At 43.5% G+C, this 144,179-nt stretch overlaps 1 protein-coding gene across 1 annotated transcript; it reads left to right on the top strand.

The window, feature by feature from the left end:
- Positions 1-4,704: 4,704 nt before the first annotated feature.
- LOC132572912 (organic cation/carnitine transporter 2-like) lies at positions 4,705-80,564 on the top strand. The gene is made up of 10 exons (XM_060240500.1): positions 4,705-5,119; positions 54,862-54,965; positions 55,572-55,726; positions 56,227-56,398; positions 63,031-63,157; positions 65,447-65,547; positions 73,825-74,039; positions 76,746-76,928; positions 77,901-78,036; positions 78,627-80,564. Exons 1-10 carry the CDS (start codon positions 4,727-4,729, stop codon positions 78,712-78,714), a joined length of 1,674 nt encoding a protein of 557 aa, XP_060096483.1. The 5' UTR covers positions 4,705-4,726; the 3' UTR covers positions 78,715-80,564.
- The last annotated feature ends 63,615 nt before the right edge of the window (positions 80,565-144,179 follow it).

A 144,179-nucleotide genomic window follows, 5' to 3' on the forward strand; every position in this document is an offset into this window, starting at 1 on the left:
GAATGAAGGGTATTTTCGTCTATCCTGCTGTACAACAGCATCTGGAGGAAGGGGCCCCTTTTGAATTTTGGCAAGTTGAATCTCATGTGCCAGCTTCATCTTCTCTTTTGCCAGCTCTGTCTTCTCTTTCTCTCTAATTCTATCTTGAATCGGGCCTTTTTGAGATCTGCCTGCTTAAGTTGCAGTTGGAGACACAAGGCCTCCTCATGGACACCATCGCTTTGGACATACTTCAACCAACAGATCATTCTCAGTTGATATTAGCCCAGCAGTCCACTTCTAGGTTCAGCTTTTAGGCATGGAAATGTTCTCAGGCTTCTCTTTCCGAGACTGGAGCAGCGTACATAACTATCTCTAGCCTCAGTATCTTGTTGGCCCAAGAGCTAGAAAATAAGCAAAATGCCACCAGTATGTGTACTGGGATATAGCTCCTTGCTGATATAGAGCCCTGCTGGATTAGACCAGCATCCTGTTTCACACATTAGTCAGCTGGTTGCCCTGGAGAGCCTACAGACAGGGCATGAAGGCCAACATCTTCCTGATGTTATTTCTTCACACTGGTTTTGAGGTTTTCTGTCTTCAAAAATGGAGGTTCCCTTTAGTCACCAGAGCTAAAAGCCACTGAGGGACTTTTCCATAGATCTGTCTAATCCCATTAAAACAATCCAACTGCCCACAAGCAGTATCCTAGGGATGTCAATCCCCAGTTGGGGGAAGGAGATCCCCCCCGTATTGGAGGCCCTCCCCCTGCTTCAGGGTCATCTGGGGGTGGGGAAAGAAATGTCTGGTTGGCACTCCATTATATTCTATGGAAGGGGTGGCCAAACTTGCTTAACATAAGAGCCACATAGGATAAACATCAGAAGTTTGAGAGCTGCAAGACATGAGCATCAGATAGTTGAGAGCAGGAAGGAAGGAAGGAAGCCAAATAGATATGGGAGGGAGAGGTGGAAAGAAAACATCTTTAACTTCAAATGCATTCTCCAAGCCAACTGACAGTGTGGTGGGGGCTTCAGGAGCCACACAACATGTGAGAAAGAGCCACAGTTTGGCCACCCTTGCTCCATGGGGACCAATTCCCATAGAGTATAATGAAGAATTGATCCATGGGTATCTGGGGCTCTGGGGCGGTTGTTTTTTGAAGTAGAGGCACCAATTTTGCAGCATAGGATCCAGTGCCTCTCCTCAAACACCCCCCCCCCAGTTTTAAAATGACTGGACCACAGAGTCCAGTTCCATGAGCCCCAAAAGAAGGTGCCCCTATCCTTTATTACTTTCAAATGAGGGGGAAGGATTTAAAAGGAGTGAGGTCCCTTTAAATGTGATTGCCAGAACTCCCTTCAGAGTTCAATTGTGCTTGTCACACCCTGGCTCCAAACCCAAAGTCCCCAGATATTTCTTCAGTCAGACCTGGCAACCCCAAGTATCACACTAGAACAACCCTATATTATCCCCTTTACAGGGCTTTTTGTAGCAGGAACTCCTTTGCATATTAGGCCACACACCCCTGATGTAGTCCAATCCTCCAAGAGTTTACAGGGCTCTTAGTTATTTATTTGATTTATATCACGCCCTCCCCACCGAAGCAATTCTTAGAACAGGGCCTACTGTAAGCTCCAGGAGGATTGGCTACATTGGGTGTGTGGCCTAATATGTAAAGAAGTTCCTGCCCTTTTACATTTAATTACCACTGACAACAATTTTGCTACTAATAACACAGTCCTATTTTCCATATCTAATATTAACGTCTGAAGTGGACTCTGAAAAAGACAATATTTATAAGATATAAACTGGCCTAAATATTTTTCCCGCAAATCTTCACAAAAACAACAGAACAGCGAAATGTGTTCCAAAGTATGACTGTCCCCACACTCACATCTTCTATCCAAATAAGAAATACCTGTATAATGGCCCTCAGAAACCACTGACAGAAAGGCATTTAGCCTAGCCAGCATAAACACCCTTCTATATTGGGGGTGTTACTATAAGTAAAAAACATTATAGAATCAAATTAAAGGGGATTAGGCTCTCTCCTGCATACTTCTAAAATCCAGGGATATCACCACTAACTTGATTTCTTTCATCTCGCTATGCTTTGGTTGGGCTAGCCCAATAACTGAAGCTTGTTTTCAATGACATTTTTCCATGAGTTCAATAGCAGATATTTTCTAATAAGACTTAGGAGCCCCTCATGAGTATCTTAACAATATAACAAAAACTATCTTTGCCATGCTAAAGCTTCCAGAGATTTCTGATTTTAATTCTTCTCTGAGGACTATCCCAGAGACGCAGTTTGGGATGCCTGATATGCTACAGATAAATTGTATTAAAGGTTGGTCAGTGGCTTCATCTACTGCATCATTCAAAAGCCCAATACCATATAATATTTGGGTAATTGGAAGGAAAGGTCCCCTGTGCAAGCACCTGTCATTTCCAACTCTGGAGTGACGTTGCTTTCACAACGCTTTCATAGCAGACTTTTTACGGGGTGGTTTCCCACTGCCTTCCCCAATCAGTTACACTTTCCCCCCAGCAAGCTGGGTACTCATTTTACTGACCTCGGAAGAATGGAAGGCTGAGTCAACCTCAAGCCGGCTACCTGAAAACCCAGCTTCCACCGGGGATCAAACTCAGGTCTTGAGCAGAGCTTAGGACTGCAGTACTGCAGCTTTAGCACTCTGCACCACGGGGCTCTTAGTTTTGGGTAATTAGTGTTAAATGCTTTGATTGCTGCAGGTATAAAATTCCCACCTTGGGTATGAAAAAAGCAAATTAGAGCATTACTGGATACGTTTGCTTTATGGTTAATATTCTTCACATGTAATTTCCAGCTTAAATTAACTTGAAATATACCAGTAATACCCAGATAATTAAATTGCCTAACTTGGTCAATTTTCTTTCCATTAACTTGCCATTATATTCAGGAATATTTCTTGCTTTCACTACATCCACTGGCAATTCAACAGTCTAGTTACTCACTGAGTAAAGAGCTATTTCTTTTTGTCTGTCTTGAATCAATTTCACTTGGTGCCCCCGAGTTCTGGTACTATTGGAGGGGGGGGGGGAGAATCTCTATTCGTGTCCTCTCTTGTATCCTACATATTATATAAACCTCTATATCATGCCTCCCATTAGTCACCTATTTTTTAATTTGAGAACTCCCAGACTCTTTAGTCTTTCCTCATCTCAGTTGTTCCAGTCCCTTAACCTTCTCAATTGCCCTAGTCTGAGATTAACAGATCTGTCAGGGATTTGAACAGGGGTATCACACCCCTGTGAGAATCAAACCCCAATAAGAATAACAAGTTACATAATACTTTTGTTCCGTGTGTTTCACATATATTGTTAGAAGGCTGTAGGAGTTTTTGCACAATGTGATTATAAATCCCTCTTCTATCTTATCTAGAAATTTCCACATCTCCAAGAGCTCAGGGTGAGGTAGATTAGGCTGAGGGGGAAAAAGGCCAAGACAAAGGTCATCTAGTGAGCTTCATAGCAGAGACATGTGAGTCTGAATCCAACTGATCATGGCACTATAATTTTTTGTTTGCTTAGGGAGTAGAATAAATAGCTTAGGTAGTAGGATAAACACTCTTACCTCTGGGTTTACTTTTTTTTAAAAAATACAGCACTTAAACTATATAGCTGGATGGCCTACAACCCTAGACATGGGACAGTAAATACTACTTTTTAAAGTGTCATGGAGTGAATCACCACTAATTTGATTTATTTTGTCTCGTTATGGTTTGTTTGAGCTAAAGCCCAACATTTACTTTACTGTGAAAATAATCAGTTAGGACCACTGCCCTGAGCCCCACTCACCAGTTTGGTGAGGCTAGCAAGGAGCAACACAATAGCGCCTGATTCTGCCATGCCAGCCCAGATGGTGGTGTGGCCAGCAAGGAACATGGCATCACCCAGCGTCACTCTGTGTCAACCCATGGCCAGCAAGAACAGACCTGGTGGCGCCCAGCTTCACCCTGATGGGGAACAGCATGGACATAGTAGTGTATAGCTTGGCCTGCAAGGGGAAGAACAAGCAACACAGCACTCAGCTTGTTCCTTGCAACCCAGGTATGTTGCCATTGCCATCAGTGAGGAAGAGCATTGCTGCACCTCATTTCAGCTGACCCTGCGGCTATGGGTGGCCTTTTTCCAGAGCTATTTTGGCCTCCCCAGAGTGAAACTATTATTCTGACTTACCAGTGTCTACCAAATTCAAACTGAGCGGACCATTATAACAAAGCGAATGCTAAAATCTTATAGAAAACAATAGGGAGTTCGCCCAAATATTCAAGCATGTCCTTTGGCCACCGCTGACACTCAAGCTCCGGCGGAACCAGCCGCTTCACCTTGCTCCTTTCGAGTTCACCACTGCGAGCAACAAGAAAGCCGGAAAGGAAAAAAACGCCCCCTTTGGCAACGCTCTTTCTGTGGCCACTCCAACGTGCAGGCATGGCCCGACTTTTGGCGCTGGGCCCGTGGCGGCTTTAGGTCTAGGCCTTTGTGCACAAAACCACACCCACTGTCTCCTCAGCCGGCCCATGGGAAGCGCTTGCCGCTGGCCCATCGAGATTGTATTTTCTTTGCTCGTAGCTAAGGCGGCAGTGCGGCCAGAAGAGGCCGCCGCATGCAGGAGGACTAGCAGCCGCGGCTCCTCATTCGCCCGCGCTCCCTTCGCCCGCTACTCCCTCGCTCCCTCCTGCTTGCGCGGTGCCCACCCACCATGTACGATTATGACCAGGTGACCGCCTTCCTGGGCGAGTGGGGCCCCTTCCAGCGGCTCATCTTCTTCCTGCTCAGCGCCAGCATCATCCCCAACGGCTTCAATGGGCTCTCCGCCGTTTTCCTGGCGGACACTCCCGAGCACCAGTGCCGGGTGCCCGCCAGCGCCAACTTGAGCGGCGAGTGGCTGAACGCCAGCATCCCGCTGGAGGAGCACGAGGGGCGGCAGGTGCCCAGCCGGTGCCGCCGCTACCGCCTCGAGGCCCTGGTCAACTTCTCCGCCCTGAACCTGCAGCCTGGCCGCGACGTCAACCTCAGCCAGGTGGAGCAGGAGAAATGCCTGGACGGCTGGGAGTACAGCCGCGACCCCTACCTCTCCACCATCGTCACCGAGGTAGGGAGGGGCGTGCGTGTCCGCGCACTGGCGGGAAAAAGGAGCGCAGCGCGCGGCTGGCCGCGAAGGAGCGCTAGGAGTGGCGCTGACGCTGCTGGGCTACCTCGGGTGGTGTGAAGGGGGTGTTGTGTGTGTGACCTTAAGAAAAGGAGGCGTTTCGGAGGGAGGGAGGGAGGGAGGGAAGGGTGCTAGAGAAAGGCCCCCGAAAGGCTTTTGGAGGTGAGGGGCGCTGATGAAAGGGCGCCAGGAACGTCACAGACGGCATTGTGAGTTCCACGGAGCAGCATTTTCCCGATTTTGAGAGAGAGAGAGGGAGAGAGCAATGTCAGTCCTCTGTTCAGAGAGAAAGAGTTTTGCGGCTGTGTGCGGTTTGATAATCTGAATGAGGGCAATAGGAAAAGGTACCAAAGACAGAGGCAGCCTTGTGGTTTGACAAAGAACTCAGTAGGAGGAGGCTGGATGAAGTGTGATGAATGGATGCTTTATAAAGTGTACAAACTAGGGCAAGTTTAGTTTGTGTCCCAGAAATGGGGGTGCTGGGTTTGTGTGTGTGAGAGAGACTTATTGTCGTTTCTGGACATTATTGTTTTTTGCCAAGTAGATTAAATAGTCAAATATTTTAATCTGGTGCTTGGGATGGAATGAGTGGTTCTCAAAACTCAAAAACCTCCCTTAAAGAAAGAGGTCTAGAGGGTCGATATTCTTTTCATACTTCACTTGCTTTATGCAAATCATTTGCACTGAATAGCATCATATTTATGTAGTGAGACAGGTTTAGCTGGCTTACTTTAAAGCTATAGGGTAATTTTGAACATCTAGTTGAAAATGCAGTCCATTGCTTTCCTTGTTGTCTGACAAAGCAGAGAACATTATATTTTATTTCTAACATAGATGGACCTTATCTTTTTATCAATGAGTCATATTTGAATGAATCTGGTTATATGGGGGGGAGGTACCTGTATACAAACCTGTTGTCTGAGCTCGGCTGTAACTATTGGCAAGTTAGATGTTCATGTTATTGAGTTTAATGTAAAACAACAACAACAATTTGCCATGGAAGCACAGAAGCTTTATGCAACATTTCCTATCCCCCACTTTTCCCACTTAAGGGAAAACGGCCCATTGGACTTACCGTGAGGGGTCCTTCTCCTCAGAGGTTCGGAGGACATCTCTGTGGGTTATTCCTACTATTCCTTCAGGGAGGCAGGAACACTTTTTTCAACTTCCTGTTGGCGCCTTCGGAATAACCCCGCCCTCAGTTGTGGGACTCCGAAAGCAGTGTCGTCTTCCCTCTAACTAGAAGGACTATAAACACAACTAACAACTCGTTTTAACATGTAAACTGTAAACTTGAACTCCGATAATACTGAAAGTAACACAGTACAAGGGAGATAGGCTATAGAAAGAAACCTAAGCGATGAAATGAATCTGGGAGTGGCGAGATGTCCTCCGAACCTCTGAGGAGAAGGACCCCTCACGGTAAGTCCAATGGGCCGTTCTCCCTCAGAGGTTGTCGGACATCTCTGTGGGACCTATCAGAGCAGTCCCCTTTAATCGGGTGGGTCTTCATCGCTGACCTCCCCCAGAACATGCAGTAATACCTTTCTCCCAAATGCTGCATCTGCTGATGCCATGGAATGGATCTTATAATGTCTTATGAATGTAGACGGAGAGGACCAAGTAGCAGCTCTACACACCTCTTCGACTGAAGCCCTATTCAGCAGTGCCGCGTTTGTGGAGGCACTCCTAAGAGAATGTGCCGTGATTCCTCCAGGTACCTGTAACCCTGATGCCCTATATGCTTCGCTGATACAGGCCTTCAGCACTGCACTGATGGATGAATTAGACATCTTGTCTCCCACTCTTGGAGGAGAGATGTTGATGAACATGGATTCAGTTTTTCTAATTGACTCAGATCGTAGAATGAAAATCTTCAAGGCCCTGCGGACATCTAACGTATGCCAGACTACCTCCTTTGGGTGTTTGGGTTCTGGACAAAAGGTGGGTAAGTAGATTTCTTGTGAGCGGTGGAACCTAGAAGCAGCCTTAGGAATGAAGGAGGGATCCGTGCGCAGAACCACCTTTTCTTTGTGGAACACGCAAAGACCCGCCTTCACTGATAAGGCCCCCAGTTCCGAGACTCGACGTGCAGACGTGATGGCTACTAAGAAGAGAGTTTTCATTCGCACCCATTTTAAGTCCACCTCTCGAAGGGGCTCAAATGGCTTCTTGGTAAGCGCTGATAAAACGGTATGGAGCCGCCAAGACGGAAAGCGATGGACTGTCGGAGGAGATTTCGATTTTGCCCCCTGCAAAAATAATTGGATGTGTGGATGTTGAGATAGCCTATACCCTCCAACGACCGGTAAGACAGTGGACAGGGCAGCTATCTGCCTTCTCAGCGTAGCTGGTTTTAACCTGGACTCCAGGCCCTCCTGTAAAAACGCTAGGATCTCCGCAATGGAAGGGGAAAGCGAAGGAACCTTTTTTCTACGACACCATCGGACAAAGGCCTTCCAGGTGGTGTTGTATATGCGAACTGTGGAGGGCCTTCTTGATGCTAGCATAGTGTTCGTCACCTCCGGAGAGTAACCTAGATTTCTGAATGTCTCCCGCTCAATCTCCACGCGGTCAGATGAAACCACCCCGGGTCGGGGTGCCACACCGGACCCTGATGAAGCATGTCGGGAGGAACTGGAAGTGACATTGGAAGGTCTATTGATAGCTCTGTCAACATTGAGAACCACGGACGCCGTGGCCAATAGGGAGCTACCATGATGATTTCCGCCTGTAGAGCTCTCACCCTCCGCAGTACTCGAGAAACTAGAGGGACCGGAGGAAACGCATACAAGAGACCTGGAGGCCATATGGCTGTCAAGGCATCTGTCTGTTCGGCTTCTGGATGGGAGAACCTTGTGAAGTACCTTGGTAGTTGCGAATTTGTGTTTGAAGCGAAAAGATCCACCTCTGGTAGACCCCAACGCTGGCATATGAGGTCGAATATGTCTGAGCTGAGGGCCCACTCGCCCTCGCAGATTTCCTGTCTGCTTAACCAATCTGCCTGTATGTTGTCCTGGCCTCTGATGTGTTCCGCCCTTAGAGAGGCCAGATGTTTTTCTGCCCATGTCAGAATTCTTGATGCTTCCCGGTGCAACTGAGAAGACCTGGAGCCCCCCTGGTTGTTCAGATACGCCTTGGCTGTGATATTGTCCGTTCTGACAAGCACATGCTTCTGGAACAATTGGGTCCTGAATGCAACCAGGGCTAGACGTATGGCTCTGATTTCTAGCAGGTTGATGGGAAGCAGACTCTCGGACTGAGACCACCTGCCTTGGACTGGCTTGTCCTGAAGAGAAGCTCCCCAGCCCCCCAGGCTGGCATCTGTGAATACCTCCAGGTATGAGGGAGGATGGAACAACTTGCCCTGGCGAAGATGAGACAAGTCCGTCCACCATCGCAAACTCCTCTTGACTGACAACGGAATTATCAGATTTATGGCCTTTCTCTCCATTATCTGAAGTTGAAATGGTCGTAGGAACAGTTGAAGAGGCCTGGAATGGAATCTGGCCCATTGAATCATGTCTATGGTCGATATCAAAAGTCCCATTAGTTTGGCAAGCAACATCAGAGGTGATGATTTGCTCTGGATGACCCTGGAAGCCAAATCCTTGATGGCCCTGGCCTTGGACAGAGGTAGAAATAGCGAATTGCAAGTGGAGTCGATCATTGCGCCTAGGTGCTCCAACCTCCGACTCGGCTGAAGTGAACTCTTTTCTTTGTTCACCAGGAATCCGTGAGACTGAAGACACTGAATGGCCAGAGTTGTCCCCCGAAGGGATTTCTCCTTGCTGTTGGATCTGACCAAGAGGTCGTCCAGGTAGGGGTGAATGTGAATACCCTGCTTCCTCAGCTGGGCTATTGGGTGAATTAACATTTTGGAAAAAACTCTGGGCGCTGTTGACAGGCCAAAGGGTAAGGCCCTGTATTGGAAGTGCTGATTCAGTACCACGAACCTTAGAAAACGACGATGAGAAGGGTGGATAGGGATGTGGAGATAAGCTTCGGTCAGGTCTATGGAAGTGAGGTACTCCCCTGACAATAGAGAGTCCATAATGAATCTCAAGGTTTCCATTCTGAAGTGACGTACTTTGACATAGCGATTTAGAAACTTGAGATCCAAGATGGCCCTCCAGTCGCCATTCTTCTTGGGTATGGTGAAAAGGATGGAGTATACGCCTTTCCCCTTCTCCAACCCTGGGACTAGTTCGACTGCTCGAATGTCGATAAGATGCTGAATTGCTTTTGAGGTGATGAGACGTTTGTGCTTCTGCTTGGGGGAAGGTGATCTGACAAATCTGTCTGGTGGAATGCGGTGAAACTCTATTGAATACCCCTCTTTTACAATTTCTAAAGACCATTGGTCTGCCTGAGAGGCCTCCCAGGCTTCTGCAAAGTGGAGTAGTCGAGCTCCCACCGGTACGTGACCGTAGTCATGCCTGCTTGGACTTGCCCTCTCTGTCAGGCTTGTCCATTTTGGAGAAGTTATTACGATTGAATTTGGAGCCGAATGAGCCTCTTTTGAAGGAATTCTTTGGTGTTTCCCAATTAAACTTCTTTGATTCAGAACGATATCTGGCCAAGGAATGTTGGGTCCGAAAGGACTGAGGGCCCCTCTTTTCATTCCTCCGAATGGATTTGGGCATGGCCTTCTTTTTATCCCTAGTCTCTACTAGGATCTTGTCCAAAGCGTCCCCGAAGAGACGATCCCCTTGAAAGGGATAAGCTGCCACTGTGGATTTAGAGAGGAAGTCAGCTTGCCAAGCCCTAAGCCACAGGAGGCGTCTAGCCACAGTAGCGGAAGCCATTGTTTTAGAGGCAAAGGTCAGTATATCTAAGGTTGCGTCAGCTGTGAATGACGCTGCCTTAAGGATGCGTGAGGCGCCCTCTAACATGCGTCTGTTGTCCTCTGGTAACATCTGGAGTAACTTACGTACCCAAACAATGGACGCCCTGGAGACCAGGGAGGCCGCGGAGGACGCCTTAACTATCATGGCCACAGATTCGTACAATCTCTTCAAGGTTGCCTCAGCTTTTTTGTCCAGGGGATCTCTAAGAGAACCCTGGCCGTCCTCTGAAACCAGTCCCGAAGACTGTAGAGCTGCTACTGGGCCGTCCACAGTTGGAGCTTGTAACAACTCATTGGTATAGGCAGGCAGTGCATATAACTTCTTTACTAAGTGAGGAAACTGCTTAAGGGAAGCTGGCTTTTCCCATTCTGCTCTAACCTGCTTTTCAAAGTATTCTGGAAAAGGGAAGACTTGTTCAGAAGCTTCCCCCCTGGGCAAGAACTCAGAATTACCACTGGTTCTTGACTTAAACTTCTTAGATTTAGCTACCTTGACTTCCTCATCAATAGGGCCCTCCTCAATTTCTAAGGCTGAAAGCGTTTTGGCTAGAAGAAACTGGTAATCTTCCTGATGGAAGAAACGACTAGCCTGTTCAGGAATTTTAACCTCCTCCTGTTCCTCCTCAGAGAAACATTCCCCCTCTTCCCTGTCTTCCTGGTCAGAGTCAGATGCCATAGTCTCGAGCTCTAAGGATTGGGAAGACTGCACTGGGGCCTTTCGCGCTGCCTTAGTGGGCCAGGAGAAAGAGCGGGGAGGGTCTGCAGGAAAGGTTGATCCTTGAGGGAGAAGCCCCAGCCGGGCGCAAAAGGAGCCCATTTCCTCCTGCATAGCTCTTCTAATAAAAAGCATAGCCTCTGGATTCAGAGGGTTGCCCATTTGTACGTTACCCCCGTCCTGGAAGCCTTCGATGCGCGGTTGCAGGTAGTTCCGAGTCTCCGGAGTGCCTGCTCCTGGGGGTTGGAAGGTCTGAGAGCTACGCTCCGCACTTCCAAAATGGCCGCCGCTGCTTGCTGCCGCCCCGAGGGACGTAGCCTGGGCCTTCATTACGCGCCGTTTCTTGGCGCTGGCAGCTGGCTCGTCTGCGGCCGCGTCAGGAAGGGCGCGAACAAGCCGCAAAGGCAGGTCGGCTCCTTCGACGTGAGTCGGCGCTGCTAGAAGCGCGGCGCGCAACTCTCCCTCCTCGTCCGATAGGAAACCGTCCCTACTACAGGCCATTCTAAAACGACCCAGAACAAGTTTCCTCGGTAGTCTTTGATCAGCAAAGGCAGAAGGAAAAGGAGGGATAAGTAGATATGGAAAGGAAAGGATATGGAATGGAAATTGAGAAGAAGAAACAGAGAAAAAAGGCTGAGCCTAGCCTTGTGCTGCTGCTCCCTGTAGAGGCAGGAACAAAACTGAGGGCGGGGTTATTCCGAAGGCGCCAACAGGAAGTTGAAAAAAGTGTTCCTGCCTCCCTGAAGGAATAGTAGGAATAACCCACAGAGATGTCCGACAACCTCTGAGGGAGAATGCTTCTTAGACAAATTACAAAGACGATCGGACTCCAATGGTAACAGGAGAAAGAAATTTTACTTACAAAAATAGAAGCATATCTTGCATGACATTTTCAACAGCCAAAGAAACTAACCAATGAGAGGGAGAGGCCAACTGCCAAGTTTACCTGAGTGAGAGAATTCTTAACCCTTTTCCTCCCAGATCCTCTTGCATGCAGAGTATAAGAACTGTACAAGGCTATTTTTTGATAGAAAAAAAGACAGTATGAAGTTATTTCCTGATGCTTTCATGTGACACTGAATAGAGTTCCAAATGCCCCCAGCATATGATGGAAATGAATGACCAAGGACTTACATTTGTTGGATTTTGTTATATGTTTGGCAGATAAAGGCATCCTAAGCAAAGTTAGATCCTTCTAAGTCTACTGAAACTGGTGAGCATGTAGTTCTGCTCAGGGTGGCAGGAAATGTTATCTAATGATTTTACAAGAGATTGGGAAATGGCATTTTAAAGACAGTATATATAAAGTGCTGACATTTAGTATTAAGTGATTCAAAGCACAGTGGTCAATCTCTTTCCTTAATCTGCATGAAGTGTGTTTTTCCCTCTTGCAGTAATTTTTTCCCCCTTTAGGAATAAAGTCACAGAACTTGTTGCCCTTTTATTAACTAGCTGGACAATCCAGTTAGCATTCTCCACCTTCCTTTCTGCGTATATTTTGTTTCTTTAGTAGTATACCCACAAAAGATGTGTTTGTGTATTTATAATATGTATAAAGTAGACTGTTTTTTGATTTGTACAATCATGATAGAATTATTTGCCAAGATGATTTGATTTTTTTGTACCTGCAATTGTTTTGTACCCAGAAAAAAAACTTGAATAAAAGAATGAATGAAATATGTGTGCAGCCTGAGCCTGCGCATGATTGCTGGGAACAAAATCCCATTGTGTTTAGTGTGGAGAAAAGGATTTCAGCCTTAGTCAGAGAGAAATAATAACCAGTCTGACAAGAAAGGGCTGAAAGGATTATGCAAGGATACTCCAAAAATATGGTACTGTTTTCTCTTGGTGTATCACTAGAGGTAATCTGTACACTGCTTTGCCTCTTTATTAAAAAAAAAACTGCATAAGAAGCACACTCACAGTCTGTCTGGGTTTGATATGTGTGATATATAAACTGTGCGTGTGTGCACATGCAGTATCATCATTAGAATGTAGGGTTCCCAGCCTCCCACTGGGGCGGGGCTTCCTCCAGTTGGGGGGCCCCACTCCCCACTGGATCCCCATCCCCAAAGAGCTCCGGCATGCCCGGCACAATGATGTCACCCAGAAGTGATGTCATTGTGTGTGGCACGTACATGGGGGATGCTGTAGCAATTTGGGTAGAAACGCTTTCGCCCACCAGGAGGCAAGTAAGACTTGGCAACCTTATTAGAGTGTTGGACTAAGATCTGGGAGACCCAGGTTTGAATCCCCACTCATGGAAGCTTACTGGGTGATCTTGCTCTCAGCCTAACCTACTCATAAGGTTGTTGTGGAGATAAAATGAAGAAGGGGAAAGTGTTGTAACCCCACTGGGGGGGAAAGCAAGGAATAAGTAAAGTAAATAAATGTATGTTATCCATTATATGCAGTCCTCTTCGGCCTCGTGTCATTCTTCCGTTAAGGAGTTGAAAGAGAATTTTTCAAAACATATCTGAGTAACATCTCCGCTATAGTTGTGTAGGATGCATTTCAGAATGTCATTATAGCCCAGTCTGATCAGATCCTGGAAGCTAAGCAGGGTCAGCCCTGGTTAGCAGTTGGATGAGAGACCCCCAAGGAAGACCAGGGTTGTGACACAGAGGCAGGCAAGGGCAAACCACTGAACGGTCGCTTGCCTTGAACGGGGTTGCCAGAAGTCAGCTGCAACTTGATGGCCAATTTGAAAAAAAAGAATCAGTGACAGGGCACAGTTACCTCAAATGTAAGTTAAATTTTGTCTGGCAACACACTCCTGAGTACATTTATTTGAATGTTAATTTCAGTGGCCCGTACTTCCATAAGTTTACCACAGCAGTATAAATTTATGCAAACAGTTTTGTCATGTATTCTCACATGCATGGAGATGGACTAAAATACTGCAGCTTCCTACTCTGCGCCACAGGGCTCTTGTTGGAGGTGGACTAGTGTTAAGTCAGCAGTTTTACATATGTATTGCGTTAAGTAAATATTGATAGGCACACCAGTTCATAGTCCATAGTGCTGCCTGAGTGGCCAAATGATGTAGCAAGCACAGTGAATCAAAGCTGGGTTAATCAAGAGCATGAGCTGTGTTTATTTAGCAGCAGCATAAAAGAATAAGCCAAAGGTCCATCAAGTTCAGTCTCCGGTTGCAATGCGGGAACCATCTAAATTCTCTCTCATCCTTGTCCCCTTTCTACCATGACCACCAATAGAAAGATGTTTCAGTTCACGCCAGTCCTGCAAATCAGCTGTCAGATGCTTCCGATTTGCTAAATTGCTTTCAATTCTTTAAAGCCACAGTTCTGTGTAGAGTTACTGTAGCCTGAGCCGTTTGCTCTGGAGTAACTTTGCATAGGATTGTACTGTAAATCTCACTGTCCTGCTATGTTGAAAATAAATAGACCAAAGAGAAAACAGGAAACTGGTTAGCAGAGTGTTAAGACACCCTCGTCTAAACAAGTGTGCTTTTAGCACACAAAAGCTTACGTTCTGAATAAAACTTAGTTGATCTTAAAGGTGCAACTTGACTCCTGCTTTGTTCAGCTGCTTCGGGCCAACACGGCTGTCCAGTTGGATCTATCTACCTTTTTGATTAGATTTTGTGGTGGGCTCTCCTTCCTTGGAGGTTTTTAAACAGAGGCTAGATGGCCATCTGACAGCAATGAAGATCCTGTGAATTTAGGGGGAGGTGTTTGTGAGTTTCCTGCATTGTGCAGGGGGTTGGACTAAATGACCCTAGAGGTCCCTTCCAACTCTTTGATTCTACCCAGTGAATTCATGACACAATTGAAATTTGAATGCAGGTCTCTCTGTCTCAATTTGACGCTCTCAAACTCTTGTGTTGATAAAGTGCCAGAAAGGATCTTACAAGGCAAATGATGAAGCAAAAGTGATTTGCCATTACCTTCCTCTGTAGAGTCATCCTTGGTGGTCTTATATCCAAGCACCAACACTGCTTAGCTTTCAAGATCCAATGAGCTCAGGCTATACCATGCTGCCTTCCCTCCTCTTGAACTACTTTCATTTAAAAATACAACACCCTGCTATGAAACCCTTTAAAACTATTTCGTTGTATAAGAATGTACTTTTTGTATCCTGCTCTTGGTCTGCTAAAACCTGTTCTCTTCCATTTCTTTTCATATCTGTCCATTCCCATCTCCACCTGAGGAATATTTATAGCTCTGTTAATTTGTGTTCCAAAAATATATCCCACAGATGTATAGGGAGAATAATATGCTCAAGGGAGGTCTGTACTTCTCAAACAAGATCTGTTGCTATGTGTATTTTTACACTAACATTCTGCATGGAAAGGTTTTAAAATGAGGGTCAGGGTTTCTCCAGTGTTGTGATTGCATGCAGACTTGCACAATGAATAAGCCATGTTGAATATAGTGGGACTTACTTCCAAGTAAACACACATATGATTAGACTGCTTGTGGTATTTACTGTATTCCAAAGTGCAGGGTCAGGCATGATAATAAATGTGATCTTAGAACTCCACATAAAAATCTCCAGAAATTCTCAGGCAAAGCACTTTGAAATGGCTACACAACAGCACCCCTGGGCCTCAGGACAGAGTGTGCAGTACTTTCACAGAGCACAGTAAGATCTCAAATTCCTGACCAGAACATGGCTCAGAAATTATTGTGTGTTTTAGAAATGAATTCTTCCTGCAAAAACCATAGGTGTTCATGTTGGTGTTAAGAGGCAATCTGCTGTGATTTAATTAAAGTAAATGCAAAGCAGGCATGAGTTTTAAAAGTAAAAGCTCCTTCTCAACCAGATCCTATGTTACAACAGAGCTCTAGAGTGTTTATATGATTACATAAGCCAAACTTTTAAAAATTCCCAATTCAAAAAGTTCTGGATAGGGCAATTTGTTCTACATTGAGATATGTCTTTATGCCACAATTCATTTAAGTTGTTGAATAAGCAGCAGAATCATTAGCACATTCTGTTGGAATAGACAATGTCTGGTTTACAAAAAAGATGAGAAGATTACCCTGAAGGAAGCAGCAAGAAGACAATTAGAGGATAGTGAGGTCAGCACCTTCTTTCCTTTTCAGTGTCATTTTTTGTCTGTCTCCAGATTACCACTCTTAGGGTGATTTCCTCCTCCTCAGAAGTTTCACACTAAGTCTACCCTTTCTCTTAGCTAGAGATGTAGCTAGGACCCTATCTGTTTCTCCTCTTTGTTATCAAGTATGTTATCAAGTATGTTCCTAAATAAACCTTTATCTACCCTTTAATCAAGTTGTGCACCATTGCTGCATTAATTACTTTGCCAACATATTCTTGCTTTTTTTGTAATATCTATATTGTCGAATTTAAATAATTTGAGGCCAAATGACAAGCAATCATGGTCTATCCCCCATGGCTGTTGCAGCACTTGAAAAAAGTGTGGGAGAGGCAATCTCCTAGAGTCACTGCACACCTGTTCTGGATTGGGGCCTTGCAGCAATTTTTAAAGAATTGAAAATTCTTTTAACATCATGTCGGTGGTCCTAGATAGCCAAGGACAATGCCATCAGATAGCAAGCACAATCTCATCAGAAGCTAAGCAGGGGCAGGCTTTATTCAGCCACCTCTCTGAATATCCTCCAGGCTCCCAGTAGGGGTCAGTCACCAGAGGTTGCCTGGTGCACGCACACACACACATTTCAAAATTACTCCCCTCCCAAAAAGCCCCACATCATGTCAGGGCCACAGGCTAGACCTCTGTCTACCGTTACCTTGTACTTTAGCCCTTGGTCTTCTTTAATTCTGAAACCAGCCCATAAAGGTGCATTTCAGGAGTAGAAGAAGATAAAGAAGAAGATATTGGATTTATATCCCGCCCTCCACTTCGAAGAGTCTCAGAGCGGCTCACAATCTCCTTTACCTTCCTCCCCCACAACAGACACGCTGTGAGGTGGGTGGGGCTGGAGAGGGCTCTCACAGCAGCTGCCCTTTCAAGGACAACTCCTACCAGAGCTATGGCTGACCCAAGGCCATGCTAGCAGGTGCAAGTGGAGGAGTGGGGAATCAAACCCGGCTCTCCCAGATAAGAGTCCGCACATTTAACCACTACACCAAACTGGCTCTCCAATCATGACTTTGTGGAAATAGGGAATTAAATAATACTGAACTACGTACCATGAAGATAGGATGCAGCCCCCATATCCTGGCAGGGGTTTCCCTGCTTTGGGGGGCTTTGGCCCACTGGCAACCAGCTGGCCAGCAGGGAAAACCCCAACCCCAAATAGTGACACTCTGGTTTTTGGGCAAACTCTATGGTTTTGAAGCCAAAAACCCATAGAGTTTTGCCCAAAAATCAGAGCTTCGCCTCTGACTTTGCCAACACAATGATGTCACTTCCGGGGGATACAATTGTACCCACGTCCCACCCAGCCACAGAACACCTCCCAAATCCTCCTGCCATGATGAAGAGGGGACCTGGCAACCCTACAAGGAGAACTGGCCTAATTTTTAATGACTTACAGCAAATTGTGTTTGAATTTATGAAGTGATTGAAGCCTAGATTAGATTGAGGAAGAAATTCTGCTTCCACATTTTGCCATGCGCCTTCCACAGTATAGGTTACTTTGAATGACTAGTGTAGCTAAGTTTGATTTTAAAAAATGGTTGAGCTGCCATTTCCAGTACAGTTTTTCAATTCACTGAGGCTACTTGAGTTAAAGTGTACTTTTAGAAACTGTACTTCTAAAAGTCTAGCCTTTAATTGCAGATATGAGTAGAGATGTGAGGTCCCACAGAAAAAAATCCAACATAAGGGGAGTGGGAGTAAATAGGGTTCCCCCTCTGTTTCTGAGTACTCCCCCCCCCATTTATTCTGATAAGAACTTTGGGCAGCACTGAAAATGCCTATGCAATGTTTTCTCTTTTAGAAAACAGAAATACCGTACTTCATAAGGTTTTTCACACTTAGAATGTATAGCCATTTTTTCCATTTGGGGGAGCATTAGAAAAAGACTCTGTGAAATATTGTCTCTTTAAGTGAGAAAAACCTTGCCATAAAAAGTATTTTTATTTGTTTAAAACAATTTTATTAATTTGCAATATATTGTTATAGAGATCTATCAGAAATTTTAAAAATAATAAAAAATAAAAACAATACATCACTTTTCCCCCTTCTCCCCCCTCCCTTTTTCTTGACCCCCACCGTTTTTTACTTAAAATTATAAAAAATGAAACAAGGTAACTTAACACATCAAGAATCTCCATTTTAGAACCTTATATCAGTAAGGAAAAAATAAAAACATAAAATAAGAAAAGTTAACTCTATAAGTTCATCTTCATTTTTCAAAGGATTTTTTTTCCCTTTGTGAACTTTAGTCCATTATTCCATTCCATTCATATATTATCAGAAATCACTAAATGTCTCTTTACTTTCCATTGTTTTTCAGCATATTTTTGAAATTTCTCCCATTCCTTCCTAAACTTCTCCAAATCATAGTCTTTTAAGATTCTTGTAAATTTGTCCATTTCACTCCATGACATAACTTTTAAAATCCAGTCCCATTTTTCTGGTATTTTATCTTGCTTCCATAACTGCGCATACAATATCCTTGCAGCTGAAAGCAGATACCACACCATCGTTCTGTCTTGTTTTGGAAAACTTTCCATTTGTAATCCCAACAAAAAAGAGTCTGGAGACCTCTTGATGTCATAACCTAAAATTTTTGACATTTCTTTCTGAATCATTTGCCAAAATTGTTTTGCTTTTTCACAAGTCCACTAGATATGGTAGAAAGATCCTTAATGCTTTTTACATTTCCAACATCTGTCTGACACCAGATTGTTCATTTTTGCTAGTTTCTTAGGTGTCATGTACCATCTATACAGCATTTTAAAACAGTTTTCTTTAATATTATAACATGTCGACAGCTTCATAGAGTTCTTCCATAAATTCTCCCAAGATTCCATTTGTATTTCTTTGTTGAAATTGATTGCCCATTTTATCATTTGAGATTTAACTACTTCATCTTCTGTAGACCACTTCAATAGTAGTTTATAAATCCTTGAAATCAACTTTTCATTATCGCCCAACAGCATTTTTTCCAATTCTGTTTGCTCCTATCTTATACCTTCATTTTTAATGTCCTGCTCCACCAAGCTCTTAATTTGTTGTAATTGAAACCAATTATATTTATATTGTAATTCTTCAGCTGATTTTAGTTCCACCTTTCCTCCATGTATTTTTAATAGTTGATTATATGTTAACCACATCCCTTCACTTGTTTCTGAGGATAATTTTATTATTTCAGTTGGCACAATCCATAGCGGCTTTCTCTCATCACCATATTTTTTATATTTTAACCAAGTACTTAGCAAATTTCTTCTTATATAATGGTGTGAGAAAAAACCATCCATCTTATTTTCCCCATAAAACATATATGCATGCCAACAAAAAATATTTCCATGACCTTTTAACGCCAGCAGCTTCTTATTTAGTAACGTCATCCATTCTTTAATCCATACCAAACATACTGCATCATGATACAATTTTAAGTCCTGCAGTTGGAAGCCTCCTCTTTCTTTTGCATCAGTTAAAATTTTCATTTTGATTCTTGGTTTCTTGCCCACCCATACAAATTCTGAAACTTTTCGTTGCCATTTACTGAATTGTTTAATGTCTTTCACAATTGGAATTGTTTGAAATAAAAACATAACTCTTGGTAAAACCTTTATTTTGATTGCAGCAATTCTGCCCAACATAGACAAGTTCCATTTTATCAGATCTTCATCAATTTTCCATTTTATCAGATCTTCGTCAATTTTCCACCAAAGCTTTTCATAGTTATTTTTATACAAATCTATATTTTTCATTGTAATTTCCACACCTAGATATCTTACTTTTGAAGCAATTTCACACTCTATTACTCTTTGCAGTTCTTCCTGTTGACTCTTTGTCATATTTTTACACAAAATTTTCGATTTCTCTTTGTTTCTATAGAAACCTGCCAATTCTCCATAATCTTGAATTTTATTAAGCAGCAATGGTGTCACAGATAGAGGATTTTCATTAATAAACATTACATCATCAGCAAACGCTCTGTATTTATAAGCAAAACCCTTCAGTTTCAGCCCCTCTATTCCTTTATCTTCTTGTATTTACATAAGCAGTATCTCTGGCGTCATTATGAATATCAATGGTTTATTTCCTCCTTCAAAGGATTTCCTGTTGTCGTCTCTTAAGGTTCCATTCTATCTCTTTGTTTAACAAATGTCTCCGTTGATTCTGCAATATTGTAATTTCCCTTATTATTTTCTTTTTTCCCGGTCTTTTTTTAGTTCTTTTTTTTTCCAATCTCTTTTTGAATATCCAACAATTGTTTCTCTTTATCTCTTTTGTCTTTATTATTCATTGTAATTTCATTGCAGCTTTATACGCATCCCACACAGTTTGGAAATGAATGTCCTCATTTTCATTTATTTGAAAGAAAGCTTTAGTTTCTTTTTCTAGAGACACCACTGTCTCTGTTTTCTATAGCAAATCTTCATTTATTCTCCATCTCCTAGTCTTTTTCACACTTTTTGCCGATCCCGTCTGTGGGTTGTGATCAGCCCCAAGAAGAATCTCTATTTTTTTATCATAAGTCCTAGATCTTTTGTAGTCCATAACATATCAATTCTTGAGAAAGAGTTATGCCTTGCTGAAAAAAAACTATAGTCACGCACCTTGGGATTAAATTTCCTCCATGTATCTTCCAAATTTTCTTTCTTCACTAAATCAAAAAATGACTTAGGTAATTTCCCCTCCTTACTTCTTCTTGATCTGTCCAAATCATTTATAATTGTTCCATTGAAGTCTCCCATTATCATTATTTGATCATAGATCACTTGGCCTAATTTTTGTGTGATATCTTTAAAAAAAAGAATCTTTTGCCCCATTTGGAGCATACAATCCCACAACAATGGGATATAAATCATAAATAAATAAATAACGTCTTTTTATCATTCACTGTCACTTCTACAGCTAGATATCTGCCATCACTGTCCTTAAAAATCAATTTTGGATCTAATTCTTGTTTAACATAAAAAATCACACCCCTTTTTTTCTCCTTCGCCAAGGAAAAAAATGCTTTTCCCAATTGTTTATTCCATAAAAATTTGTAATCCAATTGTTTAATATGTATGTGCTTCTTGTAGACAAATTATATTACAATTTGTTTTTTTATCCATTGAAATGTAGCCCTTCTTTTTTGTGGTGAATTTAGTCCATTTACGTTCCAAGATATTAATTTGTAATCCATAATGGTTCTTCTTTTTATTCTGTATCCCCAAATCCCCTATTTTCTTCAAAAAAACTTCCGCAGTTCCAGTACATTTGTCATTGTAAGCCTTTTTCCCTCCATGTTCAAAACTTAGACCTTCTGACAGTATCCATCTGTATTTCACGTCCATATCCTGCAATTTATCTGTTAGCTTTTTATATTATAATCTGTCATTTATAACTTTTCTTGGCAACTCTTTGGTGATTCTTACTCCGCTTCCCTCAATTTCCAGTGTTTTTTCAAATTGCTTTTTAAAGATCTTTCCCACCATATTTCTTGCAATGAATTTGACTACCACATCTCTTGGTAATTTATTTTTCTAGGCATATAGGGAATTAATCCTATATATATAGTCATACAAATAACTGGATTCATCAGTCTGTTTCTAAAAACTCAGCAATGATTCTTTATATATGTCCTTAAATCAGATCCTTCCTCTTCAGGCACTCCTCTCAAACGAATCTGGTTTTCCATTAACTTGCAATCTTGCAGTGCTGCTTTCTCCTGCAATTTATTAATCATGGAATCTTGATCTTTCACCTTATTTTCAACCACATGTACTTTGTTTAACGTTGTTTGTGAGTCCTTTTTAAGATCTTCAATCTCATTCTTTATTTCTGACTTCACCGCCTCTAGCTCTTTAACTACTTGCTTTTTATTTTCTGTTATTAGCTCCTTCATCACTTTGATCAGTCTTACCTCCATGGCATCTAGTTGTTCTTGTATTTTTGGCATTTTCCCCTCCTCAAGTGAAGCAGTCCTTGCGCGTGTCTGTTTTGGCAGCTTCTGCTCCGACATTCCACTCCCCTCACTGCCAAAATGAACTTTTGGGTTGATCTCTCCAAATTGAAAATAAACCACTGGATCTTAAAGATTTGGAGATTGCCTTTTCAATGCACCCAAAATCGCCATCCTCAGGGCTTCCTAGCCCAAGATATTAATTTTTAAAGTTTTTAAAATAGACAAAATGGCAGCCATTATTTTTCTAGCCCTTTTAAAATTTTCTTTTTCTCCAAAAGGCCACCAAAATTAATACCTCTCATATATTCCAATATATTTCACTCTGTAGTGATGAAATCTGCCGGCTCCAATTGTCCCAGGTTTTTTTCTTTGAATTATTTTGACCTTCTTTTAATGGCCGCTCAATTTTTCTATGATTTTCAACTCCTAGAGAAGGCCAGGATGTCTTTAAATTCCCTTCTTTCAATGGCCTCTTCCTGCTTTTCTTGCCTCGAAGTCCCGTTCTCAATGATTGAAAGATCTCACGATACAATTTATGCGTCACTTCCTGTGCAGTCTTCCAGCTCAGCAACTCAGTGACGATGGGGTTTTTTTTACAGAAACTGCAAGTATCCCAAACATAAGTTGTTCTTTTGCCTTTAACTTTGCTTCTAAGTCTCCAAAAAGTCTAAAAATTGCCCCCTTCTCTTGTTTATAACTTTAGAGTATTGTAGCAAAGTCCAAATTTCAATATTTATCTCAAATAAAGTTGGTTTTAGTCCCGGAATGAAAGATAAAGATCTCCTTACCTTGCAGCCAAATTTAACCTTCTTAACACCGTCCTCTTAAAAGATTAATATTTAGAAATTTAGATAGTCCAAAGAAAGCTTGAATCTTGATGAATTTAAATCAATTTAATGACCACAGAGACCCTCTGTAGATGCTGGAATGCAATTCCTTGATGGGGACTCTTCAAAGCCTAAAAGGAACCCCGCTGGGACTCCTCATCAGCTAAAGTAAATCCCCTCAGAATATTCCATGCATGTCTTGGCCTTTTCCCTCACTGAGAAAAGTAGGCAGCAGGCGTTGGATTCGCCTTCTCTACCCAGAACAAAGGCTCCGGACCGCTCCCCTTTTGAGAAGCGGCTCAATTCTCCATTATCCAACCCCGGAAGTCCCATTAAAAGTATTTTTAAATGTATATTGTGAAAAAGTCTGCAGATTTTCTGAATTTTTCTTTTCAAAACATTGGAGAGCACTGAAAAAAAAATCATGTGAAATGTTTTCTCTTTTAGAATTAATAAAATACTTTTATAAGACAAGGTTTTTTCATTTAAAATGTATTGCTTTTTAAGTCTGCAGACTTGTTTTCCCAATAGAAATATTGGGAAATTTGGGGGCACATAAAAAAACTTGTCTGTGATTATTTTACCTTGTTGAATGAGTGAAATGACAGACAAGATTTTATTCAAAGTGTGCAATATGGAAATGTTTGTGCAAGACAGTCTACAACATTAGATAATCAAATTCCAGGCAGCTCAAATCCGAGAGCCACAGAGGCAAATGGTCTGTTCCCTAAAGTGTTTTGGCATAGGCAGGGACTAGGCAAAAGCCCCAGCAGTGGGGCTGCACAGGCCGCAACCACACCAGTGCCCTAGTAACTGCACCATCAGGCCCACAAGACATTACAGAGGCACAACAGCAAGGGCATGACAGGCAGAGCAGAATCAACCAATCTCAGAGCAGCAGCCATAAGGACCTGGCCCCATGGATGTGTGAGGGAAGGGGCCATACACTCAGGGCCGGCGTGTGGGAGTAGGCCAACTAGGCAGCCGCCTCGGGTGCCACTTGGCCTAGGGGCGCCATGAGGCGCCTGCTCCCCTGGCGCCTTCTGGCGCCCATTGCCGCCTCCCTGCACTCGAAGACGCTTCTTGCGGCCACTGCTGCCACCTTCTGCTGCCTTCTCACGGCCGCTGCCTCCCTGCTGCCCCTTGCCTTCCTCCCAGCACCCAAAGAAGCTTCCTGTGGCTGCCGCCTCCCCGCTGCCCTGCACCTCCCTCCCAGGACCCGAAGACGCTTTCTGCGGCCACTGCCGTTTTCCACTGCCTATCCACGGCCGCTGCCTCCCCGCTGCCCCACACCTCCCTCCCAGCACCTGAAGAAGCTTCCTGCGGTGGCCATCGCCTTCCGCTAACTCCCTGCCACCGCCGCCAGCCATGACTCTCAGCCCGACCCTCCTCTGCTTCAAAGGGAGTCGACGGGCTGAGAGCTCACGTGTAGCATCAAAAAGTTGTCAAGCAGGCACTTTTGATGCAAAACCCAGCTGGGGAGAGGGGAGAGGAAAAAATGCTCCATTGAGCACCAAGGGAGGGCTGGGGTTTAGTTGTGTTAGTTCCAGTTGCCACAGCCACACATCCTCTCCTCCACCGCCCTGCCGAAGACTGTGTACAAGCAGGGGAGGACCCCACCCGACGCAGGAGAGGGGAGGGGAGAAGGTCCCCCTAACCCTGGATGGAATGGAAATGTGCACTTGTCAAAAATCTGTAAAGCCAAGTGGCTCCTGTGCTCAGTTTCCGGGGTTGAAAAAAGAAAGACAGACAAACGTTTGGCCATGTATGGCCAGACAAACGTTTGGCCAAGCTTCACTGCAAAGGCTTCAGTATCTGTGTTTGGGTTGCCAGGCCACCAGCAGGGGATGGGGAGATAAATTTCCTAGATCCAGAAATTCCTGGAGATGACAGGGAGCCTCAGTGTGGTACAATGCCATTGAGTCCACCATCCAAAAGCATCCATTTTCTCTAGGGGAACTGATCTCTGTAGTCTGGGAATGAGGTCTCACCTGGAGGCTGACATCCCTAGCTCTGCTGTATCTGTGCAAGCCAACCAGCTGTTCTGTGCTTTTGCTTCTTTGGCAGTCACTTCTGCAGTGTTCTCTGCTGCCTAAGGTACCAGCCATTTAATTTAATTAACTTAGTAATGCACTTTTTACTGGATGTATTCTACTGTCACAGTTATTGTTCTCTAATTGTGAGATCTAGTGGATGTGACGTATTACAATATTTATATATATAAATATTTGGTCTTTATTTGTATAATCCCAGTTTTTTGCACTGTTCATTGTACATATGCTGTCTTGGCTGGCTGGATTTTATCATCGGTACAAGATTTAAAATGGAATCTTGAACATTTTAATGTGCTTTCTTTCGTGTTAATATCAGAATGCTTAGTCTGTATTTTCAGCCTCATGAGCTTTGGAGGCAAGATTTTTGCTTTCTTTCCAACTGTACTCTTTGCATTCTCCTTATGTGTGATGTGTTTTCATTATGTAGACCAGAGATTCTCAAACTTAGTTGCATTGACCTTAAAAAAAACCAAAAACCTGTGCACCCAGATCTCTGTGCATGTGTGTTTTGTTGGACTCTTCTGTTCCTATGGGAGTATACTGGAAATGAGTTGAAAGGCAGTGCGGTCATACTGGTTACATTGCATTCTTGTTGGCACTGAGAGCAGGGCCCTCTCCCCCTATGTATTCGTACGTACCAGTGTTCCCTCTAAGCTGCAGAGTCTTGTGAGCAAAAACTCTACTTTGTGAACTACTGGCGTTAAAGCTGTGAGCTAATTTAGCTGTGAGCTAAATTAGTGTGCTCTGGGGTCATCCTTCCTGAACTAAGACAAAAATGTGTGAGCTGGAGGCTAAAAATGTGTGAGCTAGCTCACACTAACAGCTTAGAGGGAACACTGATTAGTACCTCCATGTACACTGTTCAATTTAGACATCTGTATTCTTCAAAGATCTTGAAGGCTGAGTGGAGTGAAAGAGTGGGCTGGTGGTGCCAAATGTTTGTAGATCTTGTTCTTGAGATTACTGTTTTGGGGTCTGAAGGCAGCTCTGGTTTTGTGTAAGGATTGAAACTTTGTCATAAAATAGCTTTTTGTGAGCAAATAGAGCTCTGTGTGTGGTTTGTGACTCATTCTGATTTATTTACTGTGGCAGCTGTCTTTTGGGGCTTGGATATGCTGCAATCCATGTTTGTAGATCTGGAAATGTAATATTTGATCTTGAAATATATCGCACTGCACAGGATTATTTGAAGTTATTTGTGATTTGCGTACTAAAACTATTTTCTACTTGAGAGATAAAAGCAAAGATTGATGATGTCATATTATCATCATTTTTTTTTTAAAGTTAAAATTTAAATTAAAAATGGTAAATTACAAATGTGAAATGTTTCATGTTTGGTGTTCTCTATTTTTCTTACATTTTTTTCATTTTTTTTTAAATGGGAGGGCACTAGTATAAGTTTCGCCTAGGGCGCCAAAAAGCCTAGCACCGGCCCTGCATACACTTCAGCACAAGACCCACAAGGTGTTGTCTCAGTTTCATCTGTAAACTGTGACTTCTGATCAGCTGGTAACCTGACTCTTGTTATTGTCCTTCTCTCTCAAGAGTCTGCTGCAGCTGAATGTTCAATTAATGGCTGAGAGCTGGCTGCATACAGCTCTTTGTCTGATGAATCCATGCTATTATTGAGCACAGACTGACTTATGACAGGGGCCCTACCACCCCATGCATCAGGAGCAATCCCAAGCAGGACTGCCAAGCTGTATGTCCTATGTGGAGCAACACATGGGATAATGGCCCAGGAAGTGCTAAAGGAAAAAGGGTCCAGCTGCGGAGTCTCAGGGGTCACTGGCAAGGGCATCTCCCACCACCACAGGCAGACTGCTGAATTTGCTGAAGTAAAACTCACCATTGGCATAGTGGGAGAGAGCCACTGGGGTGTTGGCTGGTATGATAACATGGATTGCTGCAGGCACATCCTCCATCAGCCCATCTATGTGTGTCTGCCTGCTGTTTGCATCCCGTTCTCCAGCAAGAGCCATTAGTCATTCCAGGTGCCCAGTAGCTGCCCCAAGAACTGCAGTGAGCCCCTCCAAGCATTGTTAACCACAGGACACAGCATCCCTTCACTTGTGCTTTGTCTACAGCTGTTCTCTCTGGATTACCATTCAGAAGCAGGAGAGGGTAAGGGATGCATCTCTGCTCAAGGGCTGTGATGGGGTCAGTGGATTACTGGAGGATTCTCACCTGGAGATGAAATACAACCAATGGTAGTGCAGTGATGAAAATGTACAGCCAACTCCTGCCCACCTGCAACGTTGTGGGGAACAAGGTTCTGCCATCCTTGGAGGGGGCGTCCCTTTGACGTTCATCTAGTGATCCAGCCATCCTCTGTATTGTTGATGCTCTGTGGGGGTGAGAGGCTGCGCATACATGTATTCTTTCTTTTGTTTGCAGTAGAATTTGTTTTCTGTCTTCAATTTTTTATATACATGTGTTATGGTAGCAAAAGGTGCACAAGTTTGCAACTTTTTCATTTGCATTTTTCTTATAGAAAAACGTTTATAACCTTAAATTCTATAAATATGCCAAATAGTACAACTTCTTATACTACCATGGAATAGGAAACTATGGGATCACTGCATTTGGGATCACTATGGGATCACTGCACAGCCTGCATTTGTAGAGCATTGGCTTCCTTTTTAAAATTTGTGTTTAATGAAAATACTTTGGATACTTCTGTTTCAGTTAAATATTCTTGCTTCACTTTGCTGTGACAGAAATTATACATTGCCATAAGTGCAGTAACCTAAATGTTATTTACCAACATTGGCTATAGTTTGCTGTGTTACCGATCTATATTGACCTTCTGCTTGTTTTAACATTTTGACTGTTCCTTTAAGTTCCTTGTTAATGTTCTTTTGCAGCTCATTTAATGTCTGTTCTTACATTATATTCAGCCTCATTGGCCTTGCTTACTATGTTGCACAATTTAATACTAATAAATACAATTTAAAAAAAAAAGTGGTGCATTTTGTGTGTTTAATACAGTAAAGAAGTTTACATTTGACAGGGAGATATATATTGTATATTTCAATTTCCTTCACACTTCCATATTTTTTTTGTGGCTTCAAAATTTTCATAATAGTAAGGGTGTAATAGTTAGGGTTGCCTATCCCCAGTTGGGGGCAGAGGATCCCCTGGTTTGGAGACCTTCCCCCACCGCCCCGCTTCAGGGTTATCAGAAAGCGCGGGAGGCCTTGAATGTCCACTGGCCACTACATTATATCCTATAATGGCTGGGCAATATGTGATGATATGGTAAACTTCTCTGAGTGCTGTTGAGTTGTCTGTTTTTAAAATGTTATTATTGTATTTTATTGTTTTATTATATGTTGTACTGCGCCCTAAGCCCTATGGGGAAATGGACGGAATAGAAATCTACTAAAATAAATAAATAAATAAGTCTGGTCCCCATAGGGTACAATGGAGATTCAATCCGGGGGGGGGGGGCACTTTTTTTTTAGGTAGAGGCACCAGATTTTCAGCATAGTATCTGGTGCCTCTCCTTTTAAAAAAACCACATTTCAAAAACCAGGGGGTCCAATTCTATGGGCCCCAGAAGAAGGTGCTCCCATCCTCCATTATTCCAGGGAAGGGAAGGGATTTAAAAGGAGTGTGGTCCCTTTAAATGTGATGGTCAGTACTCTCTTTGGAGTTCAATCATGCTTTCTCCTGGCTCCACCTTCAAAGTCCCTAGATATTTCCTGAGTTGGACCTGGCAACTCTAGTAATAATAATCTACTGACAACTGGAAGGCTTTCTGCACATGCTCAGAGGAACTCTTAGCTTACTGTTTTCGATGTTCCAAGGTTGAACCTGGGCCCTGAAAAATGGTTCTCATGCATGTGTGATACCTGGGTTACATTAAGCTCTGACTACTTGTCATGTCGGGGAGCAAAACTAGACATGCTTGTTTCTAAAGAGTTGGGTCTGGGTTCCTCACATCCAGACAGCAAAATACTCCATGTGGAACATGCAAAAATGGAGAAATAATTGCCCCTAGTGCCATTTTGGTGTGGGAAAATAGCTTGATTGAGAGACAGAAATCCATCCTTCCTCAGCAGTTGGGTTCCAAGCCCAAATGGACTCTCCTTTATTTTTAAAAGCCATTCCCTGCAGCTCCTTGGTTACTGTTTAACTCCTTAGAAACAAGCACATCTCATTTGGCCCTGAGAAATGCTTGCGATCAAGTAAGCTGACCTTGGACCTCACACAATTATTGCTTCAGTTTGTGCCGTGGGAGCCTCCAGGTACAGTGAGTTCCCATTTCAGAATGCTTTCTGTAGTCTTTTGTGACATTGGTTATTCCTTTGGTAGTATTAGATGTGCTCGTCCTTATTTGTTTAGTCTGCCCTATCTCGTGGGTTAATAGTGGGGTCAGAGCAATTTTATCAAGTATGAAGGATCCCTGAAGTTCACACATTCTAAGTAATACAAGAGCTCTGAGAAATCCCATACCCATTCTTAAAATAAACATTGTTTGATGTTTAAAGGTTAACAAAATTTTCCTGAAGCTGAGTTACCTTTAACCTGGTAACATTTATTTGTGCCTGTACATGCTCTTCCCTTCCCAGTCTATATACAGTTTTCTGTCTTTCATAATCTTAACCTTTGCCCCAAATTTGAAAGCTTCCATTTATCTCACCCATACTCAAACAAAATGACAGCTATTAAAGGGAGTGAGAGGATGGACTTTACACTCAGGCTTAAGTTAGCAAATGTGACCCAATACAGATCAAATAACTGAGATAAGTATGGTACTTTTTAAGGAACTGATTCAGCTGATATGCTAGAGAGGGCTAGATTTCATTAGAGTCTGATGCAACAAAAGTTTTGAAGACTTCTACTTGCTATCATGTGCCTATTCTCCTGAACACCCCACCCCACTTTTAAAATGCACTTTGTTTAATTTTCCGAGGCAGTTGCATAAGCTCTGTAGCCTTTCACCTAGTTTCCCACTTTCAGTTTTAAATTTGCTTAACTTGGTTCATCCCTGCCAATTTATGATTCACTAAACTTACACTTCACTGTTTTACCCCCTGTGTGTCAGATAACCATGGGGACCTTTGGCTGAGATTTAGCCTTGCGTTACATCTAGGAATAATGCAGGTTGTGTCTCTTTATTTCATTTCAGTTCTGTCTATGGATGTTTTCTGAGGAACTGGAGCTGTATTTCCATTTCTGCTTCTTGAAAACTAATCCCTTTTATATCTGGTTATATCTATGCGTATATTGTTACATTAACAAATCTGGACAAATAGTGAATACTATTTTAGTGAGGAAAGTTGCATAAGTAAAAGTTAAAAGAAGAGTTGTGGCTGCCTCAGTTGTACGTCACGTAATGAGATCGCAGTTTCAATATCCAGCCTCTTTCTTATATTAGGTAGAAATTGTTGCAGAAGACTTTTTCTCTACCTGAGAAGCTAAAAAGCTGCTGCCAAAGTAAAATATGATTTTTTAAAAAGCATAAAATCTTTAATATTGGCAAACTATAAAAACCTAGCCAGAACATAAAAAGCAGCCTAAAACAACCTTGTAAAACAATCCTTAGGCTAGAAGCAGAATGACATCTGCCTTGTCTCAACCAGGGCCAGGCCTTTTTAGCCCTGGTCCCTGCCTGGTAGAACATGCTCCTGGCTGAGGTCTGAGCCCTGTGTGATGTATTGCAATTCCACAGGGCCTGCAAAATGGTGCTGTTCCACCAGACTTTTGACTGAGGTGGCAGATGTCCAATGCACAGGCCTTCCCTGCTTCACTCAACCAGTTTGTTCAGTTTGCCTCATCTAAGCAGTATATACAGTCCTTGGGTTATGCTCAGGCTAGAACCTTTATAAAACAGTGTAAAGCACGCTCATTTCTTGACCATTTTTTACTGTGCAGAGAGCACGTCACCAGGCCTGCTCTCCTCCATTATTTACAACCCAGAGAGCACGTAGCAAAGCCAACTGGGGAATAATGAAGGATAGGGGTACCTTCTTTTGGGGCTCATAGAATTGGACCCCTGGTCCAATCTTTTTGAAACTGGGGGTATTTTGGGGGGAGCCACTAGATGCTATACTGAAAATTTTCAGTATAGCATCTAGTGCATCTCTCCAAAATACCCCCCAAGTTTCAAAAAGATTGGACCAGGGGGTCCAATTCTATGAGCCCCAAAAGAAGGTGCCCCTATCCTTCATTATTTCCTATGGAAGGAAGGAATTGAAAAGGTGTGCCGTCCCTTTAAATGTGATGGCCAGAACTCCCTTTGGAGTTCAATTATGCTTGTCACAGCCTTGCTATTGGCTCCATCCCTAATGTCTCCTGGCTCCACCCCCAAAGTCCCTAGATATTTCTTGAATTGAACTTGGCAACCCTATATCCTATATAGTAACTTTGTAACCTTTGGTACCCCATTACTCCCAAGGCTTGCATCCTTGGTAGAGCTCCTGAATTTCCTGAAATAAAACGATCTTTTGATTCAAAACAAAGGACTCTGTTATTAGAAATATCGGTGCTTGACATTTTGGGAGTAATCCCACTGGGGACTTAACTGAACTTTGAGACTCTCTAACATGATGGCAAAGAGAGTTCCAGATAACGGAGAGACCCCGACAACCCAGAAACGCCAACTGGTGAGGATCAAGGACCAGGAACAGCCCCAAGACAACCTCCTTGGCACATACTCAACACCAGGAGGCTGGCTGGGAGAGGTTCCCCGCTGCACATACAGCGACAATTCATAACCCAAAGGTTTGGAGCCCCAGAAGGTCTGCCAGCCTAATGGATGAAGTGCCAGCACGACGAGAAGTGATCTTAGTCCTACCCCCCCTGTGTGCCAGGATGGGGGATGATAGTGACCAGGGCACATCAGAGGCTAGTGAAAGTGATGGCCAGGAGGACCAGGGAACCAATCCTAATCCACCCTAATGAATTAAAACCTTTTGTGGTCCAATGTGACACAAGTGATGTCGCTGTGGGGGCAATATTAATGCAACCAGACGAGGGGGGGGGGGTCCCTAAAACCCTGAGCATACATCTCCAAGAAATTCTCCCAAGAGCAAAGAAATTGGTCAGTGTGGGACAAAGAGGCATTTGCTGTAACATTCGCCTTAAAGACTTGGAGATCGTGGCTCGAGGGGGCGAGGGTCCAGTTTGAAATATGGACCAACCATAAAAACTTGGAGGCCCTAAAAGGACACCAGAAACTAACCGAAAAATAAATCCGGTGGGTGGGTTTCTTCGCCAAATTTGATTTCAAATTAAAGCACATACCAGGGTCTAAAAACTTTTTGGCAGACGCTTTACCCCACCCTCCCCAGCATAACAGTCAAAGAGAAGAGATGATCGATTCGTTAATCTCCCCCAGTTAATTGGGGGGAGTAGTGACTACTTGCTCACAAACCATGCACAAAGCAACCGAGGAACAAGGGGGTAAAAAGCTGAGAAAGGAGGTGGAGAAGGAAGGAGATGCTAAACCTGAGGGTGTAATCAGGGGGAGGGAGGCTTTTGGTATAAAGACAGTAAACTATATGTGCTGGAGAGCCTTAGGAAGGAAGTCCTGCAATCATGCCATGACAACAAGATTGCTGGTCATTTCGGATATGTCAAAACTCTGCACCTCGTAAATAGACAATTTTGGTGGCCTTTCATAAAAAAGGTATATATTGGAGTATGTGGCTTTCTGCCCGATTTGTCTAATGGCAAAATGGCGGGGAGGGAAACCGCCGGGACTGTTACAGCCTTTAGAAACAGCAGCCCGACCTTGGTCGGTGGTGTCGCTGGACTTTATCATGGAACTCCCTCCTTCCCAAGGGAAAACCATAATTCTTGTAGTAGTGGATACATTTTCTAAACAAGCGCATTTTATACCATGTTCTCAAATACCGACAGCCAAGAGATTAGCCCAATTATTCTTCCAACACGTGGTGAAATTACACTCCTTCCCAGATAAATTGATTAGTGACAGAGGAGTACAATTTGTTGCCAACTTCTGGCGGGAGTTTTGCAAGTTAACAGGCATTGAGCAAGGGCTGAGTTCCACGTACCACCCTCTGACGGACATAGACTAGCAGTTGATACCTCAAGGTATCCTCCCCCTGTTTTCACACAGACAACTCTTTTCTGTTCACAGAGCAGTGTGAGAATGTTTCTGATGTTCTTCGATAGAGTAGTAAATAGATAGTTGCCTAGTAACCTTTGAACCCGTCACTCAAATATGCATCTGCATTGTAACTTTTGATGATATCCTATATAGTAACTTTGTAATCCTTGGTACCCCATTACTCCCAAGACTTGTGTCCTTGGTAGAGCTCCTGAGTTTCCTGAAATAAAAAAAATCTTTTCATTCAAAACAAAGGACTCTGTTATTGGGAAATATCAGTGCTTGACAAATAGCAGATGTTGAACGACAGATGGACATGAGTAGAAGTAGGAACCCTATATTTGATGTAAGTACACTTAAAAGAAACTCTTAAGACCCTATATTAAATATTTACATAACAGTAACCATAGGAGAATCTTTACTCTTTCAAGGTATAATGTTTTCCCCTCAGCTATACTCAAGGCCAGATTTACTAGATCTTCAAAGAAGAGTTGCTTGTGCAGGATGGGAGAACATGTTATTTTTGATTGCAGTTTATATCATGACATCAGGAAAGTACTGGTCATGCCAATTGTCAATGCCTATCCTGGTTGCAATAGAATGATACTTACGTCAATTACTAGGAGTAAGGCCCATTGTGAAGAAAAATACAATGGACTCTAGAAGGAGGCTCTGGAGAGTGCCCCAGCCACCTTTGCTGTCTTCCCACCCAACCAAGTGAAGGCATTCACGCCCACACACACACCTCAAGAATTGTGGATCTCTGCCATCTGGAGGGCAGCTGTAATTCTGAGTGCTCCCCAGCTGTCACCTGGAGATTGGCAACAGTGGTTCCCCAGGAAGAAATGGCATTGTACCTGTCTGAGGTCCCATCCCTCCTCAAACCTCACCCTCTCCAGGCCCCTCCCCTTAAATCTCCAGGAATTTTCTAACCCAGAGTTGGCAACCCTATCTATTTCCTTTTATCTGCCCCTCTGACTTCAGCTTTCCATCACCTTCCCCCTCCCTGCAGCTTTTATATAGGAAAAGGACACTCTCGGCAGGGGGAACCAATGCAGTTTACATAATTCTCCTCTGAACAACAACCCTGTGAGGCATGTTAGGCTGAAATTCTGTGACTGGTGGAAAATCATCCAGTCAGCTTCCACAGCAAGAACCTGAGTCTGGCAGACCATACCCTGAAGCTCTAACTTGTATGCTTTCCTCAAAGTCCACCACAAAATCTCCAAGAATTTCCCACCGACCTGGAAAAGAATCACTAAAGGCCTCTGGGTGAGTGCCCACCCTCCAGTCTTGCTGTCTTCCCACCCAAGTGAAGGCATTCACTCCCCCACCACCACCACAAGGGGAGCTGATCTCTGCCATTCTGAGTGATCTCTAGCCCTCACCTGGAGATTGGCAATAATTGTTCCTCAGGAGGAAATGGCTGGTTAGGAGGGTGGCCTTGTCTAAGGCCCCACCCTCCCTCACACCCAATCCTCTCCAGGCTTTACCCTTCAAATCTCCAGGAATTTCCCAACCTGGAGTTGGCAACCCTATGTCCTTTTCAGCCAATCATCCTGGGATGAGGCTGAGGGGAGGAGGGAGACAGAGAGTGAGGAAAGAGGCAGGAAAAACAGGAAATAAGCTCCCTGGCTTATTTCGGCGGCCTTCAAAGGATGCCTGTATTGGCAGGTCATCTGTGTGGGCTATTGATAGGATGGAAGAGATTTGTTGCTGGTGGCAGCGACAACACCTTTTGTGAGGCTGCAGTACAGCAGCAGTTCTTTCTGAGGACTGTTGACAGAAAGGACACAGAAGAGAGTGGGAGATGTGTCTCTTTCTGAGGTAAAACTGTTTTGGCAGTTTGTTCAACATTCTTGGGCCTGAGTAGGTGGGGGCAGGGGAGTCAGCCAGTGGGAGGCGAAAGACTCTGACTGAACTGTGATCAAGCAATGTTTCTGGAGTGCCTTGCTGTCTTCCCACCCACCCAAGTGAAGGCATTAATTCCCCCACATACCGCACGGGGAGGTGACCTGGAGTTGGCAACCCAGCAGCCTCTACATAGGAAAGTGTCAAGCCCCTTCCCTCTCATCTTTATTTACTGCCTAATGCCTTCTGCTATTTACGATTTAGCTGGTCTAGTATCTGGCATACTGCTGTTTATTACCCAAGACCTTCCTGTTTTGTCTATTGGAGAATGTGAAGGTGTCACCCTCTCCTTTCTCAGGAATTCTTATCTCTTACCAGAGCCTTAGTAGAATGCTTTGTAGTTTAGAGTCGTTTTGGTATGGTAACCCTATATCCTTTAGATTCGAATATTGCTGCCATTTGGTAATGGTCTATGCCATCCTATATAGTGAATGTGTATCTGGTACCTTTTTAGTCTTTTTAATGACTGTATCTATCATCCCTTGAGTGCTAATAAATAACAAGCATCCCTTGAGTTCTAATGAATGCATCTATTTGAAATAAACAAAGGATCTCATTATTTGGAATATCGGAGCTTGACGTTCTGAAAAGACTCACACTCTCAGACTTAACCGAATTTAGAGACATTTTAACGCCATGGCGGAAAAAGCCCCTGACAACGGACAAGTTCCAAGCATGCCGGAATCACCAGGACCGGAAGACCGAGGCACTGGAGCCATCCCGAGGCAACCTCCCGAACGGTGAGGAAATACGCGAATGCCGCGAAAGTCCATGGGTGGAGCGAGCAGATGAAGATGGAACAATTCCAGAGAGGGCTGAATGCTACCGTCCTAGACTGGACCCTGAACCAAGTCCAACCAACCTCCCTGGTGGGGTGGATTCAGCTGGCTAGGGAAGTGGAAACCCACATGCACCACATTGCCCTCCAACACCAGCAGCAGTAAGGGGGAAAGGCGGGACATGAGTCTCGGTCTGGGGCAAAACAAGAAGGAAAGAAACCAGGTCCAGGGGGCACCCAAGTGAAAGCCCCAGGACCACAAAATTGCTTCTGGTGTGGGGACAAGAATCACCTCGCTACCAACTGCACCGGGAGACTTCGAGGCCTCCCCCTTACCCCAAAGACCAGTGCACCCAAACCAAAAAAAGCAGCAGGATGCCAGAAGGAAACACCTCGAGGTCAAGCAGCAGTGGCAGCTCCCCAAAAGGAAGACATCATAAAGGTGGTGGAATTGGGAGAAGAATCCTGGGAAGAAGAGCCATCAGGAAATAAGAACGACCTGCATTGATCGTCACCAGGCAGCAGGTCGCAGAACTATCAACGCCACTATGGGTGAGAATCATGGGGACTTTATTTTTCATTCCTCTGACTCTAATGAACCCTAACCTCAAATGCTTCATGCATGTGAGGGCCCTGTTGGATTCAGGGTATACTAGAGACATAATCACCCCCCAAATGGTGGCAGTATTAGGCTTAGCCAAGAGCCCTTTGCACCACCCCATCCAATTTGAGCGGATGAAAGGGACAATAATGAAGGGAGAGCCATGTACAGACCCAACTAGTACCAGTAAGAATAGAAGACCACTGGGACATAGAAATTTTTGTAATCGCCCCTTCTTCATCCTTCGACTTGGTACTAGGAGGATGGGGGGATCAGATCATAGACTTGTGCATTAATCATAAATGGAAGAGCGGCTGGGGTCCCAAGCCCCCATCTGTCAATGAAAAGCTATGCCTATCTATAGAAGAAGTAAAATCCATACCAAAAGAGTATCGAGACCTCAAAGTGGTGTTTAGTGAGGAGGAGGCTAATGAATTACCCCCTCATAGAGACACCGACTGTACCATAGAACTAATTCCAGGGCAGTCCATGCCTAAAGCCAAAATTTACACAATGGGATGGGCAGAGAAGGTGGGACTGCGCAAATTCCTGGACAAAAACTTAGAAAGGGGGTTCATACGCCCGACCACGGTCCCCTACGCAGCACCCGTACTGTTCTGGAAAAAGAAGGACGGAGGGCTGCAACTTTGCACAGATTTTAGGGGGATCAATGCCATTTCAGTGTCAAATGTGTACCCCATCCCCCTCATAAAAGACTTACTGAACACTATGTCCCAGGGGAAATTATTTACGAAACTAGATCTAAGAGATGCACATTTCCAAGTGCAGATTAAAGAAGATGAGTGGAAGATGGCATTTAACACCCCACTCGGCCAATTTGAATACCTAGTAATGCAGGGGGAATCCCTTACTCCTCCCAACTTGTCCACTAAGCCCAAGTGTAGATCCCTGCTGCCACCGCACCATTGCTGGGTCCAGTGCAACTCCAAGCCTCTGCAGATATTTCCAAGCCCAGCACAAGTCCTGGACACAGCTGGACCCAGAGTGGCTCTTGGACTCTGCTTGTAGTCACCAAACCCAATGCCTCCATCTCACGACATATGACACAGAAAGTACATGCATTTATCTGTGCATGCACAGACAACACTCTTTATTGGGGATATTATTGGGATTTTTAAAAAGGTTTTCAGAGATTTTTCTTTTGCAAATCTGGGAGGTCCTGCAAGTTTGCAGAACTATCTGATTTGTGTCAGTTTGGCCTTGATCTGTGCAAAAGTATCCACAAGTGAGACCACACAGCTATTAGATATAAGACAAGTGGGGACCCACAAATCTCACAGCAGGATCTCTTCTCTACTTTAGCTTTCTGACCCTCACCAATGGCAGCACTAGTGGAACTGCTGCAGCTTCTCCCCACCACCATCAACTTTGCAAGGCTTAACATCACTCCCCTCCCCCCACACACATACAGTAGCAATGCTTCTGAGAGCAGCGTGGCTGCTGGGCCCACTGTCACTGCTGGCACCCACCATCAGGAACAGTGACACTGCCTGGTCACCCCACCATCACCACCAGTGCAGCTGGGCCAGGCTTGCCTCCTGACCTTGACACAAGGACTGGCACAGCTCCTTTCTCCTCCATCACCACTGCAGCTCCTAGGCACCCCCCCTCCCATCACCACTAATGCAACCAGGTTAAGCTCACCTCCTAGCCTTGCCACTAGGCCCACTGCAGCTTTTCTCCACCCATCTGTGCTACCATTACCAAGACTACCACAGTTCCCATCCTCCCCATCAATGCCAACACATTGCTAATGATGAGAAGTGGGTCAGATGCGCCTCCTGGCTTTTACACATTCTCACTGTGTCTTCTCTCTTCCATCACTGATGCCATCCCACGGGCCACCACAGCTTATCATCGACAGTGTATGGGAAAAGTGGTACATGTGTTGTCTAGGCATGTGCAAATGCTTAAAAAAAATTTCTTGGGGGGGGGAGAGTAAAAATCCCAATGTTTTTTTTTTTACTTCTCAAATTTTTCTGCAATCCTGTGCAGTCCCCCAAATTTTCAGAAAAATCTCTTTAGCATCAGTGTGATCCCAATCCACAGATTTTGGTATCCTCAGGTGGGGACCACATGTCGCTAGATAGTAGACATATAGATGTTGAACTAGAAGTAGGGAAATTTGGATTCAGATCAGTAAAGAAATTCACTCATTACTCATTTCTAGACTAACCTAGTTCATAGGGTTGTTGTGAGAGTAAAATACAGAAGTGAATAAGACTATATTCTGCACAGAGCTCCTTGGAAGAAGGAGTGGGTTTGAAAATGAGTTAGGTTGAGATGTACTGTTGCCATGGAAACATTCTCATCTCCTTTCTCATTGGGCTCAAACAGCCTGAATGGCAACGTTTCGGAAACATTTGTAAGGCCATGCAAGTGTGGGTCACATTTTGTTGTGCAAAGACAATGATGCCTGACTAGTATGAATGTTCAAAAATGCTGAAACTGTCAACAACCATAATGCAGTATTAAGTGCATCTGAGGAACATCCCGCTGACAACAGCTATTGATGATATTATATAATATCAAATTGTATTAACAAGCTGCTGGACTACTTTGGGTATGAGATTGGTTCAGAAATCCCTATGAAAGACTGATAAAATCAGAGTTTTCAAATAATGGATTACATAGCTACCCGTGGATCAAAAAATCTATATCAAAAAGCATAACCGAAGACAAAAGACATATAATTACAGATAGATTGTTTGGGAAATGCTCCAAAAAGAATCAGCCCCACATTCCCACCAATAATGTCACCCATCGATTCTTACTATGATAACCATACAAGAAGAAATAATTATTTTATAACTTATTGCGATACGATAAACTCTCAAGATGTGGCAAGAGATCAAAGAAGAAGGAAAGGAAATAAAATGGTGGACATTTTTTCAGATTTCTTCTTGACTTAAAATGATATTTGCATCAAGAGAGGTGTTACTAAAGAACTAACTGACTTTGAAAAGATTGTTCCACAATCTAAAGACCATTTATTAGGATGAATTTACAAGTTATTGCTTCAATATGACACCAAAGAAGAACAGGTTAAACCCTGCATGATTAAATGGATGCAAAATGTTGGTGAGGAAATATAATTTCAATGCTGGGAAAACCTATGGACTAAGAATATTAAATTTACTGCTAAAAGGTAAAGGTAGTCCCCTGTGCAAGAACCACGTCATTACTGACCTATGGGGTGACCTCACATCAGGACATTTTCATGGCAGACTTTTTACGGGGTGGTTTGCCATTGCCTTCCCCAGTCAGCTGCACTTTACCCCCAGCAAGCTGGGTACTCATTTTACTGACCTTGGAAGGATGGAAGGCTGAGTCAACCTTGAGCTGGATACCTAAACCCAGCTTCTGCCAGGATCGAACTCAGGTCATGCGCAGAGCTTGGACTGCAATACTGCAGCTGACCACTCTACATCACAGGGCTCCTAGATTTACTGCTAGTCAAGCACTAAGAGAAAACTGGTATAAACTTCTACAGATGGTACGTTATCCCAAAAGACATTGAAAAGATGGACACGAATTATAAAGGGTCTTACTGGAAATGCAAAGTATCAGAAGGCACCTTTTACCAGATATTGGAAGATGTTGGAAACATATACATGAAGAGATCCAAAATATTTTAAAAACCAAATTCCTAGTGAAACAAGAGACATTGGCAGTCTTGCCAGACAACATAGAAAGAACTTCACAAGATTTGTTTAGATATACGCTGACAGCTGCCAGAGTAAATATTTGTAATGAAATGCAAGACAGAAGACTGTCCTACAATAGAGATCTGGAAAGGAAAACTAGTAAAATATGCAACAATGGCAAACTAATTATATAAACAGAAGACCACTGGAAGAATTTCAGCAGATATTACTATATATATTATGGGATAGTTAAATATCTTGATTCTTGAAAGCATTTGTACTATATTATATCAAAGGTCTTTTAGGACTTTGTAAGTCCTAAAAGACGATGCTGTTAAAGTGATGCACACATTATGTCAGCAAATTTGGAAAATGCAACAGTGGCCACAGGATTGGAAAAAGTCAGTTTATATTCCAATCCCAATGAAGGGTAATACCAAGGAATGTTCAAACTTTCACACCATTACACTCATTTCACATGCCAGCAAGGTCATGTTAAAGATCCTACAAGCTAGGCTTCAGCAGTATGTAGATCGGGAACTACCAAAAGTTCAAACTGGGTTTCGGAGAGGTAGAGGAACTTGAGATCAAATTGCCAACATTCACTGGATTTTGGAGAAAGCACGGAAGTACCAGAAAAACATCTATTTCTGCTTGACTATGCTAAAGCCTTTGATTGTGTGGATCACAACGAACTGTAGCAAGTTCTTAAAGAGATGGGAGTACCAGACCACCTCACATGTCTTCTGAAAAACCTGTATAAGGGTCAAGAAGCAACTGTCAGAACGGGATATGGAACAACTGATTGGTTTAGAATAGGAAAGGGGGGTTGACAAGGATGTATATTGTCACCCTGCTTATTTAATTTATATGCAGAGTACATCATGTGGAATGCCGGCCTGGATCAACCACAAACCAGAATTAAGATTGCTGGGAAAAACATCAACAACCTCAGATACGCAGATGACACCACTCTAATGGCAGAAAGTGAGGAGGACCTAAAGAACCTCTTGTTGAGGGTGAAAATAGGCTTGAAACTCAACATCAAAAAAACTAAGATCATGGCATCCAGCCCCATCACACCATTGCAAATAGAAGGGGAATACATGGAAATCGTGACAGACTTCACATTTCTGGGATCCAAGATCTCTACATATGGTAACTGTAGCCATGAAATTAAAAGATGTTTGCTCCTTGAGAGGACAACTATGGCGAACCTAGGCCATATAATAAAAAGTACAGACATCACCCTGCCAACAAAAGTCCGTATAGTCAAAGTTAGGGCATTCCCAGTAGTAATGTATGGCTGTGAGAGTTGGACCATAAGGATGGCTGAGCGCAGTAGAACAGCTTTTGAGATGTTGGTGCTTGAGAAGAATCTTGAGAGTCCCTTGGACTGCAAGAAGATCCAATCAGTCAGTCGTAAGGGAAATCAACCCAGACTGTTTCCTGGAAGGTCAGATGCTGAAGCTCAAATACTTTGGCCACCAAATGAGAAAGGAGCACTCACTGGAGAAGACCCTGATGCTGGCAAAGACAGAAGGCAAAAGAAAAAGGGGACAGCAGAAGATGAGATGGCTGGACAACATTACTGATGTAACTAACATGAATTTGAGCAAACTTCGGAGGATGGTGGAAGACAGGAGGGCCTGGCATGACTTTGTCCATGGAGTTGCAAAGACTCAGACTCAACTGTGCAACTGAACAACAACATATCAAAGATGGGGAAGATACTGATTACAATCTTAACTCTTTTTAGTATTCAGTATTCCACTAGCTTTTAAATATTTAGTAAGAATAAGACATAAATATTGTTAAATGATTTAAGACAATATCTAGGTTTTTAGGATGGCTTAAACAGTACAAAAATTTGTCTAACAATAAAATGTGTAACTGTAAAATTTGTCTAACTATAACATTATTCATATCTTTCTATTGTTAATAGAATATCGCAACTAAGAAAGTTCATGTTTGTTCTTGTAAAGAGAGAATTCACAATACTGTGATAATGATGTTTTGCTATCTGCTCTCATATTTGAAATCCTTACCAAAATAGTAGATTTTACTTGTATGTAATTATTGATATTTGAAAATTATTTATGAATTTATATTTCCCCTTTCCCTTTTCTCCCTTTTGTACCTAACCTTTAAATTTTTAAAAAAAACTAATCCAAGATGATTTTCCAATCACTGACCTGGTTAAATTAATGTTTGTAAGTATGTTATAAAATTGGAGGGATCATTTCTATTTAAAAATCAGTATGTCGAATGCCCCTGTTAATAGAACATACTTCCATGTGAACCTAAAAAAGATTATTTTTCTGTCATTTGGGTTAAAATGAGTACTTTCCTAGATGAAGGCCCTTTTTGATCCTTGTAATGACCAGTCTAAGCTGCAAAATAGAAATGTTTGTCCATTATCAAACCCATGCTGTGCAATTTCATATTTTTAAATATGAGAAATAGTAGTACATAATTAAGAATCCTGCATACTGATGTGATAAAGTTGTTTCTGTAATTTTCGATTGGAAGACAGAGGCTGCCTACAGTTTAATCCTTTCAATTTAAACTTGGGAAGTCTGCTGCAGTGCAGCTGGAGACACAAACTGTGTGATGCTAAAACATCAAAATGTTCTGAAGATTTACTGTATATTAGAAAAGCATCATCTGGTTGTTGTAAAGTGGCTCTCTTTTTGTTTCAAAGCAGATTTGTTTTAATGGGCAGTAACTATGAAGGAAATGATCAGTGTTCTGCCTTCAACAATGTCTTCTCCTGGCTCACATTGATGGGAAAATATTGATTTATTGATCCAGGCTTTTACGGCAAGGCTTTCAGCTTACTGGTTCTTGGACAAGAGGACCAATGCCCCTTTGGTTAGGAAGAGGCACAGAAGGGAGACAAGGCGGTACATGTCTGACCTTGGTTTATCTAGTTCCCAGTGCTGTACCTCCCTTTGCCTGAGATCCTGGCAAAATGAGCTCTGTAGCTGTCCCTGTGATCTCTCTCCTCTCCGATACCCTAAAACCCATCTCGTCTTTATTATCTCCATGGACAGAAAACTTTTTATCACATTCTAATCATTTGTATGCAGTCTCATTAAGAACTGGTAATTGGCTACATGGTAGTAGGTTATATGTAAGGTGAATTCTACCACGTCTCTGCGACATGTATTTTCACTTTATCGAAGCTGAATGAATTTCATTTGCAGGCAAACAAACACTCTGAAATAAGTTTTTTTAAGTAACCACTGCGTCGTGATTAGCTTTCTACATTATGCTTTATTTATAAGCCATTGTCAAGCAGTGCAGTCTCCTTGTGACAACTGGTGGCAGTATTTTATGCAACATGTGGCTTAATGGTAGCCAGGATCTGATAGCCTTTGGCAGCTCAGTGTGGATTCCATCATCTATGCTTCTTTTGGCAGGAACAGCATGTGGAATCTCTGAAATTTTCTTCATGTTACAGTTGCAGAGAAGATGAGTAGTAAATGAAGGTCAAAGAATTGCAGTCAAGTTTCTTTTTTTCCTGTTTCCAGTTCTTACACATTTTTTACACTGAGAGATGTTATTTAGCCTTTCACTGTATGAGGCCTTCAGTCTGGCTTCAGTGAACTTCAGTAACCTTGATCAAAGTACTAGAGAGCAAAATACCTCTTGCCTGAGTTGATTTTCTATATTCAGTCCTGAGTCAGTTGCAAGCAACACAATTAGACAAGTCTACAGTCCTAACTGCCTGCTGAATTCTGCTTATGCAGTTACTAGACACCTTATCTGTGCAAACACAGCTTTGTAGTTTAGCAAACCAAAAAGAAAGCCTCACTAATGCCTAGCAATTTCAATGCAGGGGGGCAAATTAGATGCAGATTAAGCAATTTGGCATTGATGCATGGCAAAAATCAATATAAAAGAGCTGTAAGGATGGTTATTTGAATTCATAACAAAATATATTGTTCAGGCTGCAATTCAAGAAGTATTTCTGTATGGCTCTGAAAAAGTTGAAGAACCAGTATTCACTAATAGCAAAGTGACAATTTCTTGCACTCTTAGGGGTCAGCTATATATTACGTTTGTTCACTTGCTCAAACTGGTTTGCCCATATTTTCTACAGCTGCACAGCAGCATCAGGAAAGTGCTTCTTTTAAAAATAAAAAAGTAGAGCCTTGATGGGCTTTTATCTGCACCATTGAGGATGGAAAGAATCCTGCCTTTCCCCAAGCAGTTTACTCATGTGAATTCTGCTGGCTGGGTGGTGGGAGTTGTTTTGCTGCTCCATGTGGAGTATCTGCTCTGGGTGGAGTGGCAAAATTGTAAAATATTTCCCCTCAATGCAGTTTTTGCATGAAGAAACTGTTTGTGGGGGAGGTAGAAGCCCTCCCTCCCTCTGTGGAGCCACAACATGAGAGAAACTCCAGGTTTGCAGAAAAACTGGAAATTTAAAAAGGGGTGGGTTAAAAACCCTCAAAATGATAAGAGTCCCTGTAGCTTTAAGAAATAGATAACCTAAGTTGCCATTGCAACGTTGGTTTCTGACAGTAAAAGATAGGGGAGGGACCTTTTCCAAGGCTATTTTGGCCTATGAGAGAGAACTCCTTGGGACCAGGCCTGGCAGCAACCACCAGGCAATTTGCTACCATATTATTTGCATGGCTCACTAGGGTTGCCAGCCCCAAGTCCCAGTGGGGATTCCCCTGCTTTTAGGGACTGGCCAACTCGCCAGAGGGGGAAATCCTACCTCCAAACAGACTAGGGTTGCCAATCCCCAGATGGGGGCAGGGGATCCCCTGGTTTGGAGACCCTCCCCCCGCTTCAGGGTCATCAGAAAGAGGGGGGAGGGGAGGAAAATGTCTGCTGGGAACTCTATTATTCCCTATGGAGATTTATTCCCATAGAAAATCATGGAGAATTGATCTGTGGGTATCTGGGGCTCTGGGGGGGGCTGTTATTTGGGGTAGAGGCACCAAATTTTCAGTATAGCATCTAGTGGCTCCCCCCAAAATACCCCCAAGTTTCAAAAAGATTGGACCAGGGGGTCCAATTCTATGAGCCCCAAAAGAAGGTGCCCCTATCCTTCATTATTTCCTATGGAGGGAAGGAATTGAAAAGGTGTGCCGTCCCTTTAAATGTGATGGCCAGAACTCCCTTTGGAGTTCAATGATTCTTGTCACAGCCTTGATCTTGGCTCCACCCCTAATGTCTCCTGGCTCCACCCTCAAAGTCTCTTGGCTCCACCCCCAAAGTCCCCAGATATTTCTTGAATTGGACTTAGCAACCCTAAAACAGACATATTGCTGTGCAACATCCCCAACACAATGGCATCACTTCCAGGTGATGTCATCATGCTAGGGACGTCATGTGGCAGTGCTCCATTTTTGGGGGCAAACTCTATGGTTTTGCAGACAATAAAACTATAGAGTTTTGCCCAGAAAACCAGAGTATCAGGTGGAATTCCACTTTTGGATGATGTCATCACATCGGGAAAGTTGCATTCAACATCCCCCCCCCAATACCCCCCAAATCCCCCTTCAGTGACAGCAAGGGGACCTGGCAATCCTACAGCTCACCTGGGCCTGGCTGCTTACTACTGCTCAGCAGCAGCCACCCCATGAAAGCAGGTGCACTGTGGTGTTTAGAGTTTCAAAACAGAATGAGAGATCTCTGTTCGGATCCTCATTCTGCCATGATGTTCACTGGGTGACCTTTGATCAGACGCACACTGTAAGCTTTATTTACCTCTGTTGTGAGGCTAAAATAGAGGAGAGGAGAGTGATGTAAGTTGTTTTGGTTCCCTTTTGAGGAGAAAGGTCAGCTATAAGGTCAGATGGTATCACTTTGCTCTGCTCTGGTAAGACCTCACCTGGAGTATTGTGTTCAGTTTTGGGCACCACATTTTTAGAAGGATATAGACAAGCTGGAGCAGGTTCAGAGGAGGGTGACAAAGATGGTGAGGGATCTGGAGACCAAGGCTTAAGAAAAAAAGTTGAAAGAGCTGTGCATGTTAGCCTGGAGAGGAGGCAGCTGAGAGGTGATATGATCACCATCTTCAAGTACTTGAAGGGCTGTCATATAGAGGATGGCGTGGAATTGTTTTCTGTGGCCGCAGAAGGTAGGACCAGAACCAATTGGGTTGAAATTAAATCAAAAGAGTTTCTGGCTCAACATCAGGAAGAACTTCCTGACGTTTAGAGCGGTTCCTCAGTGGAACAGGCTTCCTTAGAAGGTAGTGGGCTCTCCTTCCTTGGAGGTTCTCCTTCCTAGGTGGCCATCGACAGCAATGAAGATCCTGTGAATTTAGGGGGAGTTATTTATGAGTTTCCTGCATTGTGCAGGGGGTTGGACTAGATGACCCTGAAGGTCCAACTCTATGATTCTATCAATGGAATGAATAATATACATAGGTAAAGATGGGAGGAGAAAAAAGGTAGGTTGGTGGGTAGATGAGAAGGAGAGATGGGGGCAGGGAAAGCTGAGTATATGGGGGCTGTCAAGAAGAAGGAAATAATGTGTGGAGGGGATACAGAGGAAAGTGAGGTACCACTGCAAGTTCTTGCATGTTCCCCATCGTATAACAGGGCCTGACTGACCAGTATTGCTCCATTGGGCCTGGCCTAGCAACTGTCATTGCTGAGTTCCGCCAGAGTTTTTTCTGGGATGAGCTGCTGGAGAGGGAATGAGGGAAAGCTGAAGATGGGAGGAAATTTTTTTTAAAAAAAATTGGCTAATGGATGGGAAGAGAAGGAAGTGGGAATAGAGGATTTCAGGGAAGGGAAAGAGGAACTACTGTGGGAGGGTAAAATGTGATGCCCTTGCAGGACCCCCACTTATGTGTGCATATAAAATCACTCTCATGAGTACAAGTCTGGGACCCACTTACTTCCAGTAGGGAATTTATGTTATTTATAGGCCTCCTTTCTCATTGAGACTCAAGGCAGATTAAACAGTGTAAATCAATGTGATCGATAGAGCGAGGCATCTAATAAGCAGAGCAATAGAACTGGGATTGCGGTGATCTGAAATAAAGCAGCGATCTTAACAAAGCATTAAGTGTTCAGCATGTTAATCAAGTAATAAGTAGTGCTATAACGTAAACGGAAATACAATGCATCGAGAACAAGATAATACATACAGCAATATATGACATAATCTCAGGAACACAATTCAGACTCATTCATTTCCTTGAAATCTTTTGAGCCATTCTGTTATAATTTAGCCTTATCACCTTTATATAAATGCTCTCCAGAACTGTTTTATGTCATTTGTGGAACACCAGAAGACTGAGAGCTTTTTCAATCTCCTTGGACAGTGCATTGCACAAGGTGGGGGCTACTGCAGAGAATGCACATTTATAGGCAGCAGTGTTCCCTCTAAATTGTGGAGTCTTGTGAGCAAAAGTTCTACTTTGTGAGCTACTAGAATTAAGGTCGTGAGCTACTGGCATTAAAGTTGTGAGCTCCTGCATAAATTAGTTTGCTCTAGGGCCATTTTTCCTGAGCTGAGACAAAAATGTGTGAGCCGGAGGCTAAAAAATTGTGAGTTAGCTCACACTAACTCAGCTTAGAGGGAACACTGATAGGCAGTTGTTCATCTTTCCCATTTGCAGGTTGATACCTGCATAAGGTGTTGCTAAGGTGAGCAACATTGTCATAGTAAAGCACAGAAGGAGAAGGAATCCTGTAGATATGCCAATCCAAAGCCATGAAGGTCTTTATATGCGATGACCAGTACCTTGAATCAAATCCATGTAGCTGATGAATAGCCAGTGGAGTGACTGCAAAATTCTGGCTAGCCCCTGGAATTGAGAGCATCTCATATGTTCTTCAGCCCTGACAGGATAATTTTTTCCCTTAATCTGCTTTTCTGCTGTGGATTTATGACATCCATATTTACTGAGCAGAGTTTTAGGCTTGCCAGTCCCCAGGTCCCAGCAGGGGATCCCCCAGTTTTACAGGCTCCTCCCTGCCACCAGTCAGCTTGCTGGTGGGAGGAAGCCTTTTTGGAAACTGTGTGTGCCTTTAAATCTCTGTAGGAGCCAGGCTGAATGCGGGTGGGGCGAGCTGGCAGAACAATATGGCTATTCCCAGTGAGCTGTGAAGCTGTGAGAAAGGAAGGAAAACCAATACAGTCCATCCATTTGTTTTACATTCCTTTCAGAAGTTATTTGCACACTAAAAGAGAGAGTAAAGAGTAAAGTAGAACCTTTGGTTTCCCTGCATTAGTCTGAAGAACTTGGTTGAATACAGCAGATGGTTACATTCAACAACTCCTGTGAATAAATTGCCCCAGTGAGACCACAAAAATGTGGACTTGCAAACTGTTTATTTTGGCTGCTTTGTGTGTGTGTATTCACTTTGTGTGTGTGTATTCACTTCCAGCTGCTGGGGGATGAGGAAATGAAGACTGTATCCTGGGGAACTGCACTGCTGTATTTTTAGTTATTTTAGGGAATGGGAAACTCTCCTGTTAGATGGCCATCTAGCCTTTGTTTAAAAACCTCCAAAGAAGGAGAGCCCACTACATCCTGAGGAAGCCTATTCTACTGAGGAACTGCTCTGTCAGGAAGTTCTTCCTATTGTTTAGCTGGAAATTCTTTTGATTTAATTTCAATCCATTGGTTCTGGTCCAACCTTCTGGGGCAACAGAAAACAATTCTGCACCATCCTCTATATGGCAGCCCTTCAAGTACTTGAAGATGGTGATCATATCGCCTCTCAGTCATCTCCTCTCCAGGCTAAAACATACCCAGCTCCTTCAGCCTTTCCTCATAGGGCTTGGTTTCCAGATCCGTCATCATCTTCATTGCCCTCCTTTGGACATGTTCCAGCTTGTCTATATCCTTCTTAAATTGTGGTGCCCAAAACAGAACACACTAGTCTTGGTGACTCTAACCAGAGTAGAGTAAAGTGTGATCTGGACACTATACTTCTTTTTATACAGCCCAAAACTGAATTTGCCTTTTTAGCTATGGCATCACACTGCTGACTTATTTCAGTGTGTGGTCCATTAAGACTTCTAGATTCTTTTCACACATCGTACTGCCAAGACAAGTCACTCCTATCCTATAATTATGGATTGGATTTTTCCCACCTAAATGCAGAACTTTATATGTATCCCATTAAAATTCATTTTATTTGTTTTAGCCCAGTTTTTCAGCCTGTCAGGATCATCCTGTATCCTCTCTCTTCCTTCTACTGTGTTTGTGACCTCCAGTGTTTGTGACCCCTCTTTCTGCTACTGAGTTCGTGATCCCAATTTAGTATCATCTGCAAATTTAATAAGCATTCCCTCTGTTCCTTCATCCAAATTATTTATAAAGATGTTGAACAAAACAGTTCCCAGGGCAGATTCTTGAGACACTCCACTTGTCACTCCTCCCCAAGAGGATGAGGAACCATTCACAAGCACTCTTTGGGTGTGAACTGTCAACCAGTTACAGATCCATCTAACAGTAATAGGATTCAAACCACATTTTAACAGTTTGTCAACAAGAATAGTATGTAAACCTTATAAAAAGCCTGACGGAAATCAAGTCTGCAGCATTCCCCTGATTCAGAAAGGTAGTAACTTTTTTTTTTTTTAAGATAAGATTTCTGACATGACGTTCTTGAGAAACCCATGCTGGCTCTCTTAGTGATCACAGCTGCCCTTTCTAAATGTTCCAGGACTGACTGACTATACATTCTAAAACTTTTCCAGGTATAGACATCAAGGGGGTGGGTCAGTAGTCACCTGGATCCGCCTTTTCCCCCCTTCCTGTATATGGGGACATTTCCCTGCTTCCAATCTTCTGGCACCTCAGCTGTTCTCCAAGAATTCTCAAAATTAATGGAGAGAGGCTCAGAAATTATGTCCACAAGTTCTTTTAGAAAACTTGGATGCAGTTCATCTGGTTCTGAGGACTTAGTTTCATTTAAAGAAACTAGGTGTTTATGTACTATCCCCCAATTTAGGGTGGCCATAATGTCTGAAGGTCAGCCAGGGACACCTTTTGGGGGGGGAAGGTAGGGGTGCGCGCGCGCCACCGGAAACAGGGAGTGACGTCACTTCCGGTGACGTCGTGCCTCTGCCGGAAACAGGAAGTGACATCACTTCCTGTGACATCATCATCATCCCCCCCCAACGCCACCTGCCGGAAACAGGAAGTGACATCACTTCCTGTGACATCATTTCCCCTGCGCCACCTGCCGGAAGCAGGAAGTGACATCACTTCCTGTAACATCATTTCCCCCAAATGACATCATTTCCCCCAAATACCACTGCCGGAAACAGGAAGTGACTTCACAGCACTTCCTGTGACGTCCCCAAAAATCCCCCAAATATCACCGCCGGAAGCACCAAGATTATTTATAGAGAGGGAAAGGGGGAAGTAAAGTTAAATGAAACTCTTTTTTTACTTTTTTCAAAGTGAGAAGACTAGAGAGAACGGGTTCCATGCTGAGAAGCCAGTCAGATTCCAGTGAGACTGTGCTGCATAATGCAGCCTATTTATTTTGTCCTGTTTGCTCTGTTGGCTCTATCTGCGCCACCTTCATCACTTTCAGGGTGTGGATCCCCCAGTGGGGTGGTCTCCTGACTCCCTCCGCCGGCTGTTTCTGATAGCCCTGCGCCCCCTCTTTCATTTGATATGTGTCCCGTGCGGGTGCCACCCTCCCGCCGGGAGATGCCGCAAAATGAGCCCCCTTGAGGCTTATGGCGGCAGGGCTCGGGGGAAGCGAGCTAGACTGCTGTTCTTTTGAGGGGTTATAGAGTGTTTCGAGCCCGTCCCTGTGGCATCGGTCCCATCGTTGTGGGACCCAGGGGGCCGGCGCAGCGGCACGCCGAAGCAGCCTGTCACTAATGCAGGACAGGAACCCGGAAGTGACCGACAGGCTGCTTCAGTGACATCACTGAAGGAAGGAAGGAAGGCCGGCCGCCCCCTCCCGCCAGCCGCCCCCCCCGCTTTCGGCCCCCTCCCTCCCTGCTTACCTTCATCCAGGGCGGGTGGCGGCCTCTCCTCCGGGCGGCTGGTGCTGCTGGCGGGGCTGGCGGCGGCTGCGGAGGCCGGGGAGGGCCTCCGCTGGTCTCTGGAGGGCCTCCAGGGACCAGCGCCGGCCTCTCCGCGGCCTCCGCTGGTCGGCGCTGGTCGCTGGAGGCCCTCCAGAGTCTCTGGAGGGCCTCCAGCGACCAGCGGAGGCCGCAGAGAGGCCTCCGCCACCGCCGCCGGGCCCCGCGCGCGGGCAGGGAAGGCGGCGAGTGAGGGAGGGAGCGTCCCTGCGCACGCGCAGGGACGCTCCCTCCCTCCCTCGTTGCCTTCCCCGCCGGCGTCCGCGGCCCACCGCCTCCGGGGCTGGCTAAACCGGGACCTCTAATGGTCCCGGTATAGCCAGCCCGGGAGGCGGGAATAGGGGGCCAGAACCGGGACATTCCCGGGTGCCCGCGACGGTCTGGCTAAACCGGGACCTCTAAGCTGTGCTGGATATAATTTGTTCCCACATGGATCAGCAAGAAAGGATAATAATCCATGGGCTTGACATCCATCCATGAGACATCTCATTCATAAGGTCCTGAGAAACTTCCTTCAAGCTTCATGGAAGCTGGAGAAGTAGTCCTTGTTCCAGTGGTTCTGTATCAGTATCTTGGGATGAATAGGGTGCGAGACACGCCTTTTGCTCCAGAGCTCCCCCACTGCCAGCAGCCAGGTGAAGAGGGGGATAAGGGATTGCTTCAAAAAACATGCCAGACACTTTCCTCTCTAAGCCCCCTCTAGATGGTTAGCTGATGAGAGGATGCAATACTATGTTGCTGGATTTTATTTGGCTTTTTTGCTTGAATTACAATGCTATATTTACATCAGTTTTTCAATTTGGGAGGCTTTAAACCCCTTTAAAGGTTTAAAGGTTTTCTACAAATCTGGATGTTCTCCCAGGTTTTAAGGAACATCTCCCCTTTACCTAGCTGGTCCCATTGAGCTGATTTTTTAAATCTGTATTCTCAGGCCAAGTTCAAAATTAGATATAGGGTGGGTGATAATAGGACACATCAGATGGTAGTAATGTACAGCAGGAAATAGTCACATCTCCTGTGTAGACACTTGACTGGAAGGGGTTTTACCATCTGCCTATATCTCTAAACCCTTTTTGTGTGCCTGTTCTCTCTCTTTTATGTGTAACCGCACATCAAAAGCACTTTTAAAATAAAGGTTTCATCACAGTTTTTGTTTCATTGAATAGAGTTATTGACAGCCCAACTTTTAAATAGTTGCATGCATTATCTATTTATATATTGCACAGGGTATACATTTCAAACTCAAAGTTCCTTTATTAGCCAAAAATGCCAAATGTACTTTGATTGTAATCCTTGTGCTTCTTTTTATGTAATTATGAGAAGGGTTGTTTTAACATGAGCAATGTTTGTATTACAGCTTTTCTGTATTGTATTCTGAACAAGTATCTGGAGGCAGCAATGGAGTAAATAAATCTCAAACTGAAACACACCCCCTGATAAGACTGGTGGCTCTGTGATCACTATTGCTAATCAGGAAATGAAGAATCAGCCTATTCAGGATGGGTCTGCACTCCTTGTAAAGACTCAGGTTCATTGCTTAGAAGTTCTCGAGAGCCATGTCTGCCGAGTATCATTAGATATTTATGTTCCATCATATATTTAATTCTGGACTTGGCCTCAGCATGCCTGTAACCACCAGCTGGTGTACCGATGACAGCTCTTTCTTGAACAGTGAGATCTGCCTGCACTTATCCATGTTTTGATCACATGTAGGTTAAATAATTGCAAAATGGAGGTGCAAAATTATTATTTAGTATAGATAGATAGGTATATTGTAGGGAACATATTCCACCAGTGTTAAAAGAATGACGCTGGCTGCCAGTTTGCTTCTAGCCACAATTCAGATTCTCCTGGGATTCTACAGTTCTCTGAGGCACCTGCATTGAGACATCACAGAAAATTGCAGATTTTCCCCCAACACTGTACCTGTGGGCACTGTGGCACCTGCCAACACTTTTTCCTGCCAAGTATTTTTAGAAAGTAGATGGGGCCACTCACGGCTTTTCCCCAGCAAGGCCTCTGATTGCCTGTGAAGATTTTTTTTTAAAAATGTAGTTCCTTTTATATGTTCTAAGCCTACTGCTCATTAATTTCATTGAGTGCTCACAAGTTCTTGTATTGTGAGAAAATACTTCTTCCTCTACCGTCTGTATCCTGTGCATAGTTTTAAAAGTTCTATCATGTTGACCCCTCAGTCATCCTTTCCTCATAGGGAAAGTATTCCATCCCCTTTATCATTTTACTTGCCCTTTTCTGCATATTTTTCAATATCTTTTTTGAGGTGTGGTGACCAGAACTGTACACAGTATTCCCACTGAGACCACACCATAGATTTATACAGAGGCATTATGATACTGGCTGATTTGTTTTCAGTCTCCTTCCTAATAATCCCCAATACAGTATTTGCCTTTTTTTTTTTTACTGCAGTCACATACTGAGTCAACATCTTCAGTGAGTTATCTACCACGACTCCAAGATCTCTCACCTGGTCAGTTACCGCCAACTTGGACCCCATCAACATATATTTATAATCAGGATTTTTGGCTCCAATGTGCATCACTTTGCATTTGCTCACATTGAATCTTATTTGCCGCGTTCATGCCCACTTGTTCAGTCTTGATAGATCTCCCTTTAGCGCCTCAAAGTCCTCCCTGGTTCTCACTGCCCTGAAGAACTTAGCATCATCCACAAACTTAGTCATTTCACTGCTTACTCCTAACTCCAAATCAGTAATGAACAAATAAAAAAGCACTAGACCTAGTACCAAGCCCAGTGGTAAGCCACCGCTTACCACCTTCCACTGTGAAAACTGCCCATTTATCCTCATTCTCTGTTTCATGTTAATTAACCAGTTTTTCATCCTCAAGAGAATTTGTCCTTTTATTTCATGACTGCTGAGTTTACTTAGGAGCCTTTGATGGGGAACTTTATCAAAAGCTTTCTGGAAGTTGAGGTATACAACATCTACTGGGTTACCTTTGTCCACATGTTTGTTCACCCCCTTAAAGAACTGTAAAAGGTTAGTGAGACAAGATCTTCCCTTACAGAATCCATGCGGATTCTTCCTCAGTAACTTTTGTTCATTGATGTGCCTACTAATTCTACCTTTAAGAACGGATTTCACCAATTTACCCAGTATTGCTGTTAGACTGGCCTATAATTTCCTGGATCTCCTCTGAAACCTTTTTAAAAGATGGGGGTTAGATTAAAGATGGGGATTAGTGTCATATTACATACAAAAGCAGTATGTTGGATTAATTCTGATTTTTTTTTCTGTTTATGTTCCAATGCATCTAGCATGCAGAGTCATCTGGCAAGAATTAATCAAAAACAAAACTGCTCTTGCCATCAGCCATCCCTCATTAGCTCCAAGCCTCTCCTCACCTTCAGCTCCTAGTCTACCTGGTGACAAACTTGGACTCCTCTCTCCATTCCTGCCCTCTTAGATACACAGAAATACCACAGTCTCTTTAAATGTATCTAAAACAGGGGAAAGGCAGTACTAATGATCTTGACTGCCTGTGTTCCAACAATAAAGCTTTTTACACAAGCATCCTTGTTTACATTTATTTCACAGCCTTCCTTCCCTTGTGTTGCCAGTGCCCAGTTGTAAGTGAGATGCTGATACACTGAGACTTTTTTATGAGTTGGATGCCGTGGAGGAGGCAGGGGATAGTAGCTAGGTCTCAGGTAAAGTGGCAACACTGAAGGCAGGACTTGCCAAGACAAGCCAAGATTAACAGATGGTCTCTTTAACCATAGTTTTGTGTTACATCTAAACCTATCAAGAGTGTCTTGAAGGAAGATGTGTGCATAATCTTTGAGGCATAAATATCTGAGATTCCAAAGCAATTGGAGACTTCTGCCTTCTTCCCCATCACTATATGCTGAAGAATTTCACCCTCAAATGAAGCGCTCCATATAATCTAGGTTTCCCATTTTGTAAGGGCATACTGTGAATGGTTGGTTTTGTTATTGAAGGGAAAATATCTACAACAGAATTTTGGTTCTTTCATTATTCCTAAAATTTTCCACATTTACATTCCGATACTATTTTTATAGGTTATTGTTTGGTTGTTTTATAAAAATTAATCATATGTGTAAGTTAATAATGCTAATGCTTTTCTTTCTTTTCCAGTGGGATCTTGTGTGCGACAATGACTGGAAAACACCTTTAACTACCTCTTTGTTTTTTGTGGGCGTATTGGTTGGATCTTTTATATCTGGACTACTCTCAGACAAGTAAAGTATATAGTAGATACGTCTACCTTTTTATACATGACATTTAACCCTGAGTCAGAACGGAATTGATAAATTGTATTCAGATAGTTTGTTGTATTTGACTCTCAAAGTGGCACATCATTCCACTTCCCACTAACCTTCAGTTAGGTTAGAGTCACTGGCTTAAGTTAATCCAGTGAGTTTCATTGCTAAGTAGAAGTCTTAAGCCTGTGTCTCTCCAGTTATAATCCACATTTGATGAGAAATGTACAAGGAAAAGGGGAGAAGAAATAGATCTGTCCTGTCTTTACTCCCCCACTGCCCCAGAGGGCACATTTCCTGTAGGCCACAGTAAAGAAGGAACGTGTTAGAAAATAAAGAGACCTGAACGAATTTGCAGACATTAATTCCCTCTCTCATTAGAATGCAATTGAACCTTCAGTGAGAACATTTTACTGCTGTGGAGGTTTAAAATATTTCAGATGGGGATGATTCTCCAAATGTTACTTTGTCTGACATCAGAAGAGCATGTATTAATTGTCCTTTAATCCTTTTAATTTTTTTATAATGCTCTGTTTAACTGATCTTTGATGTTATTCTTTTCCTTCTGTTTTTGTCGCATGGTAGGTTTGGTAGGAAGAATGTGTTGTTTGCAACAATGGGAATCCAAACTGGCTTTGGCTTCCTCCAGGTCTTCTCAACAAGCTGGGAGATGTTTTCAGCACTTTTTCTTATTGTTGGAATGGGACAGATCTCTAATTACGTGGCTGCATTTGTGCTTGGTATGTGATCATCTTAATGTTATTGTTATTGTTAACAGAACACAAAGGAAAAAATGCCAAATGATAGATGATTGATTTATTATTGTGCAAAGTAATACAAATAATAGAAGGACCCAATGTCATCTGGCAGGTCGAGGATGAAATCTAAATGTTTAGCTATGCTAATGTGTGGTGTTCCTTTCCAAATATTGTAGACTTACTACAGTATGGAAATATTGTCACAAAGAGAGCAGATTTTTTTTTTTTTTTTAGCATTCTGAAATCATGCTGGCAAAGAACTTGGGGCCCAGTCATTACATCTTCACCCATTGCTGCAGGTATAAATACTAATTTTGCCAAAAGGGTCAAATATATAACTATAGGCACATCATTTATACAATGCCATAATATTTTTATGTCTCTTCTTATAGAGGTAGTTTCACATTTTTTTTCTAAGGGAAATATCTAACTGGGGAGCATTTTGTCTGAATTCTAATGAACTTATTCCTTGTTTTGAACAGGCGCAGAAATTCTTGGCAAATCAGTCCGCATTATATATTGCACATTAGGCGTTTGCATATTTTATGCATTTGGCTACATGTTGCTGCCACTGTGTGCTTACTTCTTCAGAGACTGGCGGACTCTGCTTCTGACTCTTACTTTACCAGGGCTGCTGTATGTTCCACTGTGGTGGTGAGTGTACTTTACAATAAAGATGTTCACATTGTACCCCCCCCCCCAAAAAAAAAAACAAAACCCTAATACCTGCTAATGCCCTTCAATTGAGCGGGAAACTGCTTGTCTTATGGTACAATCTTATGCAGAATTGCTCCATCCTTGCTCCTGGTATTGATTTAGACCAGATTAACTCTGCATAGAATTGTACTGTTAATGAAGATTAGAATGGTATTTCAAGAACTTGAGAAGTTATTATTACATTACTGATAGGGATAACTTTAGTTGCAAACACACATGGTGCTCCCTCAAAATAGCTAAAAGGCTTGATTTTCAAGAAAATGAAGAAAATGGCAATTCACTTGATGCTCAGACTGAGGACTGGTTTGTCAGTCATTGGAATGCCATTGATGCCATCGCTCTTCAACACCCTCTATGTCCTCACTCTCTCTTAGCGCCATGGTATACTTTGGAGCTGAGAGATATGAAAAGGTTGCTTCGACAGCTTGAGTAAATCTGGCAACAAACCCAGGACAAAATGACAAGAACACACTATAGTGTCCAAGTGAAGGCCTATAAGGTGATGGTGAAAGCGACAAAATGATCTTATTTTTCTGCCTCCATCGCATCTGCTAGTTTGTGTCCTGTGCAGTTTAGAACAACAGTCCTTGATTTCTGGTAATGTGGAATCCCAAAATGATAGGGAATTGCCTTGACACTTTGCAGACAAAATCTTGAAACTCCACCGGGAGATCACCAATTTGTATAGATAATGTGCCAGGGGCTTCTGTAACTTATACAGGTTGTCTCTCAGACTTCTTCTGCCAGCTCTCCCTGATGGCTATGGATAGGATCCTGGTGGCAGTCAAGCTAACAATCTGCACCTTAGATCCCTTGCTGTGATGTGAATCTTGCTGTGATGTGTTAGGAGGCTCCCTGAGAGATTGTGAATTTCTCTCTCTCTCTTTCAGGGCCACTTTCCCAGCTTTTTAAAGGAGGCCCTAGTTTGAGTGATTTTGAAGAAGCCTTCTTTGGACAGGACAGAGCTGGCCAATTGCTGCCAAGTCTCAAATTTGCCATTTCTGGGGAAAGTAATTGAGAGGGCAGTGGCTGAGTTAGCTGATGATCTTCAATGGCAATTGAACCATGGTTGGTCAACAGCTGATACTGATTGACCACCTCACCTCCCTGGGAATACAGGGTACCATGCTTCAGTGGTTTTCCTCATTCTTATGGGGACATCTAACGGAGGTTGTTGTCAGTGGCTGGAGTTCCCCTAGTATGCCACATTTGTGGCATTCCTCAAGGTGTGATATTGTTGCCAATATTGTTTAGCATCTATATGCACCCTTTGTCTGATCTTATCAGGGATTGTGGGGTGGAGTACAATCCGGGGAGGGATGGTGACTCAGTGGTAGAGAATCTGCTTGGTAAGCAGAAGGTCCCAGGTTCAATCCCTGGCCGCTCCAACTAAAAAGGATCCAGGCAAATTGGTGTGAAAAATCTCATCTTGAGACCCTGAAGAGCCACTGCCAGTCTGAGTAGACAATACTGACTTTGACAGACTGAGGGTCTGATTCAGTATAAGGCAGTTTCATATGTTCATACGTTCACGTACACAAAAAGACACCCAGCTCTGTCTCCTGCTTGGTGATAAGCTGGAGTCTGCTCTCTCTGAACTATCCCATTGTCTGGACACTGTGGTGGGCTGGTTGACAGAAAACTGACTGAAGCTAAATTCTTCCAAGACAGGTTATATGGCCGAGTTGGCACAGAGCTGTTGGCAGCATACAACTCCTGATTCTTGATGGGGTTCTGCTTACACTGTTGGGCTCCATCAGGAATCTGAGGGTATGGTTGGATACTTCACTCTCATGTAAGAAACAAGTGTCCAACATTGAACAGACCTTCTTTTACCATCTACAGCAAACCTGCCAATTAGTTCCCTGCCTGTCTTGCTCCAACTTTGCCACAGTGATCCATGCCATGGACACTTTTCACTTAGATTACTGTCATTCACTCTACACAGGGCTGCTCCTTGAAGCTGCTTCAGGTAATTCAGAATGCAGCCACCAGATTGTTGGCTGGTGTAACCTGCAATGGACATATTCATCCTGTGCTGCAGCAGCTACATTGGCTACTTATCTATTTCCAAATCAAGTTCAAAGTGCTGGTGTTTAAAGCCCTAAACAGTCTGGGACCATCATATCTGAGGTAGTGGTTCTCTCACTGTAATCCCCTTCAAATGCTATACTCATCATCACACAACTTGTTGATGGTGCCATGCCCCTGACAGGTCCACTTGGCTACCACCAGGACAAGGGCCTTTTCCATCTTGGCCCCCTCCAGGTGGAATGCCTTGTTAGGTGAGGTTCAAGCCCTGCAGGACCTTCCGAGCTTCTGAGAAGGCTTGTGAGTCAGTCTTGTTCAGGGAAACTTTCTTCTGGTCTTGTTCTGTTGGCCCTCCTGAAACTCATCCACTTCCCTAAATTGTATTGATTATTTATGAATGACGAGTGTCTGATTTTATTATCTTATGTATTTTTAGATGCAGTCATTTTATTGTTGTAATCCACCCTGAGCCTTCAGGAAAGGGCAGAATAGAAATCTAATAAATAAAGTACTTTTTTTTTTGTCTTGTCAATCTTTCTTTTTTTTCTGTTTCCAAATTTGGAAGTAAGTCAACTTGCAGTTACCCAAAACTTAGAACAAAGAAAAATATATGAATCTGGTTTGGGGTTACCTGGCACAGAAATATTGTGCTACTGTAGCACTGGTGACAATTAACACAAGGCATAAAACAGCCATCTTACATGTATGCTTGTAGTAAATTTAATTTTTATTTGTATTCAATCATTAGCAAAGAAGCTATTTAATTATTTCATACAGTAGTACTGGTTTATTGGATTAATAAGCAAATGCATACAACTGGCAAGTAGAAAATAGCATATGCGCAGAAGGGAAGGGGCCTTTCTGTACCATGTTTACAATGCAGTATATGGTGCAAGGGTATCAATACACACCTGTACTTACAATGGTCATGATACCCACTCATGTGCACACACACGTCTGCTTATCTCATGAGATTTCATCCCATTGCCATCACTGAACATATGCACATCATTTAGAAGCTGATATCATGGTGCAGCTGCCGTTGCCTAAATCGTAACTGCCGATTAGGCCCTCAGGCTCCCAACTTAGGCTCCCAAAATAGTTTTTGAGTGTGAAGAGATGTGTAAGATATTGCTGGAGAACAAGATGGCGGAGCACAGGAGCTTGGGTGTTAGAGCTGCCAAAAATGCAAAATTTTCCCCGCTCTATACCCGACGAGAGCCACAGGAAATTGAACCAATGGTACCAAAGATGGCATTATAACAGCCAGGGGCACAACCCCAGCCTCGGCCCCGGAACATCTCGGCGCCGTTGACATCGCGGACGCTGGCGGTGCAGCCGGGGAAACACTGGGAGAGTTTCTGCTCTCCTGGGGGTCCCTGTGTTGCTGCTGGCCTGCAGGTGAAGCACCAACAGGCTGCTGGCAGAGTGCTACGAGTACAAATAAAACGGAAGCAAAAAGAAGACGTGACATCTCATTCCTTGAGCCGCAGCTGGGATAACTGGAGGAGCTGCTTTTCTTCTAGCTGCTTATCGTTTACTGAGCAATTGAGAACTTGCCCTCGACACTTTAATGACACTCCAGGACTTAGACTGCACATGGCACTTTACTCCATCCATTATTTAAAAATCTTGACTTTCATTTTATCTTATTTATCCATCAACTCCATAAATTCGGCTCCAAACGCCGGACTCTGAATTCCACAAACTGCTGCTAATTGCTGCTGAATTTTACCGATAGATAGATAGATAGATAGATATATAGATAGATAGATAGATAGATAGATAGATAGATAGATAGATAGATAGATAGATAGATAGTTAGTTAGTTAGTAAGGGAACTCACTGAGCCTGATTAGAGATAAATTTAACTAATTGGAATGAAATTGATACTAAATTAATTATATGTATTTACTAATTTGAAATTAATTGAATTTTTGTTAATACTGATTGACTTATTTATTAATTGGCTGTTGGGAGGGTTTTAGTAATTGATTTAGTGGGTTAGTATTCGGTCTAATTACATGTTGAGAATTTTTAGACACTAAATTAATTTGATTGAACTGCTGATTAATTAGATTTAATTTATTAATTTTTTACAGTACTAAATTAAGAGGGAGAATTAGCATTGGGTAGGGTGTTATATTAATTTTGTGGGTAGAAATAAATTGGGAATCTAATCAGACTTAGTGGGAAATAGGAAAAACAAAATTAGTGCAATATTATATTACCAAGTTGGAGTATTCCAGGCATTGAACGGTTGATGTAATAGTGTGGTTACTCAGTGCTCCATCTTGATTGGTCTGAGGCTTCTACGAAGGCAACTGATGTGAGATTACTGAGCTGGGGATCCCGGTGCTCCTGGGGAAGGGAAAGTGTAGTGGTGGGAACAGGCGTTTGTATAAGGGAAGGAGGCCGAGATGCATGAATGCTCAACCTTCTTCCAGCCTGCGTCCCATCCCAATGGCTGCAAGCAGTGGGACCAAGTTAAAGCATCTGCCTCCATTATTGGTGCTGTACAACGCCAGGTCTATTAATAATAAGATCTCTGTCCGAGAATACTTGCAGGAGCAAATTATGGACCTGGCTTGAGTGACTGAGACCTGGGTTTGAGAAGGGGAGACAGGCTGAGTGGACTGAAATGAAATCCAACGAAGACGGAGGTCTTGTATCTAAGTTGCTGCAGTCTGGGACTGGAGGTCCATTTACCGACCTTCAATGGGGCGCAGCTTATGCCGGCGCCTAAGGTTAAAAGCTTAGGAGTGCTCTTGGATGCCTCCTTAACAATGGAGGCCCTAGTAGCTGCCACTGCCAGGTCAGCTTTCTACCATCTGCGGATGGTAAGGCAGTTGGTTCCCTTTCTTGATAGTGACGACTTAGCTACTGTGATCCATGCTACGGTCACCTCAAGATTAGATTACTGCAATGCCCTCTACATGGGGCTGCCCTTGTACCAAATCCAGCGACTCCAGCTGGTGCAGAATGCTGCAGCCAAGTTGTTAATGGGAGTTCCTTTACGGGAGCACATTTGGCCTGTGCTGAAAGCACTGCACTGGCTACCGATAGTGTACTGGATTCGCTTCAAGGTGCTGGTTATCATCTTTAAAGCCCTATATGGCCAGGTCTTGCATACCTTAGGGACCGCCTTTCCCCATATGTGCCCCAGCGAGCACTTCGGTCTGGAACCCAAAACCGGTTGATGGTCCCCAGCATCAAAGAAGCTAGGCTTGCGTCAATAAGAGCCAGGACCTTTTCCATCGCTGCTCCTAGCTGGTGGAATGAGTTGCCGGAGGAGCTGAGGGCCCTGCGAGAGCTCACACAGTTCCGCAGGGCCTGCAAAACGGCACTCTTCCATCATACTTTTTATAATGACATCTACAGCAGTGGATTGGGCTCAGAAACACCACCAGTGGCTTGTCTGGGACCTCCAGAAGTTTAAAAATCAAACAGTCTGATTACCACTACTAATATCTTGTTGTTCGGATACGTTGAATTAGCACCAGATGTTTTAAATGTTTTAATGTTTTAGCTTTTTTATATTTACTACTGCTTATATTTACTGTGTAAATGGTTGGGCATGCTTTTGCTGACCCTCATATTGTTAGCCGCCCTGAGCCTGCCTTGGCGGGGAGAGCGGGATATAAATTAAATAAATAAACTTGATTGTGATCCTGTTACAGCTATCATAAAAACCCAGGTCTATATTGTTGCTGTATTAACCTGTTTTAGTCTACACTTCAGTGCACTGTTATTACTGCCTCATGATCCTTTGATGAAATAACAGAAGAATCTTGTGACACCTTTAAGACTAACAAAGCTATTTTTGGCATAAGGTTTCCTAACCTACAGCATACTTTGATTCATGAAGTGTTACATTCCACTGGCACAGAAAAGAGCTGTTGCAAAGAGAAGCCAAAAGACTCAATTTTGTAGGACAACATGTACTACATAACATTCCACAGTACAGGTAAAAATGAGATGCAGTCAAAAGAATAAATAAACCACTCAGAGTTAGTTTGGACCATTCCCAGCTGTTAATGAACTGGCAAAGCAGGATGAATCTGAATAGTGCATTTAATCCTCTTCTGCTGTTTGTGTGTTGGGTACAAATCTCTCTGCCAGCTCAATGTAGCACTTCCCCTCTCTGATGAAGTGGGCTCTTGCTCAGGGAAGCTTATGCTGTGGATACCAGGTGCCGCAACACACGATTCTTATTTTAGCTGCCACATATCAACATGGCTACCTCTCATTCACAATGCATTCTCTTTTATACTTAATAATTAACACAGTAAAATTGTGATTCACACCTTTCCTGTTTTAGTTCCATGCATGCATTGCCAATTAGTGGTTCCCCCCTGCAGCCCTTGTTAGTCACAGCAGAGTTTGCTCCAGCCTCTAGCATGGCAAGAAGGCAAGGGCAGTATTAAGAGTGTTTTGTTATCAAAGTTACAAAGTCTTTGTTGTCGAAGTGGAAGTCTGAAAGCCCCGGCTGTTGTGGTGAAACCATTGTGTGCAAGTTCTGTTGAAACCTGTTGCAGGTTCATTCCAGAATCCCCTCGGTGGCTGCTCTCACAAGGAAGGATTCAGGAGGCAGAAGCCATAATTCTGAAGGCTGCAAAAAAGAATGGTATTCAAGCCCCAGATGTCATATTTGATCCAATAGAGGTAAATGTGCACTCGACTGAATCTGCTGCTTTTTCCCCTACTTAATCTGCTCTTCCTTGGCCTCCTATCTCTGTCCTAAAGTGTGCCAACCCCCTTACATAAATCTGTTGGAACCCAAGTAGTTGAAGGAAGGCTGTCCGTACTGTATCTTGATGTGGCAACTGTCAGGCTTAGGATTTTATAAAGCAGCTGACTGTGCTTGGGAAATTATACTTTATCACTAATTTATTATGTTAAATTTATGTGTCGCCCAACCCCTGCGGGTACAGGGCTCTGGGTGATGTATATCATTTCATAAGAAGAATAAAAACATAAAATCACACACAAACCAGTAGTAATACTAAATTTCTAAAGGGTCAGATGATAAAATTTCTTCCAACTTTCTATTTCAGACTGCAGCCACCTTGCAGATGGGGGAGCAGGGAACAGAGCAACCTGGGGAGGAGGAGAGGGTGCCAGCCAGAGTGGAAACCATTGCTGTCATCAACCAAAAGCCTGGCAGAACATCTCTGCCTTATAGGCCCTGTTGAATTGCATAAGATCCTGCAGGGCCCTGGTGGTATTCAGCAGAGAGATCCGCCAGGACTGAAAAGTCCCTGGCCCTGGTTGAGGACAGCTGGACATCTTTGGGACCAGGGATCACCAGCAGGTTGCTATCTTGGGAGCATATCTTCGGATAAGACAGTCCTGCAGATACGTTAGTTCCTGTGCCCGCTTAAGGCCTTAAAGGTCAGCACCAGAACCTTGAACTTTGACTTGGAGCTCCACTGGAAGTCAATATAGCTGGCACTAGCTGTTGCCAATTTGTGAAAGTGAGAAAAACTGTGGGAGTGTAATTCAGAGACTGACTCTATATCTGAAAGCTCTTGATAAAGCCCTCTAGCTGAATGTAGCTGGCACAGCACAGGTTGTGTATGTGCCATCTGTGACATTCACTTTAGGACTCACACAAGCACATTCTGGATCAGCTGGAGCTTCCGGGTCAGTTTCAAAGGCAGGCCAGCTTACCTTGCCGCTGCCTCTTGTGTATGCACGCTCTGGATTCTTGGTGTAGGCTGCAAAAACATAGTTTGAAGCATAGCTTGCAAAAGCATTCTGATACCAGTCTGCTGTTTCAAAAAAAAAAAAAGCAACAAACCCTTGGATTTGCAGCTTTTTGTAGCAGGGCAATTTACTGAAAATATTTATTCAGACTGCGCCCCCCCCCCCCCAACATTATTTGATAATGGGCAGCGAGTGAGCCTTGGAGGCTTGACTGTGACACAGTGGTACAGCATCTGTTTGGCATGCAGAAGGTCTCAGGCTCAGTCACTGGCAACTCCACCTAAATAATAATACGGTAATAATAGGAGATGTGAGAGACCTCTGCCTGAGACCTTGGAGAGCTACTGACATTCTGAGAAGACATTAGTGACCTTAATAGATCAATGATCTGATTCAACTTGTGAAAGTGAGAAAAACTGTGGCCTTAATGTGACACCAGGGCCGTCATGAGATTGCTGGTATTTATGTTGCATCACCGTGGAGCCAAACTATGTAAAATCTAACATTCCTGAACAACTTTTAGACTGATTTGAAGAGGAAAGCTAATCGGAATCTAGAGATGTCCAGATAACATCCTTTCAGGGTGGCTGGATGATCTGAATGTTTTATGCCTCAGGTTAGAAGATAGGCATGAACAAGAAAAGACAGTCAAATAGTTGGTATAATGACAAAAATATCATGTAAAAATGGACTGTAAAGGGAAGCAAAATATATAGAAGAATAATGTTTATAATATTCTAAAAGCCAAGAGTGCCAAGTATTTTAAGAAAATATTTATCTAGAAAACTTACATGCTGCCTCTCCAGGGAACCTAGATAAAGTAGCAGTGTCAGAAATCTGCTGAAAATCAATGGGATATAGTTACACACATGTGCACCTCAAAAATAGGACCTATGTAATCTGTAACTGGAACCTCATGGAAAATAAGAGGGAATTGGTAGAAGGAACAGAAAAAACCTCTCTCAATGCTGCTGTGGAAACAGTATCTATTCACAGGGATTGGAGAATGTGTGTCCCTCAGTTCACTCTAATTATGTAGCCTCATTTCCTGGAACCATCATTCAGATTTAAAATGGCTGCTTTGTATGTTACATGCTACATTAATTATATAAACATTTTAAATTTTAAAATCCCTGCCCATCAGACCTGTTGTTGAGATTTCCTGTCATTTGCCCTGTGACTTTATTGTCATTTTATTTCAATAGAAATACATTGGTTTTCATACACATATATCTGTCTCTCTAGCTGCAAGATTTGAATTCCCACAACCAACAATCATACAGCGTTTTGGACCTAGTGAGGACCCCAAATATAAGATCTATCACTATCATGTCTGTGATCCTATGGTAAGCAAACATTAAACATGCTCCAAGAATTCACCTGAATAAGCTAAAGCCCAGCAATTGCATCTCTGAAGACTGGAGGTCTCAGATTGATAAAATGGTTTTTAGTAGATCATTATTACTGTGCTACAGCTGTGTATGGTACTTACCGAGCAGCATAAGAAAATATCTCTGTCCCCAGAGACTTCATAATCCAAATTACACAGCATAAGAAAATATCTCTGTCCCCAGAGACTTCATAATCCAAATTACAATCTCTTACTGTTCCTAGAGTTTTTGTTGGCGATCCATATTTAAGTTTTACATTTTCATGGCCTAGAAGTTTAACAAACCAGTACCTGATAAGATTTTATGATAACTGTCTACACCACTTAAGACTCCAAGTGGGAAATGGAATGACTTAGATGTAGTGGAGCACTTTTGTTGGAATAAAAATTTGTGCCAGCAGAATTCTTCTCACTGCAGACTAAAATTTGAGGGCTTTAATTCATGGCTTCTAATCCTGGTTACAAACTGGTTTGACACTAGAGGGATAATATCATACTGTGGGGATAATTTCAGGTGGGCAGCCGTGTTAGAAAAGCAGGATTTGAGTCCTGGTTTTCATGGTGTGATGAAGGGAGCTTTGACTCTCGGAAGCTCATACCCTGGAAATCTTGTTAGTTTTCAAGGGGCTAATGGCCTTGGATCTCAGCATCACACGGTGGTCAGCTTGAATTACAAATGGCAGGGAATTAAGAGAGGAGGAGGGAGGGGCAAAAACAATTACTACCATTGGAAGGGTTTGATCTTCTTTGTGGTCTCTGTGCATCACACCATTGGGATTAGGTGCCAGTGCCGATCTCAATCGGTAAACTTGAAAGCTGCGGATTTCCACGCCCACGCCTCAGTGCGCATGCCCAGAAGCCCCGCTGCACATGCCCACCGAGGCGGGAGTGGGCATCCCGCCAGTTCTCTTCTGACCGCTGCTCAGATCAGTCGATCACTCTTCACTTTGGTCGGTGAACTTTCACTTCTGCTAGCTATTCTCTACAACTCTGTTTATTTCTTCTAGGACGGTAAATTATATATTATTTTTCCTTTTTCCGGGAACGTCTCCACTTCCCGTGGAAGAGCGGAGAGGAAAGAACTCTTTCCCCCCCCCCCTCCCTCCCCATTTGTATGGAAAGACACTGGGGATTTTTTAAAAGGTGTACCAAGTGCGGGAGTAAAATCGCCCCACTTGACAGTCACGCACTGTGCCTACTTTGCCTTGGGGAACTTCACAGGACTGGTTCGTGCACGCACTGTGCCAAATTCTCCAAGCAGACCAAGAAAAACAGATCAGCTCGCCTCGCAGCGGCCCTGGTGGAACAGGCACTGTCCCCGCGAAGAATGTCTTCGTCAGCATTGACAAGTCACGCTCGAGCCGACCAATCCCGACTACCGGATCAGCGGCTTCGATAACGGTCGATACTGATCGTTCCCCTTCCGACACTGATCGCCCTCATAAACAGGCAGGCTCGGCTCCCAGGTTGAATCCTCCACGCCTGCTAAGAAGCACAAAGAGGATAAGGGGTCTCACTCGGAGAAGAAGAAGAAAACTGAAAAGCTGAAACACAGGAGCAAAACTGTTTCTCCATCCTCTCCGAAATCACCATCGGACCCGAAGGCACTGATCATTCCTCCACTGAAACTCTTCGCTTCACCGGGCCATCGGCTAAGCCCTCCGATGCTCGCCTCGATGTCCACACAGCTCATCATTTCTTCGGATTCCGACAGTGACATCGATCTTACGCAGCGCTCCGGTGTCGAAGGTAGTCCCTCTGATCCATCGCAGATAGCTGCTAAGATGCCTCGATCCCGAAGCCCTTCACCTCGAGGCAGATTGAAGGAATCACAGAGGGATCGATCTCCACTGAGCCGATCTCCAAGATATAGAGCCAGGGTCGACTCTCCGTCTCGCCTTCCGCCACCACCGATCCCATGGGATCAACGTCAGTGGCACTACTTATACGGGGCATACCCAATGCACTCGGCCTTTCCTTGGCTCTCTCCACGTCCAATGGACTGGAACCAATATTCGGAAGCCTCCTGTTGATCCTGAACCTCTTACAGACCATCAAGATGGGGTCCATCTGCGTCACTCTCCAGACCACCCGACACTGACTTGAATCGACAATATAGAGATTCTGTGTGTCAAACGCCTATTGAGCCTGTTCCCAAGAATACAACACTGGAACCCATTTCGGTACCGACGCCGCACCTTTCAGATCATTCTGACTCTGCTGATGGCTCCCCGAGATCGGAGGGAGGTCAATACCTGAGGATCCAGAGACATTTTCCTCTCCAGAAGAACCTTCTCCCTCTCAGAAAGTGGCAGAGGAACAACCCATTTCCCCTTCAGAGGATTTAAAATCATATGGAAACCTGGTCAAACGCATGGCACAATCACTATCCCTACCTATGGTTCAACCACAACCCATCATTACCGACATCGTCTCTGACATTGTACAAATGGACACCTCCACAGCAGTAGCTCTGCCTCTGACAACTGTTATGCTCCACACTACAAAAACCTCTTGGGAAAAGCCTGCTTCTACTCCTATCTCCTCCCGCAGATTGGATCACATGTACCATATTCAAGAATCCAGTGCAGACTTTCTCTTCTCCCACCCCAAACTCAACTCTGTGGTGGTCTCTTCATCATCAAAAGCGAGGAAGATGCACTCCCCGCCCCCCCGCCCCCCCCCCCCCCGACAAGGAGGGGAAGAAACTGGATAACTTGGGATGGCGATTTTATTCTGTTGGGACACTGGGTATCAAAATTGCCAATTATTCAGCCTGCATGGGACACTACCAATATGCCGTTTGGAAGCAACTATCCACCATATTACTAGATCTCCCAGAACAGAGTAGGTCTGCAGTCAAGAAGATCCAAAGTGAAGGTATGACCCTAGCCAAACAACAGCTGAACTCATCTAAGCATTCTGGCAACATATGTGCTAAGACTTTAACTACAGCCATTACCCTGAGACGACACTCTTGGCTTCGATCTATGGCTCTCCAGTCTGACACACAGGCTTATGTAGAAGACTTACCTTTTGATGGCAATGGCCACTTTAGTTCTAACACTGACTCCATTCTGCAAGAAATGGATAAAAGTATTAGAACCTCTAGAAACCTGGGAGTCCCTTCTTCGTCACACCCCCAGAGCAAACACCTGTGGACCAAACCATGGAATAAGAAGCCATACTCAAAACCACCTATGGAACAACCATGGCATCCCAAAGGTGCAGCACCTTTCTCCAAATCAACCTTTGGTTCAAAATCCAAATATTCTCCTACATCCTCCCAGTCATCGCACCAGAAGGGCCCTAGACAGCCTAAACAGAGGCTTTGACTGCTCTTCCCTCCCTGCCCCCCCTTTCTACCCGCTTTATTCGGACCACACCTGCCTTTCCCATTCATCCAGGCATGGTCCAAAATAACTTCAGATCAATGGGTCCTGTCTATAATTCATCAGGGTTATGCAATCGAATTTATTCAAAGTCCACCCACTCTGACCTTCATCTCCACCACTCCTTCCCTCGCACTTCAGGAAGAAGTTCAGGCACTCCTCCTCAAACAAGCCATAGAACAGGTGCCCTCGAACCAACTGGGCCTCGGGTTCTACTCCCGCTATTTCACAGTTCCAAAGCAGGACAGAGGTCTTCAGCCAATCATGGACCTTTGGGCCCTGAACCTGTTCATCACTTACCACAAATTCAGAATGACCTCACTACCCAACATTCTTCCTCTCCTCAATCGCGGGGATTGGATGGCCACACTGGATTTACAGGACGCTTACTTTCACATCAGCATCCACCCATCCCACAGGAAACACCATTGGAACAGCCCATTACCAATACCGAGCCCTACCATTCGGAATCTTTATGGCCCTCAGAGTCTTCACAAAGACGATGGTGGTCATCACAGCCCATTTGAGACTGCAGGTTATCACACTATTCCCGTACATAGACGATTGGCTACTAGTTGCGGAGTCCAAATCTCGCCTCTTGCAACACATCTCCATCACGTTCATTCTTTTACAAGAGCTGGGACTGCGAATCAACAAGAAAAAATCCATCTGCAACCCTCCCAGAGGGTACAGTTCATAGAAGCTATACTAGATACTCGTTCCTGCAAGGCCTTCCTACCACCAAAGCAAGCAGATGATATAATATCTCTGGTCCAAGTTTTTCTACACAACCCTACCGTCACATCACGTCAGATCCAATATCTCCTGGGCCTCATGGCGGCCACTACCTCGGTACTTGTTTTTGCCAGATTCCATATGAGGATTTTGCAACTGTGGTTCCTCAGACACTTCAGGTGCAATCTCGATCCCCCAACCCGTCAGATGACCATTCCTCCGGATGTACTCACATCCCTCACTTGGTGGCAACAACGTCATCATCTCCTGGAAGGAGCCCTTTCCACAAGCCGTCCCCATCAATCACCGTAACCACCAACTCATCCCTATGGGGCTGGGGAGCACACATGAATGGCCTCTGTGTGGGGGATAAGTGGCCCGAGCACCATGCGCATCACCACATAAACTTTTTAGAACTGTTGGCGATTCACTATGCCATCCACTCTTTTCAGCCATTGATTATGAACAGGTCGGTGGTCATTCTGATGGACAACATGACTGCTATGTCCTATATCAACAGACAGGGGGGGCACAGTCTCTCGGAAACCGTATCTACTAGCTCTGAACATATGGGAGAATTGCATATGGGAGAATTGCAAAGCAATGGGCTCCACGTTGGTGGTGACACACCTTCCTGGGGACCAAAATGTACATGCAGACCTCCTAAGTCGAGGGGGAGCATCCTTCCACGAATGGGAACTCAACTGGGAATTCCTACAGCCCATCTTCCTGGACTGTTGAACCCCGGAGATAGACATGTTCGCCACTCACAGCAATGTCAACTTTTCTGCTGCAGGGGAGGGGTGGACCCCCTGTACATGGGAGACGGTCTTCTTTTTCCATGGCATCAGTGTCACGTTTACCTGTCCCCCCCCATTCCCTTAATCACTAGAGTGGTGCAGAAAATATCACGGGAGCGACCGAGGGGGATCCTCATCACTCCTTGGTGGCCCAGACAACATTGGTTCTCCCCGATCTTTTGCCTGTTCAGGGGAATCTTCCGTCAGCTTCCACCAGCCACGGATCTCCTCCTTACCCACCAGGGTCGGGTAGTACATCACGATCTGAAATTAACAGCATGGCGTCTGCAGTGAGTCAGGCTCAATATATCCTCCTGAACAGCAGGAAGCCGTCCACTCGCAAGTCGTACGCCTATAAATGGTTGAGATTTGTTCAGTTCGCTACCGCTCTTTCCCTCAATCCACCTTCGGCAGGCTTATCCACCATAGTCGACTTTCTTTTCTCTCTGTTGGACAAGGGTTTATCTGTCTCGTCCCTACGAGTGTATCTGGCGGCCATCTCGGCCAGCCACTCTCAGATTGATGGACACTCTGTCTTTACCCATCCTGATACAAAGAAATTTCTCAAGGGCCTTACTGGGCTGTATCCTCCTACCAGGCAACCTGCCCCGGCATGGGACTTCTCCTTGGTTCTTCACATGCTCTCTGGGAAGCCTTTCGAGCCCATGGCGACTTGCTCCTTCCAACTCTTATCGTGGAAGACTGCCTTCCTGGTGGTGATTACATCTGCATGAAGGATGGGTGAGCTTATAGCTTCACCGATGAAGGTGTCTCGCTTTGTCCAGACATCACCTTCCTTCCCAAGGTGAGTTCCACCTTTCACCTAAATGCTGAAATTTATCTGCCTGTGTATTTTCCAAATCCAGCCAATGAGTCTGAACGGAGATTGCATTTCTTGAATGTTAAACAAGCATTATCCTTTTACCTTCATCGGTCGAGTCCTTCTCGAAAGGATTCCAGGCTTTTTGTTTCCTATGCTCCCACATCTTTGGGGCAACGAATCTCGTCCCAGAGACTTTCTAAATGGCTGAATGAGACCATAAGACTTTGTTATCTGTTGGGCAAGAGGCCTCTCCCAGGTCCTATCTGGGCCCATTCTACTCAGGCCATGGCTACATCCGTGGCCTTCATGAAGGGCATTCCACTCCAGGACATTTGCAAGGCTGCCACCTGGTCCTCCCCGCATACCTTTGTAAAGCACTATGCGCTGGACTTGCGTTTACGTCAGTATATGTCGGTGGGTCATGCTGTTCTACAGTCTCTTACCTGCTGATGGACCGTTGCACCCTTCCCCAGGTAGGCTTTTGCAGCTTGCTAATTTCCCAATGGTGTGCTGCACAGAGACCACGAGGAAGATAAACAGGTTGCTTACCTGTAACTGATGATCTTCGAGTGGTCGTCTGTGCAGTCATACTCCCCGCCCTCCTTCCCCTCTGCTGCTGGTTCATTTGTTTGAGATCATGCAGCGGTCAGAAGGAACTGGCGGGATGTCCGCTCCTGCCTCGGTGGGCATGTGCAGTGGGGCTTCTGGGCATGTGCACTGAGGTCTGGGCATGGAAATCCGCAGCTTTCAAGTTTACCGATCGATATCGGCGCTGGCGCCTAATCCCAATGGTGTGACTGCACAGATGACCACTCGAAGATCATCAGTTACAGGTAAGCAACCTGTTTTTACATCTGCACTGAGTTATAAGAAACTAGTACAACAGCTTTTGTGTTGTCTGAATGCTGGTATTCTAATAAATGAGGCTTTGTTTCGTTACCATAAACTAGGACTTTAAGCTGCCTACGTATTTTGTCTCTCCATATTATCTGGTTTAAAGCCATGTAATAAGAAGAGAAAACCGCAGATTTATACCCCACCCTTCTCTCTGAATCACAGTCTCAGAGCAGTTTACAATCTCCTTTGTCTTCTTTCCCCACAATAGACACCCTGTGAGGTGGGTGGGGCTGACAAAACTCTCACAGAAGCTGCCCTTTCAAGGACAGCTATGGCTGACCCAAGGCCATTCCAACAGCGGCAAGTGGAGGACTGGGGAATTAAACCCGGTTCTCTCAGATAAGAGTTTGCACACTTAATCACTACACCAAACTGGCTCTTTACAGCTTTACATGAGACATCTGATGCTAGAGTATACCAAATGAGAGTTTTTTCTTTTTGTGCTGAATTATCATCCATATAAATAACTTTTTCCAGGGCTTTTTTTAAATAGAAAAAGCTCAGCAGGAACTCATTTGCATATTAGGGAGAAGGTTGAATCCTACTCTTTTCATTGATCTGTGATTTTTATAAATGTTGGGAGATTGATAAACGCAAAAGCATTCAAGTATTCAGTTCCCCCACCTGCAGTTTGAAGTGGTAATCTTGATAGTCTTCTAAGAACTGGTTGAATAGATACTTGAGAAGGATAGCAATCTGTTCCTATTGCTGAGAAACTGGCACATGTCTCTCTTCTCTGCTATGTACTAAGAGAAGCGAGTGAGCTGGAGAATGTATGCAGAGATCCATATATACAATAACGTGCTTCATGAACTTAATCTTCCTCAAAAGAGGTGGAGGGAGCAAATCCTGACAATATATAGAGAGAGTGTTGGTTTGGAAGGGCAAGGTCTTGAAGGATATTGTTGTTCCCACATTTCATGGGGTTCAGCTGGAAATGTAAGTATATTCCCCATGCCAGTTACATTCTATTGATAGCCTCCTCCTTAAGGAATAGCCTGCTTGAGGGGGTCAGGAAGATTTCCACTCTCCTTTCATTCTGCAGGCTGTGTAAAACAGAATTGTTCAGGATGACAATTTTATAAAGGAAATAAGGCTGTAGTGTAATTGAGCAGTTTAGATGTATGCTTTTATAAAGGGGACAGGTTCATGGACTATTACACTGTTTACTGAAACATTATCTTGTTATTCCATTGTCTTCTACTTCTGTAATACAGACAATTATTCTTTGTTTATATATTTTACACTTTTTTGTTGCATTGTTTTCTATTTTGTAATTCACCTGAAGTTCAGCATGAAAGCTGAGTAAAGCTTTATGTGAAGTATCAGGTCCCACCTTCTACAGATCTATGCAAAGAAAATATTACTTTCAGTTCAGGAGAAAAGGGGAGAGATCACTTATCCACTCCTTCGTATGTTAAAGTCTTGGAACTAATTTTGTGATCTGAATGGATATAGTTAGGTTTACGCTTAAATACAAAAAACAAGAGCAGAGGCAAAGCTTCTTCCTGGTTGCTGAATACTTGTTGTCTACATGGTTTTAGTCCAATGAAACACCTTCATTACAAAGCGGCTCTCTCTTACAGGATGGTCATTTCCATAGGCTACTTTGGCCTTTCTTTGGACACTCCTAACTTGCATGGAGACATCTATATCAATTGCTTCCTCTCAGCAGTAATTGAAGTCCCAGCATACACTATATCTTGGCTGCTTCTCCGAAATCTGCCCCGGCGGTATTCAATGGCAGGAGTCCTGTTCCTGGGAGGATGTGTTCTTCTCTTCATTCAGTTGGTGCCTCCACGTAAGTCCATTGTATTTGAAGCTAAGTTTTACATTGTTTCTGTAGATGAAGTTCACAGAAAAAGCCGGCTTGAAAATAGAGACCCTGTAAGCCAGCGGTCCCCAACCTTTTTAGCACCAGGGACTGGTTTTGTGGAAGACAATTTTTCCATGGATCAGGGGAGCGGGGGGGAGAGAGTATACAATTGTGCATTTTATTTCTATTAGTTTGGTGTGGTGGTTAAGTGTGCGGATTCTTATCTGGGAGAACGGGGTTTGATTCCCGACTCCTCCATATGCAGCTGCTGAAATGGCCTTAGGTCAGCCATAGCTCTCACAGAGCTGTCCTTGAAAGTACGACTTCTGTCAGAGCTCTCTCAACCCCACCCATCTCACAGAGTGTCTGTTGTGGGGGGCAGGGAGTAAAGGAGATTGTGAGCCACTGTGAGACTGAAATTCTGAGTGGAGGCCAGGATATAAATCCAATGTCTTATTATTATTTTTATTATTACTGCATTGTAATATATAATGAAATAATTATACAACTCACGGCACGGTTGTTAACAGGCCACAAACCGGGACCGGTCTATGGCCCGGGGGTTGGGGACCCCTGCTTTAAGCGTGCCATCTTGTTAACATCCTTCTCAAGATGTTAACATCCTTCTCTTCCTCCCAGCCTTCAGGAGTAATACAAGGGGTCGTTTTCAAGCAGGATTGTCTATACTTGTCTCCTCACATTTGGCCTTGGAACACATCACTCTACAGGCAAACATCTCTATGGTGCAGGTCATCAAGCTTCTCCTCAAAAAAATTCTCTTTAATTATTGTGAATGTATATGTACCACCCTTTCTAGATAAGCTAACTCTTTTGCAATATTGGGAACACTTGGCCACACTCATGGAGGAATTAGAGAGAAAATTTCCAACTATAGAAATAATTCTAGTGGGCGACTTTAATGCTAGGGTAGGGAAGGACTGTAGCATATTTTTTAAAGCCCTTGATTTTAACCAAGACGACACCCTTCCACCCATTTTCTCCTATCCAAGATACTCCAAGGATAGCCTTCTAAATTCAGCAGGCATCTGTCTTACCAAATTCTGTATGCAGTACAACAGAATTTGGTTAAACGGTTTGATTGGCTACCCAAATTCAGGAGAATTCACTTTTGTCTCCCTGAGGGGCTGTAGCGTAATTGATTACTTTTTAATCTCTCCTTTATTGAAACCTTATGTCAAAGATTTTACATTGGGAGATTTTTACATTGGGAGATTATTAGTGACCATTTTCCCCTCATTTTGACTCTTCGAATTGGTCCTCACATTTATCCCTCCTGCAACTTGTCCTTGCAACCTTACAAGACTGACTTATTGCCCAGAATTCCATGGAACGATCGCACAGTTTGGAAAATCCAACACCTCTTCAGATCTGATCCCGCTGTAGAATACAGATCCTCTTTAATATGCGCATCGGACCCTAATGTATCTGTATCAACTTACAATTCTTTAACATCTTGTATCACTGAGTGTCAGTTCAGGGTGCCCAAGCAGAGGTGCAACTATTCTAGTAAATTCTACACACCGATGGTTCGACAGAGAATGTAAAGAAACAAAAACTCTTCTGCGTAAAGTTTACAACCAATATCGCAATTCAAAGGCCAAAGGCCTGACCTTGCCATCACAATACTTTGTACTTAAGACTCAGTTGCACCACCTTATCACAAAAAAGAGACACAATTATATTAAAACTCAATGGGAAGAGCTATACCATGCTACTACCTTAAAAAATTCTAATCAGTTCTGGGCCATAGTCTCAGGAGCATTCCAGGCCGATGACCCATCTACGTCTGCCATTTCCTCTTATGTTTGGTTTCAGCACTTCTCAGTTCTGTTCCATCAAGATCTAACTTGTGCTGAACCATCTGATTTTCCTCTAGCCGATTTACCTGACTGGCCTCCTGTCCCTCCAGAGGAAATAAAAGAATTAATTACACAACTGAAATTAGGAAAGGCTCCTGGCCCAGATGCCATTTCCTCTGAAATCTTAACATTAGACCCAGACTGATGGGCGCCCCTTGCATCTCTGTTTACAATTGTAGATCGAACTGGCATAATTCCCTTGGCATAGTTGAATGCAATAGTGGTCCTGCTATACAAAAAAGGTGATCACGCTAACCCTGCCAATTACAGGCCGATTAGCCTACTCTCCCTCATTGGCAAGCTTTACTCCAAACATCTATTAGTCAAGCTCAATCTCTGGATGTTGCAGGAAAAAATTCTAGGCCCTGAACAGCTGGGCTTCTGCAAAGGAAAGACCACTTCAGACCACTGCATTACCCTATCCCATCTAATCAACAAGTACACTGTGCATAATAACCAGAAATTATTTGTTGCTTTTTTAGATTTGCGCATTTGACTCAGTTGACAGGGACCTCCTCTGGATTAAGCTAGATAAACTAAACGTGGATAAAAGACTCTTTATGCTTATGAAGAGATTACACACTTCTACCACCTGCCAGATCAAATGCTCATTAGCAGGCAACTTAACATCGAAGATTGCTGCCAATAAGGGTGTCAAACAGGGTTGCATTTTGGCTCCCTTTTTATTCAATCTCTTCCTTAATGACCTGGCTATTCAGTTGTCTGGTCCTGACTGCCATAGTCCAAAACTTGGTGCATTACATGTACCCTTGTTGCTTTATGCTGACAATACAGTGCTTCTCCATTATAGACCTCCATGTGGTATCCATTATCCTGGTGATGATTGGAAAGTTTGGAATCACAGCCTCCTTCTCAATAGTTTACGTCTACACTGCCGAGCTCTACCCAACAGTAGTGAGAAACATGGGAGTGGGTGCCAGTTCAATGGCCTCCAGATTCGGCAGCATCCTCTCGCCTTACTTTGTATATCTTGGTAAGTTACCAACATTCTTATGTTCTACCAACCCAGTACTAATGCCCTGTTATCCAAAAAACACATACCGCATACACTAATACCCACATTTTTGTTATACAGGAGAACTTCTTTATGTTCTACTCATACGCAAAGATTTGTAGAGGGAACATAATAGGAGGGTGCAATTCGATGTTGTTGACCCAACAAAATGGCCGTATTTCCAGTATTCTATTGGCAATATCCTGTACCATGAAAGACACTCCTGAGTCCTGATACTTCCTAGTTCCTGATTGCCTGGCGTGACTTGGTCCATGGGGTCACAAAGAGTCTGACTTGACTGTGCAACTGAACAACAACAACAAAAATATCAGAAATATTCAGAATTGGGTTGGTAGACCATTCTGCTTTTCTGCAGATGTGCTGCTGACCAGCTGGTGCATTTTTCCTCACTCTTCCCACTCCTGCTTTCCACAGACACTTCAAAAGTTATGTTTGAATTTCATTTTTAAATTTGGGAAGGCATCATAAATTATTTTCACCCAATTCTAGAAGTATTAGTAGTTTTTTTAATATTAATAAAAGCAGACATTTTTGCTGGCACAGCTTTCTGATACAATGTTAATACTGATATTTAATGAACATAATAATCATGCCCTTCCCAAATTTCTGATATGGAATTAAAATGATAACTGCTGAAGATTGCACCCCAAGTATGCAAGTTGTTTTATAGGGAAGCTTGTCCATCATTACTACTGTTCTTACTGAAGAGCCCGTGATAAGCTTCTGAGCAACTCTGTGCTACCCAAAACTTCACTTTAAAGTTATTGGCTCACAATTTTGATTTTCTTCTCTGTGTGTATTTTTAAAAAAATCTTGCTTACTGAGAATTCACTTCACTACTTCTGATGAAATGGGCACAAGAATCTTCATTTTAGTATCTTAAAAATAATTTCAATATTACTGTTATTTCTGTCTTGTGCATTCTACTAGGTGCCTATGATCGATTTCTTCCCTACATCTTAATGGGGAGTTTAACAGTCTTAACAGGAATCCTGACCCTTTTTCTCCCGGAAAGCTATGGCACACCTCTTCCAGATACAATTCAGCAGATGCTTAGGGTTAAAGGGTAAGGTTGTGTGATTTGTGGCATAGTGGGAGGAAGATTTCAAGCTTCTAGTCAGTCTTGGTGTGGGCCACAATTGGAGCCAAAAAGATTGGAACCAAATAAGATAATGACAGATATTTGCATGAACTGGCATGAATGTTCCTACCACAAATAGTGCTGCTTAAGGAATTCTTGACTAGTTAAAGAAAGTTTTATGAGGAATAGTTGGGGAGAATCATAAATTAATAGTTTAATTTTTGAGGAATAATGGGAAGGATATAATGTTGTGTAAATGCACATAGTTTATTTGTTTTGATGCTTTTTAAATCTTGCTAAAGCCAGAGTTTTGGTTTTATGTTTGGAACTTGGTTGATGGCTCTGTTCATTGAGTGAACAATGAGCTACTTATTTCTGTGACTGGGGAGGAAAATGCATACAAAGTTAACCTCCATATTTTCAAGGATTTGGGATGTCTTAAACAATTATTTTATTATATAAAATTCGTACGTTGTGAGCCTGCCCTGGCGGGGAGGGCGGGATACAAATAAAAAGTATTATATTATTATTATTATTATATTTTATTTACAGAATTAAATATATTTTATTTGCAGAATTAAATATAGAAATACATCCAAAACCAAAAGGAAGACAAATGATGAAGAAGAAAATTCAGTAATTCTTAAAACAACATCTTTCTGATGAAACTACACTGTATGCAACTGAAAAGTACCAATACATTTCCTTTAATTTTCCTCTGGAAAGGTATAATGGAAATGCTTTGTCCTATAATTATGAACTTATTTATTAAAACACTTCAGTACATTCGTTTTTCTGAATGTAGATACTGTATACCCCATTATGGGATCTCCGCCAGCTAGACGGAACTATATAGAAGGACAGAATGTATGTTTGCCCATGAGAGGTTTGACACCCACATTTTTTATAAGCTATAGATTGATGCAGTGACTTTGTTCTTCTGTACACATATGCAAAAGGTGAAATCTGTTCAGAGTTTAAATATTGTCAGAGATCTCCTGAGCGAAAGCACTCAACTGGGGATTTTGGTACGGGTTGCTACAAAAACATGCCATGATGTGAAAACATCAAGATTCTTTTAAGAAGATATGAAACAGAATGCTACATAAATGATTTTTCCTGAATGGAAGTTTTAGAAGAAATGGAATGATTTTTCTTCCAATCAACATTTGACATAGATGGTGGCAGTCTAGTTTTGTTTGAAAAATTATTTTCTTTCATATGTAGTTCTAAGTATATCCACTGGATGCAGCTGTTTGCATCTGAAAATGATGTTTTGCCTCTTCGAGGCTCATATTTATTTTTAAAACAATAAAATTAGGTTGTATCTATAACTTTTTTCTTTCCTTTCAGTGTTCCATAAACTAATTTTCCCTGGGTTGCCTGTAATTGTATAAAGCCATAAAAGTTAACACATGCCTGTATATCCAGACCCTTTAATCTAGTCCCATCTCTGCCTATATGGAATTACATACTAGGTATGTAGTTCAATAATATTACAATTGTTTGTATATATATTTATGGCTTACACTCAGTGCCTGAAGTCCAGGGCCTCTTAACAATATGTATTGTACAATATTTTAAATGAGTAGTGTGAGATTTTAAAATGGAGTCTCATGCCTGAAAAATTGCATTGAATCGACCAGAAAACTGCCCATTTACACTGGAGGACTTCTTGATTACAGTTTTTTAAGTCCCTTTAAACCAGAGTTTTAATGATAGAACTGAATTATATTACATTTTGTTAAACTAATTTCCGTGATGCATAATGTGTGAATGGACAAAAACTACCTGTAATAGCATAGATTTCCAGTGCTTTTTATTTTTTATTTTTTGATAACAGCCTGCAGACATTCCAAAAATCATGATCCTGTATAGTTAACCATAACCCTAAGGCTCTTTCCCATTTTTGACTCACTGCTACCGCTGTAGACTTGCCTGCATGGGTCAGTGAAGGTGTAATTTTTGCTTCTGTTGTGGAGCTCAACACATAGAGCAAAAACTTCCTTTGGCAACTTTGGTATAGAGACAGCACTTGCACTAGAGTAAAGGGACTTTGTTGAATGGAGTCCATGACTGCAAGTCCTGCTATCAAAAATTCCTCCCTCCACTCCCAATTTAGAGTCTCTTCAAATTCCTCCAGCATGTTTCCTACAAGTTTAAAGAAAGAGGTTCACCTCAGTTCTCCTTGGACATGATCAGCACCACTTTGCTGCAATAGCTGGTTTTTTAAAAGTAGTGAAGTTTCAGCAGAGCTTTGGAATTAAATATTTGGGACTGTTTTTAGACAAATGGGAGGAAAACTACTACCCTGCTCCTCATGGGCAGGTCTGTGTGCCTAAAATGCTTTTTAGGGCTTTGGCCTTTGTATATCATAGATATTTTCAACAAACATAAATTTATATTAAAAATATTCAATGTTTATTCTGAAACAACTGTTCCTTGACATATTTTCATTTCAATTGGGATATGATATTCATTCAAAATAATAATAAAAACTTTTGAAAATCAGATATAGTAGTAGACTTCTGGATCCTGTTTACCTGTGTGTGAATTACATGCTATGTAAAGTGATCTGGGGCACTTCTGCATTATTTACACTTCTTTGCACTCTACACTTCTTATCACTTTATATAAGGCTAGAAATGAGACCTGGTCTGGAAAAAAATACGATGGCAGGGCTGGTGCATCCCAGTAGGCCAGGTAGGCAGCTGCCTAGGGCGCTTCCAGGCCTCAAGGGCAGCCAGCGGGTGCCCCCTCTCCACACGCTCCACCGCCCCCTGGTGCCCCTTCCCTGCTGCTGCCACACTCACCCTTGCTGCCTGTCTCTCAGCTGCCCACCTTCACCTCACTGCTTACCTGTGGGCAGCAGCAGGGAAGGGGCATTGGGGGTGATGGTGGTGGGTGCACTTGGAGGCGCTCGGAGCAAGGCTTCGAGCAAACATGCCACCCCACTGACCCTGCTCAGCCTTTCCGGGCCTGTGTACAGATCCGGTAAGGCTGAGCAGTGGCAGTGGGTACATTTGGAGGTGCTCAGTGACACGCCACCTGCCACTACTGTGCTTGCCCTCACCGCCATAGGGACAGGGGCCTAAGGCACTAGAAACTCTGTTGCCGGCCTTGTAGGATGAGTTCTAGAAAGAGGCTTTGGGTGAGTGCCCTGGCATCAATTTGTTGTGACATCATACCTTAACAACTACCTGTATATGTAATTCTTGGAGAAAATTGTGGAAACTAAGAAAAGTAATAAATTTTGAATTAAAAAAAATACCTTAACCACAATCATGCAGACGCTGAAGCTCAGAATTCCTTTCATCTGCAGCAAGTTGTTGCTGCCTGTTTCTGTTGTATTCGGCCTTGCAGCTTTTAGCATCAGCATGTGCTTGTGGTGTGATCTCTCTTTTTTGGCCTGGGATGGTGCTTGTGTTATGGTATACCATAGAGTATGCACATCAAGGTGGCCATTTTTTATAGGGGAAATGGTCTGACTTCAGTTTTCCATCTTCTTCCCTCTCCCTGCAACTTCTACCTAGGAAAAGCACAGGCCTTTTCCACAGTGGGGTCCAAAGCAGGAGGGAAGCAACCTCAGCAGGGTACAATGACACAGAGTCCACCATTTTTCCCAGGGAAACTGATCTCTGCCATCCGGAGAGCAGTTGTAGTTCTGAGTGATCTCCAGCCCTCACTGGAGATTGGCAACAATGGTTCCCCAGGAGGAAATGGGTGGTTTGGAGGGTGGAGTCTGTGGCATTTTTGTACCTGTTTGAAGTCATATCCTTCCTCAAACCCCATCGTTTCCAGGCTCTACCCCTCAAATATCCAGGAATTTCCCAACCTGGAGTTGGCAACTCTATCTCCAGTTTGGTGTAGTGGACTCTTATCTGGGAGAACAGGGTTTGATTCCCACTCTTCCACATGCACCTGCTGAAATCACCTTAGGTCAGTTATAACTCTCTCAGAACTGTTCTGCTCAAGAGCAGTTCTTGAAGAGCTTTCTCAGCCCCATCTACCTCACAGGGTGTCTCTCCTGGGGAAGGGAAGGGAGATTATAAACTGTTCTCTGAGTGAAGGGTGGGGTATAAATTCAATTTCCTCTTCCTCCTCCTTCCAGGGGTGTAGTCAGGATTTTTTAGGTCAGGAGGCTTTTAAAACATTCAGGGGGGAGGGCACTTGAATTTTTAAAAAGCCCCCCTACAAAATCCTGGCTATGCTACCCACCTCCACCGGCCTTCCACCCCCACCTCTGCTGCAACTTGAGGACCACCCCCTTCCTCCCCATGATTCAAATCATGGGAGGGGTGTACAGAAGCAGCCCCCAGCCTCCGCAGCCATTGCCTGGACCCCAGCCAAGTAATCTTGCACCCTTTTTCCTGCTGCCTGGACTGGCAGACAAGAACCAATGAACACCTCATTTCATTTCCCACCCCCCATCCTGGTTGTCTTATTCAGTTTCTTCCCCTGCCTGCTGCTCACCCCAGTGCTTCTCCCTGCCACAGCCAGGCAGAGCATGCTCAAGAGCCTCCCCCAAACTGCAGCACTGGAGGACGGCCATGACCTCAGCCATAGCAAACCAGTCCTGGAGTGACTGTCAGCCTGGGCATGGCATGGGATTGGCAGAAGAAAGGAAGGCTCTCCAGCCACAGGAAGGAAGGTTCTCCATGTTGTCCATAGATGGTGGGAGGAGTGTTCCAAAGAAGCCCCCAGCCTCCCCAGCCATTTAAAAAGCCTGCTGACTAGCTGGTTGGTTGAGCCTTTAAATCACGCAGAGAGGCCAGCAACTGCTGCTGCTGCCCCACCATGCAATTTGAATCCTGAAGAAATTGTGCCCTTCTGTCCCCACCTCTTCCATGGCTTGAAGGCTCCCCCTCCCTCCCCTGCAATTCAAATCACATGAGAGGGGCAGCAAGAGCAGCTTCCAGCCTCCCAGCATGATTTAAAGCCCCTATCTGGAGGCCAACAGGTGCTTCAGGAAGCCATGGTAGGGGCAGGAATGGAAGGCCACAAGCTGGGGGCCCTGAGCTGAGGGGACCCCACTCAGAAGTCAGGGCAGGACCCTCCCCCCCCCATAGCTATGGGCCTGTCTTGTTCCCAGCCAATCATCAACCTACCTTTATCTGCCCCTCTGACTTCAGTTTTCCATCTCCTCCCCCTCCCTGCAGCCTCTACCTAGGAAAATGACAGGCTTTCTCCACAGTGCGTACCAAAGCAGATTACATCATTCTCCTCTCCCCTTTTAATCTGCACAATAACTCTCTGAGATAGGTTAAGATGAAAGTCTGTGGCTGGTCCAAAATCACCCAGTCAGCTTCCACAGCAAGAACTTGGGTCTGGTAGACCCTGCTTTGAAGCACTAATGGCTGCCATAAGGGGGCTGCTGCTGAACAGGAGCAAGCAGGCCAGCCCTAGTTATGTCATGCCAGTCAGGTGGCATTAAATCACCCAGAGGGTGCTGCTAGGCCTAGGGTAGCCCATATCCAGGTGGAGGCTGAAGATCTCCTGTTACCACAATTAAACTCCAGACAACAGATCTTTTTCCCCCTCGAGAAAATAACTGATTTGGAGGGTGGACACTATGACATTATAGTCAACTGATGCCTCTCCCTTCCCAAACTCTGGGTTCTATAAACTCTACCACAAACTCTCCAGAAATTTCCCAACCTGGAGCTGGCAGCCTTAGTCAGGACTGACCCCAATTAGTGCACCCTCAAAGACCAAAATTGGCCTAGAAAGGGCCTCCTCCCCTACCTTTTATTGTAGAACCAAGCTGGGAATACTATGGTTGCCTAGCAACAGCCACTGAGGGAAAATGGAGGACCCAACAGGATAGGCCAACAGGATGCAAAGTCAGCTTCTCTAGTGATTCAATTCTCGTCTGTCCTGGGGCTGAAGGGATTGAGTGATATGTGGCTCAGCCAAAGGGAAGATAGGTAAGTTGTCGCCAGTTCGGCTTGGCTTTTATTTTTATATCATAGATGCATATAGGGATATTTTTCCGGTCAGTATTCAATATCCATGGTAGTTCACATATCTATGAAAGACTTGCCAAAAGAAACAACAACAACATTCTAATTTTTGCCAAGGGGGCTAAAAAAATCTTTTCCCATTCATTATTCTAGTTAAGGAACTAAAATTGATGGAAGATTTTAATGTAAATCCTCAGCTAATGTTGTAATCCTAAGTAGAATTATAGTAGTAAATCTATTGAAGTCCATCCATGGTCTTAAAAGGGTCTAACTCCATTTAGGACTGCACTAACCATTATTATTCCAGGCCCTTCATCTGCTCTTGCTCTGACACTTCCTGCTCTGCGTACCTATTTGGTCACTTTTCTACATAGATTAAATAACTCGAACTTTGAGATACATCAGAGTGCCCCTAACAAAGCCAATGATTCAAGTATCCAGGCATACTAATAGGAGCCTCCAAGGCCAGGTCATGGAATATCCTCTGCTGCTCCAGCACTTTTTCAAGCAGATAGAAAATGGTTGCTACACCTGGATTAGGTAGTATTGCCATAACCACAGTTCTTGCTTCTGCTGTAGCAGCACACTGCCTCAGATACTACAGTGAAAATGCCCTGTCATCTTTTTGCCCTTTCAGTTATATTAGGTATGTAGCAGTCTTCCACAATCTCCAAAGCAACAAGGTTGAGGACAAAGGCCATATGTTGCACACCTTTCATCTCAGCCTGGACTGCTGCTGCCATAGAATCAGAGAGGGGGAAGGGACCTCCAAGGTCATCTAGTCCAACCCTTGCACAATGCAGGAGCTTCACAAATACCTCTCCCCACAACTCCCAGTGACACCTGCTCCACACCCACAAGATGGCCAAAAAAACTCAACAACCATTCAGGACCTCTGGCCTGGAGAAAAATTGCTGCCTGACCCCAAAGCGGCAAACAGCATTTCCCTGGGCGTGTAATAACAGGCCACGAGAACTAAGCACTGATGCAACCCTTCCTGCCTGCCTTCTCATGTTTGCCCCTTTGTCTATGACAAAGAGACCTTGCCTTTCTGCAGCTAAACTCCACTGCTGCAGCATGCTCTGCAGGGCCTGTTGCATGTTGGAAGCTGCTCTTCTGGGCAGAGAGAAATGAGACATGGCTCAGGTGGCCCTCCCTCCAAAGCTTTGCTATTACAATGTAGGCCCTTAGGTGGGGAAATAGCCATCCTGAGCCAGGTGATCCCAGTGTTTCAGGACCTGGTTGGCATGATGAAAGTCATAACTGAGGACCAGTCTGGATGGCTGGGGGACCTAGAGGGGCAGAACACATTTTCTGGCATCAGATAGTAGCCCTGGCCAGCAGGCTGAAGCACATACTCCACAACAGATTTGCCTCCTTGTAGAAGGAGGAGGAGTATATTCTTGGATCTCCAAATGAAAGGGCAGGCAGGCAATGGATATTAGCAATGGGGGGGGGGGATAGCATTGCTTTTTTATCCTACACTACTATTCCAGAAATGGATTTTTCAAGAGTTGGTTGCTTTACCTAAGGGATTTCTCTGTCACCCATCAGTCATGCTCCTAGAATGGTGAATTAAATCATCCTCAAAGAAAAACCAGCAATAAATGTAATCAGTAAATGGCAACAGCATGTTTACCAACAACAATAAAACTAGCACAGTGGAATAAAAACTGAATTTATTGCACAGGATGGAGAGAAGAGGAGGGGGGGGGGGGAATCCAAACATGGAAGCATTAGAAACAGTCCAATGCCTAGATAAATAAATCATTATCATATCTTACATTCTAATAGTCAAATGTGGCCTTATCTGCACTGCAGACACTTAAATCCATTGATCAGGGCCACACTAGCAGAAAACAGATACTCCTGCAAACTTGTGGAGCCCCTCCCCAGGTTTGCAGGGAAAAACTTGAAATATTACTTGGGGAGGATAAATCCCCTCCCTCCCAGAAAATAAAGACTGCTGTCAGTGCGGACAACGGGCTTACCTATGTCCTGGAGAGGTGGCAGCAGAGTCTACCAATCCAGAGTAAAACAATCCAGGCCCAGCTGCAGCAGTGTCAAGGAACTTCTCTGGACTCAGAGACTGGGTGCGAGGGAACTGCACCTGGGCTCATTGGGCAAGGAGGGGAGAATGGGATTCCACCCCAAAGGTTTTGCAGGCCCCCACTTGTATATTCAACTCAGCCAAATATGAGGATAATTAAATCCAGAGATTGGCACTGTGAATGGACAAGAAAGATCTTTTCACAAATCTGAAAAATGCCCCAGCTTTGCAGAAAAATCTGAAATAAATATTGGGGACTTTAAAAACAAACAAACCCTATCATGATTTTAAAAGATGCCCTCTGTGGGCAAGGAAGGTAGCACCTGACCCCATGGAAGGTAGATGGAGGCAGCACCCAGACCAGTATGACACAGCCCCCAGCCTGCCCAAATCCCATGTGGGACGAGCAAGGGACGTAATCCCCAGGCTGCCCAAATCCATGCCAGATGAGAGAAGCAGCACTGCTGCAACCTTCTTCCTCCTTTCCCACTTTGGCAGGATCATGCAGACTGCCTCTTCTTCTCTCCCTCCATCCTTTGACAGGTAAGGCCTGGGTGGGATGAGGGAGGGGTCCTTTTCCAGGGTTTTCCACAGCCTGCAGTCACAGGTTTGTCGTGAGGAGAGGAAAATGATGTCAGGGGCATTGGGTAGGAATTTGGGCGAAAGATGGGGCATACATGAAGTAAATAAATAATTAAAGCTGAAGATGAGTAGATCAAAAGTAGGTTGGTGGGGAAGTGGTCAGGAAAGGGGGAAGCAGATAAGAGTGAGGGTACAGGGGTTGCAAGAAGAATGGAAGGAGCAAATAGTGTGCGGAAGGTGATATAGGAGGGAAATGAGGTTCCCTTCACAAGTGCTTGCAGGTTTCCCACCATGCAACTGGGTAGAGGCTGCCAGAAGAAGGGAAGGAAGGAAAGTTGAAAATGGGAACAGGTATAGGTAGGCTGATTGGTGGGTGTGAATGAGAGAAGGAAGCAGGAAAGATGAGAGGCTATAGTGACTTTCAGGGAAGGGGGAGAGGAAAACGAGATGCACCTGTTAGCAGCCAAATCCTTCCTGCAGAAGGACAGTTTGTAGAGGATGCCCTTCTTTACATATCACCCCCCCCAACAAAAAAAATAATACTTGGTACACTGTATAGCTTGGCCCAGAAATGGAGCCAAGATGGAGCTGGAACAAACAAAATGGACACATGCCAGGAAACATGCCTGAGAACTTATTTTGAGTAGGTGACTCAGGATTATGGACTTGCTAACTGATCTCTCCCCACCCTAAGGAAGGAAAGGTCCCCTGTGCAAGCACCAGTCGTTTCCGACTCTGGGGTGACGTTGCTTTCACAATGTTTTCATGGCAGACTTTTTGCAAGATTATTTAATCTTAATAATGGGTGTCCTGAGAACCCCTCCCTGCACCTGGTCTTGCTTTCCACACACTCACCTTAATTAATGGGCTATTCACATAGTATAATAGCCTCTTGCATCTTGTATTCATGGGTCATCTGAGAAACAGTATCACCTTTGGTTTACATTTAGCAATATTATCAGAAAATATTAACACTTCCACTCTATACCCAACAATCTTATCAAGGGCCATTAGCTACACTCCTGCAAACCTTCATGAATTTCCCTCAGACTTTGTCCATCCATGGGAAAGCCAATGAAAGAAAATCACTGGGGATATAAAGACATTCAATAAAGCATTCAAACTTTCAAAAACTGCATCAAAAGCAGTCATATATATTTAAAATTCATAGCAGCTCACAGCAAGAGCCAGGTACAACAAGCACAATGGCAATTTAAGATGTAGTACATATGTAACAGTAGAGAATCACAAAGGCAGTAAACAGTCCACAGTATTGCAGTTCACAATCCATGGAAAAGTCATCAAGCCTCTCACAACACACTGCTTTACCCCCCAAAAGCCAATCATGGTTTTGTTTTGGGGCACATGTCAGACCACCTCAGGGCAAAAGGTTGCTATAACTGGATACACTGTGCAAAGCTTGCATATGCTCTCAGTACCAAGCATCACACATTTAGATGTGTCTAGGTCCTTCTTCCTCCGCTCCAGGAAATGCTGGCCGGTTCCCTCACCGACTCTCATAGATCTTAACCTCCCTGAATCACTTTTCCCACTACTTCCTTTTAGAAGAAAGAGAAGAGAAGAGATTGGATTTATACCCTATCCTTCACTACCCAAAGGAGTCTCAGAGTGGCATACAATCTCCTTTCCCTTTCCCTTCCCTTCCCCTCCCCACAACAGACACCCTGTGAAGTAGGTGGAGCTGAGAGGGCTCTTTCAAAAACTGCTCTTGAGAGAACAGCTCTGACAGATTATGAGTGACCCAAGGTCACTCCAGCAGTTGCATGTAGAGGAGTGGGGAATCAAACCCAGTTCTCCCAGATAAGAGTCTGCACATTTAACCACTACACCAAAATGGTTCTCTCTTAGATAGTTTGTGTGTTTTCTCTGCGTGATTTGTATGTATGATTGCTCTTTATTCTTTTTGTAGCACTGCTGTCCATTTATTTGAGAGTTCTCAAGGGGAAAATCCCCATAAATGTTGGTGGAGATCCCCTAGTTACCCCCTTTACTAGTTTCCAGTCTCACTAATTCCCCCAATTAATTTGGAGAAACACCCCCCCCCCCAAATTTGGGTAACACACCCTGCAAGTCCTTGCACATTCTCACTTGTATATTCTAATAAACAGACTGGGGTCACACTGATAGAAGGTATTTTTTTTCCAAACCTGAGGGATCCCCAAGGTTCGCAGAAAAATCTTAAACCTTGCAAAAAACATTGTGTGGGAGTAAAAAAACCCAAAACACACAGCTGCAGTGGTGGGCGGGAAGACAAGCAGGAGCAGCAGCCTCACTCTTGGGCTGCAATCACACACACTAAAATAATGCACTTTCAGTGCACTTTCCAACTGGATTTTACTGTGTGAACTGTCAAAATCCAGTTGGAAAGTGCATTGAAAGTGGATTGAAAGTGCATTATTTAGTGTGTGTGATCACAACCTTGGTGTTTTGAGTGGACAGTTGCAAAGAGAGGCTCAGGCAACGCTGCTAAAGGTGGGTAGCTGGGCAAGGAGACTTCTCAACCACCTGGCCACCTTCATTGCCTAAGTTGCTCTCCTTGACTGTCCACTTGCTACTGAGCACTGGGACTGAGGTGACTGAGGGTAGCTGTGTGAGGAGGATTCTTCTTGTCTGCCTGCAGTGCCATCTCTTCAATTTTTGTGTTCAGCAGCTGAAGGAAGAGTTAAGGAGGGTGTGGCTCAGGTGAAAATCCACATTTTGTTGTGAGTCCCTAGTTGTTATAATTCTGAATTGTACCACAGGGGATATGATTTGTAGACCAACAAAAATGAAGCTTGGGAGAGACAGGGAAGATTCCTCTACAAACTTGAAGGAAACCTCAGGCCTACAGAAAAATCTGAAATTTGAAAGAAAAACAAACAAACATCAGGAGATTAAAATTTCAAATGTAATAGAAGTAATACCGGTAGCTTTAAGAAAATGTCCATTGACCTGTTAGTGGTCATTTTAGAGGTTTCTACACAACCACGGTAATATTGCTTTTAAGCCTTTGTTTCTGTACAGCAATGTCCTTCATATATCTTGCAAATGTTCTTCATATCTCTTGATGGAGGAGCACTCACTGAGGGCAAATAAGTGGATCCAAATAAGTGCTGAGGCTTCATCCTGATTCCAATTAAACCCTATACACTGCTGTCATTTCAAGCTTCGCCTTTCTTCTTCTCCTCTTACCACTCCCTCTCTGTCTCTTTCTAAAGGATGCTACTGAATGGTGAGAAATAAAAGTGAAAGTAATACTTATCAGCTTTTTGTTTCAATTTGCCGATCTGAGATTCACAGGAGGTATATTTAATCTGGAAGCTGAGAGCGTAATAGAAACTGGGTGCCTCTGAACACCAAAGAACCACAAAAAACTGCCAGGCTTGCTTGTTTAAGTCTGCTGGATCAGTGAGGACTGCTAAAGGAAAGAAGCAAGTGAACAACAAGGTAGGCAGTATATTTTTTTCATGTGGTACTAAGAAAACTAAAGTACATAAAGATCATTCTAGACGTGGAAGCCATACTAGAAGCAGCAGGCTGAGGAAGCAAACTAACGGTTCTAGTAATGCCAGGGAGGATTAAATGGGAGGGAAACTGAGAGCCTCAACCTCCTTCCTATAGCTGTTGCTCTTGTCTCAAGGAGGACAAGCTTTTCTCCCCACATCTTATTTTGTTTAACACAGAGATTAAGGAAGAGTTTTGTGCAGTTCAAAAGCTAACTCATTCCTTTTGTGGTTCTGAGTAGGTTCTAAGAGAGCAGGGTTTTCTAACAGGGAACTCAAGGGTTACTGGTAGCTCACTGGCTGTTACAAAGTACCACATGCATCACCTAGAAGGCCCAGGGGAAAATTCCACAAAAAGATCTACTCTAGACATTTTTTAAAAAACCCCTTTGATTTCATGGGTTTTCCCTCTGTACTGCTTAATAGCTTCATTTCTGGATCTCTTCCTAATTATATCTGACATAGGAAGTTTTGACTCTCAAAAGCTCATACCCCAAAAAATCATTTCTGGATCTCTTCCTAATTATATCTGACATAAGAAGTTTTGACTCTCAAAAGCTCATACCCCAAAAAATCATGCTGGTCTGCAAAATACTACTTGACTCAAATCTAGGTGTTCTACCGTGGATTGGCATGGCAATTCTCTGTAACCATCTTCTTGATTCATTTCCTGTTTCTAGGATAGAGCAAAACTTGGTAAAATGCTTGGGGAGGGTGTCTGTGTGTGAAATAGCTGGGGTAGTCTTAATTACTCAAACGAGCCCTCCTTAAATAAAAGGGTGGCAACCACTGTAACAAAGGTTTCACACTGCTTTCCTGTTTGGATCTGTTCTGTCTAGGATTGTAAGTCTCTTTTTGTGGTGCAAAGGGAGAGAAAATATACATCCTTGTGTGAAAAATCTTACCTCTATCATTCTGGTATTCTTTTAATGTTTTAAGGCTGTACTTTCTTACAATGGGTTTCTATTTTCTGGAGCTTAAGTCAGTCTGTATATTTATCCCTAGTCCAAATTATCATATCGTTGTCTTGTGGAGTTTTAATTCAATTTATAATACATAAGTTCTGTATTGTAATGTTTTAAAATGTTTCTCACAAGTATGCTTTTATGATAAGACAGTATTTTAGGCCTTTGTAAACTACTTTGAGTAGCTTGTCTAAGACAGCGAAGTGCTTCTGTAAAAATGAAAGTGGAGGTGATTTGGAGACGGTTATGCCTGTTTCCAAAGCCATTTATTTATTTAATGTTTGGGTCGTAACAGTGCCAAAAAGCTGAACGTACTAACAACAGATATCAATTAAGACATATTACATGGTGTTAACAAAGCCCCAGCAGTCAGTTTTAAAGCTGTTTCCAGATGCTTCTATAGAGAAGGAGAAGAGAGTATCTTTTTCTTTGCCTGCCTCCTATTAGGTACAGTTTTATCTTTAATAAATAGTTAACAACAGACCTGGAGAAAGATGTCACCCCATTAAAGACTTACTCTCTAGTAATTGCATCCATAATCAGCAAAACCAGTTATGACTTTGCAAGCCCCTAAAAGAGCCCATCTTGGGCTGTGACAAGTTTGCCATTGTGTTGCACTGTCATTTTAAAAAATGAGTTCCCAGCCAGGAACTTTAAAATTCACAAATAATACATTGGGTTAAATGTCAGAAGCACAGAAATTTATGCAGTATCCCCAGCCCTCCACATTTCCTGTTTAGACAAATTACACATATGATCTGATTCCAATGGTAACAAGATAAAGAAATTTTACTTAACAAAAATAGAAGCGCATTTTACATGACATATTCGTGTAGGTACTTCTTCTGGTAGAGGATCAGCATAGCTGACTCTCTAAAGCCATCAACAAAATCGCTCCCTGTTACCCTTCTTTGCCCCCACTCCAAGCTAGCTTCCTGGTATACCATGGAGCTAAGGAGTATGAAATGGGAATTTAAACAGCTCAAGTGAGTGTGGTGGCATACTTTTGACAGAAGAGCATGAAGATGCAAGAACATCATATAGGTTATGAATGCCTATGACATGGCAGTGAAAGCTGCTAAGAGAATACTATGGGTCTTCCATTGCGTCCCTAAGCTTGTGCCCAGCTAAATTAGCATAATTAGGTCTCTGATTTCCCAAAAAAGATAGTAAACTAGCTATTAGCTGTGAGGCACTTGTGAGCTACTTTGCCTATAAAATCTTGTCATTCTGACAGGACTTGCTGGCCATGACTGATACAGTAAGGAAACTGCTGGCTCCTTGGCCATCTTCAGGTCCTATTTTGGACCATTTCCGTTGGCTATCTTGAGATGGGGTGACAGGATTCTAGGTGCTGCGAAGGCCACCCTTGACCGATGTCCACCATGGCTGGTGAAGGCTGGTGATGACAGAATATGGCTATGCCAGGGAGATATTATCAACTTATCCCTGAGTTTGAGCTTTGAAGGAGGCAATGGTGAGACTGCTCTTGAAAAAGCCATCTTTGGATCCTCAGGATTTGACCAACTACTGCCCAGTACTGAACCACCTGTTTCCAGGTAGGGTAATTGAGAGTGTGGTATGGAGTAGCTCCAGACCTTCCTGGATGATGCCTCCATCTGCCGTTATCATTAAACCTACCAGTGGCATTTGACACAGTTGACTATGACCTCATGACCCAGTGCCTTGCTGAGATGGGGGGGATACAGGGGCTGCTTTGTAGTGGCTTACCTCATTTATTCATGGATGGGGGCAGAGGGTGGTGATCAGAGAGAGGGTTTCATCTCTGGTGGGCGGCGTCCCATGGGGGATTATCCTCTCCCCTGTGTTATTTAAAATCTACACACATCCCCTCACTCAGTTGGTCCAGAGGTTTGGGCTGGGTTGTAACCAATATGCTGATGACACACAGCTATATCTATTGATGGATGGCCAACCGAATGCTGCCCCAGAGGTCCTGGGATTGGAAGCTATGACTGGTTGGTTGTAACAGAGCCACCTGAAATTAAATCCAACAAAGATGGAGGTCCTTTGCCTGAATTACGGAGGGGTGGATTTAGGGATCCAATTCCATTAGAAGAACAGGGGGATAAAAATGTGCTAAAATATTTTAGGACTGAAATAATCTGGGGGAAAAAAGAGAGGGTCTAGTACATTTCTGAATTCAGACACATCTATTATTTCCCATTTTAACATCCTGATGAGGAAGAATTCTATATATCTCAAAAGCTCAGATATTACATCGTTAACATTGGTTAATCTTAATAAAGGCGTGGTTTACCTGACCCTGTGAATCAATATACCTAATTCTCAACATGACCAAATATCCAGGGATAGCAGCCATGAACAGACAAATCTAGCTCTTTCTACAAACTTGAGAAAAGCCCCAGGTTTACAGAAACATCTGAGTGCCGGTATGGTGCAGTGGTTAAAAATGCTGGATTTATATCTTTCTGGGTGACCTTGGGCTAGTCGCAATCTCTCAGCCTAACCTACTTTACAAGATTATTGTAATGATAAAACGAAGGAGAGGAGAGCACTGTAAGCCACTTTGGATTCCAGTTGGGGAGAAAGGTGGGGTACAACTGAATTAAATAGAAAAACAAACACATTGGGCCATTAACTCCAAAATAATTGAAGTGCCTGTGCTTGCTAGGTAGCCACAACAGTACTGCCAGTTTTCAAATCTCTCCCGCCCCCCCAAGGAAGGGGGAGAAGAATGGCTCCTTACTGGAGTGTCTTGTATTTTAAGAGAGGACTCATTGGCCTATCTGCAACCACTGGGTCACTTGCTACTAGCCAGTTTGCATGACTCACCCAGGCCTAGATGTTTGCTACTGTTGAACAGCAGCTACCCCACAAAACAGTGGTTAGACCTTCAGACTAGGATTTCGAAGATGCGGGTTTGAATCACCACTCTGCTGTGTAAACTCACTGGGTGACCTGGCCAGTGCCACATTCTCGGCTTGGTGTCAGGATGAGCTCCTGTCATGTATTTGGTGTGTTCTGGTTTTCTTGTTGCAAATGTCTGTTTGATGTATTATTGTTGCATTATTGTTATTGCTTATTAATCATGTCTCACATTTTCTTCCTTTTCATTTCCCATTTAAATTATGTTGCATATTATTACAGTCCTTTATTTTATGCATGTTTTAAATCAGGCAATTACCTTATATATTGCTATTCATTTAATCTCAACATATTTTGCTTTTGCGTTTGAGAACGGGAGAGTTGGTTTACAGTGACTAGTGGATAATTGCATGGAATGTGGTAATCTTGTTGTCCTGACAACAGGCTGGCCTGGTGCAGGGCAGATGCTCTCACCAGGTGAGAGTAACCTTGAAATGAACATAAACAATGTGAGTTGTGAGAATATTTTGAAAATTTTGTAAGGCATGAAGTTAAGGCACCATATCTGAAGCCATTATTTGTGCCTATAATTATCTATACCACACTGACTATATCAGTTCTGATTAAGCCATGCTTTGACCGTTTTCACTTACCATGGTGGAATCAGCATGGTGGAATCAGCTGCCGGAAGAGGTGAGGGCCCTGCGGGACCTTGTTCAGTTCCGCAGGGCCTGTAAGACGACCCTCTTCCGGCTAGCCTACACCTAGCTAAGATGAGAACTCAATGTAGCTTGCTTGACGTCTGTTCTATATGTAATTGGAATGTTTACTGGTTTTTAAGGTTTTAACTGTTTTAAATGTTTAATTGCTTATATATTTATATTGTTTAATTGTATGTTTGACTAATTTCTGGAAGCCGCCCTGAGCCACTTGTGGGAAGGGCGGGATACAAATCAATAAATCAATCAATAAATAAATACCACACAGCTTACCACACAGTCATAGCTTACCACACAGCTTACCACCACAGCTTACCACACAGTCACAATCCTGTTCCCTCCGCAGCGTCCGGTCGGATTTCCCACCATCTGCGCCGAAGTTACAGGAAGTGCCGCGGCTTTTGCATAGCAAACATAAACTGCTAAACCCCCGTTTACGTTTGCTACACAAAAGCCGCGGCACTTCCTGTAACTCCAGCGCAGATGGTGGGAAATCCGACTGGACGCTGCGGAGGGAACAAGATTGTGACTGCGTGGTAAGCTGTGTGCGAAAACAGTCTTTTTTAAGCAAGTGTCTCTGATCATTTTCAATAAAGCTTTTTCTGCATTCACATGAGAAGTCTGATTGATACTGAGCAACCCTCACACCAAACCAATCTCAGGAAATTGTGATCATAAAATGGAGGTGAGGAAAAAGATATAAGCTGCTTTGTATCATTGTGGAGTAAGGTAGGGTATATATGAAATAATAAATATAGCAAAAGATAGGGGGCATACAAAAAGTTGATGGGTGGGCAGGTGGGAAGGAGAGAAGTAGGAAAAGATGAGGATATAAGGGCTGCCAAGAGCAAGGAATAGTGTGGGGAGGGGAATGCAGGGGAAATTGAAGTGCTCCCTGCAAATCCTTATAGGGTTCCCCACCATGCCACTCAGCCCAGCTTGGCTTAACCCCACACAGTGCAACCCAGCCTAGCATCTGTCACTTCACATCTCAGCCAGATTTTTTTCTGGGGAGGTGGAGGGAAAGCCAAAGACAGGAGCAAATAAAAGTAGGTTGACTAGCGGATGGGAAGGACAGAAGGAACCAGGAAAAGGGAAGAATCTATGAGGGCTTTCAGAGAAGGGAAAGAGAAATCTCCCTTCCACACGTTTTTTCATTTTTCTCTTGTTTTGTTCCAACAGCCTAACACTACTTGATTTTCAGCTATATGCTTGAAAATCCATTAAACCACCAGGTGGCAGCAAGTTGCCAAAAATGTATTGGCTGGTGCAACAGAATTAAGAACAATTGTCTCTCCTGACAACATGGTTTTGAAAACATACCAAAGAGCTTGCTTTATAAAAGCTTAACAGAACAGGCTTTCAGGGCCTGAAAAACTCATCTTGATATACTTTGATGCCGCTCCTGTATGCCATGTGTAAAAGAATGTACTGAATCCAAATAAGCCTTTGCACAAGTGGAAGGTACTTCTGCTTGCGTAGGTTGTATGTTGAACAAAGCAGGAGTCAAGCATCACCTTTAAGACCAACCAAGTTTTATTCAGAACGTAAGCTTTCGTGTGCTCTCTAAACACACTTCGTCAGACGAGGGGATCAGGTATTATGGGCTGAAATACAAGCAGTTTGTTGATTAAGTATGCAGACTGATCACATGGTAAACCAGTGTGACTTGGCCATTTGGTCTGGATAGCCATAAAAGGTAATAAAGTCCTCTGCCAATTGGTGTTTCTGTAAATCTAGGTGAATCACAAAAGGACATGTATTTCCTAGTTGTAGTCTACCTAATTTACTTATCAACATCAATCTATACATTATAAACATCATTCTAGTCCGCCATTAGAAAACATACAAGAATACATAAAATGAAAATGGGTTAAGTATATGTAATGAGATAAATAGCCAATATCCTTTATTTGAGTATGTCAATATAAAACATTATTCTGATACACTATTATAAAAGAGAAATACATTGGAATACTGTGGATGTATAGCTATACTCACTGAGAGTGGGGTTAGCACATGTAATGAGATAAAAAACCAATATCCCTGTTCAGTCCTGGAGAGGTGTTTGTTCCGAGTTTCATAATAATTTGTAATTCAGCAGTTTCTCTCCCCATTCTGTTCTTGAAGTTCCTTTGCAGTAAAACAGCTACCTTGAGGTCACCCATTGAATGCTTTGGAAGGTTAAAGTGTTCTCCCACAGATTTCTCAGTTCTGTAATTCCTAATGTCAGATTTGTGTCCATTTATCCTTTGGCGGAGGGTTTGTCCTGTTTGCCCTATGTAGAGAACTGAAGGGCATTGTTGGCATTTAATGGCATATATAATGTTAGAAGATGAACAAGTGAATGAGCCTGGGATGGTGTAATTAATGTTGTTAGGCCCAGTGATTGTGTTGTTGTATGTGGCAGCAAAGTTGGCACTTGGGTTTATTGCAAGCTCTGATCCATGCTCAGATGAGATGCTGTATTATTGTTGGTGAGGAGTTGTTTGAGGTTGGGGGGCTGTATGTGTGCAAGAAAAGGTTTACCCCCCAGTGCTGTTGAAAGAGCTGTCACTGTCCAGTAGAGGTTGCAAGTTGTTGATGATACGTTGAACTGTTTTAAGCTGAGAGTTGTGTGTGACCACTAGTGGTATTCTGTTATTTTCTCTTTTGGGTCTGTCTTGTAATAGGTTTTCTCTGAGTATCATTCTGGCTTTGTTAATCTGTGTCCTGACTTCATCAGGTGGGTACTTTAGTTTCAAAAAGGTTTGCTGTAGATCTCTCAGGTGAGAATCTCTGTCAGCAGGATTGGAGCAAATGTAGCTGTAGCGTGGAGCCTGGCTGTATACAATGGATAGTTTGGTATGCTTGGGGTGGTAGCTGGAGGCATGCGGGTATGTTTGTTGGTCAGTAGGTTTCCGGTATAAAGTGGTGTCAATGCGTCCATTGTTCAGAAAAGTGGTGTTCAGAAAATGTATTTCTTGCATAGACTGGTTCATTGATGGTAGGGTGAAAGTCATTGAAATCCTGGTGGAATGCGTCCAGGGCTTCTTTACCATGTGTCCAGACCATAAAGATGCCATCAATGTAATGAAGGTATAAGGTAGGTATGAGTGGGTGGGAGTCTAGGAAGAGCTGCTCCAAGTCAGCCATAAAGATGTTAGCATATTGTGGGACCATGCGGGTGCCCATGGCTGTACCATTGATCTGTAGGAAAAGTTCATTGTCAAATCTAAAGTAGTTATGGGTGAGAATAAAATGGCACAGTTTGATGGCAAAGTCAGCTATGTTTTTATCAGAGATTATATTACTTACAGCTTGTAATCCATCTCGGTGTGGGATGTTGGTATACAAGGATTCCACATCCATGGTGGCTGAGATAGTATTCTCTGGAAGGTTGTTCAAAGATTGTATTTTCCTCAGAAAATCTGTCATGTCACGAACCTAACTAGGGGCACTGGTGGCATAGGGTCTTAGAATAGAGTCCATATATCCAGATACCCCCTCAGTGATAGTGCCTATCCCCGACACAATGGGACGTCCCGGGTTGCCTGGTTTATGTATTTTGGGTAGAAGATAAAAAGTACCTGGTCGAGGTTCCTGTAATGTGTCTGACAGGATCTGTTCCTGAATGCTCAGTGGTAATTCTTTTGTAATCTTGTTCAATTCTTTTTTGTATTCCTGTGTGGGGTCTGAGTCCAGTGGTTTGTAAAATGAAGTATTCGAGAGTTGTCTTTGGGCCTCCTTGATGTAGCCTGATGTGTTCATGATGACAACAGCTCCTCCTTTGTCTGCCTCTTTGATTGTAATATCCATATTGTTCCTGAGACTGTCTATGGCCTTCCTTTCAGTGTGGTTGAGATTCTGCTGTGCGTGGTGTTGTTTGTTGGTCACATCAGTTTGAACTCTCTGTTAAAAGCACTCAATGTAGTGATCCAGCGTGGCGCTGCGACCCTCAGGAGGGGCCCATCTGGAGGTTTTTTTTCTTCTTGAAATGTTGTTTTGTTATTGTGGTATGGTAAGTATCCTGTTCACTGTTGGGTTGGGTTCACTGTTGGTAAATGTTCTCCAGTGGAGTGTATGATGATATGTTGTGAAGATGTAGCATGTTCTTCCTTGTTCTGTTCATGTGCATGTTGGAAATGCCCCTTGCAAGCTGGGAGCCAGCAGCACCTGCTTGGAAAGAGTGGGCACTGTGTGTTCCCACCTTGCAAGAGGCAATTATGCCTCTTGCAAGGCAACAGTGCATAGCACCTGCTTTTTCCCAAGCGGGTGCTGCTGGCTCCCACCTTGTTAGAGTCAAAATAGCCTTTCGAAGCATGGGAGCCGGCAGACAACAGCGCCCACTTGGAACGAGTGGAACGAAGTAGTAATAGATCTGAGGTGGTAGGCTGGACTGTACCACTTTAGATTGCAGATAAAAGTTCATTTTGGAATACCTTTCTGTGTTTAAAAACTCCCTGCAAGCAGAAAGTCAATACGGCAGCAAAAGAGGAGGTAGAAATAAAAAGTAACCTTGGAAAATTCAGCGCCTTTCAATACATAGAGCACAACATCAGCTGGAGCAAGGGAAAGAACTTGTTAGAAGTGGTGATTCATTTACATCTTTAACCTGACAAACAATTGGCTGCTTCTGCCCTTTGCCTTCCAATATACACACAGTGATGCAAAAAAGGAAAGACATTAAAAACAGTGGCTAAAGATGCTGTTGAAAGAGCTCAAAACAGTGTCACTGTTTTGAGCTCTTTCAGCAGCATCTTTAGCCACTATTTTTATAGCAAGTTTGGGATATTTACTAGAGTAATTTTAACCATGACTAACGTTTGGTTCCTGAGCTGAGGCATTTTGTCTCCACCAGAGGACCACTAACTTCTCTTGCAAGTTAACATAGATCTTTCTGAAGCCCAGTCCTGTATCTATAAATATACATAACCACGACTGGCAGATGTCTTGATACATGTGAAGACAGTATTGCCAAGTATGCATTATTTTTAAAAAATATTCCTCATGACCAAAAATACAGATTTTTTTTTTTATAATAGGTGAACTATGAAAGCTAGGGATTAAGGCCTCAGGCTTTCCAATCCTTTGAATGCGTATTCTATACATTTATATAATTATACAACTGTTTGAATTTGCTTTTGGCCAAGCCCTTGCAGATGATTTCCGATAAATATTTGTCAACTACCTTTCTTATTATGATTTATCTCTAAACCTACACATCCATTCTGAAATTTAACCAAAATGTTTTCCATTTATTTCCCAAATGATCTGTGCCACTTGTCCACACAAGAAATGAAAAGCCATTTTTCTAGAAATAGTGATCTATATTGCTAGAAGCAGTATCTAGGCTAATCCTCCTATGCATCAGCTGCAGTGGCTGAGGCACATTTTGCTATCTGACAGTGAGAGCGGGAAAGCCTGCTTGAAAATGAGTTTGTCTTCGGGTTACCATTAATCACTGGGGGCAAGATATCTCCTGACCCCAGCAGACCTGGATGGTGGGATGATGGGAGCAAAAAGGGTTGTCGACACAATGCTGGTGATGCTGCAGCAATGCTAACAACACATTGACATCACTTCCCATCATGCCAGAAGTGACATCATGTTGCTACTGGTGAAGGCCCCCTAACATTGTGAGTTTCTTGCTGGTTGCCAACCTCCTTCTGGCAATCCTAATTAACTATCTCTCTTGAATTCTATAAAAAAACTGACTAAATATTTTGCCCTGTCTTTTTCAGTCTTTGGCATCTAAGCTGGCATAGTATATTAAAGGGAATGACTTTTGTATTTTGCATCTTTTTTGAAATACCTGAACTTGTTCTATTTTTCCTCAAGACATTTTCTTCTTGCTAAGTTTTATATTCCTTATATTCCTAAGTTTTTATTTAACAATTCTTACACAAGTCTCCATTTTTCCCCCTGGTACCTCTCTTTGTGTACATGAATATTTACATTGAGGTTTAAATAAATAAATAGCAATCCTCAGTTGTTCTGAGCTGCTTGGCAATTATTTTTTATAAGTTGGGATGGGTTGAAAAGTACCTGTGTTACATAATAAAGGGGGCATATTTGTGCTAACAATGTACCGTTTTAAATTTGTTGCAAAATATATGCTAAGGTGATTAGGAACCCTGCCAGATCAGATCACTGTCCATTTAGTCCAGTGTTCTGTTTCTCATAATAGCCAATAAGGTGCCCTAGAGAGCCAACAAATAGGACAGAGAGGCCAAGGTCCCCCCCCTTAAAGTTGTCTCCTTGCACTGGCATTCAGAAGTTTAGTGCTTTTGAATCTCAAGGTTCTCTTTAGTCACTAGCTGGTGGGTTAATTCTCTCACCTAATCCCCTTCTAAAACACTTGTTGAGTGAAGAAATACTTAATTGAATGCTAGATCTTGGGTCCAGATTCAACATGAAATACTGTCCACTTAATCTTTCCTGATTATTTTTTTTGTCCAAAAGCAGCCTTGGGGGGCTGTAAACTTAAGCAAAAGAACACAAGGTGAAATGTATCAGGAGCAATATCTAGTTGAAATGTGCATATTTATCCCTTAGAAAGCACATGGTTAATACTGTATACTATGTCATGCCAGAATAGGAAAAAAACGTGAAGAATAGTCACTGTAAATACTTCTGCACCTTCTTTCCGTCATCCCTCATCAACCTGCACAAAACTCTCTGTCAGTAGTTCTGATGGTTCATTGACTTAAAGCTCTTACCTCATGTTAACTATAGCTTGCTGTTGTATTGACGCCTGCCGCACCCTTTCCTTTCACAGGAGGTTAATTCTTGCACAGAAGAAAAGCTTATCACTTTGCTGCATATATGTGGACTCTTATCTCATGGTTTCCTACCCACAGAAGGTGGTTGGTGGTAGAAGATAATTAAATTTCTCTCACCCCAGTGGATGGGCAGTGCTAATAATCTGGAGAACTGCCTCCTTCATGTTCACTAAAGTAGTCACAGATGTTGATGGTTCATTTTGTTGTTTTGGAAGACTGAAATTATTACTGCCATTTTATGTCTACTATTCTGCCCCACTTCTAAAGCAGCACACATTGCCTCTCCATTCCAGTTTTATCCTTGCAACTACTCTATAAAATAGATTAGGCTGGGCAATATTGACTGATCCAGGATTACCCAGAGGTCTTCATGGCTGAGCTCAGATATTGCTGATCCAACTTCACTACACTGTCTACTACAAACCTTTATTCTCCCAGACTATTCTTCCTGCCTGTGAACGGAGAGGGCAGATAAAATTATGTACTAATTGCTCTTACTGGAAATGTGTGCATAAAATCTTTGTACTTTGAATGGTATCAAAGTACAATCAATAAGAAACACCTACATGTTTAAGTACTACACCAAGGCAACTTAAAATTGTAGCAACAAATCACATTGAAAGGTTGAATTTCTTCCACAGAACAGCTCAGATTTCAGTGAGTTTCCCTTGAACCCCAAAATTGCAACATGACACATGAGCCTGAATTTAACAAGGCTGCAGCTTTGTTGAAAGAACTGCAGATTAGCTTAATCAGACTTCGGGCACTTTGCAGACTATGGTGTGGGGAAAGAAGCTAGAGGTTGCCTCCTTTTAGATGGTCAGGAGGACAAGCTTTTCCTAAAATGGCTAGAATAGCTGCCTGGCCGATGGAAAAACAATGAGCTTTTTTCATTGTGGTTTTTATTATTCTACCACTATGCCTGCAGAAAAGGGGAAGTTCTGAAACACATGTCAGAAAGATCAACCACATTCAAGGAGCCTCAAGCCCTCAGAGATTTGAAACAATCTGCTCCCTGCTGTCACCCCTTATAAGTGTCTTAAGTCAGACATCCAGAGGAAGTGCACTGCTGTATTTTCATTTATGTTTTTGGGAAGAATGGGAAAGTCTCCTGGCTCCATCCCCAAAGTCTCCCAGCTCCACCCCAATGTCCCCAGGTATTTTCTGAGTTCGACCTGGCAAGCCTACAACCAAGCTTGGGTCTGTCAGTAAAAGGTGGCAGGGGAGGCTCTTTCCAGGCCTATTTTGGCCTTTGAGGGAGAGCCCATTGGGGTCAGTCCTGGCTAGGGTTGTCAGTTCCAGGTTGGGAATTTCCTGGAGATTTTGTGGTGGAGTCTATGAAAGCCAGACTTTGGGGAGGGGAGAGGTCCCAGCTGAATATTATGTCATAGAGTCCCTCCAAAGCACTTAATTTCTCCAAAGGAGGTTTTCTACCCTAGGCCTGGCAGTGCCCTCTGGGTGACTTGATGCTACCTGACAGGCATGACTTAACTAGGTCTGGCTGCTTGCTTCTGTTCAGCAGCAGCCCCCTATGAAGGCCACTGCGATTGTTGGAACTCTCTGCCTGGGGGAGTGATGCTCTGTATTCTTGTGCTTGTGGGGGGGCACAGTGGAAGGGCTTCTAGCCCCACTGGTGGACCTCTTGATGGCACTTGGGTTTTTTGGGCACTGTGTGACACAGAGTGTTGGACTGGCTGGGCCATTGGCCTGATCCAATATGGCTTCTCTTATGTTCTGATGTTCTTATGCTTCAGAGCAGGGTTTGCCAGACCCAGGTTCCTACTGTGAAAGCTGACTGAGTGATTTTGGACCATCCACATACTTTCAGCCTAACCTACCTCACAGGGTTGTTGTGTGGATCAAAAGGTGGAAGCCTTGAAAAGAGAAGGAAGAGGGAGCTGAGCACTTCCCCCCCACCCTTCCTCCTTTAAGTTTGCCTCTGTCATTACTCTGTTCCAACTTTTTTGCTCTTAAAATTCAATCAATCCTAAGTTCCAATTTAGAAAAAAGAGTAAGAAAAAAGAACTTACAATCCATCTGCTATGAAAAGGAATCCAATCCAGTCATGCAGAATTAAAGTTTGAAGAGAAAGAATCCTGTTTTCAACCCCGATGTCATTTAAAAATGGCGATCGGGACAGCGAGGCTTGCGGCGATGGAGGGTTCGGGAATCAGCCGCCACTGATGATTCCGCTCCACACCTTCAAGCCACCCACCTTCTCGGACCCTCCCCGGGGTCCCATAATCAAGTCCCCCAACATGGGAAATCCCCCTGCTGTCTGATTAGAGAGAGACCTTTGAGAGCCCAGGTTGCTCTCTATAGCGGGTTGCCTCACTCTATCTTTCCCTTCCCTCCCCAGCACCATGCCCCCCCCAGGCCACAACACTCACCCACAGCAAATTTCTAGTGCCCATTGTATTTCCCTCCACAATGGGCCTTATTACTTGTATTTATTTAAAATTCATGTAATATGTGAAGATGAATGTGGCTACTTGAGATGACAAAATGTTTTTATTTAGTTGTTACAGTTTAACAATTTACCTTTCTCTATTTTATGGGTATGAAGTCCAATTATTCTTTAAAGGTGCAACATTCCTGTAAGCAAAGGCTTTGGAAATCAATGTGTGTCTTTATGGGTTGGTGTATATGTACTGTCTGCTGTTTCCTAACTAACTATGAGAGAGCCCTGTCCTGTTGCAAACTGATAGCCCACGTGCTAGATCAGGCACCTAACAGCTTTGTTTGGCCCTGCGAAATGTTAAGCCAGATATGGTAATGAGACATCTCTGTGTTTTAATAGGTATGCCTTCCATGTACAACTGATTTGTCAAACCTGTGAACAAATGTTTCATGAAGCAGGCCCTGAGCCTGCTTCGGCAGGGAGGGCAGGATATAAATCAAATAAATAAATGAAGGAAGAGAGAGAGAGAGAGAGAGAGAATGAATAAGGTCTTGTATAGAGTGTAGCTTTCCTGTGCCAGCAATAAACCAGAAAGTACTGGATACTTCTCTGCAAGATAAAATAAGTGAAGACAAAATACTTCCCCAAACATGGCAAGATGTACATATAACATTAATGTACAAAGAGGGTAATGATCCAGTGTTACTTGTCTTACAGATCCATCTCACTACTGAATGTGGATTACAAACTTTTAATCTCAATAATGGTAGATAGGCGAAGAAAATGCATAACAAAAGTCATTCATCCCAACCAGATTGGTTTTGTACTGAAAGGTTCATGAGAGGAAATATTTGATTTGTAATTGATGCAATTGAATTTGTGGGGGAAAAAGGACAAAAAGTAGCATTTATGTTTTTAGATGCTGACAAAATCTTTGACAATCTTTCTTAGACTTTTCTACAAAAAGCATTACAATATTTAGTCTGTGGATCTAAATTTGTAAATTGGATACAAGGAATTTATACAAAACAGAATGCAAAAAAATTGATTAATGAAGTTTTAAGAGACAGATTCTAATTGAAGAGTCAAGGATGCCTATTATCACCATTGCTGTTTATTCTTGTTTGCTTCTAAAATAAGACAAGTTCCCCAAATCAAAGGATTGAAAACAAATGGAGAGGAATTTAAATTGAAAAGTTATGCTGATTATGTTGTTTTGACAATTTCCAATCCACATTAGATGCTTCAACATGTTTCAGAAGAAATTGCTAAGATTTGGTTCTTTTCCAGATTTAAAATTAACGGGAAAAAAACAAAATAATTTCTAAATTTTTAACAAAGCAAGAAGAGGAAAATATATTAAAAATGCTACAAAATGCAGACAGTTGACAAACCTATGTAAATACTTGGGTATAAATTTGACTAGGAAAACTGATACACTATTCAAAGACAATCGTGATGTAGTTTGGAAGAAAACAGAAAAGGATTTGGAAAGATTATCTAAACTAAAATTCTCTTGGTTGGGAAGAATCTCTGCAATAAGAACGAATACTTTGCCAAAAATTATTTTTTTAAATTTCAGATGATACCAATTAACATACAAGAAAAGACTTTGAGAAACTGGCAAAAACACATTCATTTGGAATGGCAAAAACCCAAGAATTAGATTTAAAATATTATGAGGAAAAAAGAGAAGGACTAGCAACACCCAATATTAAATTGTATTAACAGGCAGCTGGCCTGGTATGGATTGCAGACTGGATTAAAAACCCAAATGAAACACTATTGAAATCAGAAACTTCAGATTTCACTGAAGGACTATGTAACCATCTCTTGGGAAAGGAAATTCCTCTTCCAGTTTTTGACGGTGAGCCATTGAAAGTAGCACACAAGGTCAAGAGCTTAGGGGTTCTACTGGAGCCTTCCTTGTCAATGGAGCCCAGATATAAGCTACTGCTAAATCCACTTTTTTCCATCTTAGGCGGGTGAGGCAGTTGGCCCCCTTCCTAGAGTGTCACGACTTGGCAACAGTCACCTCAAGATTGGATTACTGTAATGCCCTCTACATGGGGCTGCCCTTGTGCCGATCCCAGAAGTTGCAGCTGGTGCAGAATGCAGCGGCCAGGCTATTACTAGGGCTCTCGAAGTGGGAGCACATACAGCCGGGGCTGCGCGAGCTGCACTGGCTGCTAGTTGTATACCGGATTCATTACAAAGTGCTGATCATTACCTATATGGCCGAGGGGCTGCCTACCTTAGGGACTGTCTCTTCCCATATGTGCCCCAGAGAGTACTGAGATCAGGTGCACAAAATCGGTTGACAATCCCCAGGCCAAAGGAGGCCAAACTGAAGAGTACGCGAGAAAGGGTCTTTTTGATCGCATCTCCACACTGGTGGAACCAACTACCGGATGAAGTGCGGGTCCTGCGGAGTCTTGATAAATTCCGTAGGGCCTGCACGACTACCCTTTTCCAACTGGCCTTCGCTTAATGTGGATTTTAGTCTACTATATACCGCCATCATAAACTACCAAGGAGAACACTTAGAACATAGCATTGTAAATGTTAGTTTTAATTTTGATGGTTTTTATTATAATGGTTTTAATTAGCAAATTATAAATATTGTACTGAGATAATGTTTTATATTGTAATTTTGTATTTGTTATATGTTGTGAGCCGCCCTGAGCCTGCTTCGGTGGGGAGGGCGGGATATAAATAAAATATTATTATTATTATTATTATTATTATTATTATTATTATTATTATTATTATTATTATTATTATTATTGGTAAAGAAAAGAACTAGACTTCAACATAAAAATAATGTAATTAGAGATAGCCTATTTAAAATTTGGGACTCTTGAAGAATGTGAATTACCTCTCTAACCTCACCAATAATGTCACCAATTGATGCATATCATGATAAATATATAAGTAAAACTAATGATTTTATAACTTACCTTGATACAATAAACTAGTGTTGCCAGTCCCCAGGTTGGGGGATTCCCAAATTTTGTGAGCTCCTTTCCACTGCTGGCCAGCAGGGGGAGGCCTCACCCCAACAATGATCACCGGTGACCACCCCTCTTTCTTCCCTCCTGCAAGATTTAAAGAGCCTTTCAGCTGATTGGTGGGGGGAGAGGGGCAGCTGCCTTGGAACTCACTGCTTGGGGTTGAGGGATGCCATGTATGGCGCCTGCTTGCAAAAACCATTTGAAGGAAATCTTCCCTTCAAATGTTTTTTGCAAGCGGGCACCGCTGGTGCCTTCCAAGGAGCTCCATCCCCAACATGATGAGGTCCCTTCTGAGTGACCTCATCATGCAGGGAACATCCCCTCCCCCTCCAAGACCTCCAAAGCCTCCCACTGATGGCAAGGTAGGACCTGGCAACCCTATAATAAACCTGGAAGGAGAAATAAACTTGTGGCAAACAGTTAAAGAAAGAAGATAAAATCACTGATATACTTCCAATTAACACCCGGATTAAAAGAAGCAAGCCTACAGAGGTTGAACGAGAGACTTAACTGAATATGAAAAGATAATCACACAACAGAAAGGTCACCTATTAGAAGAAATCGGCAAACTCTTACTTCAATATGATACAGAAACAGAGCATTTAAAAATGTGTATATTGAAATGGATCCAGAATTTTGGAGATGAAATAACATTTCAACAATGGGAAAATTTATGGACAAAAGATATAAAATATATTATGAGTCAAGATGTATATGGTCATGGGAGGTTTGGGCAGCAACTGCTGTTTATACTGTGTTTATACTGTGGGAGGCATGTAATGCCTTCCATTGACACCCCTCCCCAAAATAAAACCAAAAACTCTCAATGTGCAACTGCATGAAATCTAATAAACCTTGTCTTCCACTCTGGTATCAAATTGTTTTAATTGTAATTTATTGATTTTATTTTATTTTTTAATTTGTCGTGCATCACCCTGAGTGTGTTCATGGGGTTCAGCAGAATATAAATCAACTAAAATACAATAAATAAATACAACTTAAGAACTCTTAAGTTCTTCAGAACTTTGTCATCAGGCTGAATGGGTACTGAAAAGCTAAAGCAGGGGGGAGAAAAAGGATATTAAAAGCCTTACAATTAGGGTCTATAGTTTTCCTTCTCCTTTATTTTTTTAAAAGCATCTTGATGAAGAATTCTTGGAAATTTGTAAGTTTACAGACTGTTTTGTGTTGCTTTTTTTTTTTAACCTATTGAACGTGATTACGTGGCTATTGTTTGTACTGTGCCACCCAAGCTGATCATGCTAGTCTTTGATCTGCCGATAGGACCATCAAGGATCAGCCTGGTCTTGAGAGGATTCCAGGTGTTATGTATATCAGTTGCACTGAAGCAACATCTCCATTTGGAAGCTCCTTTGATGCCTGCTGTCCTCTAAATGCCAGTGTTTTTTCCCTTCCTATGCTATGACAAGCTGGCATTCAGATAACTTGGCTCTTGAAGCTGTAAAACCTGCCTTGCCACTTTGTTACAGGAAAAGGCAATATATAGTCTGCATTGCATGCCAGTCTTATCAAAGCAGCCACTCCCCCATGCATGAAAACCTCTGCTGGGCTGCTTTGCATTGTTTTACATAAGTCTGACAAGCATTTTTTGCCCTTCGTGACTGAATGGTCATATGCTTGGAATGTGTGCTTGTTTCTGCATGCAGATGAGGTTGAAAGCACAGTTGCACACTTGGGTTTTTTGCAAATATTTTATTACTGTAAATAGGATGGTACTTTTGTACAGGAGAAGTATTATCGATCTCCTACCTGGTACTTTTGTATAGAAGAATAACTATCAATGTCCTGCCTTCATAAAGAGTCATGCAAGATGTTACCAGAGCTGTGGAAACCAAATATCACAACCAGGCCTTTTTTTTGTAGAAAAAGCCCCTCAGGAACTCATTTGCATATTAGGCCATACCCCCTAACATCACCATTGTTTCTCACATGTTTTTTTTGTAGGAAAAAGCCCAGCAGGGACTTATTTGCATATTAGACCACACTCCTTGATGCCAAGCCAGCTGGAACTGCGTTCCTGCTCAAAAAAAGCGCTGATCACAACCCAGGCCAGCATCAGATAACAACCCCAAGACTCCTTGCTGTGCAAATGTATTCAGTCCTGTTGGATCCTACTTAGTGCAATAAGACCTGGTTTTATCTTTTGATTTTCACCTGCATTGTTCTTCCCTCTGTTATTTGCATTTTGGTTTATTTGCAAACCAGTACACGAGATGGAGAGCAAATTGGCACAAAAATGCCAGCTCTTTATAGAGTCACAAATACGAAAGCTGAGAGCATCCTGTATAGTACTGAAACCATAAATAAACAATGTGCAAAAGTAGTTATTCAGTAAAGTACATTTACAGCAGACAACAAGGTGTCTATTAATGTGTTTATATAAATTCAGCCATATATCACAAAATGCAACCTGTTGAACATCCGCCTGCAGGTATACAAAACAGTTCCAAACAAAGTATATCAGTCTATATATCATGCAATCCTGAACTGATACACAAAGCAGTGAAGTGGGTACCTTGTCACCACTAGGACACAGTGCATAGTCCCTACACAACCGATAACAAAAAAACCTGTCTAACACTGATCCTGGATATTCCAGACGTTTCACTTTAGTTTCTTCAGAGGCTGTTTTCACAGCAAACAATTTTTTTATTTGGAACCACTAATTCAAACAGTTCTTTTCCAACAAGGAATAAGTGCTTCAAATTTGTTGAGGGAACCTGGTTCACAAACGGGAAAAAAAGAAAAAAGACCAATAAGGCCAAGCAGACCTCCAGAAAGAGGCAAAATGAGGCTAGTAAGCTTTCTTTCATCTTAAAAGGCATGCTACTCAGGCTGCAGGAATTATATACACCAGTAAGGTCCCTCCCTGGCTGACCAAGACAGCATGTAAGGGGCATCCCTTTGCTTCAAGCAGATGTTCCATTTCTCCCTCCTGCAGATCAGAGAAAGATTATTCATTCACAGATTCTGAGCTCTCTAATAATGAATCTGATAGAGAGGATGGGGAATTATCAGAGGATAAACCTCCTCAACAAAGCCAGCAGTCTAAAAAACTATTTACACAGAAGGAATCACTTCCCCTACTCTACAAGCCCCTTAAAATTCTTCAGCTTCTCCCCAGAAAGTACAGCAACCTGCGGACACAGAGGAAAAGGATGATGGGGCTTCTGAAGTCTTATCTAGCCCCATGAAATTAGCATGTATATTTCCTTTTCTCAGGTTAAGCAAGGTTAAACATTCACATGTGGGGCAAGCTAAAAGAAAGTATGCATTCTTGTTTCAAGTATCTAACTTCTTAAAAATACCAGTCATTGATGCCCAGGAAGCCAGTTTGGCATCAGGAGTAGCAGTTCCTAAAGAAGAGGAAGAGGAAGGCAAACTGAAGGATGCCACTGACAGGAGAAGTGAGGCAGTTCTATACAAACGGCCATGGCTCTGTCAATCAGAGCAGTAGCTGCAAATACACTTATGGCCAGGGCTTCTATTACGTAGCTCCAAAAGTTTCTAAGAGACTTGAAGAAGGTCCTAGTCCACCTTCATAGGCTGGAAAGAGCAGCCGCCTTCATGGCTGATGACAACCTAAACTCCATAGAATTTGGAACAATGACTATAGTGTTCAATGTGGTGGTGTGTAGGTTCCTCTGGCTGAAGTCCTGGACAGTGAATATGCTCTCTAAATCCAATTTTATTTTATTTATTTATAAAATTTATATCCCGCCCTCCCCTAAAGGACTCAGGATGATCACATGGCCATTCCCAGGGCTTTTTTTGTAGCAGGAACTCCTTTGCATATTAAGCCACACCCCCGTGATGTAGCCTAATTGGAGTGGGATATTCAAGCGGGCCTTCAGGGCGTAATGGTCTGACCACGGCACTGCATCAGCAGTACTACGGTCCACTGTCATTCCCACTGCAAAGATCAAATCCAGAATGCGTCCAGCCTGATGTTTGGGAGTTGTTACATATTGAGAGAGTCCCAGTGCCACCATGGATGACACCAGATCCAATGCCAATGTGGAGGCCACATCATCGGCATGGACATTGAAGTCACCCAGGACCAGAAGTCTAGGGTGCTCCAACGCCCAGCCTGCTATGGTCTCCACAAGGACCGGCAGGGCATTGGCCGGTGCAGAAAAATTGTCAAGGAAGGACCACATAAAGATCATTACAGTTGGAACTAGCACACATAATGAGGTGGGCTGAAATCCGCATACTTTCAATAAGAGCAGAACACATTCAAGGCTCACTCAGCATTTAAGCAGTCTAGCTAAGTAGAAGCCAGCTAGATCCAAGAGAGTGGGCAGTCACCCCAGATCTATTTCAACAGATAGTGAGTCACTTCAGTTGCCACAAGTAGATCTGTTTGCAACAACAGATGATGACATGGTAGGAAGATTCTTTCCCTATTCACGTGCCCTCAAGTGGAATCATGGCTGATAGGGCTTTTTTATGCCTTCTGTGACAGAACCGGCCCAATTCTGCCTTCAGACCCGGTCCCGTCAGCTCCCTATTGAGTCGCCAACTCCTGGAGGGAGCTATTTCTCCTCCTGCCCCTTGGGCTCGCTGCCACCACCTGCTCAGTCCCGGGGTTCAGATTGAGAGGAACAGGACTCCCAATCCCCCTCTCCAGCTGTGAGGCCAGGCCTCAAGGTCCTCTGCCACCCTGCACTTGGGTTTCACAGAGACCTCAGCGCTTCTTTGGGGCACCCCTGGAGGATTGGCACCTTATCCAACTGCATGCCTTCCCCCCTTCACCTGAGGCCCCCTTCTTAACACAGCGTGGTCTAAAGCGGTCTGGGGATCTATGTGGTACAGAGTTTGACTGCCAGCATTTAAACAATAAAAATATATTTATTTAAAAAGAGAAACAGATAGGAAAAGAAAAACAAAACAAAAACAGTTGCATCTACAAAATTAGCCCAGCACAGCACACGCACAGCAAACAGCCTGACAAACAAAATGTGTTATAAACGCGTCCTGCTGGCCCTGATCTAAACTTGCCCTGTCTTATGAATTACTTACTTAGTCTGCCTGCCTGGGGGCCTCCCAGGCAGGAGCCTCCATTGCTCACCACATGCTCGCTCGAGCCCCAGTTCAAATCTGGCTTCTCTTCCTGCCTAACACATGCAAGGAACAACAGCACTTCCTGCCTCTCTAGGAGATTTTCCCCCTAGCGTTGTTGGTTTGGCTCTGGAAGGGAGGGGGGGGAGTGAGGGGAAGGCTACAAAGCCTGCTGAGGGATTTACTGACCCCTGCCAAATGAAGCACCACCACTGACTAAAATGGCGTTTCTCCACACCTTCCATCCAATTCCAGTCATTCCCAAAATGCTACATAAAATCAAACAGGAGATGGCTGGAAGTCATAAGTGTAGCTCCTAGGTGGCCCAAGCAACCATGGTTCTCCAATCCAGTAGCCCTATACACTCAATTACTATAAAAACTAGCAATGGTTACAAACATGCTGTCCCATACTATAATATAGTGAGTTCCATACATGGAAGAGGCGAGATGGTAGTGAATCATAAGCTGTTTATTGATTTCAGCATAGTAAGGCCTACATATAACACTGGGAAAAAGGGCCAAATGGTCAAACTTATATACATGTCAGGGTTCCCGCTCTATCATTCTATTGGTCCATTCAAACCAGCAGGGGGCTCGTGATTGGAGCAGGGCAGCAGGGATTTGGATCCTGCTGCCTATTGTTCCCAAGTCCCCAAGCTCTGGTCATCTGGCTCCAATGAGCCATGCAGGAACACCAATTCGGTTCTCACTTGAGTCCACATACATAATACATACCCAGACTCAGGTTTCTCTGACAGGTTGTTCACAAAATGTTATCTGCATGTAGACCATCCTTCAATTTGGGGATCTTGTCTTATTTTAGCTGCAAAGATTTCCATTGCAAGGATAAATCATGACGGTGATAATGGACAACATTCTCTCATTCCTTTTCAATTTGAAATATATCTGTTAATTAAATTTTTTGCATTTTGTTTGGCATAAATTCCACATATTTGGTTTTCAAATTTAGGTCCACAATCAAGACATTGTAAAACCCTATGTAGAAAAGTCCAGGAAAGATTGTCAAATGCTTTTTCAGCATCTAGGAAGATAACTGCAGCTTATGGTCTCTTTTTCTCTACGAATTCAATTCTATCAATCACAAATCAGACATTGTCTTTCATACGCCTCTTTGTAGAAAGCCAGTCTGGTCAGGATGTACAATGTTCCCTATACATTTTCTTAACCTTTCTGACATTATTGAAGTGAAGAGTTTGTAATCTACATTTAATAAGGAGATCAGTCTGTAAGATTTGGGTAGCTTTGGTTCACTGCCCTCCTTATAAATCAGTTATGTTCACCTCTTGTCATGTCTGAGGGTTTGTTTTTATTTATTTAAATTTATATCCCACCTTCTCTGCTAATGGATTCAGGGCGTCTAACAAACAAAAATTACAATAATAAAATTACTTAAAACTTAAACAGTACTAAAATCACTGCAAACTTTGTGGTGCTACTCAGTTCTAAAACAGGTGGATTCAAGATCTTCAGCAGGCAATTCAAGTTCACATTAGTTCCTTGAGGTTATTAATTCTAACCATCAGTGGTCCTTAAAATGTTGGTGGTCCTTATGATCTTGTCCAGTATCTCATGGTTGATATTGCTCAGTCACTGTTACTCCATTATACCAATTCCAAAAGGGTAAAATGGAGAATTGATCTATGGGTATTTGGGCTGTGGGGGCTGGGTTTTTTTCCAGCATAGCATCTGAAGCTTCTCATCAAAACACCCCCCAAGTTTCAAAAAGATTGGACCGGGAGTCCAATTCTATGAGCCCCCAAAGAAGGTGCCCCTATCCTCCATTATTTCCAAATGGAGGGAAGGCATTTAAAAGAGAGCCAGTTTAGTATAGTGGTTAAGTGCGTGGACTTATCTGGGAGAACCGGGTTTGATTCCCCACTCCTCCACTTGCACCTGCCGGAATGGCCTTGGGTCAGCCATAGCTCTTGTAGGAGTTGTCCATGAAAGGGCAGCTTCTGGGAGAGCTCTCTCAGCCCACCTACCTCACAGGGTGTCTGTTGTGGGGGAGGGGAAGGTAAAGGAGATTGCGACTCTTCTGAGACTCTTGAGATTCAGAGTATAGGGCGGGATATAAATCCAATATCATCATTGTCGTCATCATCATCATCATAAAAAGGTGTGCAGTCCCTTAAAATGTGATTGCCAGAACTCCCTTTGGAGTTCAATCATGTTTGTCACAACCTTGCTTCTGGCTCCACCCCCAAAGTTTCCTGTCTCCACCCCCAAAGTCCCCAGGTATTTTTTGAGTCGTACCTGGCAACCCTCTCTGCCTTCATAGTTCAAACCACATGCCACCCAGGAGTTTTGGGAGCCATGGAATCATGGGAAGAGACCTTACGTTGCACTCTCTCTCTCTCTCTTTCATAATAATAACATTTCCCAGTGGAAAGGGCTATATTCATCAATCAAAATCCAACAACTGTCAAAGCCTCGGCAAGTGATACTGCTGCTTATCAGTGCAGAACCTTGCTTGTTTTACAGATCCTGTGTTCCCCTTTGACTGATCTCTGTGTTGCATTGCATAGCATAAACCAATCACAGTATCGAGTTCAGATGGGCTTCCTTTTTTGTTTACTAAGGGGATCATTTGTATGTTTTCTGGGGCAGAAACAAAGGGTAGTTGCATGCCTGACAACACAGACTCCAGCCTGATTCAAGTTGTTGTTTATGCATAAACATAAATTCAGGTACATAATTGCACGAGTTCTTACCAGCTAGAGCTAAGTAAGCAGCCCCGTGGCGCAGAGTGGTAAAGCTGCAGTACTGCAGTCCTAAGCTCTGCTCATGACCTGAGTTCAATCCCAGTGGAAGCTGGGTTCAGGTAGCTGGCTCAAGGTTGACTCAGCCTTCCATCCTTCCGAAGTCGGTAAAATGAGTACCCAGCTTGCTGGGGGGGGGGGGGGAAGTGTAGATGACTAGGGAAGGCAATGGCAAACCACCTGTAAAAAGTCTGCCGTGAAAATGTCGTGATGTGACATCACCCCAGAGTTGGAAATGATTGGTGCTTGCATAGGGGACAATCTTTACCTTTTTTATATAGCTAGGTAGGGGGAGTTTCCAAGTTAGCCAGAGTAAATAGCTTTGCTTACTGCTATGGAAGGCCTAGATTTTCTGACTGGTTTGGCCACTTGAGCAATTTTGCATCTGTATGATCAATTGATCAATAAATTTATGTTCATGACCATTGCAGGGTTGTCAATTTCCAATTGGGGGCAGGGGACCCCCTGGTTTGGAAGCGGGGGAGGGGACGGAAATGTCTTCCATTATTCCCTATGAATAACAGTTGTCCATGAAAGGGAATAGAGCATAATGAAGAATTGATCCATGGGTATCTGGGGCTCTGGAGAGGCTGTTTTTGTAGGGTAGAGGCACCACATTTTCTGCATAGTATCTGGTGCCTCTCCTCAAACCCCACACCCCCAATTTTCAGAAAGTTTGGACCAGGGGGTCCAATTCTATGAGCCCCAAAAGAAGATGCCTCTATCCTCCATTATTTCCAATGGAGGAAAGGCATTTAACATGAGTACTGATCCTTTAAATGTGATGTCCAGAACTCCCTTTGGAGTTCCATTGTGCTTGTCACAGCCTTGCTCCTGGCTCCATCCCCAAAGTACCCGGATATTTCCTGAGTAATATGAAGCAGCTGCCTTTGAGGCCAGGGTATACTGGGAGGGATGTGCAACACCTGCTCTTTCCAAGCAGAACCACCTGCTCCTGCCTTGCAATCAGTGAATTCATGGTTTTCAGAGCAGGCATGCATGGCACCCCCTTTTCAAGGGGACAGCCTGCTTCTGCCCTGTAAGCATTAATAGATGGCAGGTAAACCATTAATAGATGGCAGGTAAAAAGTGAGCCAATGGTGTGTTGAAAACTGGTAATTGTATTGTGGCCTTTCATTTGTTGAGTTGGACAAACATCCACAATATAATTGAATTGGACTTTAACATTTAATTATTCCTACTGAGCAATAAAGATAAAACAGAGCAGACTCCAAGGTGAAAAGGTTGTTGCTGCCCCATTATCCTTTCTACTTTTACTACCACAAGATGTAAATTCATTTACCTACAGCTACAGAAGAACTATAAAACTTAAAAGTTGTAATGTTAATTAAAGCCACAGAGCAATTGCGCAGGGGTGGCGAACGGTAGCTCTCCAGATGCTTTTTGTCTACAACTCCCATCAGCCCCAGCCATTGGCCATGCTGGCTGGGGCTGATGGGAGTTGTAGGCAAAAAACATCTGGAGAGCTATCATTAGCCACCCCTGGTGTAAGGGTAGCTGAAATCTCCCAGTATCATTAACATTGTCTGCTTTAATCAACTTTATTTTTTTCTCCATCTCAGGATCAGACTCAAGGGTTGATCACTTGGGTGATACTATGCCCCCCACTTTTAAGTAACTCCCAGGGCCTAGTATTTCTACCCACATTGTTTCTGTTGGGTAGTTCATTCCCCTAATGTTTTCTTACTTATTTTATTCTACTAGGAATAAGGCCCGTTGTAAAGAAAAATACAACAGGCTCTAGCAAGATGCTCTGGGTGAGTGCCCCCCACCCTTGCTGTCTTTCCATCCACCCACCAAGTCAAGGCATCCACTCCTCCCCACCCTGGGTGTCTTCCTACGCCCCCAACTTTCCACCTCTACCCCCTGTCCTAATACCACCCACCCCCAGCCATCTATTCCTCTCAACTACCCCCGCACCCTTGGCACGCCACTACCTCCCCCGTGACATTCAGTTGCCCACACTCTTGCTGTCTTCCCACCCACTCTGCAGCTGAAACAGATGCTGGCTCCTTCCCACACACACGTGTGTGTCCCTGTGTCTGTGGCGGCTCAAAGTCCTGAAAGAGGCCCAGAATGGAGATAATGAAGAATAATGACAGGGGTGTGGGGGCCATGATGACAATCACACACACACTGAAGTTCAGCATTCCTTTTGTTTGCAGTACATTGTTACCATCTTTTCCTGTCATATTCAGCCTTGTGGCATTTAGCATCAGCGTGAGATTGTGGCATGATCTGGGGTGTTTTGCCTGGCTTAGTTGTGTTATGGTATACCATATTTATTTATTTATTTACATTATATTTATATTCCAACCATTCCATACAGACTCAAGGCAGCTAACAGCATAAAGTAGACAGTAAACAAACAATATTAAAACAATAAAACAATCAGATAAATAACAGGCAGATCATATAATATTTTCTTTCTCACATGCACAGATCCTGGGCAGTTAGTAATTTCAGCGCTATGGATGTGGTGCCAGATATGAATCCATAGAGTATGTGCCTCAAGGTGGATGTTTTCTGTAGGGGAACTGATCTGACTTCAGCTTTCCATCTCCTCTCCCCCACTGCAGTCTCTGCCTAGGAAAAGTACAATCTTTTCCCACAGTGTAGACCAAAGCGTCTTATCACTTTCCTCTCCCCCTGGAGGAGTTGCTGCCCTCACCTGGAGATTGGCAGCAATGGCCAGTCTTACCTCAGAAACAGACACATCTCTTATGCTTCTATGTGTCCAGTGGCTGCTGGTAGAGCAGCTTTGTGGGCCTTCGAGGGGCCGGTAGAGGGCTATTACTGGTGACTGGTCTAAAGCCAAGTCAGGAGGGTGTGGTAGAGCGACAGGGCCTTGTGTGAGGGCGTGGAAGGCCACAGGAGACAGATGAGGGCTGTGTGTGCTGGGAGGCCATCTGTGTGGGCCATTGATGGGGCAGCAGAGGTCTGTTGCTGACTGCTGCTGCAATGCCCTTCATGAGGCCACAGTAGAGCAGCAGCCCTTTCTGAGGCTAGTTGACAGAGAAGACACAGAGAAGCATTGAAGATGTGTCTCTCTCTGAAGTAAGACTGCTTTTGGCAGTTTCTTCAGCATTCCTGGGCCTGCAGTAGGCGGGGGCAGGGGAGTCAACCAATGGGAAGCCAGAGACGCTGACTGAGCTGTGATGGACCAGTGGTTTGTGGAGTGCATGGAATGCACCCCTAAGGCAATGGGAGAGCTCCATTTGGCCACCCCACAAGAGAATTATGATCTATGATGATGTCCTCATTAACAAATAATGCAACACCTCACCCAACCCCATCCTTCCCTAGAGTTTACACCAAAGGATGATTGTATCCCATCAACTTTCCCCATTCCACCATGTTTCTGAGGTACCAACTATGTCTAAATTGTCATTTAGCAATACCCACTATATCTTAAATTGACATTACATTTTTATATTTCTTCTGGACCTAGAGAACATTGAAAAAGGAATCCTATATTCTAAAGGACCTGCCTCACGCTTTGCATTTTATCTGACATTAAAGCATCTTATTACCAATTTTTCCTTCTACAAAGTTAATGTTGCATCTTGTATATAATTATGTCATTCCAAATGTGCTTCTTGATCACATAATTGATCAAATATTAGAAACTCCAGTTACAAATATAAGGTATGAATAACATAAAGATCAAGTTCTAGCATCTATTTAACAGAACTACAAAACATGACAGGAAATGCTTGTTTTCTATTCATTTTAAATGTTGTACAATTGCACTTCTCTATCAGGGCTTTTATCATTGTAGATCAGAGAGCACTGAATGGTTAAAAGATCTTTATACTATCAGTTTTATTTACATATATAAAAGTAAGAGGGAGAGCCACTTTGGTGTAGTGGTTAAGTGCGCGGATTCTTATCTGGGAGAACCGGGTTTGATTCCCCACTCCTCCACTTGCACCTGCTAGCATGGCCTTGGGTCAGCCATAGCTCTGGCAGAGGTTGTCCTTGAAAGGGCAGCTGCTGTGAGAGCCCTCTCCAGCCCCACCCACCTCACAGGGTGTCTGTTGTGGGGGAGGAAGGTAAAGGAGATTGTGAGCTGCTCTGAGACTCTTCGGAGTGGAGGGCGGGATATAAATTCAATATCTTCTTCTTCTAAAGTATAAGGACTGCCAACAGGCCTGGTGAAAAAAAAAAAGTCCTGTCCCTTCAACAGACATTAAAATGTGCAAAATGGGAAGTTGAAGCTTTTCATGGGAGGGAGGTAAATAATATGACATTAACTTCCCCCCAGGTCTGTTGGCAGCTCTACACAGTGATAACTTTTCCAGAATTAACCCAAACCTGGAGTACCCACAAGAAAAAAAGCACACTTGAAAGAAATTCAGTTAGTAGTTAAAGAGGGAAGCCCCCCATGTGCATCCCATGTGCTCAGGATGATACCCTCTTGAGGATGCTTTTCATTTTAAAAACTCTGTGAGGATTTTGTTCCATATATTTTGCTGTCATATGCAGTTTGCTTCCTGCTTCTCCCAAAGGACTGTCAAACAACCTCACACCTTTTGTAAACAACCATTGCTTTTGAGAGGTGTACTTGCCATTATTATTTACAGATTACGTTATTGTAATAAGCATTAACCAAGCTGTTGAATCATTACAGGCTATGATCACATAAGCAGTTTGCCCCTACATAGCCACCCCGCCCCTCCGGATCAAACGGGTGAAATAAAATGTGCACATCTGGCTCCCATGTCCCACGTGTCCTTACCTAGTTGTTTTAACTCCCACGTTGATTAAATAGCCACCAGCAAATTCTGGTGGCTACCTTGGCAAAGTGTTTCCATGGCAGTTTTCCAGGCATGAGTGGTGTGATTGTTCCACTCTTTTTCCCAACCCCACTCCTACATGAGCTTCTGTACCCCATAGAACGCAGCCAGAAGCGTCTGCTCCTGCTTGTGCACAGGTGGATTTAGGACAAAAACCAATCCAGGCATGGGTCCATGGTTGCGGCACATTAGCAAAGTGGATTACCAACCACAGGCCCAGAGCACTATGATGCCAGCTTAGGAGGCTCTGTCTGATCAACAGAAACTACTCCAAACTCAAGCGGCTTATGTGATTTTGGCCATGGGAGTTTGATTTTCGCACTGTTGTGCACGAAACTGTGATCACTGGTGTCTCCTCCTCCAAAATTTGTATCTATTAAAAGCATCCACATCATATCTAAGGCTACTCAGTTTTGAATCACCATCTCTCTAATTTTTTGTTGCAGGGCCATACCAGTTTTGTTTGCTACTATTTGTAGAATTTTAGCAATTGAAGGATAGTCCCTCCACATGCTCAAGAAGCGTGGCACAAGCCAGTGTCCAGTCATGGAAAGCTCTCCATGTTAAAAGTGATTGCTTTGCATACTTGGATGTCGCTCTATAGTTTTTAACCCTTTGGTGGGTGAAAAATAACTCTTGAAGGTGGAACTAGCCATCCTACATAATAGCTCCCGGACCAAGTAGGGGGCAATTGTTGGTATGCTTTATTTCCACAGATGAAATAGTGTCCTGTTAGGGCTTTCAGAGGGGTCACACTACCATTTCATAGATATAAATCTTTGACATTATTATAATATATCCAGGGCTTTTTTTTAGCAGGAATGCACAGGAACGCAGTTCCGGCTGGCTTGGCATCCAGGGGTGTGGCCTAATATGCAAAATAGCTCCTTCTGCACTTTTTCTACACAAAAGCCCTGTGTGAAACAATGGTGATGTCAGGGGTGTGGCCTAATATGCAAATGAGTTCCTGTTGGGCTTTTTCTACAAAGAAAGACCTGAATATATCAAAAAATATACACTTGTATATATGTCCCCCTACTATTGTTTTGTTTACCCTGAAAGTAGATCTTTTATTAGTGTGTCTTGATTTATACAGACAGAATTTCTTAATCTTGAACCACAGAGCACATCAGAGTGAAATCAGGACCCCATAGTGTGCGGTGGGTTAATAAAGATTGGTGAGAACATGAGAGTCAAAATGTAACAACACACATATTTATTTAATTGGTAAGCATGACATTTAATGCCTTCCTGCTCAATCTGGTAGATGACACAGTTACCAGAGCTGGGAGGTACTTTATGCTTGTTGGCTGCAATTTTTATACATTCAGCTTCAAACTTAGAAACAATAACAAGTCTTAAGACTTCACTCTTTTTGTGAGCTGCACCTAACCCTTGCCTGTCTAAATAATAAATTTCTATTGGACTTGATGTCTATCCAGAATACTTCCTGTCCCTTTTCCCTCCAGAACCCAACTCCCCTTTTTTGCAGTTAGTCATGAGCTGTTAAACTGCCTCAGCTCCCCCCCCACACACATTAATATTCCATTCAGCCTTTCAAATCTGATTGGTTGGAGCTGAATGAGGAAGATCAGCAAGTGGAATCTTCTCCTGTCTATCACAGCAAACAACTACAATTATTCTCACACTAGGAATAAGGCCCATTGTGGGGGAAAATACAACAGACTCTAGAAAGAGGCTCTGGGTGAGTGCCTCCCCCTTGCTGTCTTCCCACCCACTCAAGTGAAGGCATTCACTCATTCCCACCCTTGGTGTCGTCTCAACTACCCACATTCAACTTACCACCCTTCCAACTACCACACACCAACCAACTCTGTCTCTCAACTACACCCGCACCATTGGCACTCCATTACTCCTCTCACCTGTGACATTCATTCACCCCCACCCTTGCTGTCTTCCCACTCACCCACCCATCAGCCTATGGCCTTCACTCACCCCCCCACCCATGCTGTCTTTCTAACTACCCCCAAACATGGCATTCACCCTTGTTGTCTTTCCACCCACCCTGCAGCTGAAAAAAATGCTGGCTTCTCCCCACTCAGCACGTGTGTGGGGGGGCTCCCCCATATTTTGTTTTGCTTCTTTTCTTTCATCAAACCCCACCCTTTCCAGGCTCCACCCCTCAAATCTCCAGGAATTTCCCAACATGGAGTTTGCAACTTTATCTCCTCTTCAGCCAACAATCAGCCTACCTTTATCCAATCCTCTGACTTCAGCTTTCCATCTCCTCTCCCCTCCCTGCAGCCTCTACCTAGGAAAAGGACAATCTTTCTCCGTAGTGAGGACCAAAGCAGCTCACATCATTCTCCTCTCCCTTTTTGATCTGCGAAACAACCCTGTGAGGTAGGTTAGGCTGAAAGTCTGTGACTGGTCCAAAATCCTCCAGTCACCTTCCACAGCAAGAGCCTAGGTCTGGCAGACCATGCTCTGAAGTGCTAACTCCTATGCCACACTGATTGTCATAGGGCAGGCTGTTGCTGAACAGTAGCAAGCAGCCAGACCTAGGTAGGCTTGCCAATCCCCAGGTCCCAGTGGGGGTTCTCCCGCTTTCCCAGGCTCCTTCCCACTCCCAGTCAGCTTGCTGGTGGGGGGAAGCCCCGCCCCCACAGCCACCATGTGCCTTTCCATCTCCGGAGGCTTCAGTCTCCGCTTGGAAAGGCCTCCTCTTGGAATGGTTGCCTGTTGTATTCCGAATTCGCTTCAAGGTGTTGGTATTAACCTTTAAAGCCCTCTATGGTCAGGGACCTGCCTATCTACGGGACCGCCTTTCCCCATATATCCCCCAGAGAGCACTGCGATCAGGGACAAAAAATCTGTTGTCTGCCCCTGGCCCAAGAGAAGCCAGGCTATGTGTAACGAGATCCAGGGCTTTTTCGGTGGCAGCGCCAGAACTTTGGAACACCCTCCCAGAAGCTATAAGGGCCCTGCGGGATTTATCTGCGTTCCGCAGGGCCTGTAAGACCGAACTGTTTAAACAGGCTTTTGTGATCTAACTGAAAAAGGGCTGCCACCGGACACCAGTGGGTCTGATCATAGTTAAGAAGTCAATACCGCCTATACTGGATTGAAATAGCGCTATAGAATGGTTTTAAAGTTGATGTAAATTATGGTTTTATATGTTTTATTGGATTAATTGTTTTATAATGTTGTAAGCCGCCCTGAGTCCGCTTGCGGAGAGGGCGGGATATAAATGAAAAATAATAAATAAATAAATAAATAAATAAATAAATAAATAAATAAATAAATAAATAAATAAATAAGACTGAATGGGGTGGGGTGGGGAGCGGGCAGAAGAACATGGCTGCTCCCAATGGCTGTGAAAGCAGCCCAGATCCTCTGTTGGTTGCACAATCTTTTCAGAAGTCATTTGCATAGGAAAACTTGAACCTTCGGTTGCTCTGTGTTTGAAGAAGTTGGAAGGTCAGCAACTTGTGAGTAGAGATGCCAGTCCCCAGGTAGGAGCAGGCCCTCCCCTACTTTGGAGTCATCAGAAACGGGGGGGGGGGGGAGGGAAATGTCTGCTGGGCACTTCAATATTCCCTATGGAGATCAATTCCCATAGGGTATCATGGACACTTGATCTGGGGTATCTGGGGCTCTGGAGGGGCTGTTTTTTGAGGTAGAGGCTCCATATTTTCAGCACAGCATCTGATGGCTGTCCTCCAAGTTTCAAAAAGATTGGACCAGGGGGTCCAATTCTGTGAGCCCCCCAAAAAGGTGCCCCTATCCTTCATGATTTCTAATGTAGGAAAGGCATTTTAAAGTTGTGCGGTTCCTTTCAATGTGATGGCCAGAACTCCCTTTGAAGTTCAATTGTGCTTGTCACAACTTTGCTTATGGCTCCACCCACAGTGTCTCCTGGCTCCACCCCCAAAGTCCCCAGATATTTCTTGAATTGGACTTGGCAACCCTAGGCCTAGGGTAGCCAACCTCCAGGTGGAGCCTGAAGATCTCCTAGTATCACAACAGAGCTCCAGATAACAGATCTCTCTCCCCATCCTGGAGAAAATAACTGCTTTGGAGGGTGGGCTACATGGCATTATATTCAGTTGAGGGCTCCCCCTCCCCAAACTCTGCTTCTGTCGCTCCAGGGGTCATTTTGTAATAAAGAAGTGCCGGAGCTCATTAGCACAACTCATTTGCATGTGCCACACACCACTAACATCACCAGAAGGTGTACTAAATTATATCAGCTCAGTATCTATTTTAAAATGCTTCTTGAATTATAATTGTCATAATAAAACCTTACTCCCATCATACTTTTTAAATTACTTTCTCCTATGTGGCCACAGTAGCATGATGAAGATTTCCATCTGTCTGCTTTATATGTTTTGATTTGATCCTTACTGACCCCAGGCTATGTTAAATATAATCACGTTTTCCTCTTAACTTCAATTTAAATTGCTGTTTTATTACGATAGTAATTAATAAGAGAAACAATCAAGTAATAACCGCCGGTGTATAAAACTTTGTCAGTAAGCTATCAGAGGAGTAGCCAGGTATAAGAAAGAAGAAATAGACAAAAATACGGGACTTGTCTCTCTCTCAACTGACTCTGTGTTATGTCTGTGTGTGTCACTGTTAATTGCTTTCTAACAACAGCCACAAGGAGTGATGTAAGCCAGCTCTAATGGTGACTTGGCAGCTTGCCTTTTTGAAAGCAAATCACATGATTTTGAGGAATAGCTCAGCATGATGCAGGGTGTGATTGTTTTTTCACTGCGGGGGACATCTGTTTAAATATGTAATACACTAGACTGAAATGTGTGTTATCTTTATGTAAGGCATCCACCATAAGCATTTTCAGGGCGTTCCACTTTTAAAATATTTCCATGCATAGACTGTTTTACTACTTCCAGTAGCTACAGTAAAACAGAAGTCATGAAGTACAGAGAGCCTGCAGTAACTGAGAAGCTGAACTAGCCACATGTTGAAAGCAAAACCAGTCCCCTGAGGGTACAATGATTGCACATGAAGAGTTATTTTTTGCTCATCTGATTTATAAGAAAACCAGTCTGGAGCATACAGTAAAGACTGATTTTTTTTAAAAAAAAAGGTAAAGGTAGTCAGTCCCCTGTGCAAGCACCAGTCATTTCTGAGTCTGAGGTGATGTCGCATCACAACGTTTCATGACAGACATGACGGTTATTGAGCACATTTCAACTGCAATTCTGCTAGAAGTTGAGCTGTTCAAGTGAGATCAGGGGCAATAGAGATTGTCAAGAGAACTATTTGGCCTGGGTCTTACCTGCAAAGGGAAGAAGGAAGACTCAAATGTAGACAGTTTTGAGGAATTTGGTAAGTTTTGCCCCTTTTGTACCACTTTGTTTCGTTTTTATGTGGCAACCTTTTAACTTTTTTTTGTTATGGCCAAAGACTTCAAAAGCTGGAAGTAGGCCAACATCTCTGGACTTCTGAAAGGGCCCGAGTGTAATTCAAGCAGTCAGCACAGAGGATTGCCAGACATCACACAATGAAACCAGGGCTGCCAACCTCCTAGGCCTGCCAGGTAGGGTTGCCAATCCCCAGGTGGGGGCAGGGGATCCCCCGGTTTGGAGACCCTCCCCCCGCTTCAGGGTCATCAGAAAGCGGGGGGAGGGGAGGGAAATGTCTGCTGGGAACTCTATTATTCCCTATGGAGATTTATTCCCATAGAAAATCATGGAGAATTGATCTGCGGGTATCTGGGGCTCTGGGGGGGCTGTTTTTTTGGGTAGAGGCGCCAGATTTTCAGTACAGCATCTAGTGCCTCTCCCCAAAATACCCCCCAAGTTTCAAAAAGATTGGACCAGGGGGTCCAATTCTATGAGCCCCAAAAGAAGGTGCCCCTATCCTTCATTATTTCCTATGGAAGGAATTGAAAAGGTGTGCTGTCCCTTTAAATGTGATGGCCAGAACTCCCTTTGGAGTTCAATTATGCTTGTCACAGCCTTGATCTTGGCTCCACCTCTAATGTCTCCTGGATCCACCCCCAAAGTTCCCAGATATTTCTTGAATTGGACTTGGCAACCCTACTGCCAGGTCTGACTCAGGAAATATCTGGGGGCTTTGAGGTAGAGCCAGGAGAATTTGGGGGTTAAGCCAGGATCAAGGTTTTTACATGTATGATTAGAAATGCCAGTCCCTGGAGGGGCAAGGGGATCCCCCAATTTGAGGGGCTTCCCCCAGCACTAGCAAATTGGCTGGTGGGGGGGATCCTTGTCTCAACAGTCCTCCCTGGCCCCATGGGCACCATGTGTGCCTACCCCCCAGCCGACCCACAAATTCATTGCTTTCAGGGAAAGTGTACATGGTGCTTAATCTTTCCAAGCAGGGCCCACCTGTTCTTGCCTCCGAAGCCTCAATCTCATATTTGGAGGGTAGAAGCGGGCAGTGCCCACTCTTTCTAAGCAGGGACTGCCTGCTCTTCCTCTCCAAGACGCAATCTCACAGCTTGGTGGGTAGAAGCACCTGGCACCCACTCTTTCCAAGCAGGGTGCCAGCCAGGTGCTGTCTGCTCTTGCCCTCTAAGTTGTGACATCACACCTGCTTTCCCCACAACAATTTATAGGGAAGGTGCCTTTAAATTCTTGGGGGGGAGCAGAGGGGGCGTGCACACTCAGCATGACATAACTCAGCATGCGCGCAGTTATATTGGATGTTCGCTGCCTCTAAATGTTTTAAATGTTTTAATGTTTTAAATGGTTTAATGATTGAATTTAAATGTTTTATACTTAATTCCTATTTATGTTAGATTCCTATGTTGTAACCCGCCCTGAGCCACTTGTTGGGAAGGGCGGGATAGAAGTCACAAAATAAATAAATAAATAAAATAATTGCATTGAGGACAGCCTCTCCCCTTGCCAGAGTAGTTCCCCAGGAGGAAATGGCAGCTTCAGAGGGAAGACACTTCTGAGCACTAATGTGACTCTTGCACCATGTTTCAGGAAAGTGAGCAAGGTACGGCCATTGCAAGTACAAAACACAGAGAGATGTTCTAAGCATCAAGTCTCCTGCAGTGCTGGAGTTCACCTTGAAGGGAACTTTTAACATGAAGAAGCATTTGTTTTTTTGGTTTTTTAAAAATGTTCAGCCTAATAAAGAGTGCTGGAGAGCTTGAAAACTTGCCCACAGTTTTGTGTCATAAGCCTGATTTCACAAGTCCTTCCCAAGGGATGGTTAAGGTTCAACAATAGTAGAGAGAGAGATGTCCTCAATAGTCTGCCTGGAAGTACATTGGTAGTTTAAAAGGTTAAACATGTATATTATTGTAGGAGCGTGTTTGGTGCAGTGGCACACAGACTATCTAGTCGTCATCACACGGCTCTTGCGGTTGATGGTAATTGTAGATGTGGCTCTTCATGAGCCACAGATAGAGTACAACGTCAGAGCCCTAATGAACTCTCTCCCCAAGCTCCACCCTAAAATTTCCAGGAATTTCCCAACCTGGAATTGGCAACCCTATATAAAACTTAGGTTGTTTTGTCACTTGAAGTGTAGATAGACTTTGTTTAAAGAATGTAGAACCTGTACCAACTGGGCTGTACTCTTGGATTTTCTTCTCTGGTGTTAACAGCAAAACTTACATGTGTATATAAAATAGCACAATAGCAGGCCCAGTGCAGTTCCTTGTCTCTTGCTTAACCCCCCCCCCCCCAAAAAAACCTCCTACCCTCATAGCTATCAGTACTCTGCTAACTGGAGCATGCAGGCGTGGCAGGACAAAATACGTAGCATTTGGGGGGCTTAGGGCTTCTGGCGTGACTTGGTCCATGGGGTCGCAAACAGTTGGACTCGACTGTGTGACTGAACAACAAAAAAGATCAGAATGAAATCAAAATCAAACCATGTGAGTCAGTTGGTTACTGCTGTAATAGAAAAGTTGTATTAGAGCTTCCTGCAATTTCAACATAACTTAGTTCTTAGATATTCTGTGTCTGAGTGGGAGGGGTTGCTTTGCTTTAGTGTCATGTCCAGGTTAGATGACATCTGGCTCCTTGCCAGCCTGGCTTTCAACCTGAGAATGGCACGGAGCTGGGTTTTTATGGGATTGTTTGTGTTTTCTTGGTATTGGTAATTTTACTTCCTTCAGCCTGTTGTTCTATTCCGTGGCATTTACAGGCAGTTCTTGGTGCTGATGTTGAGTCCATTTGCAGGATTCATTTGGAGTAGGTCTTTTGTAGTGGGAGGAAAAGTCTCAACTCTGCTCACGACCCAGCGGAAGCTGGTTCAGGTAGCCGGCTCCAGGTTGACTCAGCCTTCCATCCTTCCGAGGTTGGTAAAATGAGTACCCAGCTTGCTGGGGGGAAAGTGTAGATGACTGGGGAAGGCAATGGCAAACCACCCCGTAAAAAGTCTGCCGTGAAAACGTTGTGAAAGCAACGTCACCCCAGAGTCGAAAATGACTGGCGCTTGCACAGGGGACTGCCTTTACCTTTTTATGGTGATAAGACACCTATCACCCACATGAACACAAGTGAAGCTACTGAATCAGACCATTGGTCCATCAAGGTCAGTATCATCTACTCACACCAGCAACAGCTCTCCCTGGTCTCAGACAGAAGCCTTTTACATCCCCTGCTATCTTGTCCTTTAAACTGGAGATCCAGGGATTTAAACTGGGACTTTCTGCAGGTCAAGCAGAAGCACTTCCATAGAGCCATGTGCGCATTACGGGAGCGGGGCAGAATCTTTCTTTGCTGGGAAACTCTGTTAGACCAGGATTCCCTGAAAGGCACCCTGGTAAACAGCTGCCACCCCTCAGTACCTCCCAAGAACAGCTAGCCTGACCTGCTGAGAAGGTACTTTTCCAGCGCAGTACTAGCACAGTGATGAAGGGACAGGGTAGAAACGCTAGAAAATTCCAATGATGTAGTGCCTGTGCAGTCTAGCACACAGGGAAAAGATTCAAAGAAATATCCCAAAGAAATTAATTGTACTAAGCAAAGCCAAAAAAATGTCTTTATAAAAAGGTTTATTATAAAAGAGAGAAAACAAATGAGTGGTTGAATACAAAAAGGTGGAAGAAAGGGGGCAAAACCAAAATATGGGGAGAGCCTATACAAGAATAAAAAGGTTAAAGGGTAGTCCCCTGTGCAAGCATCAGTCGTTTCCAACTCTGGGGTGATGTCACATCACGTTTTCACGGTGGACTTTTTTACGGGGTGGTTTGCCATTGCCTTCCCAGTCATCTACACTTCCCCGCCCCCCCCCCCAGCAAGCTGAGTACTCATTTTACCAACTTCAGAAGGATGGAAAGCTGAGTCAACCTTGAGCCGCCTACCTGAACCCAGCTTCCGCCGGGAAAGCAGGTCATGAACAGAGAGCTTGGATTGCAGTACTGCAACTTTACTACTCTGCGCCATGGAGCAGAATAAAGCACATAAAATCCCAAAACGAAAAGCAATACAGTTGAACGTACTCAGCTAAACACACTTTACGTAGGCCATATCATGTTCTTCAAAGCATGTTCTTCAGAGCAAGGTGAATTCCAGAAAACATTCAGCTAACTGTAGCCAATATGGGCTGAAGTACTGGGTTTGGATTGAAACCTCAAAACCCAAGAACACCACAAGATATAACTTAACTGATTTATTAAAAGACTGTGCAGGAATATACAATATAAGAGCAGTGAACTGTGGGGATAAAGTAATAAAATTAGATATCTAAGCATGTTACCTGGCAAGACTGAACACAAAATGGGCTCCAGGTACTATGGCCAACTCAGAATCAAGAAATGTCCCCAAGTTAGATGTAATCCAGACAAAAGGCAAAACTAGAGCAAAAGATCTTTCCTTTCTGCCCAACAGACTGCATTGGCCTGATTCTAGTTGTCCAATGTACAACCACTTAGGGTTGCCAACCTCCAGGTGGGGCCTGGATATCTCCTGTTTTTATAACTGATCTCCAGCTGGTAGAGATCAACTCCCTTGGAGAAAATGGCTGCTTTGAAGGGAAGACTATATGGCATTATACCATGCTGAGGCCCTTCCCCTTCCCAAACTCCACCCTCTCCTAGATACACCCCCAAAATCTCCAGGTATTTTCCAACACAGACCTGGCAACCCTAATGGCCAACGATGTAACTTAATCAGGTATGTTGTTACCCGGGTGACCTAGCCAATCAGGAGAGTTGCCTTAATGAGACCATATACTAAGCAGCCATACAGGATCCATTCAAGATGGTACCTTCCCCCATCCATGGGTCCTTGCACTAATTAGATGGAATGTATAGTCCGAACTCCCTCCAAGAGTCTTTGGCCTTGAAACTACCAGACCTAACAGTCTGACCAACATCTCAGACCTTGAGTTCTCAGAAAAAGAAATTTCCATGATTTCTGCTAGGCCTCAGCCTGAATCAGTGTTTCAGAATTAACTAGAGACTTTAAGCAATCTAGTCTCTTGACAAAGGGAAGATCTCAAATTTCCAGATATTTATGGCCAATGGAATTGGACCTAAGCCAACCTCCTTTCTAAGAGTGATAAGCTAATATAGTGAATGCCATGTAAAGCGCCATCTCTGACGTCAGAGGCTACTCAGAGGCTACTGTTACCATTCAGACAGTTATAAAATATAGACCCACATCCATCAAGCATCTTTTAATGGCTCTGAACTTCCATGACAAATAAGTGGTCTGGCCCAAACCAGATTGTCCTTTGTCCAAAGGGATTAATTTTCTCAGGATAGTCCAAAATAGCATGGAAATGAATGGGTCATCTATTACAGTGTTCCCTCTGAGCTGAGTAAGTGTGAGCTAGCTCACAGATTTTTAGCCTCCAGCTCACACATTTTTGTCTTAGTTCAGGAAGGATGGCACCGGAGCAAACTAATTTATGCAATAGCCAAATTGCTTGCTCACAGCTTTAATGCCAGAAGCCCACTGTGACAGACAGCAGACGTATGCATGCTGAGAGGCAGTGCATGTGAGGCTCCCATTTAATTTTACCTGAAGAACTACAGCCTATCGATGGTTACTTGTTTCATGCAAGTCTCCAGGAGGATGTGATTGCTAATTAAAGCAAGCTGTGCACAAAGGAAGCTTGCTAGCTCAAAACTAAACACGCTGCTAACAACAGTATGATGCAATCCAAGCAATTCCTTTTTGCCTGCCAAGTTCAGAAAAACAAAAGAGAGATTACAGCGTACTTTGGGGCTAGCAAGATACTACAAGCCAGGCATGCAACTGAGAGGAAAAAAAATTAGTGGAGCAGAAATAGGGTATGCTAAGAGGTGAGACGTTTTAGCCATCGGACACACCCACTGAGAAATGTTGTCCTTGCAGAAGACTGATGATCCAGGGCTCCTAGCTGCCTTCCTGCACACACAACCTGACTGTCAGCCATGCTTTGGGTGAAGCATCAGTCAGCTTCCCCCTTTCTATGACCAGTTCAGTCAACAAGAGGACAAAAGGTGTATAGACAAAAAAAAAATAGAAAGGGAAACATCAGTACCAACCAAGGCTGTCTCTGATCCGTTTTCATTGGCAGGCTAGGTGATGGCAGTAAAATGCCTATTAAAAAAAACAAGGTCACACTGACCTGGATAACCCAGGCAAGCCTGGTCTTATCAGATCTTCAGGTGGGTAGCCGTGTTGGTCTGAAGCAGAAGAACAAAGTTGGAGTCCAGTGGCACCTTTAAGACCAACACAAGTGTACTGGAGGTATGGGCTTTCGTGTGCAAGGTCAAGCACACTTCTTCAGATAAAATTAAATGGAAGAAAACCATTCAAACTGATAGACAGGGTTCAACTGCAAATTAGCATATAACACGATGATGACATTTTGAGATAAAACAGGGACAACAAGCTAACTGTGGATCCAACAGCAATATGGATCCAATTAAGGGGGAGGGACAATAATTGAAGCAAATAGGAAATAAGCGTGTAAGAGAATCCTTTCTAACTGTGGGAAGTCAACTGAGATTCCTTTATGACAACGCATTCATCTCCCCTCAAGCATGAAGGTAACAAACAGCTTTCCCCCCTTTTTGTTGAGGTGGGGTGCAGTAAATTTCAAGTTTCATTGCATTACATTACAGTCATGATGTGCTGTTCTAAATACTATACCACTATATTGTTCTTTAGAGGTTTCATGTGAGGAAAAAAAAATCTATTCCTATATATTACATTGCAATACAAACAGTATTCCATTACATTATCCCCCCAAAAGAGGAAAGAAATAAATGCATAAAAATAGAGGGTATATAGTCCTTCAAGGTAGAATTAGTTTTGCCTATGTAATGCAGTCTCAGAAGCTAAGCAGGATCAATTCTGACAAGTACTTGGATGGGAGGAAAGGAAAGGAAAGGTCCCCTGTGCAAGCACCAGTCATTTTCGACTCTGGGGTGACGTTGCTTTCACGTTTTCATGGTAGACTTTTTATGGGGTGGTTTGCCATTGCCTTCCCCAGTCATCTACACTTTCCCCCCAGCAAGCTGGGTACTTATTTTGCCGACCTCGGAAGGATGGGAGGCTGAGTCAACCTTGATCCGGCTACCTGAAAACCCAGCTACCACCAGGGATCGAACTCAGGTCATGAGTAGAGCTTAGGACTGCAGTACTGCATCTTTAACACTCTGCACCATGGGGATGGGAGACCTCCATGGTCTACCAGGGCCAGGATGCAGAGTCAGGCAATAGAGCCATCTCTCTGAATGTCCAAGCCCCAGGACGGGTCACCAGAAGTGAATAACTTCCAGGCATGCGGACACACACACACGCACAAACCAAAGTAGACTTTTGTCAAATTATGTTATCTTTACTGGTCACAAGCTTGGGACAGCAGTATGGATTTACAGAGCCAATAGAACCTTCAGTAGCCGGCCCGACAAGCCTCCACCCCCTCTCCTCAGTCCCTCTGAGACTGTTTGGCTAGGAGGAGCGTGTCCGTTGCTCTGCCGAGTGGAGAGGGATTGGGCCTGTTGGGCTTCCTTGCATTGGCCAGCGTCATTGGTCCGGCCTTCGGGTCTGACTGGGACCCGTTGCTTCTTAAGGACAGCGTCGGCGGGGGATCGGATACAGCAGTGTCGCTGGATTTGAGGTTTTTTTAAAAAAAAAGAGGGGTTTGTGGTGTGCGGCTGGGAGCCCAGTGTAGTGGGGCTTGGGTGCTGCTGTGGGCTTTGGGTTAGGGGCATTTGGGGGCTATTATTAGCTTTGCTTTTGCTATTAACTCTCCCCCCTTTCCTCCCCCCCCATCTTTCTTAGGCCTTAGTAGTATGGTGGCCATCTTGGGGCACATGTGCCAGGCGGCCATTTTATGAGCTCAGGGGCCATTTTAGGTGTAGTGGTTTGAAGGAACCAATTGCAAGAGTGCAGGGTGTGGGTTTGCACTAGCGGCCCCCTCCCCCCACTGGTGTTTTAGTATTTGAGGTTTTTAGATCCTGTCTTGCATAGTGTGGAGTATGTCGGGGCGTAAGGGTTCGGGAAAAGCAAAGGGCAAGCAGCCAGCACGTAAGGCGCCCAAGCAGCCACAGAAGCGTCCTCCGCCCCCTTCACCTTCAGATGAGGAGGGGGAGGATGAGGTGAATGCAGCTATTCTTTTGAGGCTGCGGGCCCTGGAGTAGGCGTCGGCGTTGCCACCTTCGATTGTTGCTCAGAAAGGGCTGGTGTCAAAAATGGCTTTTCAAGCCGACATACTAACACGATTATCCATTTTAGAGGGCAGGTCTGCTGCTGTGTCCGGTGGAGCTATGGGTCTGAGTGTTCCTGATGCTGGAGCGGGCCCTTCTTTGGGTGTTGTGGGTGCAGGTACTGCCTTGGTGCCTGCTGGATTGCCAGGTAAGTCGGGTGATGGCCCGGCTGCCTTCACGGGGCTTTCTTGGCCGTGGGGGCCTTGGGGACCTGCTGCACCTAATGCGGCTGGCTTGGTTTCCAGGAGTTTAAACACTCCTTCCATGGGATCTGTGACACACAGCTCCGGCTGGGGGGCCGGGTCTCTCGCCCGCTAAAGGCAGGGGAGCAGTCTGTGAGACCCCTGGCCCTGGCCTGGCTGCAATTCAGGTTGCCCTTGCCATTTTCTGTTAATTAATAAAGTGGCCCATAGTTTTACCAACTCATTGTGTCCGCCTCTTTATTCCAACTTGAGGGGCAATAGAATCTTCGGTAGCCGGCCGCATCGCAGCTTGGCTGTCGGGGGATGTTTGCCGCCCTGAGGCTGAGAGCGGACTTTTTCGGCCCTGTTTGGGCGCATTCTGATGGGCGGGGCTTGAGCGGTTAACCGACAAGCCTCCGCCCCCTCTCCTCAGTCCCTCTGAGACTGCTTGGCCCTCCCGCCCGCCCTGTTTGTTATGTAGGCTTTTGCTGGTTGCCTCATTTATTGAGGGGCCAGGTAGGAATTTTTTTACTCTTCAGCTGTTTGGCTCTTGTCTGGGGAGTGTTTTTTGCCTACCCTGCATAGCATATCAGTGGATTGTGGAATTGGCTTCAGGAAGGTTCCTTCACAGGTTGGTCACTTTTGAGGGCAGGTTTTTACTGGGTTTATGGTTACATGCAGCCTGGGGAGGACCGGTAAGCCTCCCCCTTTTGGGGAGTTAGGGGTCTGGCAGGATCAACCTTTGGGTTGTGGTGACTCGAGGTGTGAGAATGCAGACTGTCCTGGAGACTCGATTGGAGGGTGCCTTTCGCTGAGACGCGCGTCTGATGACTGGGGCCCTCTGGTGCATGCCTCCCTGTTGGGCCTGCCTGATGGGAGCTGTGACACACAGCTCTGGCTGGGGGGCCGGGTCTCTCGCCAGCAAAAGGCAGGGGAGCAGTCTGTGAGACCCCTGGCCTGGCTGCAATTCAGGTTGCCCTTGCCGTTTTCTGTTAATTTATAAAGTGGCCCATAGTTTTACCAACTCATTGTGTTACACCTCAAACAACTTTTTATTGGGGAATATTCTTAGCTCAAAATGGTAGGCCTACGAGAGGTGAGGTGTATAGGATCTATGTCTGTGTATACGGAGATAGACCACTGAAAATCCTTTGGATAATAATGGATTTTATTTTGGCATAGGTTTTCAGATAGTTACATCCCAATCAAACAATTTCAAGCATACAAGAGGAATACAAAAGAGGTTAGCTGAATAAGCAGGATGGGGGAAGGTGATACAATACCTATATCTTGCAGGGTAGACTCATTCAGAGGAAATGCAAGGCCTCTGGAGGGAGATTTCTCTTGAGAGGAAGGGGGGTGAGGGTAGGAAGGAATGAAGGGGGTTGCCACCTCCTCCTTTTCTCTCTTTGCTCTTGGGACCCCCGCTCCTCCTTCTCCTAACCTGACAGGTGGGGTGGTCTGTTTTCTAGGGTAAATTACGTCACATCACTCAATTAACCTACCCAATGAGGGGGCAGAGTGTCACACCAATGGAAAATCGGGGTGTCATATGTGTAATATCCAGTCAGAGACCATTCGTATCATAGATCCATACCCCACCACAGGCATTTTATTTACACTGGCCAAACGACTTTATGGCCTTGTTTTCCCCAAAACTGGTTCCTTTGAAGCTCCCCAAAAGTGATAGTTTTCTCCCTTAGTGTCAACCATGGATGGGCATCCATCAAGTGGTCAGGGGACTGGTTGACTCTGATGGCCTTAGCAATTAATTAAAGAAAAATAGAAACTCTGTTAAAAGTCAAAATTGTGGGATCAGTTTACAGGTTATACCACACATTCACAACAAGAGGAGTACTTAGCCTCTAACCTTTGTGTTCCTGCTGTCTTGCTCTGAGGAATAACAGACAAGCCATTTATTTGTGTTGGAGGTTTCCTGGGTCATATGCTTTGATAACAGGACTTTTAAAGGTTGCCAAAAGAGTGAAGGAATTTTTATGCACTGCCCACGTTTGTCACTCTCTGTGCCCGAAACTTTTTCATTCCCAGGAGCAGAAAGATGGACACTTCTCAACCTTTCAGCTGGCATCATGTTTGTCTGGCTTGTGGACCAGAACCACATTACAGACCTGCTTTGGGTCAAGAAGGAACTGGATTTGTCTTCCTTATGTGCAAGAAAGTCCATTCCAATTCAAATGGGCATTGCTGTATCCAATTAATATTCTAGGGTTACATTGCAATATCACATTCCAGGGGTGCATGGCTTGGGAATAAGTACAGGGGTGTCTTCCTGGATATCAATTGTGTCCGCCTCTTTATTCCGACTTGGGGGGCAAAGCCATGTTTGGCTTTATTATAATGTCCAATTTTTGTTCCCTTCAATGCTAACATGGATGTTTGTTATCTGGAGAAAAGATGCACAGACACTGTTTGCTGTTCATCTTGCATAAAAGACATGAAGGCTTTAAAAAGGTAGATCGTCACTTGAAAGTTAAAAACAGACAGTGAGAGCTGGATAGGATCTATATCCCCACCACCACCACCACTGTTGATCTGGGTAGTTCTTCCTGGAGTAGTAAACCTGTGTTTAGACTACAGGGAGGGGCTCACGTGACTGAATGCTCTTCCTTACAAACAACTCTCTGTAACGTCAGAGTTTAAAAATACGTTGATACATTCTGGGTTTTAGCCTAAGCTGCTGTGTGGCTTCCTTTGTGACTGTCAAAAAATAATTTATATTCCTTATCCTACATTATCATTTTATCAAGCCAAACATGTTTAACCATAATAAAAACTGTTCATGCATGCCTTATATTATTGTTCAGCAGTATTTCTAGGAAACTAAAGCCAAACAAAAAACGTTCAAGATTATCCCACAAACATTCCATGCAGAACATTTTGATAGAAAAAACTTGAATTCTAAAGGTTCTGAGAAGTCACTTGATTGCTGAGGATGTGTAAAATGTTCAGTCAATCACTTGATGATGGCGTGGTTTAATTGCAGAGCATAGCTTACTGTACAATTAAGGAAATGTGAACATTCACAAAAATTGTTTAAAAAAAAAAGTCCAAGAGTGACATTTTAAGAAACATTCTTCCTCATTGCATCATGCTCTATAATTACCAGCATTTGAGTCTTCTTCCCTTTCTTTGTCTTCATTGTATTTCATTCTGTCTCTCCCTCATTAAGTACTTGTGAACTGGCACACAACTCTGCCCATGAATTGATTTCAACTAGAAATTGAGGTTGGAAAATTTCTGACATGTCACTTGGCATTCTTTCAACGTTATAAGATGGTAGGACTTTTGTGAAAAAGAGATTCATTTTAGCACTAGAACTGAACAATATATTGTTAAGATCATGGACATCAGAAGCTATTCCTAAACACATTTTAAAAAACACATTTTAACCTGGAAATGAATTCTATTGATTTCAGTAGACTTTCCAAGAAGGCATACTGAGGGCTGTAGCCTTAGACTGACATGACCTTTCTATTTTCTTTCATGTGGGAGTTTCCCTTGAAATTATTTTGTTGAAGAATGGTGACTTTAAGCTGAACAGAAATATATCTTGGTGTTCTGAAATGTCTGGTTTCTGAATGTTGCTATTTTTGGTATTAGAACTATGTCCATTTATTCTCTTATGTAGAAATTTAACCAGATGATCCAGTTTAGACAATAGAAGAGCACTGTTGACAGATATATCGTATGACATATATGAGCAAGCAAATCAGCCCTTATTTGTTTGGGTGGTACTATGAGGTCCTATACAAGTGTTGACTGAGTGGATAGGGACTATTTTGGTTTTGTTGCAGCAGACCAACATTGCTCCCTCTCTGGAATTTTCAGTCAGTTAGGACAGAGGCATGATTGGAGTTATCCCAAGGGAAATCTAATTGGGTATGACTGTGCCTATTTTATCAGTCCTGTTGCTCCAAAAGAAGCATAGGGAGGGAGAGGAAGATAATACTGGGAAGGTAGGTTTTTGCTTCCTGTAACATGGGGGAGGACCTCTTGATTAGCTCCTGAACAAGTTGGGTTTGAGATTTATAGAAATACTATCTTCCCATCATCTGCATTGCCTCCATTGAACCATGTATGACTCCTCTCATGGTACTTATACATACTTGTCTACCCAGGGTATTAGCACAAAAGATTACATCTCAGTCTCATCATTGCCATAGCAATACATCCACCATTTTGAGGTAGGCAATAGTGCTGGAAGAGATCACTGCCCCTTAATGGTGTCACTTGGCTTCTCAGATGTCATATTTCTTAACAGATTGTAGGACCTTCCCAAAGGGGTTCAACAGGGAGCAAGAAGAATCAGGTGGTCTGTTCACCTGCATTCTAACATAACACACATCCTGGAAAATGATGTTTTTCAATCTTCACTCTAAGAAACACAGAGGGATTGCTTGGGTATCCTGGAACTAGTTGAAGAAATTGCCAGTTTAGACCCTTCTTCTCTAGTGATTGTCTTCTAAAATCCAAAAAACACTCTTCTGCAGGCTGGTTTGATCAGGAGTGCAGAGCATCTAGGACTTCCGGGCTTTGGTCATGGAGGACTGATCTGCTTCTCAACTGAGGAGCAGAACAGAGCCTCTGTTCTAGGCAGAGAAGGTGATCCTAACACCTGCTGCCTACTTCTTCTAGGCAGGGAGAAGGCCAAGACATGCATATGAAATTCTGAGGGGATTTACTTTGGCTGACGAGGAATTCCAGTGGGGTTTCTTTTTTAGTTTTGAAGAGTCCCCAGAGAAGGATTGCATTCCAACGTCTACAGAGGATTTCTGCGGTCATTAAATTGACTTAAATTCACCAGGATTCAAAGCTTCTTTGGAACTGATTAACATCTATCTTTGAAAACAGCGGTGTTCAAAAAGATAGTGGCTTTTATCTATCACTCTGGGACTAAAATAAGATTAATTTAAAGTAAAGATAAAGGTCTGGATCCATTTGGTATATGCTTTCAGCTGCACGGACATTATATGCGCAGATGTGGAAGCAAGACAAAACACCAGAAAAGTGGGACTGGACTTTAAAAGTTATGGATTGGAGTGAAATGGACAAGCTTACAAGGATCTTAAAATAATATGATCTAGAGAAATTTAAAAATGAGTGGGGAAAGTTTCAAAAATATGTTGAAAAACAATGGAATGTTAAAGGATATTTGGCGATTTTTGGCAATGGTTGAACTTTAAAGGAATGATAAATGGATTATAGTCAAAAAACTAATAATGTAAACATATTTTTTCTTTTTTCTTTTGATAAGGACTAAAGGATTATTATGAAGATGGATTATAATTATAACATATGGGGTTTTTTTCCTTTCCTTTTTTTTTGTTTTAAGTTTTTTTTTTAATGAAGATTCTTTAATAGATTAATTTACCTTTTTTTTAGCAATTTAATTAAAATACACTGCCAGGGATCATGAAAAGGGGGGGAGGGTGGAGATAATGTAATGTATTTGTATTAATTTTTTAACAATAGATTATGAGTATCATTACAATATATTGCAGTATAATAAATTGGTTTAAACAAGGAGTGTAAAGCATCTAGGAAAGAGTTTGTTCACTTCACACATCAGGCACGCAGCCATGAAAATGGAGCCCTTCCTACTCTTAGGTCAGCTTATTAGAAACTCCTAAAGCAAAAGAAGCATGCTATTGCTAAATTACAAGGGCAGGAGCTGGGCCAGGCTGTCCTAGACAGGATGGAATCCTGGCTTTGAAAGCTGGTCTCTATGAGCCTGGGTAAAACATCCAGCCTGTTGGAAGCTTATATTCTGGCTAAAAACTGGCAGCATATTTCAGTCAGATCTTTCCATTCCTCCCAATAGGGTTTCTGCACGAGCTCCCTCCATTGATCTGTCTTGCCCCAGTGGTCTCCCATATCAGCTTCTGAGATTAACAGTTTGATCTCCTTCCTTTCTTCTGGCAAGATGCCAGGGGACACAATCCCCCCAGAACTATTCAAATACTTCCCATACTGATGGGCCCCAGTTTTGGCCAGGCAGTTCAACCAGATCAACACAACAGGGGTCCTTTCCTTAGGATGGAAAAGCAGCATTGTAGTCCCATTATATAAACATGGGGATAAACAGGTTCTCAGTAATTACCACCCAATATAGCCTGATGGATATAGTTTTCAAAATGTACAGCAAATATCTCTTGGTACGTTGGAGGACTGGGAAGCCTCTAACCAAATCATCTGCTCAGAGCAAGTGGGCTTCAGAAAAGGACAAAGTACAATTGATTGTTGCCTGATCCTTACCAAACATCTGTTTGCAACTTTTGTGAACGTAAAAGCTGCTTTTGACTCAGTGGATAGGGCAGTCCAGCTTTGGTTGAAGCTGACTATTACAAACATCAATAATGGCTACTGTTTTTGCTGTGAGAACTTCAGCTAAAATAAGAATGGGCTCCTCTGGATTGCTAACTGAAGGAATCCCAGCCCTCAGAGGAGTAAAACAGGGGGTGTGTTCTAGCTCCCCTGCTCTTTAGCCTATACCTCAATGACATAGTGGCAATACTGACTGGCCCAGAATTAACTCCACCTTCACTTGGCCAACAGAAGGTATCTATCCGTCTGTATGCCAGCAACATTATTCACTGCCAAGTTGGCCTAACGAGGATGTTGCACAGGCTTAGCAGCTTCTGCAAAGAAAAATCTCCTTCATCCAACCATTCCAAGACTAAGGTTATGGGTTTTTGGAAAGAGATCCCGTATGTTCTGGTGGCACATAGACAACATCCCAATATATCAGTGCTGCAGTTTTGAATACTTCGGGGTAACATTTTCTGAAAATTTCTGCTGGAAGGCTCATTTGGTGCAAGATCCTCAGGTGCAAGATCGACTGGTGCTATCCTAAAGTTCTGTTGCTCAAAAGATGGTTTCTTGATAGGTCCCACCTTGAAATTGTTCAAGAGTAAAGTTATTACCCAACTCCTATATAGGGTTGAGATTTGGGGTTGGGACAACATGATATCTAGCCTAGAGATAACACAAAACTCCTTTCTAAAGAGAATTTTGATCCTGCCTCAGGGCAGTCCAGCTACCCCACTGTGAGCTGAATCTGGCTTGCCTCCCATTAGGGCCCATGCTGCCTTAACTAATTACTGGAGAAATCTGAAGAATTCTCCTTCTAGTCTCTTTCTAAACAGTGCTTTATCCAGCTCCAGAAAAACACCTCTTGGGTTGCCAGCTGTCACAGACTTTTCTGCTGTTACCCAATGCCTGTTGGCCCCCAGGACTTCCCTCTAGATAGGTTCAAAACTCAGATTCTGATATTCAATATAGATGCCACCTTAGTTAGGGAAACTATCCTCAGTTCTAGATTTTCTTTATGGTTTAAACTACTCAAATGGGATCACACCAGAGTTTCCTATTTGTCTACCATCACCTCCCACAAACTTAGAGAAGCCTTTACAGCGCCCTCAGATTTCAAACAATGACAATCACCATGTTAGTTGGCTATTATCAGAATACACCAGGTGCTCAATGAGTATGTCTCTGTAGAGCCCTGGAATTGGAGAATCTCCCCCATTATGTCCTGTTTTGTGATCTTTACTCGGTTCCCAAGGCCAAGCTCCTTACAGCCATTTCAGCCAGGCTACTCTTGCATTCAGTGGCAGACAAAATCATCTTCTTCTTAAATGTTAGATGATCATTATGTCACCTACATGATTTCCCTGTATGTACTGGCTGCCAAAAAGATTTGTGCAAGACTTCTGCCCTGATATCCAGTTTGAGGTATTCTCTATGTTCTGGTCCTGACAATTTTAACATTGTTTTTAACCTTGTTGTGTTTTTACTGTAATATTTATAACTGCTCAGGCAGCTATCCTATTTTTATGGCCTTTGGCCTCATGCAACAAAATTCTACCTACCTGCAATTTGCAGTGGTTTGGATGTTGGCCTAGGATAAATAAATATATAACTGCTACAAGCTGAACTACTTCTTTGTACTTTAAATAGGGTGTTTTTAAAAAAATATATTTTTCAGTCTATAACCTTCTTTGATAAAAAAAAAAATCCACATAACACAGCTCTGTTGAAGTATTATCTGGTTGCAGAACTCCCCCTCATTGACTCCTATGCCAGAATCCTTGAGATGCCTTTCCAACACACCTACAGGTTTATCTAATTAAATGGTGAAAGCTCAAGGCTCTCTGAATAGTGGAACCCTTTTACAAGCGATAAGACAAGACAGCAGATTTCCCCCTTTTCTCTAGTACAGCAAGCGGTTTGTTATAGAAATATAACAATAAGAGTCTCTTCAGATGTTATATTAGTCATCTGTTTTATTTCAGAACCTGAAAGATTTCTTCAGAAGTGTCAGTCATAATACAGCATTAAAACTGTCAAAATGAATAATTAACTTCTGTTTTAATAGTCAGCAACAACAACATATGCATTTTTGACAGTCTCTTCCTGCTACAAAGACATGAGAGACTACCTGTAAGTCAGCATTTCTTCCATTCTGCCAGTCTTTATCTGAAATCACTAATCATCCTTTCTGACCAATTGACCCACCAGATCTTCAGATTTTAAAACTGAACAAGCCATCACAGTGTCTTGAGACTGAAAGGAGTTTCTAAAGCAACCATTCAGAATGGTGGTGGACATCTGCAGAAGCTGGAGAAGTGTTGGTACTCTCCTGACCAAGATGTCACAAGTGTTGTTGTAGCCTAGTGGCTAAGAAACTGAACCATCAGTTAGAAAGTCCCTGGTTCAGCTCTTGCCTTTGCAATTGGGAGTGCATTTGGGGACTGCAGAGGGAGGTAAGGGTGATAAAGTCAATTTCTCTGGGCAGAAATCTTTCTGTCCGTGGAAACGCTTCAGTGGGTTCAACCCAAAGTGCTTTGAATATTTGAAACTACTGTATAAATGCTAAGGATTATTGTTGTTCTTGTTTGGTGTAGTGGTTTGGTAGAGCCAGTTTGGTGTAGTGGTTAAGTGTGCAGACTCTTATCTGGGAGAACCTCGATGGATTCCCCACTCCCCCGCTTAGAGCTGCTGGAATAGCCTTGGGTTGGCCATAGCTAGAAGTTGTCCTTGAAAGGGCAGCTGCTGTGAGAGCCCTCTCAGCTCCACCCACCTCACAGGGTGTCTGTTATGGGGGGAGAAGATATAGGAGATTGTAAGTCACTCTGAGTCTCTGATTCAGAGAGGAGGAAAAGGAAAAGAAAAGGTCCCCTGTGCAAGCACCAGTCGTTTCCGACTCTGGGGTGATGTTGTTTTCACAGTGTTTTCAGACTTTTTGCGGGGTGGTTTGCCATTGCCTTCGCCAGTCATCTACACTTTCCCCCCCCCGCAAGCTGGGTATTCATTTTGCTGTTCTCGGAAGGATGGAAGGCTGAGTCAACCTCAAGCCGGCTACCTGAAAACCCAGCTTCCACCAAGGGATCGAACTCAGGCCATGAGCAGAGCTTAGGACTGCAGTACTGCAGCTTTAACACGCTGCACCATGGGGCTCTTTCAGAGAGGAGGGCGGGGTATAAATCTGCAGTCTTCTTGTTGTTGTTAATATTACTAATAATAATAATAATAATAATTCACTCCTAAGCCTTACCTGCATGCAGATGCAGTTGGCTGCTCCAGCCACCTTTCAGCATGCTGGGAACTGGGCAAAGCACCTGGAGTGATGAGCTGAAGGTAGGTAAGGTGCAGAAGGGCAAGGATTTTCACATACTCCTTCTGCACATTCTAGGGTTGTCTGGTCCCACCTGGCCACCAGCAGAGGATTGGTGGTCAGGGTTGCCAGATGCAGGATGGGAAACTCATAGAGATTTGGGCATTGAGCCTGGGGATGACAGACCTCAGCGAAGCACAATGCCATAGAGTCCAAAGCATCCATTTTCTCCAGGGAAACTATTATCTGTAGTCTAGAAATAAGGTGTAATTCTGGGGGATCCCCACATCCCATCTGAAGGCTGGCATCCCTAGCACATTCCTTTTACTGGTTAGACTCCCCCATGCCAACTGGTGTAGTGGTTACAGGGCTTTCAGGTGGGCGCAATGTCCTCAGTATGATGACATCATCTGGAAGTTACATCATTGCACTGGCAACATTATACAAAATACTCTGGTTTTGGGACAAAACTCTATGGTTTTTTACCTTCAAAGCCATAGAGTTTGCCAAAAACCAAAGTGTCCTTGTGCTTTCAGGTCCCCTTGCCATCATAGCAGGGGGATTTTGGGGCATTCCAGAGATGGACGCAGTGTCCCCAACATGATGACATCATCTGGAAGTTACATCAATGCACTGACAACATTATGCATAACACTCTGGTTTTGGGGTAAAACTCTATGGGTTTTTTTGCCTTCAAAGCCGTAGAGTTTGCCAAAAACCAGAGTGTCCTTGTGCGATGCCATCTCTGGCACAATTCCATCACTTGGAAATTACTTTATTATGTTGGAGATTTAATCGTGTAGTGACATCTCTTTTGGGGGTCAGGTTTCCCCCGCTGGCTGGCAGCAGATCAAATCCCCCACTGGACCTGGGGGCTGGGTTACATTCCCCAATCCTCCACATGAAATCTGTTGAGTAACCTTGGGCCAATCACAGTTCTCTAAGAACTCTCACAAGCCTAGCTATCTCACAATGTGCCTGTTGTGTGGGGAATAAGGGGAAGGCGATTGTAAGCTGCCTTGATACACCTTAAGGTAGAGAAGAGTGGGGTATAAAAACCACCTCCTCTTCTTCTTCTATCCACTTTACATGTGAATGGATGGACACCTGAGAAGATTCTGCTTGCGGTCACAACTAGTTTGGCCTTTGTTGCCCCTATAATTACATTTGTGTAGTGCTATCTG

This window comes from Heteronotia binoei, chromosome 5 (assembly GCF_032191835.1).
Source record: "Heteronotia binoei isolate CCM8104 ecotype False Entrance Well chromosome 5, APGP_CSIRO_Hbin_v1, whole genome shotgun sequence".
NCBI lineage: Eukaryota > Metazoa > Chordata > Lepidosauria > Squamata > Gekkonidae > Heteronotia > Heteronotia binoei.

Coding starts and splice junctions, on each gene's coding strand:
- LOC132572912 (XM_060240500.1), top strand. CDS start 4,727: ATGTACGATTATGACCAGGTGACCGCCTTCCTGGGCGAGTGGGGCCCC. Junction 56,399..63,030: donor CTGTATGTTCCACTGTGGTG/GTGAGTGTACTT, acceptor AACCTGTTGCAG/GTTCATTCCAGAATCCCCTC. Junction 76,929..77,900: donor GCCTTACTTTGTATATCTTG/GTAAGTTACCAA, acceptor GCATTCTACTAG/GTGCCTATGATCGATTTCTT.